Source organism: Balearica regulorum, chromosome 12 (genome assembly GCF_011004875.1).
Source record: "Balearica regulorum gibbericeps isolate bBalReg1 chromosome 12, bBalReg1.pri, whole genome shotgun sequence".
In the NCBI taxonomy this organism is placed as follows: domain Eukaryota; kingdom Metazoa; phylum Chordata; class Aves; order Gruiformes; family Gruidae; genus Balearica; species Balearica regulorum.
In genome coordinates, this window is record NC_046195.1 from 23,395,090 (window position 1) to 23,533,293 (window position 138,204).

The 138,204-nt window shown below is 58.5% G+C and overlaps 4 protein-coding genes across 11 annotated transcripts; all 4 read right to left on the minus strand.

The window, feature by feature from the left end:
• Positions 1 to 454: 454 nt before the first annotated feature.
• Positions 455 to 12,647, minus strand: WDR76 (WD repeat domain 76). Of its 4 annotated transcripts, none has more exons than XM_075764553.1 (13): positions 12,490 to 12,647; positions 11,775 to 12,095; positions 10,816 to 10,908; positions 9,228 to 9,283; positions 8,245 to 8,365; positions 7,347 to 7,448; positions 7,214 to 7,257; positions 6,972 to 7,125; positions 5,030 to 5,182; positions 3,679 to 3,893; positions 3,013 to 3,165; positions 1,667 to 1,720; positions 455 to 851 (listed from the first exon to the last, which is right to left on the minus strand). In XM_075764553.1, the coding sequence occupies exons 1-13, from the start codon at positions 12,556 to 12,558 to the stop codon at positions 596 to 598; spliced, it is 1,791 nt and encodes a 596-aa protein (XP_075620668.1). In that variant the 5' UTR covers positions 12,559 to 12,647; the 3' UTR covers positions 455 to 595. The 4 variants fall into 4 exon arrangements, with proteins under 4 accessions (XP_075620668.1, XP_075620671.1, XP_075620669.1 ...); XM_075764556.1 differs by lacking the exon at positions 12,490 to 12,647 and adding an exon at positions 12,298 to 12,349; XM_075764554.1 differs by lacking the exon at positions 12,490 to 12,647 and adding an exon at positions 12,283 to 12,330.
• An 819-nt stretch (positions 12,648 to 13,466) lies between these two features.
• Positions 13,467 to 33,691, minus strand: BLM (BLM RecQ like helicase). Of its 3 annotated transcripts, none has more exons than XM_075764404.1 (22): positions 33,457 to 33,691; positions 32,681 to 33,372; positions 31,327 to 31,516; positions 30,750 to 30,871; positions 30,020 to 30,127; positions 29,498 to 29,630; positions 27,749 to 28,503; positions 26,760 to 26,936; positions 26,040 to 26,158; positions 24,464 to 24,577; positions 23,611 to 23,709; positions 23,377 to 23,525; positions 22,434 to 22,540; positions 21,547 to 21,707; positions 20,857 to 21,052; positions 20,177 to 20,367; positions 19,024 to 19,171; positions 18,457 to 18,656; positions 17,498 to 17,690; positions 16,956 to 17,078; positions 15,502 to 15,709; positions 13,467 to 13,778 (listed from the first exon to the last, which is right to left on the minus strand). In XM_075764404.1, the coding sequence occupies exons 1-22, from the start codon at positions 33,552 to 33,554 to the stop codon at positions 13,595 to 13,597; spliced, it is 4,467 nt and encodes a 1,488-aa protein (XP_075620519.1). In that variant the 5' UTR covers positions 33,555 to 33,691; the 3' UTR covers positions 13,467 to 13,594. The 3 variants fall into 3 exon arrangements, with proteins under 3 accessions (XP_075620519.1, XP_075620518.1, XP_075620520.1); XM_075764403.1 differs by having other exon boundaries at positions 30,020 to 30,130; XM_075764405.1 differs by lacking the exon at positions 30,020 to 30,127.
• A 323-nt stretch (positions 33,692 to 34,014) lies between these two features.
• On the minus strand, positions 34,015 to 41,869 carry CTSH (cathepsin H). Its single transcript, XM_075764406.1, has 12 exons — positions 41,645 to 41,869; positions 41,467 to 41,498; positions 41,248 to 41,353; positions 41,082 to 41,152; positions 40,527 to 40,631; positions 40,134 to 40,220; positions 39,229 to 39,284; positions 38,070 to 38,151; positions 37,912 to 37,980; positions 37,370 to 37,476; positions 35,358 to 35,483; positions 34,015 to 34,757 (listed from the first exon to the last, which is right to left on the minus strand). Exons 1-12 carry the CDS (start codon positions 41,715 to 41,717, stop codon positions 34,682 to 34,684), a joined length of 990 nt encoding a protein of 329 aa, XP_075620521.1. The 5' UTR covers positions 41,718 to 41,869; the 3' UTR covers positions 34,015 to 34,681.
• Positions 41,870 to 41,968: 99 nt separating this feature from the next.
• RASGRF1 (Ras protein specific guanine nucleotide releasing factor 1) lies at positions 41,969 to 82,813 on the minus strand. Of its 3 annotated transcripts, none has more exons than XM_075764449.1 (27): positions 82,389 to 82,813; positions 70,060 to 70,166; positions 68,945 to 69,092; positions 65,573 to 65,665; positions 64,221 to 64,474; positions 62,942 to 63,021; positions 62,309 to 62,502; positions 61,696 to 61,805; positions 60,673 to 60,791; positions 60,147 to 60,307; positions 59,250 to 59,313; positions 58,064 to 58,200; positions 56,481 to 56,563; positions 55,531 to 55,740; positions 54,736 to 55,106; positions 53,337 to 53,462; positions 52,518 to 52,688; positions 52,017 to 52,129; positions 51,232 to 51,344; positions 50,763 to 50,823; positions 48,689 to 48,792; positions 48,243 to 48,327; positions 47,771 to 47,968; positions 46,900 to 46,979; positions 45,897 to 46,014; positions 45,501 to 45,569; positions 41,969 to 42,993 (listed from the first exon to the last, which is right to left on the minus strand). In XM_075764449.1, the coding sequence occupies exons 1-27, from the start codon at positions 82,662 to 82,664 to the stop codon at positions 42,901 to 42,903; spliced, it is 3,738 nt and encodes a 1,245-aa protein (XP_075620564.1). In that variant the 5' UTR covers positions 82,665 to 82,813; the 3' UTR covers positions 41,969 to 42,900. The 3 variants fall into 3 exon arrangements, with proteins under 3 accessions (XP_075620564.1, XP_075620563.1, XP_075620562.1); XM_075764448.1 differs by having other exon boundaries at positions 52,017 to 52,123; positions 55,531 to 55,779; XM_075764447.1 differs by having other exon boundaries at positions 55,531 to 55,779.
• Between the last annotated feature and the right edge of the window lie 55,391 nt (positions 82,814 to 138,204).

Sequence of the window (138,204 nt, forward strand, 5' to 3'; positions counted from 1 at the left end):
CACAACCCCTCTGCAGCACCAGCGGACTGCTCTGCCTACACCGCGACAACTCCAGGTCAACTCGTACCCGCGCAGCTTCCCTCGACACCGCGGGCAGTGGCACCAGGGACAGCCCCCGCCTGCCGCGGGCAGCGCTGCCTCGGCCAGCGGCCGTCTCGCCTCGGGGACACGTTGCTGAGGACCCGGACGTGAACACCCACCAGCCGTGAGGGACAGGCTGGGAACACCACCAAGCTGGAGAACGAGCTCCAGATTCCTGACAGAATCAGAAAATCATGTTCAGAAAATCCTGAACAAGTGCCTCGTACGCGTAGCAAGTATCCTACTGATCCAGCCTCTTGTCTGTTTTTGAAACGTTACCTCAGTATTGGGGAAAAATATCTATTTTGGTACAAACTGACTGTCATAGAAGGATTAATTTTTTTTTTTTTAATTTAAGAAGAGAATGCCAAAGGTAGTTTAGAAGATTTATTTTAAAGCTTTTAAAATACACTTTTGTCCTGAGAAAATACAGTTAGCTTCGGAACAGCTTAATATGGATTAAACAAATTTAATGCAAAAGAAAGAAAAAAATATGTATCTGAGCCACTTTTTTTTATTCTTTGAACACATGAAGGCGGCCACTGGAGTTGCCGCCCACTAAGATGTTCTTGCTGGGATGAACAACGTTAATGGAACACACGGAACCGAGGCAGTCAAGGTTATAGAAAGAGTGCAACAGTTTTCCAGTGTCTTGGAAGACTTCTATTTGCCTTGGACGTGCCATACTGCCCACCACGAAGCAGTCTTCCTGTTTCGGGTCCCATACTGCTCTGAACCTCGTTAACCAGCGTCCCGTGTTATTGTTATGTCTTCAGAGAAACAGGGAGAAAAAGAAAAGAGAAACATGCTTCTTATTGACTCCAGTATTTTTAAGTATTGTCATTTACGTCACATTCGCTTAAATCCATCTTCCTCGCCTGCTAAACCATCAGCACTTCCGCACACTGCCCGGATCGTGCTGCTCAGATCCATCCAGTGGATCACTGTCCTCTGAGGGGCGGGATGGGACAAAGAAACGCGACGGAGCAAGAAGATAAAGCAGAGGGTACTTTGACATAAGTGATTATTAGTCAAAGTACCTATGCTTCGTGGCTGCGTATTTCAGTAAAAACAGGACAAAAATGCATCAAGCCTTTCGATAAACTGCAGACTAAGAATTGTCAAGCCAGTCACTGATCAAGTTCCAGCTCATTAGCAAACCAGTGCTGACGATGCATCACCCTCCCGGAGCACAAAGGTGTTTACAGTGCTGAGACTCTGCCCAAAGCCATGCCCTTTACCGTTAAGAACTGACCTCTGGTATTTAAAAAATGCACAAAGAAAAAGCATTGTGAAACAGAGCGCATTTCAAAAGTCCCAAAACGGTCTGTTCCAGGCACCCAGGAAGACATTAAAGCTTCCTGCAAACCTGACCCACTCCAAGCAGTCGTGTTTTACCAACAAGAGCCGCCGTAGGACCAGGACAAATCCTCAGGCTGCTCTGGTTCCCGTGGCTGCCCGTGCCCCCGCGGTGGCTGGAAACCCACCACCGCACAGCCTCTGCGCACCCATTGCTTGTGGCACGGGCGCACTCGAGCGGAACGGCCATAGCATGCCGTCCTCAGCCCCGGGGTGTTCGCCTTACCTGACGGTACTGAGGACTGCAGCTGTCGATGACAAAGAGGTGGTGTCATAGACCCTGGAACACAAAGTAGCGTGTTAATAAAACGTACGTGTGTTAAAACAAGGCCGCCCTTTCCTCACAAAGTGCCTCTAGCCTCGCATCCTGCCCATTCACCCCTGCACAAACAGGCTGCCCAGGGAAGAACGCGAGTGAAATCCCACCACTGACAGCTTCCACCACCAGGACTTCCTCAGGCAGGCGTGAGCTCGACTGACAGAGGGACCAGCAATAGATCTCCCGTTCTGGGCCCTCCTTCAGCCCGACACACTTTTAGGAGCCCAAACCCCCTGGGGCACAAGGTTCAACACGAGTGAAAAGCGACTTGGTTTCTCCTCTGGAGAGGCCGGTGAATAAATGATCCTGTATCTGTTTCCTCCGTTCTGTCGGGCACAAATATTCCTATCCATTTTGTACCCTGATGCTCTGTTAGCGCCAAGGATTTACAATTTTCATAACCAAGGTTACTACAGAGAACAAATCTTCAGTTATCTATAGCAAATATACCACAGGAGAGAAAGCGTTACTGCAACAGAGAACTCATGTAAAAGAACTCCTTCCTGTGTATGGAAAGGGAAGAAAGACAATCCATTTTCCAGACAATCCGTGTAATTCTAGAACAACTGCACCACATTCAAATTCCTTCCAGAACACGCGGCGTTCCCCCATCTTAAAACCACAGGCAACGTGGGGAGCAGAGGCCTGACTTTAAGCCTGGTTTTAACTGGGCCCCCATTTTGTACCTGCTATTCTTTTATACAATTTAGGGCTTCTGAACATGGCAGATGCGGTCAGGTATTTACATGACTAGATTAGCTAAGTTATGGTCACAAAACTACAAAGTAGAAAGAAAAACTAGATCTCTACTACAGCACAACTCAGAGCAGTTTAAATTATCAAATCGTAGACTAGTAACAAAAAAGCTGGTATTATCATGATTTTAAGTACTAGCAGTTAAAAATAAATTCAGTTTCGAAGCATTATGTATTTGTATTCATGAGCCAGGTTTGGGGTTTTGGGGGGGGGGGTTTGTTTGTTTATTCATTTTTAAACACCAAGAGCACTTGTAATATTTTACTGTTCATTGTTAACTATTCTTCAGAAAAATGAGAATTAGGAAAAAAACCCCACAAAACAACAAAAAGATCGTACAGCATTAAAAACGCCAATGCAAGTAAAGCTAATTTTAAAAGGCGATAAAGACAGAAAACTCTCAATGATGGGTAATGCAGACAGGAAATAATAATAGTAAAAAAAAAAATACCAGTTGACATTTTCCATAGGGATTATTCCTTCCCGCACCATCTTACCTCAGCTTATCATCCGCACACACCGTCACGACTCTGTTCCCAGTTACAGGGGAGAAGTACGCAGAAGCCACGCTTTTGGTGTGCCCTTTAAGAGAGCTGACGGGCTTGTTCCGATTAGACTTCAGGTATCGAACATCAAAAATACAAACGTCCCTGCAACACAGATCACAGGGACAACTTCAAGGTGAACAGTTAAATAACTAGAATTCTTCTGTTCCATTTACCAAAGAAAAGCTCAAGAGACACCACAGGTTTCGTATGAGCTGAGTCTAGAGCTTTACTTCAGCGGTGCACATTCTCTCAAACGGCCAGTGGCTCCAAAGGATTTTGAGAGCAGCAAAACCAGCCCAAGCCCACAGCTCAGTAAAATCCCTCTACCCTGCCACCTGTCAAAAGCCCCAGAGACTCCTAAGACCATTTTGCATCCATTACCAAAAGGTGAAGGAAAGTGAAAGTGTATCACATTTTAAATCCTGCTAAGAACTAAAAACTTGCTTTCTCAAAAGATCAAGAAAGCTTTGACTATAGGCTGAGGCTGACAAACTGTCTGCCTGATCAAAAGCTGCCCCTGCCCTCCAAACGTGTCGCTTATAGCCGACTCCAGACACTAATGCAGATAGAACACTGAAAACACAGAATAACCGCGGTTCATTTTGAGCTACCTACACTGAGCCAGCAGCAATGAAATACTGTTTATTCACGGGGTGAACATGGACCGTCCTTGTCCTTTTGAAGCCAATGTCCGCAGAAAGCTCTGAAGATGTTCCTGGGGTCCGTCTGTCCACCACAGCGACGTCCCCATCCCAGTGTCCTACTATTGCAGTGGAGGCGTTGTCTTCCAAAAAGTCAAAGGAAGATAAGTTTTCTTCACTTCTGCATATCTGAGCATAGAAAAGGTCAAACATAACCAGAATTACTCAACAAAATACATAGAGTTACTCGTAATACCCAAAACACTCCATGGGCCATAGATTTCATGCTTTCCCTTTTTAATGTACTAGAAATACTAACGAAAACTACCTAATTTGATAGCTCCAGCCTGAGCTACTCCGGTAGGTAACCTTTCTGTAAACCTGGTGTGCTTTCCAAGGAGGAGGTAATTAGCCATCCGAAACAAACTGCCAACAACGTACTCCGAATTCTCTGTCAGAACTCTGACACAACCCCATCGCCTCTATGTTCCAGTAGTCAAAGGGCTGTTATCCCCGAGTGCGTACTGAGCGAGGACTGATGATGGCGTTCCTTTCTCCAGTGCTACAGAAACCTTTAACTGGGTGCACAAATGTGCATTTGGTTTCCCGTAATTTGGGAGATCAGGGTCAGGACGTCAAGCCGCCTTATCCCACAGCAGTTTCCTCTCAAAGCAGCAATTAGCCACACGTAACAGTGCAGGAACACTTCCGTGTCTCAGCTCTCTCTAGGTGTGCAGACTCTCCCCGTTAGCAGCGGAATTCTTTCCAATGGCAGTACTACTCCTAGAGGTATCACAAGGCTGTGTAAGTTGGCCTAAGGTAACAGGAGCAGGAGAAGGGCAATTCTCCTCCCCTGACCTCCAAAGACACATTCTTGCAAGCATTTGTCTCCTAGACCGAGCCCCCCAGACCTTCCTGGCCAACCAATTCCAGGTCCTTCCCAAGCAGCTGGCCTGCCCATAACCCCACCAGAATTACGGTGCATGTAAGGGTTGGGGAAAAAAGCTTTGAACCGTTGTAGCTTGTTATACACATATTGCTTAAGTACGGAGACAGGAAATTAAATTCAGTAATTGCCCCTGCAGGAAGGGAATTGGGAGTACCCAAGCTGTTACTGTGTTTTATTGACTAGGAAGCATCTCTGTATTTTGATGATGTTAATTAAAGGTTACTTCATGTGTCCTTGTGGGAATGGAATCTTCAACTTTCTTGTTAACAAAACCACCAACAAATAACAACTGGGTAGACAGAGACTAAAACTTCACAGCAGCATGCATGCTAAGAGATTTCCAAGCAGCCTGCGGCACAACCGCGGGAGCACTCACCTCATCAAAGACAGCTCTAGTAACATCACCACATCGCAGAGTGTCATTGCTTAGAGACAGCAAGTGAGCAGGATTAAATGGAGAAAAATGCAGGCAGCTGACCGGATAATTGTGTGGAATAAAGATGCACGCTCCTTCTTCAGACTTACAATTCTGAAAAACAATTGAGATTCAACGGATGCTAATCGCTGTAGTTATTTCTATTAATTACTGCAACTTTCAAATTAAAGTCTCTGGTATTCAGACATTGTCAGCCTGCTCTGGGTAAGTGTAGGGAGGAGGCAGTGGGGTCTTTGATGCGTGGAAACACCAGCACAGGTAGCACGGGCAGCAAGGCTGCCAGGGGCACGGCCACTTGAGGAGCAAAGGGAGCTCCACTTCTGCAGGGAAGAGAACGGTCCTCACATGGGCCACTCAGCACCTAGCGCTGCTAGGCTACGCCCGTCCTCCCACTACCAGTTTCACCACTATACAAGTGATTTAGCTCAAAAGAGCATGAAGAATTTACTCTCGGTTTCAGAATTCTGTCTCCTAATTAGGAAAAGCTGCAATTTCCTGCTGCAATTTAAGTGCACTTCTGTCACTGCAGCCACCAATACTGTATCTGGACAGTGATACCTGGCTCTTCCTCTACTGACAGAATTGGTTTCTCAGTTACCACAGCTGAACACCTTGCTGAGGAGCAAACGTATGCATATGCCTTTTATATCAAAATATGTACATATTAGGTTACTTAGAACTCAAGCTAAAATATAGCGACCCAAACTGAATGTAAAGCATAATCTCCTCTATCTTCTCTTCTAATTTTGGCATCATTCAAGCTCTGATATTTCAAAAGAAACTAAATAGATCATTTTGGAATAAGTACCGGTACGTTCCACAAAGATTACTCTGCTCCCCAACTCACTTCAGGAAAATAACAAAAGGGAGAGCAAAAGAGAAGAGTAGCATTAACAGTTCTAGGCTTCCCCTGACATGTCTCTGCGAGGCCACAGCCAGCCTGCAGCACTGGGACCTCAGCCTCCCCCGTCACCAGATCACACTCTTCGACAGGCAGTAACCCCAGCTGCGCAGTCAGAGCTTTCCGAATTGTACAGAGCAGTTTAAACTTCTTTATAATTGAGTAAGAGTCTCAGAGCTGAATTCAGTTGATCGGTTTCCTGAAGCTGTCACAGCAGAAACGAGTCGAGAGAAACTCAAGAGGTTAATGGCATTGCAAAAAACAAGAAGAAAATCTGCGTGCGTGTGAACTTCAAGCAGCTGGTTTGGATGACGTGGGATCAAAGCGGATTTACAGAGGTGTAAGTCAAGGGCGTGAATAAGGATTCTTGCTGCAGGTAATTAAGGCAATTCAGAAACAATGGTGAGACTATCTGCAAAGCCCTCAAAAGTTTTCAAAGCACCAAACACTAAGCTATTTTTCAGAGACAATGTATGTGAGTATGTGCCAGCATATATATTGGCATAGCAATTTCATCTCTGCCATCTGGGAAAACAGTGACTCGCTGCAGCTACCCAAAATTTGTACAAACTCAAAAAACAAGTTCTTGAGCATCCGTTTCCCCTCCCTCTCCAGAACCTAGTTGTGGTACTGCTACAAGGGTACCGTAATTAGATCCTGAATCTCTCAATGGTGAATTGCAATTTTAACCCCCACCGATGATATTATTTCAGCTAGAGATCCATTTTCTTCCGCTCTGCCCCCCAAAATTACCAGTGTAACCTTTCCCCCCATTAAACCTGGGCTTGCCGAGGTCCCAACAGACCTTTCAAGCAACTCTGGTGACCTCAATTTAACAGACACCCTGGTGTTATCCGCAAGAATGGGGAAAGTCTAAAATACCACGGCAAGACTGACAAAACGAAGCTCCAGGCTGTGCCCCATCTGTGTCCCTCCTGCAGCAAAGAGCTCTGCCAGGTGAAGAGCACACTAACAGCTCACCACGTTCCAGAGACCGATCTGCCCAGACTTGTCTCCAGCTGCCACAAAGATGATGCTTTCAGAAGGATGGATAGCCATAGAACACACGCGGTATTTCACAACCTTTTTAACATTATCTTCGCTGAGGACCATGCTGTTCAGGCTGTCTTGGTATCTAGACAACATCATTAAAACGTTAGCTATTCAAGAGAAAAAAGGAGAACAAGACAATACCCACTTTTTAGCTGCTGTCTTCAGATTACCTTTTCACGTCACACGTGTGCTTCTCGGTAGCATTAGCTTTCATCTATAAAGGAAATATTTATCAGTATTAGGTTACTTGGAACTCAAGCTAAAATATGTTATCCAAAAATAATTAATCGTAACTAATAATACCTCACTTATCCTCATCCATGTAGTCAGTAAGTCCTCTGTCAATTTACTGTTCTCCATCTGATCTTCTGGAACCATTGGCAAAGGCCCGGCTGGAACCTGAGGCTGGAACGACATTAGCCATTTTCATAACTCAAATCAACTACAACTACAAATAGGGTGAATTGTTACTTTCCACACACCAGATATTCTGAGAACACACCTATGGTAATACAAGAAATAAACATAACAACAACAATAAAAGTTTCTATCAAATCTTATTAAAAAAGATAAATAGCACTTTACTAAACACGACAGTGAAGACAAACAGCTACCCCACGTCTTTTCCTCTCCTTTTTGACACTCCAGCAAGGTTGATGTTTAAGAACTGCATTACAGAGACTTAGCTTTATTCTACAGCACCATGGAAGATTTAAATTCCCATCTCTCGGAGCAATAGCATTTTTACTTGTTGCTATATAACTACTTCAAAAAGGTTGTAAATATTTCAAAGGAAAATAAACTAGATCAAAAGTTACAGTGAAATAACATTAAAACAGAGTAATAAAACTTTGAATTTAAAGCTGCTCAAATCTATGGGCTGTTGAAAAATGCGTAACGTTTTACCTCAGGACCCTTCTGATCATCCAAAATGGCACTATTTCATCAACCTGAGTCACAGAACATTGACTGGCTTTCAGGGAGGACATGGGAAGCCTGCTATTCAACACACTCAAGGGGGAAAGAATTTACCTTTCATTGTTGCCACTGTACCATGCACCTTCCCAAACATCTCAAGGTTTTTACAATAACCTCAGCAATGACAAGTACAGCCAGTCAACTGCACCAGCAGTTTTTATAAAACTTCTGCCTATACACACACGCCCACACACCCCCCTCCTCTATCCCTTCCCCATCTTACATATTCCTCTGCTTCTGGCTGGGCAGGCACCTCCAGCACCGGCATTCCTGATGGCTCTACTCTTTGTAAGCGCATAGATCTTCGACGTACTGTCTCATCTTCTGCCTTTTTAGGCTTAGCTCTAGAACAGTTAAAACGTTTTGAAGTTACAGACACAGTTAATTAATGTAAGCCCTCTGCATTTAAGTGCAGGACTCCAGCGTAGGTCGGGATGTCTAGCGCTCACACCTTGGCCCAAACTTACAGCCTCACTAGTTCTGGTTCACTTTAGGAGTGCTGTGATTGCTTTTTCCTTCAGTAATAGCGACGAACAACAAAAAGAGCATTTCACAAGGCGTATGTATGTATTGCATTTGTTTTGCTTGTAATACATCCTGCCGCTGTCACTCGTCTTCCTAGCCCTCCTTATTCATAATTCATCTTTCCACTTGTTCATCTAGTCATCTTCCACTTTCTTTCATCATGTATCTTACTCTTTGTTTGGCACATAAGCTCATTTTTCTGCTTTGCCTGGTACTGTTTTGGCATTGCCAAACGTCTTTTCTTCTACACTAATTGGTTACCCCATCCCTTGCAGCTAGTTCTCCCCCCGCCTTTCTTTCCCATGCTTTTCCCCATCATTTGTTTTCATCATTTAACATTTCTTGCTTCAGCCATCATGCAAAAATATCTTCCGAAAAAAGAAATGCACTTGAAATACCGTAATACAAATATCACAAAAAGGAACAAATTCCGTAATTTGATGAAAAAGGTACTAATACTGTCATTTCCTTTCCAAAGGGTGGCAGAGGAGAGGCACTTCCTCTGGAGCTACCTGTTCACAAACTCACACAGCTTAAGATAAGCAGTTATTCAGATTTAGCTTTACAGGGAGACTCCTCACTAGCTCTCCCTCTTCGCAGTATCAGGCACGTGCAGATGAAGTGCTAAACCAGCGAACACACAATGAACAGTGACACGAATCTCACACACAGATATTTTACCTTTTGGTGACATGAGATTGGCTTTTAGTTGCAATTTGGTGAAGTCTTGCAGCTGACTTAAAGAGAAAAAAAATAGATTAAAAATACGTGTAACAAGCATAAAAGATCAACCAGTATAAAATACAATTCTCTAAAGGCCACAATAAACTATATTGTAAGTATTTGTAACATTAATAAAAAGGGATTTTTAAGCATCCAGCTGCGATGTGTCCGCTTTGCTTCCATGTACCAGCACGAGTTCCCTGATTTCTGTGAATGGCACGCAGGAGCACAGCACAGTCTGGATGTTCTGTAGCCCTTCTCTTTACAAAGAAAATATTCTAAATGCTCCGTACCAAAGACATTCACAGCAGAGCCTCTAACCACAGGGGCCTCTGCTCACAGTTTTCTCCATGACGTTTTGAAGACAGGCATTTAGTTCATTTGGAGTCCAGGAAAGTTCAGGCGTGTGCAGCTCACGCCTAAGACCCCTCACTGCTCCACCTGGCCAAAGCAGCATCAGCCTGGCACGAGAAGATTTACCTGCTCCTTGGCTTTGGCAGCCCATACTGGCCAGTGCTAACGGAACCCAGACGGCTATAGCTCCTTTTGCTAGTCTTCGCTACTCTGCGGTCAGTGCTGTGATTACAGTCAGACTGCCTAGTCTTTACTGACCTCTCTGGGGATAACTGGAAGAAAAGGAGTCATTTTTACTCAAGTTTCAGTCTTGGTGGTAAGGAGTCTTACTGCCTACTAGACAGGCCCAACCATGTCTTGCAACCTGGTATGATGAGTGAGCAAGCACGCAGCCATTCAAGGAGGTAATTCGCTCACTGCTGCCAGAAATGGGACATGTTGTGAATTCAAAAGAAATAATGTAAAAGAATGAAAGACTGCGGAAAGAAGGGCAAAGACTTAGATCTACTCATGTGGTAGCATTTGAAATCCCATTACCTTAGCTTTCTAGACAACTTCTCCGACGTGAGAAGAATTATAACGTGCTTGTGTCCACCCTGTGAGCTGAACCCTCCCAGCTGCCAGCCACTGGCCACCTTGCAGGCCCTGCAGCCTTTCAGTTAGATAACCAGCTAACCTGCGTGCTCCGCAGTTAGATAACCAGCTAACCTGTGTGCACTGCACCTGAAACCCAAGAGCTCCATGCCCTCAACCGGGGAATGCCGGTGCACAGGAAGGGGTGGGAGTGAGCAGGACGCTGCACGTATGTGCTCACACTGCCCAGCACACGCACGCAAGCGCCTTCACAAGAGCATTTTACTCAAGGGTCACCTCATCTGGTCCTGCTGGGTCTGCAGCTGGGACCACGTGCGCTAGCACTGGGTACTGCTGGGTGGAATGCTGTATGAGCAGAGTTTTGCCTTCTTCACTTTCTGTAGGCTTAGCCAATGACTTCACCTCTTTGGAAACAGCTAACTAGCAGCACAAACCCCCCATTTTTTATCCAGGCAGGGCAGCCCTGATGCCTCAGGAAGTTTTTGTGGCTTTCCTCACACACTGCTGGGGAAGGGTTTCACGACGAGAGGGATGACAGTACTACCATCATTACAGCTAGAGAGAGCGCATTTTGATGCTACTTCGAATCTGTACAAACCTCATGCAGCTTTAAAGCAGCAAAGAATTTAGCATTTTCTGTAATGTTCTTCAGTCTTTTCCTTTCATAAGCTGATAACTGTGAGTATCCATCCTACAAAAAGAAAAGCCAATTACTCTTCATCATACAGTTACACGGCATGCAAGAGATATCCCTGGCTTCTGGGAAGTGAGTCTCTAAACTGATTGTCTAAATTATTTAAAAGTTGTTCGATACACTTGTAAACAAAAAACCACCATACAGACTGGGGTGATCCCACATCAATACCAAAACTCGTCCATAGAGGTACTGGCTTGCATTACAAAACTCTCTCCTAGCATTACTTCTACAAAAAAGGTCAGTTCATCAAAATCTCGTTAGAACAAAAACAATACTGAAGTGAATCAATAAACACCTGAAAACCTCAGCAATACAGCAAATATTGCACGGAAATGCAATACAATCTTAGACCATTTTTATCTTTTATAGAAGAGAAGGTGAACTTGACAAGTTGAAATGATGATGTAAATATAAATGAACATTGACAGCTTTCATATCTTGTGACTGTATCCATCCATAAAAACATCTGGAAGACGGTTATTGACAGCACAAGAACATGTTGATGCTTTTGCTACTTGGTTTTATATACTCTGACTGAGAGCAAGTGCTTTTTTTTTTTATCATCCCTAGACATTCCAAAAGGGTAAAATGAAGTTTTACGCTGCCAGTTAGCAAGGGAAAGAAAGAAAGACAGAAAGAAACACAGAAAGAAAGAAATTATGTAAAGAGGAAAAATATTTCAAACTTCACTGTTACAAACATAACAAATTCACGCCTTGAGATCTGCAAAGCCACCACCTTCCCTCCGCCTGTTTGCAGCAAACAACTCCCGATCGACCGGCGCGGCGGGGGCTCTGGGGAAGCCGCCCGGGCCGGACCCCCGCAGCGGGGAGGCGCAGCGCGGCCCCGCGGGCACTCACCGGAGCTGCGTCTCCCCCGTCGCTCCCGTCGCTGTCCGCATCCCAGACGCCGTCCAGGCCGCTGCCAGCCGCGGTGCCCGCGGGCGGGGTGGCGGGGCCCGAGGCGGGCGTCGGCGGGTCGGGCTCCAGGCAGAGCCTCTTGCCGGCCGGCGCCCTGCCCTCCGCCCCGCCGCCGGCGCCCAGCAGCCGCTTCTGGGGCAGCCGCCGGCCCGCGGCAGCCAGCGGCGTGAGCAGCACCCGCAGTTGCCGCGCCGCAACGGCTCGCCGCTCGCCCTGCTCCGGGCTGAGCTGGAGCTCGGCGGTCCCCATCGGGGTGGACTCCTGCGGAGGGAAACGGGGAGCTCGGCGGGGCTGCGCAGCCCGGGCCGTTCCCGCGCTCTCCGCCCGGCCGGCCCCGCCGTACCCCCGCCTTCCCGCCCCGCTCCTCACCAAGCCCGGCACCCCCGGACCCCTCCCGGACCCGGCTCCCCCGCCCTCCCATCTCCTCACAGCCCCGGCTCTCACGGACCCCCTCCTCCCGGACCCGGCTCCCCCGTCCTCCCATCTCCTCACAGCTCCGGGCCCCTCTCCTCACGAACCCGCCCCCGCTCGTCCGCCCCGCTCCTCACAGCCCCGGCCCCTTCCGCCCGCCATCCCTCCCCTCTTCCCCACCGCCCCGGTTACCCCCCCCTTCGCCTCGGGCAGGCAGCTCCCCCACTCCCCACCCGCCTCGGACCTGCATCCGCTGCTGGGTTTGCGGCGACGGCTCCTCAGACTCCAGCGTACCGGCCTGCGAGAGCGCCATGGCGGGCCGAGTGGCGGGCCGGGCGCGGGGGCGGAGCGGCCGCTTCCCGCTCCGGCGAGGGGCGGCCTGGGCGGGCTCCCGCCCTCGGTGCCTTCCCGCCGGCCACCCGGGTGCAGCGCTGCCCCGTTCGCGTCAGGGCGCCGGAGCCGGCTCGGGCCCCGCGCTTGCTCGTAGGTGCCGTTAGGGGTCAAAACCCCACAGACGGGCCACGGGCGGCCAAGAGGAGCAATGCGGTTACGCTCCACAACTACCTGCTACGGCTTAGCGTGCTCCGGAGAGAAAAAGGGAACGTTTTTAAGAGTGAGGGTAATTGAAACGGTCTGAAGGCTCGCAAGATGGGTCACTAAACACACGAGACTCGTTGCCCAGAAAGAGCGGGTGAAATGCCCTGCCTCTCCCAGCCAGGCCTTCGGGGATGGAGCACGTACCGACCGGTGCGTCTCTAACCCTCTGCTGAGCTCCCCAGCGTTGCCTCCTGCAAGGCAGGAAAGCGGAAGCCGAGGGCAGCGCAAACGCCCTTCACCGTGGCTGCAACAAGATCACAGGTTAAAAATATAGATATGTAAAAAAAAGTAAGAACTTAGCAACTAAAAAAAAGCACAGCAGGGGCAGGGCTTGGTGCTCTCGGGAGGCTCCAAGGCTCCCCTCTTCCCTGGGATAGAATTTGAAGCTTACAAACGGTAATTATATACGTCAGGTGAACATCCCCAGACAAGAACTTCCAGAAGAGCAGCTCAGCTCCCGAGCTCCGAGGTTCCTGCACAAGAGGCAAGGGCAAAGAACAGAGGCATCTTTGGGATGTGCAGTTCCAGCTGTAAAGCAGGCCTACAGTGATTATTTTCACAGAAAGGGCAGAGCTTCTCTATGCTCTGTTTACAGTAGAAAGAAAGGTCCAAATAAGCTTATGAGTTTAAAACCATTTATTTAATGTGAGGTTTTCGTACTTGACAAATGTACAAGTCTCAGAAGGCTTAGCAAATGAAACAATGATCACGTTTTCAGGGCTCGCTATCATACAGTATGTACATTTTCCTGTTTACACTAGGGAATAGGAAGGCTGAAGGAAGTGCCTGTTTCTGGGCTTCGGCGGTGCCATAATCCCCAGCTTTGCAGCAGCCCCTTGCGCAGCACTGCCACGGCACGGTGCTGAGCCGCAGGCAGATGAAGCTGGAGCCTTTGCGTTCCACGGCCTTTTGGTCCTTCTGTACTTGCTGTAACCACTGCAAAATTCAGAGAGCAGATACGTGCGTCAAACAGCGGCTTTACTCGCCCTGCTCCCTATAGCCGTGGTGTACTTACGTATACACCACCGTTAGATTTTCTACAAGACAATGCCTTCCTATTTTAAAAGTTTTTTTGTTGGGTTTTTTTTTTTTTAATAGACATGGCTGCAAAAATACCTTTGAAATGTAAATCAAGCGTAGCTGTGCTCTGGCATTTGCCTAAGGGCAGGAAGCAGCCAGCAACAGGGATAAAGAATGCTGAACCAACCTGACTCCTATTAATCCAATTAGAGTATCAACATTAAGTGACACTTAAGGGTCAACAGCATTTAATGACTAATATTTTAGTAGATGGGAAGGTGAAAAGGGTGGCAGTAAAACCTACTGAGCTGGGAACTGCTGTTTGCTACAAAAAACAAAGACCAGAATGAGGAAAATCAGGGCAGAGAAGGAGACATCCTTGGCAAGAACAGATAGCAGCAGAAAGCCATGAGTTTGGATAAAGATGACTGTGTTTTCTCTTTGATGATGAATACAACTTTAAAGCAGTAGAAAGTAAGCAGTTCATACACCAATAACATCGAAGAGTCTTTACAAGTTAGGCATGACTCTTTAGGTGGGGATTTTACAGGATGTTTTGGAAAGCACATTAGTACCGTCCAGAGCCAGAGCGACTCTTTCAAATGGCCTGAACTCCTCCTGGCTGAGAGATAATGCAATTTCTATGACACGTATAGACTGAGAAAACCCCCTTCAGAATTATTTCAGAAATACAAGACGGAGGTTGTCACATAACTGCTCTTTTCTACCTCATGTTCTCTATCTCATATACCAAACGAGGTAACGTTTCTAGGCCGAGGGATTAAGTAACCCGACCATACCACGGTACAGGCAACTTTAGTTCACTTCCTTGTTGTGCAAGGCAAGCTACGAACACGGCAAACCTTTAAAAGGCATGACTACAAAACCCAAATAAGAACTTCCTGCTCAAGTTTTCTAATGTCACAGATACAAACCCATTTTTAAAGAAGGTCTGGGGAGGGCAGAGTTTCTCCAACCATTCTCTCAACCATTTCTCCTTTTTCACTCGTTCCCAGCACTGATTAATCATGTTTCAAAGCACAGACGTTCAGCACAAACTGCTACTACTGGAGTTACCAGACTAATAACTAAATGAACTGCTAAAATAAGGTAATCGACTCAGAGGACAAGGCCCAGCCTGGCTCCTTCATCCCCCTGCAATAGTTTGGTGTTGGATCTGCCCCAGAAGCTCAAGACCAGCCAGACTCCTGGACCCAAACGTTATGGTCTTGACGCAGGTGTTGCCTTGTATGGCACAGAGGGAGAAGTTCTGAATTAACAAGGGACTGGGAACCAAAGTTTCAAGCCATCTTTATGTTTCCAAGCACAGAACCAGTCATCCTGCTAATAACGGCTGTGGCAGCACGCTGAAATTTAGCGTCACTACTTAGCTTGTGGCAGTCATGAGTGAGAAACAGAGGATGACTGTTAAATATCCTTCCTCAGCAGGAACTTTTTAAACAGAAAATGCTAGAAAACCAAAGTGGAGCTGTTGCTACCAGGTACCAGGCTAATTTTGAAGCCATGCTTAAAGCCTGCAGTTACTCAAGAAAATGCAGAGGGATAACAGTGCAGTTCTGGGATCATCGTCATGCTGTTCTGGAGTAAGAAAGGTTACAAGCGCGCACAACCAACATACCCTTTGGGATGAAACTGCTGGCTACCACCGCTACTTGTCTTTTTCCTCTTGGATTCTCTGAAGTTGGGCAGCCTTTTCCTTTTCCTTCTTTGGTCTGTGTTATTGCAAAAATAGCTGGAGGTTGTAACTACATCTTCTGCTGCTTCATCGCTCTCGGGTGTGCCAGTGCTTCCCGTAGCTGTGTCCACGCTTTGGCAGGCAGCATCTTCTACAGATAAGACAGGGAGTTAAAATTAGTGAAATCAAGACAGGATAGGACACGCTGACCATACCAAAACTTGTGTCCTTGCTGTGCAAAACCCCCTTTGTGTTGCCTTCATCCTGGTGATGCTCCGGGCTCAGCTAGAGGTGTTTTGTAGGTTGGTGTAAAGCAAGGACAGAAGGCAGTTTTGGTTTATCTCATGACATAAAGGAATACTGGCCAGTCCTGTTTTCTCTGGCTTGGCTTCTTGTCTAAGCTATTTTGGTAACGCTGGGGTTTCTGCCTTTACAGTCTCTTCCCCATGTCAGCTGGAAAGAATTATGGAATATACCATAAATACTACAAACACTTGTTTTTAAAAACAGCATCAGGAGACACTGACAGGCTCGGAGCGCCGAGAGCTCCTTCTCAATCAGTCATGACCAAGAGGGATGTGATTCTTTGTACAGCCAGCAGAATAAAATACTTAAAAATCAGGTTTGTAGCCGGTATTTGTTCACATTGCAGTGTATGAAAGCACAACCTCCTTAAAAGTAAAGGTGAATCACTTTAAAATTACAGGCCCCAATGTTAAATCCAATAGCCAACCTGCATTAAATACTCCAATTACAACATAGGCTACATGCTACGCTCCCGTCAAGTTACGATTTACTAGTCTCCGGGCTCAATTCTCCATGGAGCTGAACTTGTACATGAGGTTAGAGGTGTGCAAAGGCATTGTACAATACCGCCATCCTGACCCGATGGCTTTTTTACACCTCACTTTAAAAGGTCTTCGTGTTTGAGCAAGGGCTAGTCAGTGAAGAGCTGAACTTGCTGACCTCAATTAGTACAAAAAATAAAAGGTAGTCGTCATTGATTATCTGCCAGCTACAACATTACCCCATATGTAGTAGGTGCGGGTGTAACAATATGCAGGAGGTGCAAGACCTTTAACCTTAAGGTCAGAATTCTCCTGCTAACTAAGCATATGACATAAATCCCAGTCACTAACAGGTTCGGAGCAGTGCAGTCTGCCTATTTCTCAGTTTCCTTTTTTAGCCTTTCAGAGATGTGCTGAATTTAACTAGCGAGAAGATAGCAAAGGCCTTTGTATGTTCTGAAAATGTGCAATTGCTCCTATTTGTAATTATTAAACTGTGAGGATTAGTTATTTGTTTTTAAAACAAGGTAACTTTAGAGTGAAAGTTCTGATGGAGGAGGAAAGGTAGTGAACAGGACAGGACACATTTAGGTACAGAGTATACTAAACCTGGTATGGTCCATTCAGAGTACTGATCCATCACTTTAATTATTTCTGCACCATATTTTTCCAGTTTGTCTTCTGTGACACCATCGATCTGCAGTAAAACCTCCACATCAGATGACAAGGTTTCTGTAACGTAACAAGGTGCCAATTAGACACGTCAAACAATCTGACTGTTTTTAAAGAGAGACCATGGTAGAGTATTCTGGAGGAAATGAATGCCTTAAGGAAGTAAGCCTTTATTCTAGCAGATTTGCTTCTCGTTGGTTAGCACAAGAAATAGTCCAAGGGTTTTCTCTGACAATGCTTCGAAGCTTGTTTTGCAGTACGACGACTTGGGCGGCTCTTGTACTTACCCAGCAGGACTGCTACGGCGTAAACTGCAGCTCCAAGGGACGTGTACCGTGTCAGCCACTCCCACAGCACTCCCTCAGTTATGAATGCTTAAACTGGGTCTCTCTAAACCATAAAAGTTGTAGATTTTCTGTCTACAGTCACACACGTGTTCTACTGCCAAGGGGTTCCAAGCAACAAGAAGCTGACCTTACCTGCTATTTTCTTTAGAGTTGAAGTACTGAAAATATTGAAGTAGTGCACATCAAAGACTTTCCCAAGCATTTTGCATGTGTCTGTAAGTTCCCCAAGGCACTTTTTAACCATCTCTTCCCGCTGTGACATTTTTCCCACAGACGCCCTTTGCTTTCTGATGGCACTGGCATTTTCTGTTTCATGAAACTCCACCTGTTAAGGCAATCAGTAAGTTCTGTCAGGGGAGTTACTGCACAGCTATCATTAGGAGATTGATTGACAACACTGGAAAACAGTGAAGGAAACCAAAAGTATTTGAGGGACCAAAATCCACTTTTTTTTTTTCTTTTTTTTTTTTTTTTACAGGCTTCTCAACCGCCCCTAAGTTTCTTCTACAAAGAACTAGCAGAGTAGACACAACACAGGGAAAAAATCCTGAGACCCTTATTCACAGCTAGCTCCAGAAGTCACTAGGTCTAATGCTGAAGGCTCTGCTCCTCTCCAAACCCAGCACCAATGCAGAGGAGACATTGCCTTGAGCAATTCTGGGCCTGGTTCCATGGCCTTCTGGAAGTGCCTTTTCCATCAGAGCTCACCAACGGCTGGAAAAAATAGAGCAGGAACCACAGGAGAAGGCAGCACTGTTCCTTCTTTTCTTCTTAGCTAGCTTTTTCTGCATTGGTTGTAACTTTCCTTTCTTGTCAGGCTGGAATCGGATGGATGGGGGAGAAGAGAAAGATTTCATCCTCTCCAATCCTCTGAAACTCACCTTTTGCCTCACAATGTTATTATTTGAATACTGGACTAGAAATCATGCTTGTTGGATTCTGTTGCCCGTGCCTGCTAAAGATTAGTTCCTGTACTTCACCTGGTAGGCAAGCCATGTGCAAACTACCCCAGAGTGTATGCTGCATCAAAACCGTAGCATGTCCCTTACAACAATACATTAGAAGGAAAACAATAATTAATTGTTACACACCTGCAGTAATCCATCTAGCACAGCCTGAGCCTTCTCTCCTAGAATTACATATGCTACCGCTTGGTCATTAGCTGTGATGTACAAGTCTTCATCCAGAATCTTGTCCAAGACCAGTTTTCTAAACAGTCTTTCAACGTTGTGCCTTGAGTAGGCAGCTCCCTTCCCAAATATTCCAGACTGAATCTTTGCACTCTTTGTACCTGCGCAACAGACATCACAGGATTAGCCTGCGATTACAAAGCCTACGCATGGATGTATTTACAGACCTGTGGAAGATTCCCAAGGGCTTTCCATAGTCTGTTCACATAAAAAAAATGCATTGAGGCACCAGAAAGTCCAAGCACCACCAGAAAACGAATATTATCACTATAGCAACCTGAAACGGATTAAAGTTTTAGTCTGATTTATTTTGGATCATTTACTACCAAGAGATTCCTGGGAAGAATAATTTTGCAAAACATCTCTTCTTTTAAACCACTGCTGGTATCGCGCAGACCTCCTGATGCTGAGGCAGGGATTTATGCACCAATTCCCTTTAGGTGTTGTTTCTGGAAGAATACTACTTACCTAAGAAAATGTCTACCATCATATTCAACGTGTATCTTCCAGAACCTGCGTTTCTCTTTCCATTTATTCGTCCCGTTTGTCCACAATGCTCTCGTACAAATCTTATAATGCTCTTCACTTCATCTGTTACATTTCTTGATTTGTAATCCTATTAAAATAGACATGATTAGGAAACAACGTTATGTGGTTCTGTCCTAATGCGAATCATTACTAACAACCTCAGGTTTCATTATTGAGCTTTTTCCAGCTGTGAATTCATTTTGTTCCATACACAGAAATGGTGATTTTAGGTTAGTACACCTAAGGTGATCCAAGATAGTCACAGGAATTCTGGATTTGATGATACTCTGGAAAATGCAATAATACATACCAGACAGTTGTATGTAATCTCTGTTGCATTAATTCTATAGAGTGAGCTGCAAGATTGCTGTGTGAGTCCTGGTGATCAAGGTAAATCGATCAGAAAGCATTCCCATAATTATTCTGCTGCGATGCACTATAACTTATACTTCCCATACGCATTAATTGAGAAGATTGGACTGAATACACATTACTCTAGTCAATTTTTGTTACAGTCACAGCTAAGTAAGGGAACGCTCCAAACACAGGACTGAGATAAAACAGATCAGTTTTACACGTGATGACAGAGACCAGTAACCCTTCCCCGTCTGCTTCAGCAGCTATTGTCTCTTCTGCTCCTCTGCACGCCGCTAACGTGTTCGCCTCAGTCCCCAATCTTTGGGCCACCTCAAGCAGTGAAACCCCCCTCGCGTGGCACTCGCGCTGCTCTGGCAGCACAAAGCTGCCTTGAAAACATCGGGAGAGGCAGCTGAAGAGATATCCCTGTAGCCATTCCTGCGGATCTCCCATTAGCTCCTGCCTCCTGTAAGCACTGTAGCCAAGACAGTTGACACTCAGGAACATCCTTACACCTCACTAGTCCTCCTCCGACAGAAATAGGAGCATCAGAAGTCTGTGGATAGTCTGTGTAATTCTACTCTAGGTTAAATCCTGGAAATCATTCAATGCATCCATCATCACAAAAATACAAGGCGTCTTATTCATTTTCTCCATTTGCCTGAATGTCACGTAATCATTTTTTAATGCAGCTAAATGCAAAAATCAGTTTAAGAACACAATACGAAATTTTTACCTTGTTTCTACTGCAGTTATCACAAATTACTTCTGGGTGATCTTTACAGAAGGTGGGATTAAAGTTAGTTTCCCCGAAGTAGGCCAAAAGCTGAATTCTCCGGCAATCGACTACATTCTCGCAGTAATGAACCATACTGTACAGGTTGTTAAAGTGGGTCTGTCTTGTGTGACTGTTTCCATCTTTCTCCACTGAAATGCAACAAATTCAACTGTATTTGTTAAATCTGCACCTCTGCATTTTTATAGATTATCAGATAGACAAAACACAATAGTCCTTTTTGCTTAAAAAAGAAAAAAAAAAAAGAAAAAAAAAAGAAAGAAAAAAGAAAAAAAAAAGAAAAAAAAAAAGAAAAAAAAAAAAGATGAGTAGGTTAGTACAGAACCAACCTGGGACAGATTTTACCTCTAAAATTTTAAATGGAGAAGAGGGAGAAGACTAGAATGACAAGAATCAAGATGTGGATGGATACGTATGAAGCAAAATGTTTTTGGCTAAAAAAGTGACAAAAATCTTTCATTACAGAAAACCACTCGGGTAAAGATGCACAGTTCTTTGCAATCCCATAGAATACACAGCGCTTCTCAATGAGAAAAGAACACAGCCTAAATGAAACAGAGACCAGTGGCGAAGTGACTTCTTTAACATTGTCTCCTTTAAGTCACAAATCGAGAACTCACTCAGTATTAGCCGCCTCAGTCTGGTTACATCGCTGTAGCTGTAGAAGAGCAGACAGTGAGACATTTCACCATCTCGTCCAGCTCTGCCAGATTCTTGATAGTAACCTTCTATAGATTTAGGAAGAGAAGCATGGATAACGTAGCGTACGTCCGGTTTATCAATTCCCATTCCAAAGGCAATCGTTGCACATATAACCTAGAAAGGAAATAACAACTTGTTACGCGGAGTTATGAAAGTCATTCCTGCAGCACTCTGTACCAAAAAAATAGGCAATCAGGACTGTGAAGCCATGCAGAACCTGGAATTTGAACTGTAATGGTGCAAGACAAGTACAAAATAGCAAAGCCACTGCTCCTTTCAGAAAGGCTATTCCAGACAAAGGGAAAACTCCAAATTTGAGTCCCACTGTACAACCCAGCAGTGTGCCTAGAGCTGTCTCAGAAGCTGTGTACTGCTCAGTTCCTTCCTCCTGGAGTATCGCACCTTGCTGCAGCGCTGCAGTCTTTGATTTGTAAAATTCCCAACAAAGAGGTGGCTAACATGCTTTGGCAGATTTCTTTGGATCAATTATTCAATACTGCATCCGACTTGGCAATACCCTTACACAACTTGCATTTCTTTACTAGGCTGCGAGGGATGAAAGTGCTCTAAATTCTATTCACTTTTTCCCCCTGTTGCTTTTCTCTTACCTGGCACCCTTCTTGATTAATCCACTTCTTCTGTACAAGATCTCTGTTGGAGTCAGTGAGCCCAGCATGGTAGGCAAGTGCAGCAAGACCTTCCTTCTGCAGAATCGCCGCTGTTGTGTCACATTCGTGACGTGAAAGGCAATAAATTATTCCAGAGTCATCTGCAAATATATAAAAAAAGATTTGTGCTATAATACAGCTTTATTCCCTTTCACTTGCTTAACAGTCATACCTGTCAAGCAAATACATCTATTCCAAAAGGGAGAGGTTGGTAAGTATAATGCAATAACTGCTTAATAATAAAGAACAGTAATTTTATTAACATCAGATGTTTTCTTAAGTTTCTCCTCACCCAATTTCCTGGTTTTTGGTAAGGTGGAATCAAGTTTTCCTGCTCAGTACTGTGCAATCTTAGATTTAAAATACATGAATAAAAAAACCTACATAAATCAAGAGTGAGAGCAGTTTAGTCCGTGACATACAAGGCTACAGCACTGGAGGAGCTCTGAAGGAACCTTGGCGTAGTCAACTTCCAGCAGCAGGAGCTGGAAAGGTAGGAATCTCTGAAGAGATTGTCAAGGGGAACCGCACATAAGCAGACCCATGGACTTACACCGTTCAAACAGTATGGCTGTTAGGTGACCTTTATACTCCAGACACGATGCTAAAAGGTAAAATCCTTACTTTTCCATCTTTACTTGAACTCTAACTTTAGGATGCCCATAAACCTGATTCCCATTATCAATAATATCATTTTGCCTCCAACTTGTTTTTCTTGTAAATGCATTAGTTGCTTACAGGAAGGCACCAGTTTGGGGTTGCTACAGCATTATAAAAGAGCAGTTCCTAAAAACACATGTGAGCGCACTGTGCTGCTCAGTACTCACGTGGATGGTATTTTTTAATCCATTCCAAGCAATCCATTGCCACCTTCTTCGGCTTCTTGGGCAATACATCATATTTCAAGTTATGCCTGTTGAAGCTCATTGTAAACCTAAAACACGACAGTTCACAGGTGCTCATCAGCTCTATGGGTGCAGCAATCCTTTCAACTAACTAGGTGCTCACTGGAACGCCCCAAATCCAACTACTACTTGCTCTGCATTATGTGCAAAGGAATTATTGTTCCACTATGCCCACAGAGATTCACATTGCCCATTCTTTGGGTCTAAAATTCCTGCATTTTTCCTGTGGCAGTGAAAAACTAGATCTACATGGCACCACGTAGCAGGAAGAAATGCCCCCAAACCAGACACGCGCACAGTGATTTGCCTTGCCCTCATTTTCCTTTTGAATACTGGCATCCACATTCGATCATCAAATTTGCAAAACAGAGTGTCACCTCCCTCCTTCTACCCTAAAATATATTTCTAAAATAAGAAATTCAACAACACAGAACGATTTATTTTTCCATCATGTACAATGAAAACACTATGATACAGCCCAGGCACAGTGGTACCTCATTATCTATGCTACTGCCGATGCTAATTAAGAAACACTTCCAGCTTTTGCAGTTTTCCAGCATTCTCATGAAAAGCACCCTAAAATACAACTTGCACGTGTTGTCAGTGACACTGACAATTTCATGATGTTATTTCCTATTAAACAGCTTCCTTAATCGCGCACGAAAGAGTTTGGTAAAGTTTTTTCTTCTTACTTCAATATTTTTGCATATAACTCACATTAAATGAGAACGTATGCATGGAATTTAATCAGATACAACTGCATCAGCATTTCAGATGGACCTGTAAGGCTCTTCTTACTTTACTAAGTTTTTCACTCAGAATTTCTGCAGTACAAACTGTTTCAGGAAACCGCTGAGCAACTTACACTTGTGGTTTTAGCATCTCAAGCTGATTCTGAATATCCTTCTGGACTCTAGGGTTCGCAGTGGCAGTAAGAGCCATCATTGGAACAGAGCGAAACTTCTTGCGGAGCATATTCAGGCGTTTGTAGTCTTGTCGAAAATCATGACCCCACTAGTTTAAAAACAAAAGTCAAGCATAACTGAGCAAGATGCTCCAACTAAGTCTTTTGCCATTTTGGAAAACTCAAGGTTTTTACCTGGCTGACACAGTGGGCCTCATCAATGACAAAACGCGCTAGGAGTTTCCTGTCGTAGAGATTTTCCAGGGCTGACATCAGTCGGCTGCTTGCACAAACCTAGGTGCACATCCACCAGTGGCATCAGAGAGCAGACTCACATGCAAAGCATCACCCTACCTGACTAAATACAGAACAATTGTTCTGTGCAGCAAAGTTAACCTTGACTGCACAGGTAAAGCCTGAAGGCATGAAGATGGGGGCAATCAGCTTGGTTTTAATTGGCAACGAAGCAGCCGGTGAGGGATTACCACAAGGTTTTAGGATCATCTATCCAGAGGTCCTACAATTTGAGTAAATTTAAATCACTTATGTGATGTAAGACAGGAAAGACAATGCTGAAGAGAGAAGTGTTATCAGTACACTAAACAGTCCCCTCACACAAAGCTCTCGTGGAACAGTATCATTTTTAAAGACAGCATATAATTAAGGACAAGGCAATCTTTAGACAATCACCTATTACCTCGATGGTTACATATTTTCTCCCTGTATTATCCCATTCATAGTAGTCCAGAGCCTAATAGCTCCTTGACAGCAATTAGCCACCAATGCGCTGCAAGATGTATCAAAAGGGATGGGCATGGGGTTTTTGTTTTAAGAATTCAAATTGTACAGACATACTCAGTTCTCATTTGTGGTTAATTACTGACTGAAATTGGTTACATCTGTATGGAGTCTTACTGAGTTATCTAAAAAATATTTAACAATTTTTTCCCCAGAAGCCTACTCCAAATTCAGTGTTTCCCCTTCAGTACTTCATAGTAATCCACCTTTTGTCACCTCCGTGATTTTACAATTCAAATTCAACACAAACCTTCTCAGGGGTAACATACAGAAGCTTTATTACAGGATCTTTTTTTGACAATTGCATATATATTTTTGAAGCATCAGCCTCTGTTCTATCACCAGTCAGATATGTTGCAGCAATCTATATTAAAAAAAAACCAAACAAAGTTTTAATATGAGCAAAACAGAAGGACCTCCAAATTTAGTCCTACATCTAGTTATAAACCAAATAAAAAAGTATACGCATTTACCATCAGCAAATGTAACATTTTCAATGCTCCTTTGTGTAATTATAGGTAACATTTGAACCCCCACTGTAGCGTAGACATTGCAGAACTTTTCTAATGATGAAACAAAAAGGCTATAAGCCTAATTCTATTCTTCTGCTCCCAGCTCTGCCAACAGACCACTAGCTGACTTAGGGGATTCGCCCGCTTTCTTTGAACTCTCTTTCCAGTAAAGAAAACAGATGTGATGTTTGTTTATTGTTCAACACACTTGCTGTAAGTTTGAGATTGAATTCAGAAAACAGAGATCTCAAGACAAGAAACAAAAGTTTCTAAGAAGCACAAAACCACGGTAACACCCTCAAGAACAGTGCCACATAGAACAGCATTGCTTCAGAAGAGATTGAATACAACTTGGAGCGGCAACTGGATACTAAATCTGAAAATACAACTTACTATTCATGCTGAACGGTAACAAAGGGATTAGATCCTAAGGACAAAAGCGACGTAAAAATAGGTCACACCAATACAGCTGATTCTGTCTCCTCTTCCTCTCACAAGAGGCAGCTGTGGCTCTGCAGAGGAAATTCCTTCTGCAGCTGCAAGTCCTGGGAGCCACAGCACCAGTTTAACTGGCCTTTACGGCCACGGCATCCAGCACGCCAGAAAGCGAAGAGCGTGGCCGAAGCGTGGTGCAATAGTCACTGCAGGGCAGAGAACCATTCAAGGGCCACGTCTAGTCAGGCTATCAAAACCTTACTTCACGAGAGAAGGATTGGTCTGAGCTCCAAAACCTGCATCATGGTCTCTCTGGTCTCATCCACCAAAACATCTCTGTTTTGCCCTAAAATGTGTTATCCACCTCTGTTTCCCTGATCTCAATCTCAATAGTACACTAAGGATGAAAAAGACACTTCAATGAGGCAAGAGCAGTTCATAAGTGGTCACCCTTAGGAGCACACATCTTCCGCACTTGCCTTTCTTTTCTCTGTGTATTTCTTTCCCAGAAATGCTTAGCATCTCCAGAACTGTCCTAGCTCAGGAATCATTAGCGCTAATTTCTGCTCAGAGCCAGGCTGCTCCTATTTAGGTGTCTAAATCCAGCTCTCAGAATCTAAGAATCAGGCACCTCTACTTGAAAACTAAGCTCCAAGAACAAATACACAGAAGCATCAATAAATTTAGCAGTTAGACTGCCAAGACATTCTAGTTCATCTAATTTAGTTCTTCCTAGAGAACTTTGTATGCCTTTTACAGTTTCCATCTAATCAATTTTTGCAGTTTATATTTGAGAAACATAAGATTTACCATAAAATTTCATATTTCTGATTCACTTATCTGCAGTTTCACTAAACACAGTAAGCTGTTACAACTTACATCTAAAGTCTTCAGTTTCTGAACTTGATCTATTATCAGCGACCTCAGTGGAGAGATAACAATAGTGACTCCGGCAGAGACACACGCTGGTAGCTGGTAGCACAAGCTTTTTCCACCACCTGTGAGGATTAAACAACCAACATTAGATACCAAGGGGAAGGGAGAGGGGAGACCTGTTTCTTACTTCCCATTTTACAGCACTTTCAGAAACAATTAACTTTTACCAATGACTGCCTTTAATAGGATAGCTGTAGGATAAGGAAGAGTTATACTGTGGAATATTGTGGCAGGCAGAAATTCGGTCACCTCATTCACAGAATCCCAGACTGGTTTGGTTGGAAGGGACCTCACAGCCCACCCAGTGCCACCCCTGCCATGGGCAGGGACACCCTCCACTAGCCCAGGATGCCCAAAGCCCCATCCAACCTGGCCTTGAACACTGCCAGGGAGCCAGGGGCAGCCACAGCTTCTCTGGGCACCCTGTGCCAGGGCCTCAGCACCCTCACAGGGAAGAATATTCAAAACACCACAGTGCATGCAATACTCTAGAAATCCTGCAGCCACAGAATTCAAGCAGCACAACTTATCGCCACCTCCGCAAAGGCACAGAGAAAGAGAAAAGTTAGTCACGGGCCTCACAAAAGGAGCTTCAGGTCTCTATTTCTCAAGTGCATGCCAGCCCTAGAGACCTGCAGGTGCCTGGCACCTGGAGGTACATACCAGTGGGCATTAAGATGAAACAGTCTTCACCCAGAAGAGCAGCGTTGATAGCCTCCAGCTGGTTTGTCCGAAAATAGTGTAAACCAAACTTTCTGTGAAATATATTCACCATTTCTTCAGAATGGGAAAATTTCATACCCCTGAACCGTTCCAGCGCAGGGTTATTAACCAGCGGATCTAGTAAACGAAGAAAATGTACTTATGATAAGTTACAAGAGTAAGTTGCGCTGTCCCTCTTGCAATGTAAAACTCGTTCAGTATAAACAGGTGGCTTAGCCACCCCTCCAACCCTTTAAACCTTCTAAACTCAAATCAGGACTTATTAAAAAAAAATTGCATTCATCTAGAATTTAAGACTGGCTAAAGTGTGAATTTTGATTATACGCAAGTCTCTGGAAACAAGCTTCCTACCCAACTGCATGAAACGCTTCGTCTTACACCAACAAACTTCACCCCTGTCACAAACTACTATTAATAGGCTCCCTGTTCATGGTTACCCAAAACTAGGTGTTAGCTGAATCAGCGCCAGAGCAGACGATGAAAGGCGGCAACGTTTTCACCTCCCTCCTAACCGCAAACAATACTGACCCACCCTGTGCCCCAGAGGAATTAGGTTTGCTTCAACAACTGCCCCTCTCTGAACATTTTGCATAAACAGCTAAAACTGTCATACAGCTTTGAATTAACAACTACAGAGCCGTTATTTAATTAAAACACAGAAACATTCCAGTTTCCAATTTTAGCAGCTTCATCTTCCCAGCAGCCTGCAACCCAACCCATGTGACAAATAAATATTCAAGAAGTTTGGCATCACTTGGAAGAAAATTTAAAAAAAAAAAAAAAAAAGAGAGACTTCGCAAAGAGAAACCAAAAGAAATTTCCACAGAAACAAAAGGCATTGATGTCAGCTACAGTAAGTCACTTGGCCTTAGGTTTAAAAATAAATATTGCAAAAGGAAAAGACAATAATCCTGATAAGCATAACTTACCTGAACGGTCCTTTGTTGCCATCAAGAAGCTTGGTTTCGGAGCAGCAGGATTTGATACAACAGCAGCTCCTTTGGCTCTAGACATTATCTTTGACGACAGCGATTTGGCAGGTGGCCCTTCCCTGATGGGCTGATACAGCGACACAGACGGCGTCTCGGGTGCTGAAACATGCGCAGAATTCTCCCAGCCCTCATCAAAATCATCAATATCAAAGTGATCAAGGTCAAAGTCGGTGTCGTTTATACCTGAACTGCTCTCTGCAGGAATGCTGGCAGGAGCTCTGCTCTGACCTTTCAGAGCTGTGCTCGCAAGAGGCCCCTCCAGCAGACGACGGTTTCCACCGTTGCTCACTCCTGGTTTTTCACACCCACTGCTGTTGAAGGACATCCCAGAACGGAGGCTGAGGGAAGCTCCGTCTTTGCTGTTTACCTTGGAAGAAGATGCTGCTGTAGTTTCTGGGCAGGTGATCTCCTCAATACCATGCTTTGAGGCATAAGAGGTATCCAAGGCATCAAACATTTCGGGGGTTTTGGTAGAAAAGTTGCTTGAATTAACAGTCCCAGCAAGCGTAGATGGGAGTGGGGTGGATTTTGGCGAGTCTCTGCCAGAACTGAAGCTCCAGTTCAGGCCAGAACACGGAGTGGTACCAGGACATGCCAGAGGGCCCCGTCCCAGACATGCCTTCCAGCTTCTAGGAAAAGTGTTGTTTATACTATTTTTGTTCAATGTGACAGAATTGGCCAGCAATTTTCTCCTGGAATATACAACAAGGGAAGGAAGAAGGAAAAAAATATATTTAGCCACAATTTATCAAGTTCTACAGCATACATTAACAGTTTTGCCTCTCTTGTTCTCAAAATATTAACATAGGGTGGTTACATTGTATTCTGTATCACTATATTTTAAAAATATTTCAAACTAATCTAAGGAAGAGAGAATAATACCAGAATTCAGTTGAACAAAATAATTACAAAATTACTACATCTTCACCGCAGACATTAAAATCAAAGAATTCCTAATAGCAAGGAACTGATCAAAAAAACCCACACCTTAGAGGCACAAACCTGAAGTTAAAAAAAGTAAACATATGCTTGAACCAAATTACGGGGTTATGTCCTTTCTAAAGGCCATGTCTGACTACAGCAATACAAGGAAATGGAGTAAATTAGTTTTCCTGAGAGCGTTCAGAAAAAAGCACATAGTCCCAGCCCAGTAAAAAAAACAAACCAAAATCCCAAAATCACAGTACTTTGTCTACAAATCATGTCATCAGACTCCGCAGAAGTTGAGGCAGCATACTGCAGTAGCAATAACCAGGCTGAAGGATGACACGTACACAGCTGGGAGGAGAAGCCATAATCACTGGAGTCAGTGATGGCCAGTCTGAGAGACAGAAAGTGAAATAAATGCCCCCGGTTATGGAAAATCAGGATGACACCTGGCAGGTTGTATCACATCGCCCTGCTTCTCTGGGAGCATCTGGCGCCGCCACCTTCCAGAGAAAAGATACAGGACTCTCCGTGCCTCGGACTGAAGGTGGAACCAGAGTCTTTCTTCGGGCAGAACACTGGGACTGCGAACGCTTTCAGCAGTTTTGGGGATGGTTTTCTTCATTTGGTCAGTAATTTTAAGCTTTTTTAAAAAAAAAAATCTTCCCGTATTGTCTTTTCAGTGCGATGGAGACACCTGCAGGCATGACGCCACTTCACAGGGAGCGTGGAAAGGCGGAGGGTTGCTCTAAAGCGTACCTGAGATCTCTCTGCTGGAGAAGTTCTTTTGCACATGACAGAGACTTAAGCTCATGAAGCGGAATGGCATCTACCAGCTCACAGATATCATCCATGACGCCGTAGAGCTGCTGTTCCAAATGCAGGCCTTTATCTGTCAAAAGGAGTGATTTTAGCGTACAGTATTAGAATATGTTACAAGATAATATCAGTCTCTCAAAAGACAGAGTAAACGGCAATAAATAATTTACTTTTTATATATTTTTAAAAGTCCATTCACATAAAGTAACTGTTTCTGTGTGCATAAACTGTCAGTCCACATATTTTTGCCTTTTAATTATCCATCTATATATATTTTCCAAATCTTGTCAGAGTTCTTTCAAACTTATTTCCAAAAAGCCATTCTGGTTTACATGTTTTGCTTATCTCAAATTACCCCTCCCCAAACACCCTAAAGCACATTTTATGAAAACACTACACTGCAATTCTAGTCTAGAAAGTACCGCAGAAAACCTCCCACACGTGAAAGTCAGCATTTGTCACCTGTGACCTTCCCTTCCAAACCTGGCACCACAGCAAACCATCTGGATTTTGCCAGCGCTCCCCACTGAACCTCAAACCGCTGCTCCCGGGGCTGCGATCCCCGGAACTCTGCTGTAGGTACACCAAAGCATGACAAGGTGGAGCTTGACTAAAGTGATTTCCAGCACAGTGTTGTTAAAATATAAACATAAAAACACTGCTCTGGGCATTTATAAACACAAATTTTTAAATGACACCGTAGAACAGTCCATAAGGTACACTTTTGTGTATCTTGAGAGGAAAGCCTGAACCTGCAGCCTTAAAACGAGGCTGTGCCACACCTGGCAACTTTTCATTCTGCAAGTAAATTCAGAAACACGTTAGCTCAGAACTTCCAAAGCCAGCACCCGTGGGAATCAAATGGAAGCACCAGCACAGCTCCAGCTTACACGCTGCACCTTTGTGCAGAGCTGACTGCAGGAAGGATTTGGTCAATCTGGGCTGTTAAGTTCTACAGAGGAGCCCTGCGCCGTGTCCCAGGCTGGTACTGACAAACCCGGAATCAGGATCAGACAACGCCCCTGAGCCCACGACATCTGAAAATCCTGCATGAGTCTCGGTCCCCCACTTCCTTGTCCCCATGGGTCACTGCTCGTTCATGCTCTCAGACTACATGGGATACGCAGGAGAGCAAGGAGTTGCAAACCATTCCCAAAATCTAAGGCATAGAATTTGAAAGCACTTCGTGTACCTGCATCCTCCGCACTAGGATCGCTTTCAGCAACAGGCTGCGCTGGGGCAACCTTCCCAGGCACAGACTTAACGCTGCTGGCTGTGGATCCTCCCCCAGTAGGAGATTCTTTAAAGATTTTACTAGCATTAAAAGAAAAAGTCATTAAAATACAGATATCTGTAAACCAACGCACTTCCAAAAGAAGTTTATCTTTTAGAATAACAGCAGTTAAAATGTGTGGAAGAGGTAAACAAATTTCTGAAAACTCAGTTAAAATCCAAGTAGCTGAGCAGTTTGTCCCCGCCATGCACCAACATGGAGAGACCTGCTTCAATAATTATTTTTCCTCCCACTATGAAAGGAAAAATAATTCTGCTTTTTCTGAAGCAAAAGCCACCGTAAACATTGGCCATAAACTAAAAAGTATTTCATAAAACATTAATAGCAGCTGTGAACCGCTAACCTGCCAAGCACCAGACAGACACGATCAACTCAATCTGTAACTCTTTAACAAGCACTTGTTTCATATCATCTTTGGTATTTTTCAAAAAGTCATCCCAAAGATAGACAGTTTTATCAAAGAATGTTGTTTTACCTAACGCTTTTTACAGAAGGTGAGAAGGGAGGCAGCTCCTCTTCAGGGGAGGGTGGAACGATATCTAAGTAATCATCGTCTTCAAGCTCAGTGCTTGCGAACGGCTCGATGTCCACCTTATCCAGCTCCAGGGGGCTGTTTCTCTCACTGCTGCTGGGCCGCTGGCTCTCACCACTTTTGTCATTAGCAGCTGAAAGTGTAGTCATATTGCTGGGTAACACTGTAAACTCATCCCGGTATAAACAAAAAATGCAACTGAACAGAGGGAGAAAATGACCAGCCAGATTTCAAAACACTCGGTTAATACGGTTTCTGACTTTCAAAGGGGGAAAAAAAAAAAAAAAAAAATCACTACTGGTCCCTTTTTCTCCCCCATTAAAAACAAACAGACAAAACCCCCACAAGCCTTCTTTTAAGTGGAAAAGTTACATTGCTTGTCTATAGTTACCCTTCCTTGTCAGAAAGGAAAAACTTAAGAAGTTTACTTTCCTGCAAGAGATTTTATAGAAAACTGTTGTTATATTAAATACTAGCTTAAAAAGAGTGTAGCCTCATCAACTGGGATAGTCCCTATACCGGAATTAGAGGGTTACATTACCTTATAAGACAAATCCTACAAAGAAAGGCCAATATCATTAATATATTAAAATTTGTATCACAGAAAGAGGGGAAAAGGAACAAAATATTCTTAAGAAGAAAAATAGAGTTCACAAATCCTCTCACCATTTAGTGTAATGACAGCATCACAGAACACTGATACCACCCAGTTGTACAGACATACTCATTTCACAACTAAAGCTCACAAGTTTTAAAACATAACAGATACGGCACATAAAACAGAGACGCTGCCTGGACACAGAGCAGCCGAGGAAGCACTGCGACTGACAGTCATCAACTACTTGGTCGTAATCAAGGGTTGGAGGGTTTTTTTGTTTTGTTTTAAATTGAGAGAGATCTCTTTTTATGGTTTAATATTTCTCATCATTACATTTAGGCATAAGATGATTTTGTGTCTCTCTCTCATATGAGCTGTAAAAGTGCTTTTATTTCTATAACATCCCTATAGATGATTGCCCTTCATTTCTGGGATGCCATCTGGGAATTCTTGCACCTCCAGTACCACCACACAACCAGCTGCTACTTCTGCCACGAGGCAGCGCTCCGCTGTTTGCGGCCCCGCACTTCCACAAGCTGCGGTTACCGAAATGAGATCCACGTGCCCACGACCACCTGTCAGGTACCAGCACACAGCCCCCTCTGATTTCTTAAAAAAAAAAGCAAAATCAAAGCCCTTGGTGCGCAAACACGAATCTATTTTCTTATAGCTCGCCGGTACTTCAAAATAAATAGTTACCTGGGTGAGCCTCTTCCCCATCATCGTCCAAAACGATGTCAGCAGACAAGTCCTCCCAAAGGCCCTCGCCCTCAGCCTTGTTACCGCCGCAGGGAGCCAAATCCTCAAGGCAGATCAGAGATTGCTGCGACAAGGGTCGTTGTTCGGCCTCTGCAGAGGTCTCCCCGCGCCCCGAAGCGCCGTGAGGCCCCGAGCCATCGCCCCGGGTCCCGGGAGAGCCAGGCGGCCGGTCCCGGCGGGGCGGTGACCTGTGGGAAGCCTTGCGGGGGGCCCGCTGCCCTTTGGGGGACAGGACGGCCGCCCTGCAGTACTTCTTCTCGATTCCCGACAAGTCAAAGTCGTCAATGTCATCCCACTCGTCTCCCGCGGCACCCACCGGCCCAGCCTGCCGGGCGGGAGCACCGGGCAGCCCCTCGGTGGCGCTGCCCGTCCCGGAGGCCGCGGGGCCTCTCGCCACCTCCCGGGGCCTGGCAAGCGCCGCGCTCGCACAGCCCGGCCGGAGGCCCCGTCCCCGCGGGCTGGCTGCTCCAGGGAAGAAGTCCTGGATGTGGGTTTTCCTGTCCCCGGAGGCGGGGGGGGCAGAGCCGGGCGCGGACAGGGAGGTGTTGACGTCTTTGTCCCGCAGCGCGGCGGCGGCGCAGAGGCCCCGGGGCTGGGCGCCGGCCGGAGACGTCTTCTTGAAGGTAAAGCCCCTGCAAAGAGACGAGCCCCGCGTTAGCGGCCCTCCCCGCTCCCCAGAAGCTCGCTGCCGCCCGCCCAGGCCCCGCGGTACTCACGGCGGCCGCAGCCGCGGCGGGGCCGGTTTGCTGAGGGCGCCGCGGGCCGAGTGGAGCCGCAGCTGCTCCCGAAGGTTGTTCTGTGGTACGGCCGCCATGGCGGCACCGCGCTGCCCCGCACCGCCCCGCCGCTGGGGGGCGCTCTGCGCCGCGGGGCTGCGCTCCCCTCCCGCTCCCCACCGCGCGACACCTTCGCATTCGGCGCCAAAAGGCCGCCTACCCCCCCCATTGGATGGACGCGCCGGAGCGGAAGTGACTGCAAGCTTCCGGTTCCGTGGCAAGCCCCGCCCCTCGCCACAAAATGGCGGCGGAAGCGCTGGGGCCGGGGCCGGTCGGTGCGGGCAGCGCGTCCTGCCCCGCCGCTCTGCAGCTGCTTCCAGCGGCGCTGTGCGGAACCCGGGCAGGTTTCAACGCTCTGCGGCCCCGCGGCGCCTGCAGGAGCTGCGTCCGGAGGGCGCTGCCCCCCCCGCCCCTCTCAGACAGCCCCGGGGTGGGAAGGCAAAGCCTTAACGGCAGACCTCCCACCCGCGACCCGGTAACGCGCAGAGCACACGCCGCGCGGTGACAAGGCCTCTTTATTCAGTGGCGGATTCGAGCGTGCGATAACACAAACAGCAGTGGGCCCCACACGGCCGCCTCACCCCCCTGCGCGTACACCACTAGCAGTAAGCTTCCTGCTCCCTTCAGAGCCATGAAAGAAAATCATCCGTTTCTTCTCTATTATTTCTTCTGCATTAAAATACCCTGGTTTTTAATACAAAAAATACTAAAAACAATTTAATGAAAAGAGGTAAGACTTAGAAATCACAGCACTCAGCTTTGTCCTTCAAAGAAAAATAAAAAGAGCCCTAGACATTACAGCCGTTGATCTGGAAGCAGCCGCCCTAGGGAAGGGACGAGCGTTGTTGGGGCAGTGTTGTGGCGTTTCAGCCGCCCAGGCAGCCCCTGCTGCCCCCACCCTGGCAGGGCCTCGGCTGGGAGCGGGCAATCGGCCGGAGTCTGGCTCCCAGCGCAGGGGCACGCTTGCTTTTGGCTGGGGAGAGGAGGCGCGGGTCTTCCTACGGCAAGGAGCTGCGTGCAGACCGAGGAATCTGCCTGCAGGTAACGACTGAGCAGAGGGTTCATCTTGTTCTCGTTTTCTTGATTTTAGCATTCAGAAATTCCTGTGCAGAAACTCCAGTCGTTCCTTTTCCCGTGCCCGCTTTCCCCAGCCTGCACTCTCTGCTTACACCTGAGGAACCGGGTAAGATGCACAAGCAGCAAGACCACACATATTCTTGCCCCGTTCAATAAGGAAGTACCTAAAACGAGAGAGGAATGTGTATGAGCGAGCGTTCCCTACTCCAGCAGTCGGCACGACAGACACTGGCGCAAGGCGACTGCTCTCATTCTGTGCAAGCTCCTCTCTCACGCCAGCACAAGGAGCGAACACCCGTGGCAGCGCCATTACAGCCAGTGGTTAGTCCCCCTTAAATCACAGACTAGCACCTGACTCTCAAAACTTCACTTGCAGCTAGAAATACTTGCAGAGCCAGAGTGAAAACTCGCTCCCGGCCCAACCTGCTCTTCTCCGGCTGTGTAACCGCAGAAGAGGCACATTGGTCTCCCGGCAAACCAGCGCCACAGCGGCTCCGCATGCGCTGGCCGAGCCCCCGGTGACAACGGCAGGTCCGCTGCTCTCCAGGTCCGCTCTAACCACGCTTTGTAGAGCCACGTCTCCTTCACTGCCGAGGCTGGGACGACTGCCCCTGCCCAGCGTACGAGAGCTGTGACATTTCCGCTTGAGAGCGTAAGGGCGACCTGGGGGGTGACGGGGGTGGCTGGAAGCCCACGCACATGACCGTCCTTTTACCAGGCCCCAGGAGACCGAGGTGGGTGCGGTAGCGTTGGGAGCTCCTTACCCATCCATGCCCCACAGCGGGCCCCAGGAGTTCTTCACAATCCAGTAAGGGGTCCCGTTTTCTTCTCCGTACCCCACAGCGAGGACAGCGTGGTTCACCTTGTCAGGAGTGTGCTCACATCGTGGGCTGCAAAGAAAAGGGAAAAATAAAGCAGATTTGTTACATGAAAAACCAGCCTAATTAATTGTGGATTAGCTGGCATTCTTGATTGCACTCCAACTGCAAAAAGCACTAATGGGTACTCTGAACCTCCAGTTGTGGAGAGTAGGGAGGGAAGCCAAGACAACGGGATATGGTTCTGTTCTCTCAGAGATTATTACCGGCCATATCTGGAGTCAGGGCAATAGGCTTCACGGAACTTTGATCCGAGCACCTGGTCTGGCTTTTTGTTCAGAATCAACATCACCATTGTCACACAAGATCGAGCTACAATGAAAAATCTGAGCAAAGGAATTTTTCCAACGAAAACCAGAAGCACTTAGTGCATCCCAGCAATGGTTTGTTCTGCCCTGAAGTTCAGGGGCTCTGTTCCACGTTCTGCACAGGGAACAGCAAGTTCCTCAGTCTGAATACACATTTCCTTGTATTTCCTCTCAATTTCCAGCTTTTAAATTGCACTTGATGAAAGTGATACAGAACAAGATAACACAAGGTACAACCTCCCGTCTCTAGAGCACCCGTTTTTAAACATTTTCAGATCGCAGATAAGTAAAAGATCAATAATCCCCAGTACAGATTTACTTTTCTTGAGCCTGTTAATAGCTGGTCTGGGGAGCACAGGCTACAAACACTGGCGCGTCAATTATTCCATATGCTTCAAATCTACCCGAGACTATGAACCTACAGGGTAACTGTACTTGGTGTGTTCCTCACACCGGACTCCTATTGAAAGTATCTTGACCACTGCCTGCTCTCACCCCTGCCCACTGATTTGAGATTACTTTGAGATTTGATTATTTTGAGCTTTGAGATTTGATTATTTTGAGCTTTGAGATTACTGTCTTTATTGCAACAGCAGAGCCACTCGAATTCGCGGTGCTGCCTACTCTCTCCCTTCCAGCTCCCTGGGGCAGATCACTCATGCTTAGACTCTTAGTTTAATTTTCCCTGCAGTTCTACGTGACCGAGGCTTCGTTACTCTTAAAGTGTTTCGCTAGTTCTCTCCAAACATGCACTTTCCCCCTTTCTCCCTTAACAGAAATCTATCCTGCCGCAGTCAGCTTCCACAGCCTTTCCAAAATATAATCATCATCTTTTTAAGTGGCTTTTTGCCTCGGCTACAGAGCTGACACAACACTCGAGACCTTCTTCTGCCAGATCACTTCATGTCTCAAACTAGTTCTTCGTCTCTGCCGCTTCTCTCGCAGGTCCAGCTGCAGAAGCAGGCACGCACCTAAGGGGGTTGGCACAGGGCGCCCGGGGAGCCGCCTGCCCTGCATAGAACTGTGACACGGGGACCCTGCCTGAGTAACACAACCTGCCGACGTACCGGCTCGGGTGCACACAGCATGAGCGCAGCCACGCTGCTCACAGCCACCCCTCCCAGGTCCCGCACTGGAAGAGCTGCCCAAGTCTCACAGAAAACTCACTTTGGTTAGGGCTTACCCAAAGTAAACCCGCTGCGTTCAGCTGCTGGACCAGGCTGACCCTGCTGCTGTCCAGAGCTCGGACACAGACGTCAGCCCTGGGACAGGCTCCCCAGCTCTGCGGTGGGGCTCCCCAACTCCTGGGCTTCGTTCCAAATCCAGTCTGGTCTTCAGCCTGGACTGGATCCTAGCAGTAAGTTGGCTGCAAGCACACTGCTCCCTCTCCCCTGTGCTGCGCTCTCACCCCCCTGGGAAATCAGTATATTGAAGCTCAGTTTAGTTATGTTTTCTATTTTCTGTTTAAAAGAAAATGGAAGAATGCAGTCCAGTGTCCCTGCGTCTAGTGCCATAAAGTGGGAGAAACAGGGATGCGAGTGATTCCAGCCCTACACCTTCCCCTCACCTCCCAGGTTCCAAAGTACTCACTTTGAATAGACACCTTTTCTGTAGTGCATGAAGTCACCCGTCACCTCAAACGCAAAGCTCACCGGGTTGTGCTTCCCCACAGCTTCCACCATGCCATTCTCATCATACTGCAAGAAGAGGATCCCAGGGTCATTTATCTCCTGATTACACTGGAACCAGTCAGGATCCCCGGACCAGCAGTCAGAGCCCAGCAGGGCTAACCAGCCTAACCCTGGCTTTCCACTTGCAGACAAGGGAATAAGTGCTGCTTGGACTGCAGGATGAGAACCAACACTTCCTTACAGCCTGGAGCAGCACGCGCTGCGGAAAGCAGGCAGAGACCCAGTGCCTGTATTTTGACTGCAGCGCTTCGTTGGTGCCACCTCCAGAAACGGGAGCTGGTGGCACACAGGAGAGCAGGAGTGTGCACGCCAGCAGCTCACTCCTCTCCTAAGAGCGAGCAGGCTGCAGCATGAGCCCGGCACGCCTCGGGGCACCCAAGCACCGTCCAGGCCAGGCTCGGCACAGCCCTGGCAGTTTGGAAACAGCCCTCGGGACCTCACCTGCGTGATATTGATAACATCCTTGACAAACGCTACAGCCTTCTCCGGCTGGAACTTGCAGGTGCCGTTCTGTGCGGACAGAAAGGAAGCGGTGTTAGAGCCTGCTCCGGACCCTGCTCTGCTGCTGCTGAAATGCCTCTGAGCTGTGCTGGAAATACCTCGGCCCGGTACGGGTAGGCATCCTCCCCCATGAGCCCTTTGTTATACAATATGTATTCGAAGGCTTGGCTTGGCAGACCCCTGCAAGACAACACAGCCAGAATGCAGATTAATTAGGGTGGTAATGCTGCGGCTTCTGCAGAGCAAAGTCATCAACCTTCCCCCCACAGTCCTACAGACTGTTCCACAAAGTGGGGGGAAAGGGAAGGACAGCGTGTGTCCTGGACCCTCTAAAGGCATAAGCTCCAGTCTGTTCCTGCAGTGCCTCCCTGTCTGGGACTCCTGGCCTAGCCCACCACGCTCTTCAGCACGGGAAGGGGTGCCCGATCCCCGCGGGAGAATGCCAACGCAGGGGCCCCGAAGGCGCGAGGCCGCCTCGCCCTCACAGCACCCACCCCGCCAGCTCAGCCCGGCAGCCCCACGCGTGGAAGGTGTTTTTCTGTGACCTCTGCCCAGCTACCCGGCACGGGGGGCGAGGAGGGACCCGCAGCTGCTTCCTTCCCCGGCCAGCTCCGGGGAGCACATCTCCGGAGGGAAGAAAAGGGGAGCGTGCTCAGGGCGTGCTCACAAGGAGAGGACAAGGAGGAGCCACGAGAAAAAATAAAAAGCACCAAGAGTGGTTTTGCTCTCCGAACATTCCTCAGAGACCGCTTATCTTACAGAAAATGTAAGATATCAGAAAGCTTTATTTTCTGCCTTCTCTAGCAACGCCAGTAGGAATTTACCAAAGGGGAAGCAGAGGTTTCTGTGGGTTCCTTAAAGTGTCATGAGATGTGCGTGACCCATGAGCAGAGCAACAGATGAAACTCCCCTTGCTTTCCTGGAGCACGTTAAAGCCTAGCTACCTAGCACCCGAGGCTGCGGTTTCAGAAGACCTTGTAACAAAACAAGTACCAGAAGAAAAAACTACTAAACAAGAGGAACAACAGAGGTTAGGAAATGCTGGAAGTTTATTGAAACTTTCTAACCTCTAGGGAGAGCAAAACTAAAATAACCAAACCAAACCCAAAAACGTTTTCCCTGCCGTGTCTCAGCCTTGGGGAAACAAAAACCATTCCAAGATCTGGAAGGATCCCGACACTAGATCTTGAGAAAAGCTGTCAATCACGGACCACAAAACCCTCTTATTTCTATTCTTTCTCACTTTATACTACTTACCCACTGCAGCCATGGTTGTTAAAAGCCTGGGCGCAATCAACTAACTGTTGTTCCGCCTACAGAAAAGTTTTTTGAGTCAGCGTATATTCAACACCTGCATTCGGAATAAGTGAGACAGAACGCAGCCCGCGCGGCAGGCAGCCAGAGCGCGCTGGGTTTACCCACGTGGGGCTCCACGTCCCCAGGAGCAGCACGAGGAAGACGTGGAGCCAGCAGCCCAGGATGCTCCGGCTGCAAGAGGCATTCCTCCTCAGGCCCGCCGGGCCCCCCTTCCACCCGCGGGAGCACCGGCCAAGATCTCTTTCAAAGGTCAAGTTTGTTTTTAACACACAGGCCCAACCCTCAGCTACTCTGATAAGTCATATAAGTGGCTACTGTCTTTCTGGTTCTTTGAGAACATAAATCCTCTGGGAGTTTAAAAATAAATAGTCTCACAATGTGCTGCTTGCAGCAAGCTGTTTTGCAGCAAGGAGCTCTCCTCCCGGCTGGCAGCACCAGACATGGCTCTAGCTAACCACGCCGGCCACCAGCGGCAGGGACCCGTCAGCCTCCAGCCTCCGCGTTTCCATCCTGCTCCAAAACGGGCCCGGGGCAGCAGGACACTCAGACCCGGGAGGGGATGGCGACAGGCACGGCCTCAGGCACAGAGCTCCTGGCCACACTGCCCCGCGCCTCCCCCGCAGTGCTGCTCGGCTCGCAAAGAGCTGCCTGGGGTCTGCGGGGCCGGGGGTCAGTCTGCAGGGCCGGGGGTGCCCACCACAGCCGCAGGCAGTGACGTACAGCTGGACTGGGAACAAGCAGCCGGCGGCTGTCCCGGACAGGAGCGGGCTGGCCCCGCTGGCAGCTCCAGCACGTAACCGGCGGCAGGACTCGCCATCAGTGCACAGGAGAGGAAAATCTCTTACCAGAGAGAGGAGCTTTCCTGTTGCAATAGCGATAGCAGACTCCAAACACCCTGTGGTGGAAAAGGTCCAGCAGCTCCCGCAGGGGCCCTGCGTTAGGAACCGGAGAGGAACTGCTGTGTAACGTGCCGTGGGGTCACTGCCCTCCCCGAAACGCCAGGGCCGGGGCAGAAAGGCATGCCAGGAGCACAGCGATTCCCCCCGCTGGCATCCCAGGGGCCATGGCCTCCCCCTACCCCAACACCCCCGGCCACCCCCACCCCATCCCGGGGCAGATTGCTTCCCCGCAGGCATGCTGACCCCAGCACCGCTCCTTCGGCATGGTGCCCTGCCCACAGCCGTTAGCCCCTCTCGGGGCCCGCTCTGGGTGCGTCACCGATGACACACTCTCCTCACCTGGTTTTTCACCGGCGTCACATAATTTCCCTTCTTCCTCCAGTCGATGGAGTCAGGATACGGCCCGGAGCTGCGCAGGAAGTTCCCCTTTGTAGCTGAGCAGTTCTGCAAGCGAGGCGGGAGGGCTGTGGCAAGCTGCCGCGCCGGGGGACGTGCCAGGGGACGGTGGCCCACGGCCGGCCGCCCTCCCCGGCGCGGAGGGAGCAGCGACTGCCACGCTGCTTGTGCGGGAGCTCCCAACTCCCCACACAGCCGGGATCAGGCCTCAGGTCCGCCCTTAAACATACAGCTCAACCTGCAAAGCTGAAAGCAGAAGTGGCAATTCGGCTGGGGCTGGGGCCAGGAGGTGGCTGAAGGCAGGGACGGGGGGTTCACCTCGCTCTTACCCAGGCTCCGGCGGAACAGGACGCTCACGTAGCAAAGCGGATTTCAGGCAGCAGAGCGATGGGTGCCGGCCCACGCGTGGGTGCAGCGTGGCACACGGCCCCCGTGGCTCGGGGTCGGCCGCCCTGCCGGCCCCCTCCTCCCCGCCCGCAGCACCCTCCCGGGACTTACCTGGGGCTCTCTCCACAGGTACAGCTTTTTAAATTCGGCGAAGGTCAGATCTGAAAACTGGTTCAGGCTCACTAGGAGGAGGGGGAGACGGGAAGGGTTTGCTCGCTCAGGATCAGAGTCCAAAGCGAGAGCAGGAGCGGGCCGGGGCCGGGGCAGCGGCTCCTACTCTGGAAGCTGTGGTTGCCGGCGTTGTGCTCGTCGATCTGCCGCTTGTTGCCGAGGAAGATGCGCAGCCTGCGGGGGTACTCGCCCGGGCCGTACCGCCGGTGGTTCTGCGGGGGCAGAGCCCGTCATCCCGCCGCTCCCGCGGGGTCCCCGCCGGCCCCGAGCCCCTGCCCGGCCCCTGCCAGCGCGGCCCCCGGCGGAGGCGCCCCCGGAGCTTTACCTGCAGCATCCAGGCCTTGAACTGCAGCTCCTCTGCGGGAGAGAGCGGGGAGGCGTCAGCGGCTGCCGCGGGCCCCGGCCCGGAGAGCGCCCGGGGCGGTGAGCCGAGCCGAGCCGTGCCGTGCCGTGCCGTGCCGTGCCGTGCCGAGCCACCCCCTCCCCTCCCGGTGCCCCTTTACCTTCGGCCGAGGGCGCCCAGGCGGCGGCGGGCACCAGGACCGCGGCCACAGCCAGCAGCGCGGCCCAGCCCATGTCTGTGCCGAGCCGAGCCGAGCCGGGCCGAATCGAGGCGAGGCGAGCCGAACCGAACCGGGCCGGGCCGAATCGAGGCGAGCCGAACCGAATCGAGCCGAGCCGAACCGAGCCAGGCCGAAGCGAGCCGAGCCTCCGCCGGGGGGCGGGGAATGGGCGGGGCGACCCCTCCCCGGGGCGGTCCTTCCCCGCGGGGGCGGGGCGGGGCGGGGCCGGCGTGGACCCGCCGATAAAAACATCCCGAGTCCCGGTTCACCCTGAGATAGAATAGATTTATTAGCAAGAGGTAATCAGGAAACATATATTTTTACAAAAAAATGGAAATATTTTTCCAAACAAGCTGTAAGTTGAAATAGATTTAGGGCTTGAAAGAGAATTCTCATACCACGAGGTATTGCTTACAGCAAAAGTGTTCTGGTTGTTAGAGTGGAGCATGCCTGCCACTGTAAAGTTAAACTGTGTTTATATACTGTACAATGTAAAAAATACATGGTAATATTCACAGAATAAGCACTACATTACTATATTCCTGCTAGAAGGTGGTTAGACAGGATTACAGTATATGTAATAAAAACACTCGGTCATCTTTTTCTAATTCTACGTCATGTTACTCAGAGTGGTCACAAGGTATACGGATCTATAGCATATCAACAGAAGCTTGTCATGAGCCGTAGGCAGCGAGGAGAGTCAAAGGGTCGTTTCCAGCTTCCCGACTTCGGAGGGACGGGGGGCAGCGGCCGAGAGCCCCCCCGCGCCGGGGCGGCACGCAGAGCCGGCGGCTTCGCACGGCGGGAAAACCTTGGACGTTCTCTTCCCCCGCCTGACAGAGCTTGCCCGGGGACGTCGCTGCCGATGCCGCACGAGCGAGAGCTGCTCCGCGCTGCCCGGAGCTCCGGGGGAGCGCGCGGGTTCAGCCGCCCCACCGCCCGCCCCTCGAGGAGAACGAATGACAAAAATAACATCATCGAAAAGAAACCGGGACTCCAGCAAAGTGTCGATGCGTGAAACCTTAAACGACGCGGGAAATCCTACGCGAGGTCTACTGCGGCCTAAGAACGAGGGGGGCGGTTTGCTTGGAGAAGCACATACGTGGAAGTCACTCCAGGGCGTCCAACAGAAACAAACATATATACAGTATGGTATAGCGTGTGTACACGAGCAGCCGCCCGCCACTGCTCCGGGCTCAAGAAGGCAGTTTGGGCTCTATCCGCAGAGAAGCTTCGTAAAGGGTTTCTTCGTCCATCACAAACGAGTGGTCCAGCAGGTACTGCGTCACCTGGAAAAACGAGAGCCAAACCGTTAACGGGGAGGACTCACCTCTGCTGCAGCCCGCGATAAATGCTGAAATTGGGAAATGAGAAAGGCCTGAGCAGTGAAGGACGAGTCGCAGAAGTGCCCGCAGTTCCTGCCAACCGACGCAGGCATTGCACGTGCTTATCTCATCCTGGCATTGCAAAGTCTTGCCTACTCCTCAGCTGCTCTTGTTTTTCTTCCTTAGTTTTCCTCTCTGATACTATTTTATCAGCCACAAAGTTCTCTCCTGTTGAGAACACAAAAATCCTGATAATTAAGGCGCCGCGTAAGTGGGGAATGACATTCCTGCTGCAGGAACGCTGCTGATGGGGCAGGGCATCTGCTCCGGTGCGAGCAGAAAATTTGCTCGTAATTCCTGGAAAATTTTTCCCAAGTTGCTTTTTGGCCTCATTAGCCCTGCGGCACACTCAACTGATGCCGGACAGGGGCACAGCCCGTGCCGGGCCAAGGCGCCGCGCCTGGGATTCGGAGCCAGCCGGCACGAGGAGCAGGCGGCAGCAGAGCCTTTGCCCAGGAAGCGCCGGCAGCACAGACGGGGCTCGATCCCGTCACCCACAGGAGCACCTGGGAGCTTCTGTAGGGCCGTATCGCACGCCCGCAGGGAGACGGGGCGATGCACGGCCACGCATCTCGCAGCGCCTCACCACCCTGCCCCGCAGCTGGCGCTGACTGTTCGCAGCCGGCTTTCCCGGGGCAGTGGGCTGCTTCACGCTGCTCTTCCTGCTGAGCAGGAGGCCGGGAGGAGGCCGGGAGGAAGCTGGGAGGAGGCCAGGGTTACCGGTGTCCCTGGTCGGGAAACGGCTGCGGTGTGGGCTGCCCACGCTCAAACCGGAGCCCGCGGCTCCCCGACCTCCGGGGTTGTGGTCCAGAGGGACCCGGGCTGCTCCTGCCACTGCACACGGAAACCGGCGCCGTCGGAGGACGGTTCAGCCCGGCCCGGTCACCAACAACGCGGCAGCCGGGGCAGCGCGCGGGTTCGGCAGAGGCCGGCAGGGCAGCAGCGCTGTTCAGGAGGGTTTCCTGTTTCGGGAGAACGGCAGCGCTGGAGACAGTGGAAACCCCCGCAGCGACCAGCCCGGTTCCCGGGTGGCTCTGCAGGGCTGCGGCGGAGGAAGTGTGAGGATGGCCGAGACCCTTCCTCTCATCACACATGTGGGGCCACCAAGAGGCGGAGGCCACCCGGCACCTCGCTCTGCTCCCAGCCGGCACCCGCAGGCCGGGACGGGGGTGCTGCCCCAGAGCAGCGAGTGCTGGCTGGCTCCAGGGTGGGCTCTGCCGCTGCCGGGACCACTCAGCTGCCCCGCGGGGGGCCCAGGGCCCGGCGCCGCGCAAAGCCGCAGCAGGGGAAGGGGGCACTGAGGGAGGCGCAGACTCCGCGCCGTGCCCGACTGTGCAGACGAGGAGCAGTGCAGCATTTTATAAACGCAGAGAGCAACCGAGGAGCACTCTGGCCACCCGCCGCACTGCCCACCCTGCCCCACGGCTGGCACGTCCCGGCGTAGCTGCTGTCTGCAGCAACGCTGCCGCTGCGGCATCCCGGGGGAGGCACGGGGCAACCTGCTGCGGCCCCTGCAGCCACCCTCCGTCCCTGCACCGCTGCCAACGGCCTCCAGTGAAGCACAGCCCTGCTCCCGGCACAGAGGCACCGGCCACGCTCCTGCTGCGAGGGAGCGCAGGGCGCGAGGGCAGCGGTGCCGGGAGCCACCAACACTTGTAACTCGTTCCCATGGATGGGAAAGGTACAGCCTCTCGTTCCACCTCAGGTACAACACGAGCTCCGGCCCAGTTCAAGTCCCGGAGCTGCTCTACCACAGGACAGGGAACTGCGCAGCCAGAGCTGTGCCCATGCCCTCACCACACAGAGGTCTCTGCCTCGGCCGACATTTGCCTGACCGCGGCTCACGGCGGAGGGCAGCGCCATGCCCAGTGCCCACCCGCTCCCCGGAGCCCCTCCAGGCCGCTCCCTTGCCCCACCGCCCAGCCACGGCCACGCTGCAGCCCCAACTCGGCAGGACCGTGCCCGGCTGCTGCCCCCCGTGCCCACATCGCGGCGGCTTGCAGAAAGAGCCGGAGTGAAAGGGCAGCCCCGTCTGCTGGGAAGAAACGGCAGCAAAGCGAGGGACAGGCAGGGACAGCGCTGACTCGTTCTGCCACGGCTTGGACGGCGGGACGCTGCATCCTGCTGCTCTGCCAGCGATGCTGCGCAGGCGCTGTACGGTGTGCGTGGCACGAGAGGCACCCGAGCAGGGAGGTCACTACCATCTCCCGGGTCATCCCCCTCCGTTACGCCTCGCCTGACACAAGCCCCCCCACCCCGCACTGGTTCTGCTGGCGTTCTGGTGTGACATTCCGTACAGAAGCACCGTATCTGCCCCGAAGTCGCTGCCAGAAATTGCGGGCTGCTCAGACGCTGCAGTTGGAGCGGGAGATGAGGAGAGGGAGCGCATGGCTCTCGGGACAAGGCCCTACCTTAGGCTGGTGCTCAATCTTGTAGGAGGTTTGCTGGAACTGGCGGATCTCTCTTATGATGTGTGAAATCTGTCCAGAGATAAACCACAGAAGCTGTTTACGGCACAGCCATCACCACCGGCACCGCGTCCCAGGCCTGGGAGGGTGACGGGCAGCCGGAGGAGCGTACGCCGTCCGCACCTTTCAACCGCAGCACGATGCAAAGGGCTTTTTTGTTTCCTCAGGCACATCCCTCACCAGGGACAGCCCCGGCCATGCTGCTTGGTGCTGTGCGGACGCAGGCTGGCCGTGGGGACCGCGCAGGGGGGACACGGACCTGGCCGGCACCGCAGCACCGAGCCACATCTCTCCAACCCGGCCCCCGCGCACCCGCCACAGCGGAGCTGGGAGACTCACCATCCTCATTTTGGAGAAGTTCACCAGGCCGTCCTCGGTGTAATTCGGGGTCCCCTCCTCAATGAATGCCAGGTCAGTCAGGTACATTCCCAGGTAGGGGACGCACGGCGGGTCACAACTTGGGGAGCAAACCAGAAACAAGTAAGAAAGAAACCTGTCGTACTCGGGGCTTTGAGCGGGGAGGAGGGTCGGACTCCGCAGCTAGCAGAACTGGAAGGGTTCTCTCTAAGACACAGAAACCCTAGAAGGACGCTGCCCCCTGGGAAGGCTGCTGGTCCCCTGGGCCACATCCTGCAGCCGCCGTCCCCGCAGGCAGGGCAGGACAAGCACGAGCTCTGGCCGTGCCCCGCACAAAGCCGCGGGCTGCCGGAGGTGATGCGCAAGCCGTGGGGATGCACCGGCTCCAGGGAGCTCAGCACCCCGCTCGCCAGGCACCCACAGCACCGGGCTCCTCGACGTGTGGGACTGAGCGAACACCAAGTAACGACTCGGGGAACCCGAGTGCTGGCAGAGAAGCCCCACGCCGTCCCCGGTGGGGTGCGGGGCTGGCTGCCATTGCAGCACCGCCAGCGCTCTGCTGGGCAACGCTCCGGCTCGGGAGCCACGCCGGTGTGCTGCCGATGAGGCCCACGCTACCTGGAGTGACGTGCACTGGCTGGTGGGAAAGCGTAGCTAAATACGGTACGCTTTGGGGTGTAAACCACGAGTCTGTAAGGGGAGAGGGGGGAAGTTTCCCGGTGCCTGGCAATGATTCCCCCCTTTGCAATCCCTCTCATTCACTTCTTTCCACGCCGCTGCTCAAGGGAGTGGCTCATTACTCGGGATCGCTTTGCAAGCGCTGCCCTGTGCCTGCTAAAGGAGACACGCGGCAGCGCAGGCTCTGAAGTCATCTCGTGAGCAAAGCCCCAGCCCGCAGCGCAGGAGCCGGGCTGGGATCGAGGTCCCGTGCCACGCTGGGGACGGCTGGCCGGCAGCGGCCGCAGGAGAATCATCGTTCACTCACTTTTTCAGTGCCTCCCTCAGGTTCTTGAACCTGCCCTCCGACGACACCAGCTTTTGTAGCTTATCGATCAGAGCCTTCGTCTGCAAGAAACCCAAAGCGTCAGCTGGAGAAGGCCCTGGAAGAAACCCCCAGCCCCGCGGCCGGGGGGGCAAAGCCTGCGGAGCCGCAGGGTCGCTCCCATCCCGCCCTGCCCGCAGCAGCACCAGGACACGTCACCCGTCCGGCCGCTTGACACCTTTGCAGGGACAAATTCTGCCCTGGCCATTACAGCCGGCTCCTGGTGACGTCCAGAGGAGCTGAGCAAGCACTTGAAAGCCAAGTTCCTCCAACACGTAATAAGGACAGGCTGCGCACTTCTTTCCTTCCCCTGCCTCCCACACCTTTGCCTTCGCCAGCGCCTGTTTTAATTTACAGGTTTATCACTTTGCCGGAAAAAAGACGCTGTTTGGGATTCAGAGGAGCCCACAGGGCGGTTCTGGCTCGGCAGCCCCTGGACTCCATCAGGCTCTGCACCGTGCAGGTACAAGCTATTTCCGTACCAATAACTCAACACAAGAATTCATTTTGCTCATCCATACTTGGTCTGAGAAGCCCAGAAAACCCGATTAAAGAAGTGTCTGTGTGCGTATACCGCTACAATGACTCTTTAGAACAGGTTTCTTTAGCTGCTCGTCTGACCTGCAGGATGAATAAACCCAACAGCAACGCAGGGTCTGAGCCGCTCGCGCGACAGCTCCCTCCTGGGAAAGACCTAGAAAAACCTTACTCCTTTTCCTAGCTGTTTTTCCAACGCACGTGTCTTACGTCATCCCAACACCATCGCGCTCAAACCTCCCCTGCCTCCCGGGAGAGGGTCGGCCCCTGCCCCTACCTGCTTGGAGACCTTGAGCCAGGTTTTCTTCAGGCGGAAGATGGCACTGCGGTTGAGGGAGGAGGTGATCTCCAGCACCGCGTTGTAGTTGTGCAGGCACCTGCAGATGTCTGCCACGGCCACCCACTTCTCGATGGCACTCACCCGCGCGTTGATCTCCTCGTTCCGGAGGATCTCCGACGCAATCAAGTTACTGACCTTGGGGGAGACAGGGGTCCCAGCCCGCGTTAGGAGGACTTTGGGCTCCAGCTACGCGCCCTCAGCCTCGCAGCGGTTTTCGAAAGCTTTCCCTTCACTGCAGTAGCCCCGAATGAGCAACGGCACCGGGAGATGCTCCACTCGCCATGGAGCATCCGTGGAGCGTGGGAGGGGGCAGGTAGTGCTCGTACCCCCCAGACCCTGGCTACCGCGGGGGCTGGCTGCGCTGCCTGGCCTCTGCCCGCCCCCCGTCCCCCACCGGGGCTGCGCTTACGTCATTGAAGTGTTTCGTGTTCTTCATAATGTAAGGAGTCCTTTCGTTCTTTTCAAGCTTCATCCAACCTTGCCCAAAGAACTCTCTGCAAACGACAATGTTCAGCTCAATGATTGTTTCCCATTTTTCCGGGACACCCAAGCCCTGCAAGCTCCACCACCCCCCACGGGATGGAGGTGCCGGGGCCTTCGCCCCCCCCGTTGCCGGAAAGGAGAGCACGGGTGGGCTCGGTGCGATGGGCAGGGGATCTACGCCAGCAGACGAGCCGCAGGGTCAGGCCTCAAACTTGGGCAGGAGCCCAGCCCGGGCTACCTGCAAAGCGGCGGCGGCCGGGAAGGCTTCGCACCCTCCGGGTTTATCCCGGGCCAGGCTGGCCGCGGGGCAGCGGGCGGCTGCAGAGTCTGGGCGGCCGGAACAGCCCTTCCTCACCCACGGGGATCACTCACTCGTACGGGATCTTCTTGAAGACCAGGTGATCCAGCAGTGTCAGCTGTTCTGCTATTTCCAGGGCCGAGTGGTTTTCAAAAGGTTCTGCCTTGACTCCCTCAGCCTGAGCGACAAAGGCAACAACGAGGGCTCGCTGGTTAACAGCGCAGCGAGAACTTCTACGTTTCATGCACATAAAATCAAAGACAAAGTTGGACTCCTGAGCCAAAGGCTTTTCCCTGCCGGAGCCGGCGTGTGCGGTGCCGTGCTGGTCCCATGGTCCGGAGACACCGCGCCGCATCCCGCATCCCCCCAGCGCTGGGAAGTGCCGGCTTCACACAGCCCTGCGAACCCCACGGTTTTAATTACGCTATCATCCGTGCACATGTACAGACACAAAATTAACTAATCCTCCCCACTTCAGTAATTAGGCTACGGAACGGATCCCCACACGCTGATTTCTGCAGCCGCTGCTTTTTTGCTCTACATGTTTCATTAATAAAGCGCATGGGGATCCCAGCTGGAGCAGTGCTGCCGAGCTGCCGCCCTGCGCCCGGCTACCCCTGCCTGGCCGCTCGGCCAGCCTCGCCGGCACTGCTCCACCAGCGCCCGTGGGGTCGCAGCTCCCGGCCCCTGCTGCTGCCTGGACAGCTCTTCCAAGGGATGTCCAGAAAAGCAGGACGATGGGGACGTCCCCCCCGTCCCCGCTGCCAGTGCTTGCGACTCGGGGCACCCCGTGCTCGGAGCCACCCGGGCTGACGGCGAGAGCCCCCGGCCCCAGACCTGCACGGAGCGTGCACGGGCTTTGCTGCGCTTCGGCACAAACGCAGCCCAAACTCAGGGTTGTCACTTGCCACAGCATCCCCCCTCCTGGAAAGGAGCAGCAGCGTCTCCCCCGCCCGGGTCCAGGAAAAGGGACTGTGGCAGCTCCCAGCACCGGGGGTGCACGGGGGAGAGCAGCCAGGCTGGCACCGCGCCGGGCCGGAGCAGCGCGACCGGGAACCGCGGGTGGCTCTGGGGACAGAGCTGCGAGGGCCGAGGCGCAAAGCGCAGGGTGCACGGGGCGGCAGGAGCAGGGTGGGCGCGGGTGCTCCGCTCTGCCTCCAGTCCCGCCAGCGACTCCCGCAGCCGGGAGACCCTCCGGCCGCACAGCGCGGAGCCCGGTGCAAAATCCCCGCCTGGCCCGGGAAGGGGGTTGTGAAAGCGGCTGCCAGGAGCAAACACCAGCTGGGCTTCGTCTGCGGGCTCAGGGGCCCTGGACAGGCTGGGGGGGGTGGGTGCACACCGGGGGGTGCAGGCTGTGAGGGGTGGGTGCACACCGGGGGGTGCAGGCTGTGAGGGGTGGGTGCACACTGGGGGGGTGCAGGCTGTGAGGGGATGGGTGCACACTGGGGGGGGTGCAGGCTGCAGGGACTGGGTGCAGACCGAAACCCTCTGGTTTTGTTTGTCTTCTCCAGAGGAAGTTTCCAGCACCCGTGGTTGCAGACAAAAGCTTAAAAAAAAAACCCAAGGGGCCTCAACCACTCCAGAAGCCGGCGGGCCCAGGGGACAGAGCCGCCGTTGTTTCAGGTGCACCAGGCTGATTTAAAGTGGCTCTTGGGTTTTTCTGGGAGAACTTGTGTGGTTTTTTGAAATGCAAGAGGGCGGCAAATGCACTGCAGCCACCCTGCTGGTTTTACATCCATTGCACGTTCCCGGGGCTCTGCTCCCGGGGCAGCTGGGCCAGCGCCCGTCACTTGGAACCAGCGCGGCAGCGCTGGCGCAGGTTTGGGGACGCAGAGCACGCGGTGGAAACCCACGGGGTTTTCCCGCATCCCTCGGGTGGGCACCGGCCGCAGCGGGCAGGCACGTCTCCGTGCCCGCTCCAGCCATCCTGCCGACAGCTGGATTAGCGTTGCCTCTGCCTGCAACAGATCCAGCTGTGCTCACAGCTGGCCCCGTCCCCAGGAAACCTTTCCCTGCTTTGTAGCCGTGCGCAGGCTTGGGGAACCGCTCTCCTCTGAGCCGGGTGTGCCGGAGCGTGAGGATCTTTAGCTGTTCCCCCACCACCACACCGGGCTGCCAGGCGGAGTGAGGAAGGGGAAGGGTCTTTACCATCTGCACGACCTCCTCCAGGGTGATCTGATTGTCTCCGGGATCCTCCTGAGTCAAGGTCCTACGGCATGAAAAGACAGCGTTACTCTGGCTGGGAAAGCACCAGATCCGCACAACTCGACGCAGCTGCAGCACGACGTTGTGGTTTGTCACAGATTAAACACTTGGCGTGCATAAGAACACTTCTAAGTCCCATTTCCTGTTTTAAAGAGGGAAAAAAACCCTTAACCGAGGGCACAGCTGGCCCCACACATGGGGACAAGGGGGTCACACCTGATCGGGTCCTGATGTGCCGGGGGACGGATGCATCCAGCACCGCCCATCCTCCTCCTCGCCTCCTGCGGGGGCCCTGGCCGCGGGCACAGCCCCCCCTGGAGACCTCGTGTCCGCATTCATCCCGGGGGCAGCGGGAAGCGGTGACCGAGGCCTGGCACAGCATCCAGAAAAGCAGCCCCCCGCCGCCCCTCACCGTATGATGTTGGCGGCTGCCTTCCTCTCCTGGGTCAGGAGCTCGGGGTCGTGTATAACCTCCTCCAGAAAGCCGATCACTCTGAACTTCAGCTCCTCATTGGTTTCAAAGTCCTGCCAAAGCCAGCAGCGTCAGTGCTAATGCGCCGTGATGTGCGTAACGCCGATTCCCAGCAGCTCTGCCCCCTGCGCGTTTAAACCCGGGGAGGGCCCTGGGGGCAGCGCGGGCGGCCGCCTCTCCCCGGCGAAATCCCAGCCGAAATCCCAGCCCGTGGTGCCCGGCGGACAGGAACTGGCCAGGAGGCACCGCGCTCATTCTGCACCGTGGCACGGGCATCACCTGGCCTGGGACAGGCACGGGGGCTTCCCAGTGCCAACCAGTACAGCGCTGCCACCAGTGCCCCCAGCAGCCAGTGGCAGAGGGACAGGGACAGCAAGCAAAGCCACGCGGTTGCCTAACCCGGACCCCAGGCTGAAGCCCCGGACAGAATCACACCCGGCTACCCCACCGAGCCCGGGGAGGACTGTGGGTCCCGGCTCCCTCCTCTGCGCACCGATCGTACCAACGCTGTGACCCAGCGCCTGCCCCCCGCCCTGTGCCAGGGGCTCCCGGCTCCCCTGGGTCACAGTTTCCATCTCCAACCCATGTCTGCTCATTTGCTTAATTAAAAGAGAAGCACCAAATTGTCTTTCCAGCTGCAGCCTGGCTGAGCCACCCGGCAGGCGGCCGAATTCACGCCAGAGGGTCCCGCAGCGCCGACCCCCCGCCCGGCCCCCGCCACCCACCTGCGAGTGTTTGGAGACCCAGTGCCGCAGCACGTTGAGGACCCGGTTGGTGGCCGCTCTCCGGATCACGAACTCCTTGTCTCCGTTCCGCTGGTCTGTCGGAAAGCCTGAAACTGCCAGCGACCCCTTAGCACAGCCACAGCTCCGTGGGGAACCGCTTACGGACGTTTGCAGGGCTGCCAGGAGCAGCCCCATCTTCCCGAGCGTCCCCATGCTGCCTCGAACGCAGGCACCGGGGAGGGTCCGTGTTACAAGGCAGCGGGGTGCTGAGCCGCGGGCACGAAGGGCTCGGCTGCCGGCAACCCGCACGTCCCTCGGGCAGCCCCTGTGCCCAGGCACCCGGGGACCACAGCCCGGAGCGGGTGGGCGCTGGGCTCTGGGTGCTCTGTGCCCCCCCCCGGGGGGGGCTGCCTCACAGCTGAGGGGAACCCAGCCGAGTACGGTGGAAACGGGCACCCCAAAACCACGTCCCCGCTCTCTCGGCAGCCCCGGGCAGGGTACCTGCGCTGGCGAGGGACATCCTGCGGTATTTCTCCTTGGTGGGGGTCCCCTCGTTGGCTCCCGCCGTGGCGATGGCAAACGCGGAGGCGGCGGACAGGGCGCTGCGGGTGCCGTCGAGCTCCCGGCAGGACGTCATGACCATGCCGTTGTTGTAAGAAAACAACGAGAAGTCTGGGGGGGACGAGAAAGCCAACACGCACTCCGGCCACCGCCACAGCCCCAGCCGGGTCCCTCCCGCAGCCCCGGCCCCCGCTCGCAGCCCCCGGCGCACGGGCAGCCCCCCAGGTCAGGGCAGGATGGGAACGGGGGTCACGGAGGTGGAAGGTTGGGCGGCCAACGCAGGGCTGCTCCGCACGGAGAGCTGGCTCCATCTGCCAGGGCTGGGCAGCGCATCGGCAGGTTGGGGTGCCCCCACGCACGCACGGGCGGGGGCTCGGCCAGCTCGGCTCCAGCAGGAGCCCAGCCCCCAGGGAGCTGCAGACAGCGGTAAGGGGGCCGATGCTCGAGCAGATACAGGGATGCTCGGTGCCGGTCCAGGCGCACATCTCGAGCAGCGTAACTCGCTCCTAACGCACCAGATCAGCCCCAAGAGGGGAGGACGGGGGTGAGGGGACCCGGTAAGATGTGCACGCCAGCTCTGCGGTACGGGCAGAGGGTTTGGCATTTCCCTGTCCCCTTTCCCCAAAGGGTGAAGTCCTGCTCTTTCTCACGTCTGCTTCAGTTTTACGCCGGCACCTTTAGCAGCTCTGCCTGGCCAGGTTCAAGGGCAGCAGGCAGCCCTGGGTGACCCCCGAGCGGGACACTTGGCTCACTTGTTACCTGATGAATTTTTGCACTTGATGGACTTAGGAGTCGTCGGAGATTTCGTTGGGGAAGTTTCAGCTTCTGCTTCATCGCTCTGGTTGGGATCCGTGTCCGACTCTTCCCTGACAGATACCTCAGAGCCTGGGGAACAGGGAGCCCGGTGACCACCACCGTAGCACGTGCGCCTTGCAGCTCCACTTCCCCTCCTCAGAATTTCCTAAAGGCTGAATCACTCCGGCTGGGCACACAGCGACCGAGTACAGGAACGGTACCGAGCCCGGCAACTACTGTGGGGGTTTTTGAGGTGGGGCTTTTTGGGGCCAGTGGGTGGGGGGGTTGGGTGTATTTTCTGTTTTGTTATTACAACTCAGCTTTCGGGCAGCGCACAACCCACAGGAGGCAGGAGCTCTCGGTGCAGCGCGTGGTGCCTGTATTGCCAGCTCGGAGGCTCTGCCCGCGGCTGGCGATGGCGAGCTGGACCGTGGGCGAGCTCCGGCCCAGGGACGCAGCAATGGGCTGGGATGCGGTACCTGCCTCCCCCCCGGGGCAGGGAAATCACCCAGCAAAGGGCTGCGGGAGGAGCTGGGGCAGCCTGTCCCCCCGCCACAGGCCACCCCGCAGAGTGGCTTCGCCCCCCTCGGAGCCCCTGCCTGGGCACCAGGGTGCAGAATGGGCTCCACGGCCCGCAGCGAGGGAGAGGAGAACGCCGAGGTGCGAACGGGGAGCCGGCAGCCTGTTCCCGTTTTCGTTATAGACAGGGAAACTGCCGGCAGTGCCGCAGTCCTGCACACAGCCTTGCTCATGCGGGGCTCCGGGGGTCCGGCCCCGAGGCAGCCGCCCCACAGCCGGCGGGTCCCAGCTCGGGGTGCTGAGGGCGATCCCGTGCAGACAGAGCAGCTCAGCCCCAAACGCTGCGGCAAACGCTAAAGTCAGAGGGTCCCTGGGGTCTCCGAACCACTCCTGCGGGGCTGCGGCGGGGGGGAGCCCCGTCCCCCATTGCTGTGCTCTGCTCAAAGCCCGGCCCGGGCACGGCAGCGCGGGGGGGCAGAGGGGTGCGCAGGGGACAGTGACCTGCGGCTTTGCAGTGCTTTACCCACCCCGCTCTCTTCCCCCGATACCCCGTTGTGACCCTCCTGGACACCACACCACAAGTCACTGCATCACCAGGAGCACCGCCACCACCGCCACCACCGCCGCCACCACTGCTGCCACCACCGCCGCCACCACTGCTGCCACCACCACCGCCACCACCGCCACCACCACCCGCTGCCACTGGTCTCCCCAGCACGTGGGGGGCTGCTGCGTGCCCACTCGGGGGGCTGGGGGTCGCCGTGCCCACCCCTCCCCAGGGCACAGCCAGGCCACCTGCCCCAGCCCAGGGTACCCACCCGCCTGCAAACCCACAGCGACTTACTCTGCTTGCTCGGCAGCGACTCCTCTTGCTTTTCTGCGGCTGCTTCTCCTTCGTCAGGGATTTTATTGGGATAGTTACTGGACACGTACAGTTTGTTTATGTCCAGGGTGGTCTTACTGAAGGGGGCCATGGAGGAGTACATGCTCGCATAGCCGTTGGAGGAGCAGCTCAGCGCAGCCAGGTCCAGCGCCTTCCCTCCTGTGATGATGGGGATATTGAGGGAGAGCTTCCTGCGCCGGCTGGGGGACGAGGACTTGGTGATGGAGAGCGGGGGAGGCGAGGAGAACTTGCGGTTGGCTCTGGGGGACTTGGGGGGCTCGCCGTACAGCAGCTTGTTGTTCTGGCTGTTTGCAAACAGGAGCTCCAGGGACCTGGGCGGAGAGACGGGGAGAGGCTGAACTCGCACCCGCTCTGCCTGAGAGCTCGCCGAGATCCCCGCCGGCAGCTCCAGCCGCTCCAGGGCGTCCCATGCCCTCCGGCCCCCGGGCACGGCACAGCCGGCGCGAGCCCCTGCCACCCCGCTCGGCCCCCCCGGGAGCGGGGACACCAGCATGAGCAGAGCTCGGGTTTATCTGCTTCCCTGATTTGGGGGTACCACCACTCGTGGGGACCGGGTGAGACGGCGCTGGGGCAGCACCGGGGCCAGGCAGGTCTGGGGAGTAGAGGACTGACTCGGGACAGAGGAGGGGATGGAGCAGCGATGCCACAGTCCCCCCCCCCGAAACCCGGCCAGTCCCTCAGGGGCAGGACGGGTCACCGGCACGGGCACCGCAGCGATGCCGCGCGCAGCCTCACCGCGCAGGGATGGCGCTGATCGGCTTCTTGTAGATCGTGATGAGCTTGTCGAGGACGACCAGGGCGGTGGTGAAGACGCGGTACGAATGCAGGAACGTGTTCAGAAAGTCAATGCTCAGGAACCGCAGGTCCGTCAGCCTCTCCAGGAGCCGTTCCACGCTTGCATAGCGGATCTGCAGGACCTTGCAGGAATTCATCGTTTTACTGAACCTAATGTCAACATCATCACAATACAAGCTGGCATCAGACCTGCAGAGAAACAAGACATCTGTGGTTCCAGCCTGGAACGAAACAAGAGCTGCTTCGCGCAAGCAGCTTCCCCCCGAGGTGTGCGGGGACCGCGGAAAGTGGTACAGGTCCTCGGCAGCGAAGGAGCCTCCTTCGTACGGGGCGTCCCTACGCAGAATGCAGGCAGGAGTGCTCCCAGGGGAAAGCCAGGAAATCCGCACCCCAGAACGGGTGGAAACATTGCACAGTGCTCAACAGCAGAGGTTTGTGCAAAAAACGTGGAGCGACGGTGCCTGAGGGACACCCGCGGCCCCAGACCCTTCCCCACGTGTGACAGCAGTCGATGCGGCAGGGACACCGTCCCACCGGCCGCGCCTGGCCCCCCTCGTGCCGCACACGTCCCTCCTCGGGCCGGGGCAGCCCCCACAGCCCCCTGCGCCCCTCTCCGCCGGGGGTTTCACACCCCTCCCTTTACTACTATTATTTTTTCTCTGAGCTCTCCCCTTTGACCTTCCCACCCCCCCCCGAGCACAGTCCCCCACAAACATCCTCTCCCAGCTAATTAGCGCTCCTAATCACGGGGCTGGGAACAGCACACCCGAGTGCCCGAGCAGACGGGAAAGCCGCTGGGCTCCCGGGACGCTCAGCTGCTGTGGGAGCTGTGCCGTGGGGCCGGGCAGAGCCCAGCGCTCCCCACAGCGCCCGGCCGCGGCAGCACTCACTTTATCATCTGGGGAACGGTGACCTTGGAGTTCTCCTCGAAGGCGTTCATCATGAGGCCGTTGCAGCGGATGTTGTCCACGCACTGGAAGAGACACGGGTGGGAGTGGGAGGAGGCGGCGAGGGCGGCCCCGCTGCCCACCCGGCTGGGACACGCCGTGGGAGAGAGACACGTCCTTGCTCACTGCATCTACGGCGCCGGACGGGAGACCACGGCTGGGAGTGCCCAGCTGGGAAGGGGAAGAGCTTCCTGAAAACAGGAGCCTCGCGCTCCCGCATCCCTGTTCGGGGGAAGCATCACCCAGAGCTGCTCCCGGCTCTCCCGCTACGGACCTGGCCGGGGCTCAGCGTGTGCTGGCAGACACACAGGCACGGTGGGGGGATTGCCAGAAACCCCCAGGCCCCCTCCCAGCCGTTGTCACCGTAACTGAACTCCCCTCCCAGCCTGTGCTGCTCCACGCTCTTGGAGGGAGACCCAGCGGGCAGCAGAACGGCACCGGTCCCTCCGCTGCTGGCTCACCACCCAGGGCTTTGCTGGGCAGGAGCGTGGGCTGGAGACCCCCCCCACGGGCAGGACCGGCCCCGGCCCCCACAGAGCGTGGCACCAGCTGCTGCTGGCTGACTGCGCCTGGGGCCACCGCCGCCCTGCGCGGGGCCACCATCACTCTGCGTGGGGCCACCATCTCCCTTGTGGGACCAGCACTGCCCTGCGCGGGGCCGCCACCACCCTGCGTGAGACCACCATCGCCCTTGTGTGGGGCCACTGCTGCCCTGCATGGGGCCACTGCTGCCCTGCATGGGGCCACTGCCGCCCTGTGAGGGGCCACCACCACCCTGCATGGGGCCACCACTGCCCTGCATGGGGCCACCATCACCCTGCATGGGGCTGGCCCCAGCTCCTGCCCGCAGCTCTCCTTGGGGACCAGTGCTCGGCAAGGGGACGCAGGGAAGGGCACGGTACAACAGAGCTGGCCAGGAGGCAATCCCTTCCTCCCACATGGGAAAAAAGTCTGCAAAGTCATTTGCATAAAGCAACCCACAAGCAGGTGTAAGTCGTTACCACGTGCCTGAGCCAGAGGAGAAGCCCCAACCTCGTACCCCCATGTGCAGGCAGAGCACGGATGGGACAGACCCCGCTCCCCCCTGCTGCGCTGTGTCACCTTCCTGCTCCTCCACCTCCTCCTCTTCCAGCTACCAGACACCGGCACGCTGTCGGCGACGGCCGGGCTTTTGGTGCAGCCCAGCTCCAGGTCAGCCCCTGCACGGACCCGCTCTGCCTGGGTGCCCAGGCTGGGTGTCCACCCCCGCCGTCACAGCAGCCCGATGCAGCGAGGCCTCAGCCCGCAGCAGGTCCCGAGCACCCCGAAGGCGTCAGGAAAGCACCCAGGACGCAAACCCAGCCGGGCGCTGCCGCCGCAGCCCGAGGGCAGGCAGCAGCACTGCAGCCGTGCAGCAAGCGCCAAGCCTTGATTCCGGGTGCCCAGAGCCTCTGCCGCAGGCGGCACGGGGGCAGCCGAGCCGGCATCCCATGGGGGCTGCTCGTCCCCAGGGACCCTGTGCCCCGACACCTCCGGGTCCATCCTACCTGGCTGATGTCACTGGTCCACGCAGCCTTCTCCTGCCTGGACGAGGCCACGAGGATAACCGTAAAAGACGAGGAATCTTTTGGCTCCACCACGATTTTGAAGTCAAGGTGGTCGATGTCTTGCCCCGATGCTTTTGCTTTGCAATAGGAAAAAGACAGACAGTGATAGTGAAAAGATTTCCCCACCCCTTGTCCCCCAGCAGAGGTTTGATCAAGGTTTTAAGGAGCATGGTGCATTTTGCGGGCGGTCTGCGGCAAGGGACAGGTTTGCTGGGCAAAGGCTCTGTGTTTGCAAAGTCCGCACGCACGGGCGCAGCACGGCCGCGCTGCTGGGCGCCGGTGCCATGTGCCGGGGGAGGACCCGGCTTCCCAGCACGTGTTAGAAAACTCGTCGTGAGGACAAGAGACAGGAGCGGGTGGCTTTTCACAAGTCTGCAGTTAAGCAGGCACGGCTGAGGACGTCCAGCACCTTTGCCTTTTCCCACTTGCAGGCACGGAGCTGTGACGCGCGCCGCCTGCCGCAGGAAGGTCAGATTTGCATAAATGTGCATCTGTTTGGTTCGCAGTAAATAATTTACTTAATTAAACCCAGCCAGTAGATCACGACTTCCTTGAATCTATTCAGTATCTGAATTTGCTCCAACTCTGCCGCAGCTGGTTTTACGCCGTCCGGCCGGCTGGCAGGAACATGCTGGAGGACACCGCACCGTGACGGGGGACACCGGCGGCGCTGACCACGCTGCCATTGGTCCCCAGCCACGAAATACGGCACCTGCCTCCAGCCGGTGCAAACGTTGCCCGGGGCTGGCTGCGACCTCCCGTGCCAAGGGTCTGGCGCAGCCTCCAGCGGGACCCGCACCCCCGGCCCCGCCCCGGCCCCGCTGGGAGCGAGCTTTGCCCCCCCGCGATGGGGCGACCACGCTGCAAAACCCGAAAGCGCCCGCGGTGCGCAGGGGGAGACCGGCTGCCGTGCTGGGGGTCTGGCAACCTCGGCGAAAAGGGTCCTGCCGTAGCTGCCACTTCGCCTGTTGAGATGCCCCCGTCTGCTCAGCACCCGCCGGGAGATGCACAAACCAACAAGCCGACCCCCCCACACACCCACGGGTGGGGGCTGAGCAGGGCCCTGGCCATGCCCGGAGGGGACTCTGCCCCACGGGGGGCCATGGGTGGGGCGGGGGGCACCTACCGTCCTCGTCGGTGCTCTCCTGCTCCTCTACCAGCGTGCAGTCGATGAGGGAGATCACGCCGTTCTGCAGGGACGGGAGTCGGGGCTCAGCGGCAGGATCCCCCCCGCGGTGGCTGGGGGCTGTCCCGGCCCCCCGCCCCGCACGGCAGCCCAGCACCCCGGGGACGGGGACGGGGACAGGGACGGGGTGACGCTGCCGTGGGCGCTCACACAACCAGCGCAGCGTCTGCTGTCACTGGGAAAAAAGCAGTTACTGACTGCTGGGATGTCACGGTTTTCCTTGAGTAACCGATCAACTAATTTGTTTATAAATTATTTAATATGAGCTTTAAATTAAATTTTCCAAAAGTCTTTTGTTGTAATTATCAATTCTTTGCCATGGACTGTAATTTTTCAAACTGATAATTTAATGTCAGTAATGAGCAATTTCTGTACGATTCTTGCTCAATTAACTGCAAAACTTCCACCAACAAAAGCGTGGGTCTTGGGAGCGGACCGGAGAAGCCTGTGAGCGTTACGTACAAACCGAGGCTATAATTTAACTTTCTCGCTGAATAGATTGTCAAGATTTCTGCCGCAAATCAGGATAACTTCTTTTATCAAGAACTTGCAATTTCTCCTCTTTGCCCGTGACTCAGCTCCGCACATCACCGACGAGGCGTCTGGGCCACGTGAAATAAATCCGGCACCCCGGGAGGCCGCGGCCAGGGGAGCACGGGGTGGTCCCCAGACCCCCGGTCCCGCCAGGAGAGCCCGGCCAGCTCGGGCTGCGGCAGCGCCGGCCTCGGCCCCGTCCCCGCACACGATCCCGCGCCCCGGGGAGCAGCCCCGGCTCCACGCCTGGCGGCCACCAGAGCCCTTGTCGGGGGCTGCGGAGCCCCCCCGCGCCCTCCGCACCTTGGTCAGATGCAGCTTGCCTCCGGAGCCCCTGGTGCAGATGATGAGGTGCTTGGAGAAGAGGAAGCACTGCCGCTCGCCCTCCTTCTTCAGCGAGAGGGAGCCCAGCCGCCCCCGCGTGATCTTCCCTTTCTCCGACATCGGCACTTGGATGAGGGACCCTGCGGAGGGGGGGAGACCCGTCAGAGACCGGGTGGGCACCGGCCACGGCCCCCGGCCCACCCTTGCACCCGCAGCGCGTGGGTGCTCCTCCGGGGCCGAGCGTGCCCGGGAGGTCAGGATGTGTCCCGCTGCTTCTCTGGTGCTACGAAATCGGTAACGGGCTAAAATGCACGTTCTGCTCCGCGATGCAATAAAGTGCGGTGCTGAGACTGAAGGTGAGGCGCTTTGGAGCAGAGAACATTCAGAAACGGGTTGCATTGTTAAATTTCACAGCTCACCAGGCCGCGCTGCAGAGGGACGCGGGGCCGGGGGCTGCAGGGCTTTGTGTGAACCGTGGGGAGGGACGGGGACACAAACACGGTACCTTGTCTCACGAAAGTCTGGCTGGTGTCCAGCAGAATTTCACACCCTTCAATAATCATCCTCTCTATCGCCAGATTTTTCCGAATATTTTCAGTCTCGCTCACTTCATCGTGCATTATCCTGAAGGAGGGAGAAAAGGAAATTGGAGCTTGGATGAGACCTGCAGGAGTTTTCCCAGCGGATCCCTGCGGACAGGCGGGAGGGGCTGCGCCAGGTAAGACCAAACCCGAAGGACCACCAAGGGGATTGCGGCACTCTCCTGCATCTCTGCAGACCCGGCAGCTCAGGCGGGCACCGCCTGGACTGTACCTCCGGATTGCTGAATATTGAAACGTGAGTGCTTCTTGCCCAGAAATCACAAAATTCAGGTTTCGGGCAGACAGACCAGCCCCCGTCGGCCGGAAGCAGCCGGGCTCGGTCCCGTCGGCCCCAGGGGTGGATTCGCACGGGAGGGCAGGAGGCAGCGCCGGGACCGCTCAGCCTCCCAGACACGGAGGGCGAGGGGAGGGCAGGTCCTGGCTAAAGCACCACAGGGCACCTTGGGCGCGGGGCTTTGCTCGCTGCCTGCGCCCGAGCAGCGGGCAGGGTGGGTGGGCAGCCGGAGGCGCCTGGGCGAGCTCCCCCCGCCGCCACGCACAGCACCCCTGCACGAGCAGGCAGGTCTCCCTGGGCCGGCGGCTCGCGAGGGCTTTGTCCTTGTCAGGGATGGCCGACGGGCTCCGAGCAAGCCCAGGACTGAGCTTCTCCTGCGCCCACCCCAGCGGGACAGCACGGCCCCCCCGGTCACCCTGTGGGTGCTGTGGGAACACCCAGGCCAGCCCCGTCCCCTCAGCACTGCTCCCTCCCCGAACCCTGTGGGTCAGGGTCTGCCTGCCCCTGCCCCTCTCCCTGCCCAGCAAAGGGCAGCACACCGCGCCGGCAGCCCGGCCAAGAGCCCCCCGCCAGCCCCAGCGGCCCGGGGCCGAGAGCAGCCCCCGGTCCCGCAGCCCCCGGTCCCCCAGGGATGGGCAGCGGTGGGTCTGACCTGGACAGCTCTTCCAGCTTGGACTTGGCGTAATCCAGGCTGTTCCTCTCCACGTGCTCGTGGGGCGTGTGAGCCAGCAGCTCGTGCAGCGTCAGGATGTACCTGGGGATCTGCGGCACAACACACCGGGGCGGCGGATCAGCCACGGTGCAGGGTGGGGGGTGGGCGGGATGGAGGGGGGGCACAGAGGGCTGCGGGTGCCCACCCTGCGCTGCTCCCGGAGCCACCGGGGCGGGGGACACCCTGATCTGGGAGGTTATAAAAGCCCCAAAGCTCCTTGCGCTAAGGCTTAACGAATTGGGGGAGCGGTGCGGGGTGTTGCCAGGACCCTGCTGTGCCCCAGCCGTGTCCCAGAGGCGTGGGGCAGCCGGGAAGGCAGCAGCTTCACCCAGAGCATCCTCCCACAGCACCGATGAGCCCAGCAATGGCCTGAGCGGGTCCCAGGAGCAGCGTGGGACCAGGCAGGGTCCAGCCCCAGGCCATCTTCGCCCGGGCTGTGCCTCCCCACCACCCGACGCCTGCTGTGGGGCTGGGGTTTGCACCGCCCGGCCCATCCCGCACCGCCAGCGCCGTGGTGGCACCCCCCGGGGCCGATCCCAGCGCCAGCGGTCACCTGGAACATGGGGTAGGTCAGGAAGGTCTCCAGGGTCCTCTCCTCGCAGTCGGGCTTGGCCTCGTAGTGCTTCAGCAGCTTGTCGAAGTCCCGGTTCTGCTTGCAGTGCGCCAGGATCTGCAGGCTGTACTGGTGGTTCCTCACGAACTCCTGGTAGATGTTCAGCATGGGCAGCAGGATGTCGAACAAGTCGGCTGCGAGCAGAGAGGCGGTGGGGAGGTGGGTGTGCAGGTCCAGCACACGCCACGGCGTCCCGGCACAGCCCCCCCGGCTCCCAACCCTCCTCACCCCCGGGTCCCACCCAGGGCACCCCAGCCCCAGGTCTGCCCAGTCTGGGTTTTAAAGACACCAGCTGAGGGACACGGCAGCGCTCGTCAGCATCAGCTCTCCTGCGCACGGTCCAGCCCAGCCCTTCCACCGCCCGGCAGAACCAGAAACGCAGGAATTGGGTTTCTCTGGGATTTTTTTGCTCCGATCCTTGCTTCCGCGACCGACCCGAGCAAGCACCGGTGTGCTGTGCAACGCTTTCACTGCTGTTAGCATCACGCCCGCTGAGCTGCACCCGAGGAGGAGCGCGGGCTCGGCCCCAGCAGCCAGCGGGGAGGAAACGCGGCGGGGAGGCAACACACTCACCCAGCACGAGCGTGGGCCAGCTGGATATCCTTGCCTTCAGGCCTTGGTAAAAGATTTGGTGCAAAAACATGATCGTTTCGCTGAAAGACAAAACAAGGGGTGAACAGACAGATGAACAAGTGGCAAATAATGACTAATCAGATGAAATCGCCAGCCCGGACGGGAGCCGGGGAACACTCAGACGGGGTAGGGAGGTGGGTGCAGAGGGTCCCCGACACCGCGCTCCTGGCTGGAGCTCTGAGCTGGCGCCGGCTCCTCCACCGTTCATTCACCAAGACACCCCACGGTGAGGGACCTCCTTCATGCCGCGGGGACGAGACGAGGCAGAGGAGGATGCTGGGGAGCGCTCACTCTGCCTGCGCTGGCCCCAGCCAAGGCGCCGGCTCCACACCAGCCCAGATGTGGGGGAAAACTGGAATTTGGGTTTTGCAGTCTGGGTCCATCTCGGCTTCCAGAGCAGGCTGCACCGCATGCCGCCCGGGCAGCTCGCAGCAGCGGCAGCGGGGCAGGAGCGACCGCCAGGAGCTGAGAGCGCTGCTCCCAGAGCTGCTCCCCTCCGCAAGGGACGGGTGGCTGGCACCTCCAGCGCTGGTTGGTAAGACTTGCTGCTGGTGTCGGTACCATCCGCGGGACGGAGCCATTGCAGCTGCCATTAAACCTGGCACGTACTGGTGACACGCTCGGCATCACCGTGGCTGGGCTGGAGTCGGTGAGTGCCACCTCCCACCCCCACCAGCGCCTGGGCACGGCCGCTCTCGGCACGCTTTAGCTGGAACCGGATGATCTTTGAGGTCCCTTCCAACCCAAACCAGTCTGCGACTCTATGACTTGGCAGCGGCTGTGACCCCGTGTTGCAGCTGCAGGAGAGGCTTCGCCTGCCCCCTCCTCACCACCCCCTGTGGGAGCTGCACCCGCCCCGCTCCGCTCGCCCCTCATTACCTACGGGCTGCCATTAACGCCAAGGGACACCATCCTCCCCCCGCCAGAGCCAGGACCTCCCGCAGACGGGCTCCGACCTGCTCCGGGGGCCCTGCAGCATCGGCCCCCGAGGCTCCTCCTCATGTCAGTGCCAAGCGCCTGGCGGGCTGCTCGTGCAGGTGTCCCAAGGGGACAGTGGGCTCCCGCCCACGGCTGTGGGGGCTCCGGGGAGCCCCCGGCACGGAGCACCCCAAAGCCCATTCCCAGGGGAGGGCAGCGGGCTGCGGACACCAACCCCTGCCCGGAGGCTGCCAGCTCCGCCGGGGTCCGCAGAGCCCTCGGAACCCGGGACGGCACTCACCTGTTGAGGAATATGCTGCTGACGTCATCGTGCGTGATGGGAGGCTTCTTGGAGCTGGCCGCCATCCGCAGCGGCCGCAGGAAGTTGTTGACGAGGATGTGAAGCTGCTGGACGTACTCGGCCTCCGCCTCCAGCATGCTGAAGACGACCTGGTTCCTCTTGCGCATGCTGTCGGCGTGGGGGGACCTGATGTAGTCCTGGATGATCGTCTTCCACTTCCTCCGGCACAGCCAGCCCCGCAGGAAGCTCTGCACCTGCCGAGGGAGCAGCGGCCGCGTTAGGGTCGGGGCCGACGAGCCGGGCAGGCGCCCCGGAGCAGGGGCCGCGGCTCTGCGGTGAGGATTCCCTGGCTCTGTGCTGAGCTGCGCGCGTTGGTGCCTGTTACTGCTGCTGCTCTGAATCCTCCCGGCTGGGAAACGAACAGTAACTCATTTAAACGCAGTTCCCTACTGCAGACAATGTCCTCTCTTCCCTCTCTTACAGAGACTCCGATGAGAAGCGAGGATCCCGTGCCAACTCCTGACTTCCCTGGGCACCGACACGGACACGGTGCCGGGCACTTTCCTGCCAGGACTGCGCGGGCACGGAGACTCCCAGCCTGCCGGGTGCTTAGCCCTACCCAGCACCCCCCAGTCACCCGGGGAACCGGGGCACCGAAGCCGCCTTGAGCCAGCACCCGTCTGTGCGCCCAAACACGCAGAGCTGTATTAAGGCACCTAGAAAAGCTCCCAGCCCTTCCTCACGTGAATGAGCACCCGCAGCACACCCCGTGCCCGGAGCTCCGTCCACGCCTGCGGGCGCTGCCCACCACCCTGAGCCCACGGGGTTCAACCCCACGGCCCCTGCACAGGGCACCGGCTGCCCGGGGCCGGCGGAGGCTTTCCCGGGGGTCGGGCAAGGGCAGGACCCGCTCCCCGAGCGGCGGCAGTGCCGGTCCTCTCTGCGGCACCGTGGGGAGACCGAGTCACCTGCGGGCTTGCGGGGCTCAGGGAATCGCCTGGGGGAGCGGGACACGTGGCGAGCAGCAGCTGGCTTGTTCTTTGCAAAAACAGAAGATGTAACCACAGCCGTGGCGGGGGGTGGGATGTAAGAGGTGCTGTTTGTGCGTGAGCCGGCCCGGCCAGGGATGCCTCGCTCGCCCGGGGAGCCCCGCGGAGCAAACACAACCAACAGAAGGGTTTCCAGTTTTACACATTTTCCTCCCGTTAGCAGAGGCACCTCCCCAGGCAGCTCCCCCAGACCAACCGCTCCGCCAGCCCCGCACGGAGCGTGCCTGCCGTGCCGCCACGAGCACCGGGACCCGGCCGAGCGCCGGCTCCGGCCCCCCACGCCGTTCACCCGCCACCACCCACCTTCTTGATTTTCTTGATGTCGCCGTCGTCGTCGCTGGGCGCGCTGGTCTGGCCGGCCTGCATGCGTTCGTGGTCCTTGAGCAGGGAGGCGATCTGCGGGCACAGGGGGGGTGAGCGGCCGCGCTGGCGCGTCCGGGAGCCAAGGACAAACCCCGCGCCCGCGCAGCGCCGGAGAGCGGCACGCGCCTCTCTAATTACAGATATAGGGACATTTTGTGCTGGTTCTGTCTAAGCAGGAGATGGGTGGGTGAAGCAGATGAAGAAATGCTGCAGAGCCGTCAGGGCACCGCCGAGTCCCCGGCATCCCCCACCGAACACGCCGCAGAGACGGGGCCCTGGAAATCCTGCCGGGTACCACCCGCAAACCGCATCCCTGTTTCCTACGAAAGCTTTCCCGGGCGAGTCATTAAAAAACGAGTTGGAGAGGAAATGGCAGAAAAACCTCAAGTCATTTGCACCCCAAAAACTTGCAGACAGGGACAAGCTCATCCAGTCACGCTTTCCAACACAAATTGGATGGAATCTCGTTAGCTGCAAGCGTTTGAATTTTTACTGCTTCTCGCCTGTACTTTTTTCTCACTCCTCTGCTCATTGCCATGTCCCTGCCCCCACGGCCGCCAGTGTTGTAAAGCTACGGGAAAGGGGAGAACAAAAATGTGCCATCCAGAACGTGAAAACTGGGAGAAATGTGGTTTGAGTTTGGATTTCATAGAAAATAATAAAAATAAGAAAACAACTTTCAAAGAATACTTTCCAAAAAGTTTTGGAGAGAAAGGAGTTGAGATCTTTTTCAGTCGGAGATGCTGCTTCCCAGCGACGCTGGGGACCGCCAGCCGCAGTAACTGCGATTCCTGCCGAGGTTTCGGTGCCTGGGCTGGCAGGGGCAAAGCAAAGGGCCAGAAGGGACGGCGGCCAGCGCAGAGGCTGCTTCTGCCGCACGGCCACAGCCCGGGAAGAGGAGATGACTTCCACAAAATCCTGAAGATTTGAAGTGAAATGCCTCTTCTGAACTGCATGTTTTCACACCATAAGAAGCTAAAAAACGCTGTGGGTCAATCCGGTCACCGTGTCCGAAGGAAGCTCAACAGCCGCCTCTCGGCACTTCCCAGTGTTCCAAACGAAGGCGTTTTCCCAGAAACTGCCCCTCTCTGCCAGGAGGGAGGGCACGGGGCTGGGGACGCGCCCGACCCAGCCGGCCCCGTTCGGTGAAGGGGCGTTTTGGCAGATTTGCTGCCGCCTTGCCGGCGTGCTGCCAGCGTGACCCGGCCATGGCTCGGCTGGACGCGCCAGCACTGCCGGGGCACCGGCCCCCCAGCACCCCTGCTCTCCCAGCTCCGCTGGCCTCGGCACGAGCACCAACGCGCCGGAGAAAGCGGCCGCGGGCTCACAGGCACCGATCCGGCTCCTACGCGGCTCTATCATTTTCACCCCATTTTATTCCACAGGGTTAGATTTTAGAAGAGACTTTGGAGATTTTTCCCTCTCCCTGTGCCTTCCTACAGAGCTTCACGTCACCAAACATCCCCTGCACCCCCTCTGCATCGAAGCGTTTGAAAGCGCCGAGGCCATTCCCTGCGCCGGCTCCAGGCGCATCTCGGCCGGGACCCATGGAGCGGGTTTGCCAGCGCCATGGTTTTATTTTGGTGCCTTTTTTTTAAACGGAATGAGCAAAATTTGCACATTAAAGTAGAAGCTGATTATTTGATCTCTGCTTCAAAGCATGTGGCAGAGTAAAGAACAAACCCAAACCCAACACAAGGTGAAATCAAAAGTACCTGGGCGCAGGGGACAGGACGGGTGGCAGCTCAGCGAATGCCAGGGGTCACACAACACATCTCCCACCTCCCCTGACCAAGAGCTCGTCGGGATGCTCAGCGCCCTGCCGCTCGCCTCCCCTCCCCTCCTGGGGCCACGGAGCTCGCCCCGACTCGGAGGCTGGACCGGACCCGGGGGGCTCCCGGCCGGCCCCGGATGGAGAAACGCCCCGACCGAGCGGGTGCCGCGGGCTGCGGCCGGGGCTGGTTTGGGGCCGATCCTGTTCTGCTGGGGAGCACAAACTCAGCGGTGCTGAAACCGCCCCTGGGAAAGGCTGGCAGCTCCCCAGCCCCCCCGCGGCTAAACGCAGCCTTCAGCACGCTGCCCGCCCCGACCCATGCCGCTGACCTGCGCCGGGTACCTCAAGTACTAAGAACAGAAGGAAAAGTGCACTGTAAGGACGTGCTCTCCCCCTCCTGCCTCGCCGCCTCTCCGACTGCCTCCTTCGTGGCAGCTCTGAGATTCGGACCGACTCAGGGTCCACCTCAGCCCAGCGGGCAGCACGACCCGCTCCCGGCTGCCTCCACCGCGGAGCTGCCGCCCGACCCCCTGCCAGGCACGAGGAGGGGCCGGCGGCAGCACCGGCTCTGGGGTGCCCCATGTCCACCGGCCCCGCCGCACCGCCGGCACCAACGCCCACCGGCAGCCGTAACCCGGGCGGCAAGAGGGTACCGGGGCAGCTGCAGCCCTGCAACGCGGGGGCCGGGCAGCACGGGCAGGCCCACGCCTCCAAGCATCCGCCTCCCGAGTGCCTTGGAGACGCCGCTTCCCTCGGCACTGTCTGCTGAGTCATTTTTGCATTTTGTTGCTTTGTCTGCCATAACCCACGTCATGTCGCCCTTCCTACGACCCAGCGCTGCAAACTACTGAGCAGCACGCTGCTGCGAGAGCTTCTGGGACGAGCCAGGGGCAACAGGTTTTCGGGGTTGCTCTCGGGGAGGAGACACTCCCTGCTCAGGGAAGCGTCCGTTCCGCTCCCAGCACGGTGCGCGGTAATTCCCTGACATACTCAGGTGATGCAGCTTCCACCTGGCACAGGTTCCCCCCCCACCCCCCGAGGCCACAGACGCCTCTTCCCTTTCCCAGTGCGTTCTCCGGCTCTGCAGCGCCGGGCGGATGTTACCGGCGGGCAGGCAGCACGCACCAGGGGCTCAGCGAAGGAGCCGGGGTGAAAATAAGGACATGGGAAAGTAAGGAGTCTCCACCCCCACCCCAAAACCTGCTCCTGAACCCAAGGGACCGGCTCGCTGGCTCGTTCCCCAGCGCTCGTTGCCGGAGCGAACCCTTCCTGCCGCGGCAGCGTCCCGGGGCCGGGGATCACACCGATCCTCGCACACGCACCGCACTGGGGCTGCACGGCTCCTGCAAGAAAACCCTCCAGCGAGGCGATGCCCTCGCCCCTCTCCAGAAGAGAAAGGGCCAGCCTGACGTCAGTAAAACGAGCGCAGATACGCCAGCTGCGACGTCCCCCGTCCCTGCCAGCGCGTCGATGCCGCCTGCCCGCGGGTCGCCCCAGGGAGCGGCAGCACATCCGCGGGGCGACGCCGGGCTCTTCACCTCGGCCTTCAAGCGCTCGATCTCGATCTCCCCGTCCTCGATCTGCTGGCGGAGTTGCTTGGCAACGGTCTTCTCCGTTTCCACAATCTGCAGGAGATGGAGGTACTTCTGCATCAGCGCCTCGTGCTCCGTCGCCAGGTTCCTGTAGCTGCAGGCAGACATGGCCATGAGCACCTCTCCTCCCCTCCGGACTCACCGCCACGGACCCCCGGGACGTGCCCGTAAAATTAAGTGTCTGCGCGCTGCGGTTTGCTGTGGGCGAGTTCTCCTTCCCCGCTGCCACGCGCTGCCCTCGCCCCTCACCACGGGGCGCACGAACCGGGGACGGCTCTCGCAGTTTGGGATGCTGCTACTCAGAACCGAGTGGTTTTCAGAGGACTCGGGTTCCCCGCGAGGGTGCAAACAGAAAAGACAACACAAATTTTAGGGAAATGGTAGGAGACAAAAAACTCCCCCAAGCGCCCATGGCCAGACCTCTCTCACCAACCACATCCCACAAGTTTAACGAGGAGGACACTGGTGGCACAAGCTCTCACGATCACCTGCTCTCGTTCAGGTGCTGCAGCAGTTCTTTCTCTAACCTCCTGCATACGACACTCACCTGCCCCCCACTTCTCGCTGCCCTCCCGGCACCCTCCTTTACCGGACGCGCGCCTGTGCCGTGCCAGCTCCTGACCCTGGGGCCAGCAACCCGGCCGCGCTACGTTCCCTTGGCACAGACACGCGAGCTTGGAAAAACCCCCTTCTGACATATTGCTACTCCAGACGAAACCCTTCCCCTCAGGCTTTGAACCCGCCGGTGAATCGGGCATCCCTCCGGCACCAGGCCGGGCCAGGCGGTGCCAGCGTGCCGGGACGGTCGCCCCGCGCCGGACAGGGACGGGCTGGCACAGGGCTGGGGGGGCACATCTGAATGCAGCCTCCTGCACGGCACGAGGGTCCCCGACACGGGGCTGGGGGCCAGAGGTGCCCTGCCCTGCCCTGCCTGCCAGCAGCACCTGCCTCAACGGCTCCCTGCCCGCAGCCCTGCCCGCAGCCCTGCCCGCAGCCGCCCTCGGGCACGGCTTTGCCTCCGATACCCCCCGCCCCGGGTCTGTGCTGGCGGAGGGCGATACCTGGCGTGAGCTATGGCTGCCACCCACTCGTCGCAGTCCTTGGCATCCTCGGTCCTCAGCTCCAGGGTCTTCTGGTTCTCGTGGTTGAAATTAATGGTAAAGTAATGCTGCGGGAGCAAACGGAGGGTGAGGTTACCGCTCGCTCGCACAGGGCCATTGGAAAAGTGCTTTAAGATCCACCACGGGTCGCTTTGTTTAAAAGAAAATAACATTTTGAACACCAGGAGCGGAGCTGAGACGTGCTGCCCGCGGCGCTCGGGGAAAAGCTGCTCTGTGCCGGTGAGGCGGCGCAGCCGTGCTGGGGGCGAGGACGGGGCCGAGATATGCTCCGAGGGGAAATCCCGCTGGGCAAACCCCGGGCGTCAGATACACCTAAAACCACCGCGGTGCGGGAGCTGCCGGCCTGAGGGACAACCCGCACCCGGGAAAGGGGCGGCTGAGCAAAGGGCGTTTAGCCAGCCCCGGCCCCAGGCTGCCTGCATCCCTGCCTGCGCGGGCAGCGAGCACCCCCGGGCACCAAAACGAAGCCCCGTTGGCGCCTGGGGCTTGGCGTCGGGCAGAGCCCCGGTCCCACGTGCTCTCACCGCTCGAGCCGGGAGGCTGTAACGGGCAACGGTGTGCTAGGACTGAGCGCAGGACTATATTTAGCCTCCCTTGACATTTACAGTATTTGTGCTAATTGTGCGTGGCGGCAGCCCGCGTCGCTGGGGTTTGTGCTGCTCCTGCGCTTTCCTGCGGTCTCCTAGGAAACAGGTACCACGCTGCAGTGCCGGATACTGCCCAGAATAACCGGGCTAAAACAAAACCCACTAGAAAAAGCTCATCCTGACATTATCTGCTCCGCTCTTAGGTTTGACGAGGGATCTGAATTAACAGGTATCTTGGAAAAAAAACAACAACCCAACCTGCAGCAGCCGCTTGCTCCCTGGCGCGCACCCCGGACCCCCAGGATTGCAGGCAGCAGCCGGCTGCGACCGCAGACCCTGGCACACCGTGAAAACAGAGCCGGGCACCGCAACGCAGGCAGGAGCTCGCGTGGGAACCTGCCCCGACGCCGCGCTGCAGGCAGGGACGGGCAGTGGGGTGCTACCCCGGGGTACAGCCCAGCACGCCTGGTGCAGCACCATCCCCACCCCTGTGCTGAACACCGGGGGTGCTGCTCACCCCACCTCCCCAAAACACGGCTACGTCTCCCACCCCTACCCCTACCCCTGCCCATCGCAGCTCCTCCCTGTCCTCCCCCTCCCCTGTTCCCCTTCCCACCCCTAACCAGGCCCAGGGGTGCTCAGGAGAAGGACCTCCAGATGGATGCCGGAGGCTTCCAGGGAGCCCGGCACGCAGGGAGGCCGAGGCGCAGCCGGTCGCTGTTCCCGGGTGATGCCGGAGCAGGCAGCACAGACGGACAGACACCCAGCTCCCCACCCAGCACCATGCCCACCCAGGGCTCGTGTCTCGCTGCGCGACAGAGAAACACGCTCTGAGCTGGCTGAGCCCGCCCGGGTCCTGCAGAGGAGGAGAAGGGGGGCCCGGGGACCCCACGCCAGAGCCCTCCTTTAGAACCAGCCCGTTCTCCTCCTGGGGGGCACCTGGCTCTTGCTGCGACCCTGTGAAGACGCATCTCCTTTACTTCTGTCCAGGATCCTTCAGGGGCAATGTATTTTTATTGCTGATCCTGCAGACAAGTTTTCTCCCTAGGGAGCCCTCTCCAAGGTAAAACACGCCATCATCCGCCTCCCACCCCTTCCCCGGCCCGGCCAGGCTGGCGAGAGCTCCGGGCAGCCGGGCTGGCAGCTCGCCTCTGTCCGGGGGACACGTCTGGGACTGCAGCAGCTCCAGAGCCCTTCGCTTCTCACCCCCCTTTCTTCTCCCTCCCAGCCCAAAGGCTTTTGATGGCAACAAGACAGCTCTGATGACAGAAAATTCACCAGAAATTTTTGGTCTCTGAAACTGTGGGGTAGTTTCACCTCTCTGCTTTACGCCCATCTCTCTTACACCCCTTCCCTTGCAAACAGCATTAAAGAGCTCGTCGGATTGGCAAGTCTGGAAATCCTCCCCCTCAAACAGCGACTCAGGGATATCACCAGCCGTGCCAGGGCGCTGCCAAACGCTCGCTCCCCAGCCCCGGTGTCCCGGCCCAGGGATGTGAGGGGTGGGAAAACCCTTCCTCAGTGCCAGTGCCCCCGCGAGCTCCCGGTGCCGCGGGGACAAACCACCGTGACGCTGTGGCACACACATTCACCGCCCCGCGCCCCACCGACACCAACAGCCGGAGCTCGGCTGAGTCCCCAAGGGACCAGAAACACGGGGACATGCCTCCGTGACTCCCAAACTGGTCCCTTCCCGGGTGCTGCGGGTCCCTCGGGGGGGTGAAGCAGCAGCCATGTGTGCTCCCATGGGCGAGCGCACCCGCTGAGACCCCTGCGCCCACAGGCAGGACCAGGCATGGTGCTGGGTTAGAGCACCCTGGTTCTTCTCCAGGGCCCCCTGGAAAAGCAGCACCTCACACAGCGCCGGGGCTTGACGGATTTTAAAGTAAGGGGTGGCAGAGCCAGCGGCAGGGAACGGGGCAGGGAACGGGGCAGGGAACGGGGCAGGAGCCCACCCTGCCTCTGCCCCCGCTTCGGGCCCACTGAGGCACCTCCCGACACACCAGCACCAAAACCCTTTCGTCAGACGCCTCTGCCTCATCCGATTCAAACCCAGAAACTCCTGAAGGTTTTGCAAATGGCAGCTTCAACGCTGCCGGCAGCAGCGATGGACGACGTGGGGCCGAAAGCTTCCCACCGCGGCCAGGGCGGTTCAGTCCCAACCGCTGCTCCATGTCCAAATAAAAGCGGGTTCCTGGGAGCACACGCGCTGCAGCTCCCGCGTCACTCTGATTTATCCCCATACAATACCCAGGAAGCGCAGCGCGCTTGCAGGGAGGAAGTTATTTTATATTTGAATAATAAAACTCCCACCACCTTTTATCTCTGCCTAAATTACGATCCTTCTCTGTTATCACAGTGACACATCAAACTCGACAGCCCGGGAGCGCTTCCAGCCCTGCTCGCCGCCCGGGGCCGAGGCTCGGTGGCAGCACCGCAGGGCCGGGCAGCCGCACAGACCCGGGACCGCCACTCACCAGCACCGCACGGGGAGCGGCAGGATCGGCCCCTGCCTCCAGCACGGCCCCATGCCCGGCATCCCGGGGCAGTGAGCGCTGCTGGGCCACCCCTGCCCGGTGCTGGGCACCCACTACCCACAGGTTCGGTTTGCAGCTTCCCACCCCCGTCTCTGCTCACCGCAGAGCTCCTCGACCCACAGCCACGGCGGCGGAAGCCGCTCACTGTGCTGCGGGACACAGCACTGAGGGATGCCCCCAGCCCCTGGCACTGTGGGGGTCCCACTTCAGGAAGCCCCAGGAACGGCACGGGAGCATTCCAGGGGACAAAGCGAAAAGGTAAAACACGCACCGGGGGCCAGCCGCAGCCCTGCGACCACCGCCAGCTCTTCCCTGGCCCTGCCTGCTGCAGGGCAGGGCGGGTGCTGCACGCCACGGGGGGGGGCCGGTACTGAAGCCCCTGACAGGCAGAGACCCCCGGGCTCGATGGGACACGGCCCGGGGTGCCAGAGACCCCCAGAGCCTCTCCCCTCTCCCACCCTAAGGGCTCGACAGGCTGCTCCAGCTTTTCACGGGGGGGAGACATGGCGCATCCCCGGCAGCAGCCAAATCGGTTCCTGCAGACCCCGAGCCGCCAAGGCTGACAGGGAGATGGCTCCAAGTGCTTTTCAGCAGAAGCAAACGACGACTTTTGCCGCAGCCTCAGAAACTCCCGCGTTTCGCAGTAATTCAGCTGGAGGCAGATACCAGCGCGGAGAATTTCAGCTCCAGCTGGCGGTTTGGCAAAGTCCCGTACCTGGACGCCGAGTGCTGTCGTGCGAGGTGCGGGGCATCCGCGGCTGGAGAGGCGCCGGCAGGACAGGGCCAGGCAATGCCTGCACAGGCGGGGGCTGCTCCTTGGGGGACCCCGCAGCACCTGCCAGCAGCTCAGACCGTTTCCAGCGGCCGCCGCTGGGGACCCCCAGCCAGCGTGTGCCCGGGGCTCTGCTCGAGGGTGGCTCAGCCAGGAGGGACCTGCCCTGGCACCCGCCGCAGCCCCGGTCCCCCTGAGCCTGCTCCCCAAGCTCCGCTCCCTCTGTCGCTTTTTCTGCAAAAAATCCCCGGCACCGGCTTGGCTGTTTTTACTAAGAGCAAAATGCTGCTCGGGAGCTATTTCTGCTTCCAGAGCCTCAACAAATGACTTTGAATTAATGAAGGAGACTACCCGAGTGATTAACGTGCAGGGACCGTCTCCCCAGAAACACCCCCCCGCGTGCCCGATGTGCCTGGGCTGGCACGGTTAGCGCAGCGATGGCTCTGCAAAACCTCCCGTGTGTGCACCCCCAGACGCGGTCCCTGCCACCCCGGTGACCCCAAGGTGGGGGTCCCCGCACACCCGCAGTCGCGCTCCAGTGCCCATCTCCATCTGATGCTCGGTCCCACGCGCCGTGGCTGGGACAGTGGGGCTCCTGCAGCCCCCGCATCCGCACTGAACGCCAGCGAGACGATTACAGAGAGCGCGTTTGCTCTCGTGCTTTGGGGGTTCCCACGCCGGGGCCTTGCTGGGACACAGATCCCCGTGTCCCACGGCCACGACAAGGTCCCACGTGGTGTTTCTGCAGGGGCGAGCTCCCGCGGGGCTCCCGGCTGGGCTCAGGGCACGCCACGCACCAGCATCCCCCCCCCGTGCCCCCGCTGAGAGCTGCCCAGCCCTCCCGCTCCCCACGGCACAGGGCTCCCAGCACCGTCCCACCGCCCACGCAGACCCGACCGGCGCCCGGCTCAGGGCTCCCTCGGGCAGGCGCCAGCACCGCGGCACCGGGGACAAACCAGCAAACGTTCTGGTTTGGCAGAGTCGAGCCAGAGAAGGGCGAAGCAGAGTCCTGCCCCAGGAAACCCACTGCTGCCGGTCCGCTGAGCTCCTGGAGGGGTTTGCTTTGCTTCTTGCCTTCTATTCAGTAAACACATAAGTAAATTCAAATAAGCTTTAAAATGACGCATTATTTCCAAAATAGAAAATCAACATATTCCAGGGGTTTTTTAAAATTTGGAGCAGGGCGTTTTCCAGCCCGAACAACTTGCCAGCCGCTCTGGCTGCCGTGACCAACACGGCCGGGCGCTTTTCCTGCAGACCCACGCTGCTCACAGATGGTGCTGAAGGAGCCAGCGTGAGAACGGGGGGACCAAGACACAAACACCCCCAGCAACGCCGCCCGCACGGGAGCGGTGACCGTCACCCTTTTCCCACACAAAGCGGATTTGTCGTGCCGTCACAGGGGCCTTTCCGCCCCGCAGCAGACGTCCCTCGCCGTCCCTCGGCAGTGGGGACGCTCCCTGCCGCGCCGGGGACCCGCATCCGCCCGTGGCAGATAGGTACGCGGCCGCCTGTTCGTGAAGCTGATGGTTATTGCAGCTGACGTAAAGGGCAAGGGAGAGGAATTTTCCTGCTCTGGATGGATGAGTCTTAAAATTCCACAGCCAGCAATGGCAGCTTTTAACTTCCCTGACCTACATACCATGTGCTCTGGGAAGAGAGGACCTGGGACTGGGACGGAGGAGAAGGGTGGCCGAGCAGTTTATTTGCTTGCTGACAATAAGAAAAAAACCCAGAAGCAGAAATTTGCATCCTCTGCTTCAGGACACACCGTAAGGATGCTCAGATGTGGGCACTAGAGCTGAGCATCGAGCCGAGTTGGGTGGGCTTCACCCACGAGCGGGGCAAACGGCAAGCAGGGGACACTCTGCAGCGAGAGGCTTCACCCCACGTGAAGCCCACCCTAAGTCTTGGGCAGAAACATTTGTTAAAAAATAAAATAAAATCAATTTTTCCCTCCCAGCGATGCCGGCAGACGGGCATGCAGGCATCGCCAGTGCCACGCAGGCATCGCCGGTACCACGCAGGCTGAGCCTGCGTGGCACCGGCACCGTGAGCAGACCCCGCTCGTGGCTTGGAAATACAGCCCTGGCATCATTAACGAAGAAACCAGCGTTAGAGCAAAGTCCTAACCCGGGGTATATCGGACATTCCTACCTCAGCCAGATTTTACATAGGAATATCGCCGTTGCTATGACTCGGCGCCTTCGTATTTGCAAGAAATCTGCAAATTGTATATATGCAGCTGAGAAAGTGCAGCTGAGCTGGTGGGATTGGGCTGGGAAAGGGGTTTTTCCCCTCTCCTCCTGCTTCTTTAACACATCCCATGAATCCATTGGATGCCAATGAGTGAAAAAAGGGGACGGATTGGCATCATGTTTAAGACACAAAAATCAGTACTATAATCCCAAATTTATGAGCAGTTCAGGTTTAGGTTCACAAATTGTGATTTATGTTCAAAAAATCAGATTGGATGTAAATACATTCAGGTTTCGGTGCTGCTGGTACGAAGGCTGAGTGTTCAGCTCACGGCAGAAAGCCTGGCTAAAAGCACACAAGTCTAGGAAAAAAGTTTTGAGTTAAAGTTTATAAAAATCCAACAGGCCGGCTGTCGTGGCAAAGACCCAAGTGAGCAAACCAAGGTGAATTAAGCCGATGGAAAGAGCCAAACAGCTTGAGCCATGAGCGCCATACATTTAAAAAAAAAAATCATCTTGAAAAACGTCCTTTTAAGCTTTTTAATAACCATTTTCTTGTTCCGATTTTTTGTTTTGCAAATGCTCTCAGCCTTTTTTCCTTTATCAGAAACCAACCTCTACTGACTCCCTTTGGCAACCAAACTATTCCAGTACCTATTTTACCGCTTCAGCTCCGAGTTTGGATGCACAAACCCACTTTTCCTGAACCATCCAACAACCGAGGGCTTCTCCGACAGGATTCCCGCTGCCGCGACGGGGGGGGGGGGGATGCTGCTCAAGCATCCGGCTGCGGACTTTGAAAGCTGGAGCTCAAGCCCCCGAGACATCGATGCTAAACTTAACTCCAGATCTGGAAGACCTCGGGGAGGTGTCTGACGCCTGCGCGGGGGCCTGGGACAGGCGGGGTTCACTGCTGAGCACGCGACACCCCAGCAAACCTGGGCGCCGTCCCCAGCCTCGGGGGCCGAGCACGGACACGCACTTTGCGCTCCTGGTGACGTACCAAAGGCAGCCGCGGAGTACGGTGGATCTCAGCCTTTTGGAAAACCGTTTGCAAGCATTAAAAAAAAACAAACCCCACAGCCCTGACCGCCGCCGGTGGATGAGGACGTTTGACGTACGCGCCTTGCTGGCGAACACCGGTTTGCCCAGTCGGTGCCACCAGCCGCGCGGCCCCGGGCTGCAGCTCGGCGACGAGCACAACCGCAGCCCGCCCAGCACCCCCATCCGCTCACATCGTGCTTACTGCCGGGAGAACGACTGGTTGATGACTTTAGCTCATTTGTTCACAGAACATCTGTAAGAAGGCCACGTTGTCCCAAAATTGCCTTATTTGGATTTATATGAGAAATTTGGGGAAGAGTTTTTCATCCTATGACAAAGCCAGTTCCCGCAGAGGCAAGGTGTCCTGCGCTCAGACTAGCCGTAATCGCTTCATCGCGACCGCACGGCACTACCCTGTCCTTTGAATAAGCACCCTGCGAATAATCAGAAAGACGGCAATCAGGCCGCAGCACGCTCAGACAGATACCCCCAACAAAAACCCCAGACTTTTCTAGAAGCCGACAAGCGCGTTACCCTCCTGTGCACGTTTCGCACAGGCTGGGCTGCGGCTGGATGCGCGGCTAACGCGGGGTGTCCGTGCGGCGCAGGGACCGCTCGCTGCCGTACCAACCGGCACCTCCCTGTTTTGCTTCGCTGCCTTCGCGCTGGGCCATCGCCGCAAAGAGCCAGAGGGTCCCGGGGGGGCACACGCTGCTCGTCATTGCACAGGGGCTGGGAGAGCAGCTCCCGGCAAGGCACCTGCATCTAACGCTGGAGGAGAAGGTCTGGAAAATGCCTGGCTGCTCCAGAAGGGCCATCGCCACCCTCTTCATCGAGGGACCTGCCCAGTGTCCCCCCCCCGGCTCACCCAGGGCAGCCCCTTCTGAGGGCACCGGGAGCTCTGCCCAGGTGACCCCCCCCGTGCAGGGACAGGCACAGCCGGGTCCCGTGCCCCACGCTGCTGCACCCTCGGAGACCTGCCCAAGCTCTCCTGCCGCCGGGGACGGCTCCATCAGCGGGGCCTGGGGCTCGGCTCCGAGGGAGAGCGCGCGTCCCCCCCAGCAGGTACCTCCTGCCGATGCCCCACGAGGGCGGGCGACCCCGAGGAGCCCAAGCGTCCCCCAGCTCCGCTTCCCTCCAGCTCTTCCAGCGTCGCAGGGATGGGTGCCAGCGGACAGGGTGCCCTCGGTGACTGCGCTTTGTCTCTGCTCGGCACCCGCCACTCTTCGTGCTGCCGGTGCTGAGAAGAGACGTGGCTTTCTCGTGCCCTGCTTAGCTGTGAGGGAAACGGGCAGGACGGGGGCTGCACGCACTTCAGGGAGATGGAAGACAAACTCTTTCCCCAACATGCCGGTGGGAACCGTTTCCACAAGTCTTCTCCCCTCCTGCCGGGAAACCACGGCCACGCACGCCCACCCACTGGTGCATCATGGTGCAAAATGCTGCCTTGAGTCTCCCCTGCCCCCCGATAGCAGGGGCAATAAGCGTTACCCCCATCCCTGGCAAACGCTTCCGAGACGGGGAAGAAAATCTCCGGCTACGGGCTGTGTGTTCACAGGAGCAGCCCAGGCTTTGTGGGGAAAAAGACTCATCGCTCCAGAGAGCTTCTGAGTTTCCAGTCAAGGGTTTCGCACAGTGCTACCACTTGACTCAGCATCACGTTGGCTCTCGTCCGAGGCACAGAGTGCTGCTGGTTACGAATAACTCAGGGCACCGGGGCGCGGGTCTGCAAATGTGACTCAAGGCTGGATCCCTGGAGCAAACCCAGCCACAATTCCCCGCTGCCCGACTCACGCGCGATGGAGAGCCCTCGCCTAAAGCCGGAGCCTTCCTGGAGCCGAGCACACGGCCTTGAGGTCGGGGACGGATCTGCTCCGGATCTCTACGCCTGCTCAGCTCCTCCGCTGGGATCTCCCTTTGGCTGCACCCCACCGCAGGCAGTCCCACCCGGGGCGCCCCGCGTCCTGCCCGCCCTCCCCTGCAACGCGGCACGGACCGGGGGTCTCTCACGGCCTCTTCCACCACGAGGCAGGAGACGCCGGCACGTGAAAGCACATCCCAGCGTCCCCACGCCCGGGGGGCTGCACGGCTCAGCCACCGCGGCAGGATAAAAGGGAGGGTTCGCCCCCCACCTCGCCCCAGCACCACCGGGCACGCGCCCATCGCGCCGCCGGCACCGCCGCCCCGAGCAGCCCCATCGCCAACCTCCCACTCGGAGTGGGACCCGGCAGACCCTTCTGCTGGGCCACAGCCTGAAACCACCCAACAATACGGTATATTCCAAATCAAAACGGTTTGAAGAAAATTTCCTTTGCGGAAAAATGTAACAAAAACAGAAAAGAAAGTTTCCAGAGGCGTCCAAATCCCCTCTTTGGTGTTTCAGTTTTTTCAAATAACTGTGCTCCTTTATTCTCACCTGCACCGTAGCCTAAAAACACGCTGCGTTCCCAGCAAAAAAATCTCCCACTGAAGCAAAATACGAGAATTTTAAAAAAGAGGGGGTTTTGAAAGACCCACCTTTTAAAACTTCTCCTTCGTGGAGAATTTGAAACCTTTCAGGCTTTGCTCCAGTGAAGGAGGAACCTAAACCTGAAACTCCTCTGCCGCAGGGAATGCTGCCCTCACAGCTCCAGCGGTAACTGCCCGGACAGATAAATACCCTCAGAAAGCGATTAACGGTGATCCCCGGCAATGCTAGAAATTTCCTCGGCACCTTCTTTCAAAGGAAGAGCCGGCGGTGCTGAATGCGGCTCAGTTCCAGGTGAGCTGGAAGAAAATGTTGTAGCTGCTTTGCAGAACTCGGACACCTTCCTCCCAGAGACCTGCCGGCTCGGCGTGCCGTTCGCTCGCTGCCGGCCTCCTGCACAGACCCCGCTGCAGATCTGCACCATAAATATTCTGCTGCTTATCTCATCTGGTATGCCGTTAATTAGTTTGCAAAGCAGTAGGCATTCAAGTGCTTGAGCGCTTTCATTTACATTTGTCCTAATGAAATTATACAGAATTATGAGCCAGACGCTAAACCTTGGTAAATCGGCGCAGATCAGCGGCCTGGTAAATATTTGGTGTGGCAGGATCTGACTGCGCCGTGACAGCGGCCCCTCGTTTGCACTGAGGATAAATCTTCCAGGTGCATTTGGAAACGGAAAGGGGCTCTGCCATCCTCCCCTTAATGTGTACCTGGCACAAAATCCCTCCTGCACCCCCAGGAGGAGTCAGAACCCGGCGAGCCAGCTCGACTGAGGCCGAACCAGGAACGCGCAACAACATCTATTACGCTGGTACCTAAAGGCAGGCAGCTGACAAACAGGAGAGCAGCGCGACCCCCGCGCAGGCACAGACCTTCCCTGCTGCCGTAGCCGAACGCGCAGCACGCGGGAGGCTGCTCCAGGGCAGGGGCCAGGACTGCGAGGAGCCACAGCTGTCGCAAAAAAAAAAAACCACGGTATTTTGATCCGAGCAGGGAAATGCCCCCGCGATCCCTGCTGGGAGCGAGGAGACGTGCCACGGAGCCGCGGTGCTGCACTGCCTCGCTCTTGTGGCAGGGCTTTTTGGAGTGCTGAGCGTGCCACAATTAGCCAGAGGTAATTACAGGGCTTATTTCCCTCCAGCCGACCCCCTGCCTCGGGTGGGTGCCCGCGGGCCTGTCCTGCAGTCTGCCGGCAGCGCTCAGCACCACCTCCCCGGGAGCCTGCTTACCAGAAATTATGCAAGATCTGCAGAGCTGGACCCAAAACGCATGGTGCCTCCCGCAAGCACCCAGCGCCGGGAAAACCACCCCCGCTCCTCGCGAGGGGCTCCCCGGTGCCCTCTGCGACACGGGCGCCCAACGGGGTGCGCGGCTGCACTCCACGCACAGCGGTCGAGGGGTGAATTCAACCGCAACGGGCTCCTCGCCACGATCGAGAGGCTGGATGGGATTCTGGAAGCCACGGTTGCGACGGACAGGGCTTTGCACCCCCAGGCTGGAATGGAAGCCAGTCCTTCCCGCCCGCCTCCCCCAAACAAGCCGGCGGTTGCCAGCACCGCACGCCGCGCTGCTCCGCGCCACCCTGCCCACCCGGGGCACAGAAACCCACCCCCGGGCGCGGCGAGGGCTGCGCTCCCTGCGGCCGGGACCCCAAGGCGCTGCCCGGGGGGGGCACCTGGATTCTCCCAGGGCCTCGCAACGGCGTCGCAGTTTGGGAGCGGGTCCGCCTGCAGCCATTGGCATCTGCGAGGAGCGCTGCGGCCGAGCGCCAGCCCTGCGTGCGGCACGGGGGGCCCCGGCTCCGCATCTGCCCACCGCCCCGGAGGGGACGAGCAGCGATTCCAGCCGGGGCTGCGACAGGAGCACGAACCGCACGCGTGGGGAGCGGGAACGGGCTGAAATCCTGGTGAAAACAAGGCCGTCCACACACACGCACCCCCCACACCCCCCACACCCCCCGCGCTGAGCACCGCGCACCCAGCGCCCGGGCTGCCCACGCCGCGGGGCCGGCGGCGGGATTGCCCCCCAGCACCCTGGCAAGCCCCCGGGGGGTGCACACGGGGGGCTGCGTCAGGCCGCGAAACATCGAAGCCGAACGGCCGAGCCGCAGCGTGGACGGAGCAACCCCACGGGAACCCCGGGCCCCTCCACGCCCCGCCGGGGCCACTGCCCCAAAGACTCGGCCGGGCCGGCGGGGCCGCGCCGCGGACACGCGTGGGGCGCGGGGCTCCGCTGCGCAAAGCGCAGCCCGCGGCCGCCGGGGGGCGCCCCGCGCCGCAGCCCCGCCGCTAATTACCGGCGGCTAATTAGCCGGGGGGGGGGGGGGGACGACTTGGGGGGGGGGCTCCGGGCAGAGCCCGACACCCCCATAATGAACTTACCCGCTGCCCCGGGGTGCGCTGGCAGCGCGGCCGGGTGACCGGCACTGCAACCCGGGGGGGCATCCCCCCCTCCCCCGGCACAAGCCAGCCTCATCCCCCGCCCCGGTCACGCGTGGGGCAGGTCCCGGGCGCCGGGCAGGTCCGCTCCGCGGCGGGAGCCCCGGGGAACGGGGCCGCTTGCGGGGACGGGACCGGGACTCCCGCGGGGACCCCGGCCATCCCTCTCCGCCCGCGGCCGGTGCAGGGGGGGCTCCGGCCCCGGCCCCCCCGTCGCGCCCACCTGCTTCTCCAGGGAGTCCTTGGCCGAGAGCGAGGGCTTGGGGGAGGGCGCCCGGTCGCAGACGCAGCCCTCGAGCAGGTAGAGCCCCGAGGGCCGGGAGCTGGAGTCGGTCTCGAAGTAGAAGAGCATGTTCTGCAGCAGCGCGAACCACTTGGTGTGCCATTTTGTGTTGTCGGAGCTCCGCTTGCTCAGGTAGCCCTTCCTGGCGCCGTCCTTCTTCGCCAGCAGCCCCAGGTAGGTGACGTGCCCGTCATTGAGCCGCATTCCCTTCTGCATCTTGGTGGGCACCGCCAGCTCCTCACATGGTCCCCGCCGGGCGGCCGGCGGGCGGGTCCCTGGCGAGCAGCCGCAGCCCCCGCGCCCGCATCAGCGGCGCCCGCTGCCCCCGGAGAGCCGGCGGCCGCCGCGGCGGTTCATGCCGCGGCCGAGCCCCGCCGCCCTGCCCGCGCAGCGCTCGCCTCCCGCGGCGGCGGCGGCTCTGCCGGGGGAGCGCCGCGTCCCGGAGCCGCGTCTCCCGCAGACGGGCGAGTCATGTGATGCCGGAGCCGGCGGCGGCACCGGGAGCCCGTCAGCGCCGAGCCGAGCCGTGCCGAGCCGAGCCGTGCCGCTCCGCGCGGGGCTGGCCCTGCCCTTGCCGCCGGCTGCGGGGGCGGCCGTGCCGCGCTCCCCGGGGCCGCCCCCCGGGGCCGCGGGATGCCGGGGCCGCCCGCCCCTCCCGCCGCCGCCAGCACGGCCGCTGCTCCGCTCATGCGCGGCCGGCGGGGACCCCCGGGCACACGGGACCCCCCGGGCACACGGGACCCCCGGGCCGGCACGGACCCCTGCCCGCGGCCAGAGCCCCGGGCCAAGAGGCACCCCCGGGCACACGGGACCCCCGGCAGCAGCGGGAGCCCCGGGCCAAGAGGGACCGCTGGGACAGATGGGACCCCCAGACCAGACGGGAGCCCTGGGTGAAGGGGGGCCCCAGGCGAAAAGGGACCCTCAGGCCAGGAAGGACCTTGGGACAAACGGGACCCCTTGGCAGAACAGGACCCTATGCAAACGGGGACCTCCGGGTGAAGCAGGACCCCCAGGCCAAGTCGGGACCCCCAACCTGCGCTAGCTCAGCGTGGGAGTATGGCTGGCACAAGCCCTGGCTTGCCATGAGCCCCAGACTGGGCAGGACCCCCAGGCCAGGTGGGACCCCCAACCTGCGTTAGCTCAGCATGAGGGTGTGCTTGGCTGGGCACCCACCCCAGGCACCCACTCCGACCTCGGGTGCCAATTGCCCCCTGGTCCCGCGGCAGAAGCCCCCCCTGTGTCCAGCCCTGCGCATGTCGCTGACCGTGGGGCGTCCCCACTCGTGGCCTTCCCCTTGGCGGGTCCCACACACAGCCCGCACCCCCCACCCGGCAGCGCGGAGCTGATCCGGTCCGTGCACGCTGCAATCCTCCGCACCGCAGTCCCTCAAGCCGGGGTGGTCCCTCTGCGTGCAGAGGTATCGGCACCCCTCGACACCGTCCTCTCCCTTCCCACCCTCTGCCTCTCGTTAGGGCACCCTGCTAATGGCGCAGCCGCTCCCAGATGTCACGTGCAGGAGAGAACAGGACCCAGTTTCTCCATTTATTTCTGCTTGTCTCACTCTTCGATCCCTCTCCTCCATCCTGGCCGTGAGTGCTGTGCCAGGGCAAAACCGGGAAAAGTGGGCTCTGGCAGCAGCTGGAGCCTGTGCAGGGCAGGGAGGGCCCTGGGGCTCCCCATATCCCCTGGGGGGGGCTCCCCGCAGCTGGGAGCACTGGGTCGGTCAGGCACCACGGTGATGGGCACGCGTGAGACCTGAGGCGGCTGGAATGGAAGGCGGCGCAGGAACCCAGCTGCCCGCATCGGCAGAGAACCTGCCCGGGCCCCGAGCGTGACCAAGCCCCTGCAGACAGGGGGGCATCAGGAAAATCGTATTAATTAGCTTGTTTCCGCTGAAAATGCTGGCAGATCTCCAAGGAATTCAGTGAGGTCATGGGTTGCCACGGCAACAGGAGGGAACTGGCTGGAATTGGGAAGGGTGATGGCATTACCAGGATGGAGCTGCTTGGCTCCTGGGACTGGGATGCTCACTGGGACTGGGGTGTGCGCTGCCACGAGGGACGGGGCCTGAGCGCCTGCCGGGTGCTGGATCGGTGCCGCGTCGGGACAGAGCAGCGCCAGCCAGGAGCGGGAAGCGGGGCCACACACTGCCCTGGGCACCTCGCACCACAGGCTGCTGTCCTCCCGGCTGAATGCGCCCGCTGTTACCCAAATTGCAAGCCGGAATTTAGCTCCAGGACTTTCCCCACCGGCATGGCCAGGGCTCTCCTCTTTTCCATTTTTCCAGCCTGATCAGTGAGGCCCCACATCCCGTTTCACCACCACAGCCTCTGTTTGGGGTGAAAGATGGGTCAAAGCAGAAGATGCTCCCCGCGACATCCTGCCAGCTGAGCGATGATCCAGAATAACCCTGGAGAAGAAGCCGAGACATTCTCCATCCCCTCCGTCCCTCTGCAGATTAGCTGGAGCCGGGCAGGCAGCTGCCGGGCAGAGCTGGGCAGCGATGGCCGTGGCTGCGGGGCCGAGCCTTCTCGCAGCTCCTCATCGCAGGGAGCGAGCTCTGGGCAGTGCTGCCTGCTTTTGCGGCAGGGACGGTCAGGCAGGGCCTGCTGCGTGGGAAATGGTGTGGTTGCACAAGGAGACATCCTTCGTGGAAGGCTGCAAAATCTTGGATCAAATAATAATGTGGAAGTTAGCACTGCCAATAATTCCTATACTGGGCGAAAATGGAAAAGCCCCGGGAGCTGCTGAGCCCTCCAGTCAGCCGTGGGGCCGTGCCGGGGGACGCGGTGTGCCGGGGACGCGGTGTGCCGAGGGACGCGGTGTGCCCGCTGCCTGCAGGGCGAGGGTTGGCGCTGCCCTCCCCTGCCTCACCGGCGCAAGCGGGCTGCCATGATGAGAGCAGCGCTTACGGCACCAGGGACACGTGGCATTTGGCTGTGGTGGGGTCGGTTCCAGGTGAGGCAGCTGGACTCTGGTCCCTGATAAGTGTTGGTTTAGCTCGGACTCCCCTTAGATGATATGAAGGGTAATGGAAAAAATAGCTGACAGTTTGCAAGGCTCGAACAAATACAGCTTTGATTTCTAAAACAAAGGGAGGTTTATTTTTTGCATGTGACGTTTGCTTCGATCGATTCTAAGGTGTTTGCAGCGTGACCTTTCTGCTCTGGGAAAGCAGAGGTGAGGTGTTCATCACTTCCCCCGAGCACCGCCGCACAGAAGAGCCAGACCCACCGCTGCTGGCTGCGGTGAGACAGGGAGTTTGTCCAGAGTAAAGATTTCCCAGGGTTTCCAAGTATTTTAATTGCAGTCGTTTCTTCTCTCTTCGTTTAAGTGTTTAATAAACATCGAAGCAATTCCTGTGGGCATCCCGCGCAAAGCCGAGGCTGGAGCCCGAGCAGAATTGCGCACGGCAGGAGCAGCCCCCGGGGGCACAGGGCCCTCTCGCCAGGGAACGCTGCTGGGGAGCGGCGGGCAGGGCGGGACGGTGGGGGCCCACGGAGGGCACGCAGGCAGCGGGGGAGCTCCAGGAGTGGGACGGCCACCGGCAGAGCCGCGTTGTTCCCAGCAGCTCTGAGCAGGCTGTGACGGGGTCTGGGGGAGCAGGGTAGAGCGGCCGCCGGGCAAGCGATAAGGCGGGCGAAGGACGGGGGTGACAGCACCCGTATACAGGTGCTGCCGGGCTGAGGGTGGCTCGGTAGGGGCTCGGGGGGGTGTCTGCACACGCAGCCGCGGGCTGAGCCCTGACCCGCCGGTGCGGCGCAGGACGGGTCTCGGTGCCGGTCGGGCCTCCGGCAGACTGCCGGCTCGCTCAGCACCGCAGCGCTGGATTTGCCTATCCCCGCGGCCTGCCTCTCTCATCCAGGCGGGTGCAAAACCTGTTGCTGCGCACTGACTCCTGAAACGCGTCCTGTGATTTCCATGCCAAAACAGTCAGCTGTGGAAACACGGCCCTTGCTGCTCTCAGCCCCTGCTTCAACCTCTTGCGTTAGCGGGGCTCGCGTTGACTCAGCTGGCGGCGGGTTCCTTTCTACGCCAGCAGCCTCCTCGCCAGTTCTGTTCCCGTGCAGCCTCCTCCCTCTGTCAAGCCTGGATGGAAGCAGCAGTTTGCCGTTCCGTACATCCAGCTCCGTCGGGGGGCACAGGCCGGCTGCCCCACGGCTCGCTCTCCACGGCTGACACCCTTGCTCGGCAGCGTGGACGTTTCCCCGTCTCCGTGCACAATGCTCCCGCAGCGCTGGCTCTCCGCACCCGCCGGCACAGGGCGCTCGCCCGGGGCGGGGGGTTCCCTGCAGCAGCGTGCTGGGAGCACAGGGGGGGGTTCTGCGGCTCGTGCGATGGCCAGGCTTGCTGCCCGTTGCACCCATGTCTCCTTTCCCCTGGGATTTCAGACGCTCGCTGGCCCCTTGGGCTGCCGAGCACATCTTGCTGTCTGAACTGCGGGCTGAGGATGCTGACGCTAAACATGTGCACAACAAAAAAAAACCCACCCCACAGCCTTCGGCTCCCCACATGCTGCTGGGTAATGTGGGCGCTGGTATTTATCGGCAGCTCCCCCGGCTCCCGCTCGGCCTCTCCCGTAAAGGCTGGGCTCGGCTGCCGCCCCCGGGGAGCTGCCGGCAGCAGGGAGAGCCAGCAGGCAGCTGGTGAGGCACGGCCGAGACGCTGCGTGACGAGCTCCCAGCCTGGCAGCACAGGGACCAAAAATGGGAGGTTGTACTTCTGGTGACAAGCTCGTTCCCTTCACTTGGAGCTGGGAGGAAAACGGGCATTTCTATCCAGCCAGGCTCAGTGGCATGACCCCAGGGCTGAAGCATCAACCGGGCGGGTGCCGGCGTTTGTGTCGTTAAAACGTGTTTTCCCAGCACCCAGCGTCATTCCAGGCTGCTGACAGCCGGGCACACGCTGACTTTCAGCTCTGAGCGTGGATACTCGTTTCATGCCCCCCCGAGCTCCTCTCCTCGGTGTAGTACGTGCACAGTGTGCTTCCACCGCTACGAGGGATGCAAAGCAGCCTGGACCCTGCCCAGACTGCGCTTTCCCCAAGGAATCGGCACAAGCTGTAGTCGCAGTCAGGTCAGCGGGCTGGGGGCCCCTAAAGCACGCCAGGCTGTGGTGCAAAGCGAGGTTTTTCTGTTCTTAGCAGCAAACTCTGAAGGAGCAGGAAGAGTAACTTCACGTTCACTTCCAAGGCACCCGGGCACCTTGGCAGAGCCGATGCTGCACCAGATCGTCCGTGGCCAGGACAAAGCACCCTGATTCGAAAAGCACCCTCGTTCGGAGCTGCGCTCAAGTGTGCCCTTGATTTTTATCCGATTCCCCAGCAGTGCCCCGGTGCTCTCTCCTTTGTGTTCTCAGGAATATCGCTGGGGCAATGGGGGGACAGAGAAGAGATTTTCAAAGCACGAGTAGATATCTGTTACGGTCACACAACACGTCAGTGCTCCAGCCCGGTAAGCGGTGCTGTGGTGGGTTGACCCTGGCTGAGGGCCAGGTGCCCACCAGAGCCGCTCTATCACTCCCCTCTTTCATTAGACAGGGGAGAAAAGCTACAATAAAAGAAAACTTACGGGTCGAGATAAGGACAGGGAGAGATCATTCTCTAATTATCATCACGAGCAAAACAGACCGAACTTAGAGAGGGAATTCATCTTATTTATTACTAAGCAAAACAGAGTAGAGGAATGAGAAATAAAACCAAAATCTTAAAACACCTCCCCCCACCCCTCCCATCTTCCCGGGCTCAACTTCACTCCCGGCTTCAACCTCCGCCCCCCCCAGCGGCACAGGGGGACGGGGAGTGGGGGTTACGGTCAGTTCCTCACACGGTGTTTCTGCCGCTTCTTCATCCTCAGGGGGAGGACTCATTGTTCCCCCGCTCCAGCGTGGGGTCCCTCTCACGGGAGACAGTCCTTCACGGCCTTCTCCAACGTGAGTCTCCTCCACGGGGTGCAGACCTTCAGGAGCAAACTGCTCCAGCGTGGGTCCCCCACGGGGTCACAAGTCCTGCCAGCAAACCTGCTCTGGCGTGGGCTCCTCTCTCCACGGATCCACAGGTCCTGCCAGGAGCTTGCTCCAGCGTGGGCTTCCCACGGGGCCAGTCTCCTTCAGGTGTCTCCACCTGCTCCGGCGTGGGGTCCTCCACGGGCTGCAGGTGGAATCGCTACACCCCCTCACCCTCCCTCCATGGGCTGCAGGGGGACAGCCTGCTTCACCATGGTCTTCACCACGGGCTGCAGGGGAATCTCTGCTCCGGCGCCTGGAGCACCTCCTGCCCCTCCTTATGCACTGACCTTGGTGTCTGCAGATGTTCTTACATCTTCTCACTCCTCTCTCTGGCTGCAAAAGCTCCCTCTAACTGTTTTTGTCTTTCTTAAATATGTTATCACAGAGGCGCTGATTGGCTTGGCCTTGGCCAGCGGCGGGTCCGTCTTGAAGCCGGCTGGCATTGGCTCTATCAGACACAGGGGAAGCTTCTAGCAGCTTCTCACAGAAGCCACCCCTGTAGCCCCCCCGCTACCAAAACCTTGCCACGCAAAACCAACACAGGTGCCCTCTCCGATACACCAGCGTCAGGAGAGCTGGACCCAGCGCTTCGTTGCGCAGACAGTTCTCCGCTGATTGGCCCCATCCAGCGTTTCCTTTCGGCAGACCGGGTTCCCATCACCACCATCGCACGTTTAACCTCCTCTGGCAGAGGAGTCTCCAGGGTGGAGATGAAACCTGGCGTTGAGCTGCAGAGATCGGCAGCCTCCTCGCCAAGGGGCCGGTAGGAAATTCCTGTGGAAACGCCAAACCGAAGCTTCGGTGTGCCGCAGCTCCGTGCAGCCGCCCCTGCTCCTTGCACACGCGTTTCCCTCCCGCTTTGGCTCCAGGACAGGGCACCCCCGGCACCGCCCCATGCTGATCCTCGATCCGTAACATGCGCCGCGCCTGGGAACACGCAATAGGATGAGCACGGATTTGCTGAGCGGTTTACATGGGAAAAGCATCTTCTCCGACCGTGTTATAAATCCCTCAGTAGTAACTGGTGTCACAGGCAAATGGCTCTGGAAACCTGCCAGGCACTTCATCTATTTTGAATTTCACTAATTCAGTGGCTGGTGGAACCAGGAAACAAGCCCTGCAGAGAGAGGTTCTCCGCAAACACGATGGAGTTTAAGCAACCTCCTCCCTCTTTTGCAAGGCAACGCGTAACATTATGTAAAAATGCAAATAACGTCCATGCGAGGCTGCAGAGCCGTGAGTGCCCAGAACAGCGCTCCGGCGAGGAATAACCCATTGCTCCCGGACGCGTGAATCACAGGCACAAGCAGTTTGGTTTACAAGCGTTTGCAGCGCAATGTGTGCTCAGCGGCCGTAAAGGGCCATTTACGCCAGGGCTGCGCCGCGCCGCGCTAACGAACAGTGTGCCAGGAGGGCAATCCAGACAAACCGCGGTAATTTCCCCTGCTACTCGTGAGCACTTGGAGGGTTTGCAAAACTTAAACGCTGGTAAGAGCTGCCCATTGACTCCGCGGCTGGAGGAGCCCGTGAGGGATTTGGAAATCGTCGCCCTCCTGGAGCGTGAGCTCAGGGACGGTGGGGAGCACGTGTCCGTGCGTTGTGCGTGCCAGGCGGGACGGGGATGGGGACAGGGAGGCAGGGGCGGGAGGGGTGCCGGGGGGGTGGCACAAACCCGCAGCCTGGGGTCAGCCCTGGCCAGGGCACGGTGCCAGCGCCGGTGGTGCACGGGGCTCGCCAGGGAGCTGAGACCCCTCTCCCAAACGGAGCTCCACGGGTCCCAGTTCCCCGGGGGAGCGGGGAGAGGAGGGAAAGGGGCTCAGGGGATCTGTGATCCCAGAGGCTTCAGCCGTAACCTCTCCTGCTGCTCCCGGGGTCTGCCGTCACGTTTCCTTCCCCGAGCCGAGGCACTGGAGCTGCAGCTCTCCCTGGCCAGATCCTGCAGCCCGGAGCCCTCTCACAGGGTAAAACACGACGTGCGGGGTCCTGGCACCGCGGTGGCTCCTGTGCCTCGGGGACACCGCGCAGCCACCTGGGGAGGTGCTGGGCTGCCGGGGGGGACGAGGTGCCCCAGAAGCAGGAACACCGTCTGAGCCGTGGGGCTGGAGCCTGCGGCACCGGTGGGGCACAGAGCTCTGCCCCAGCCCTTCTCCGGCCACCCCCTGGGGAGGGGACAGGCACGGCCCTTCCCTGGCTGCATGCTGCGAGCCCCACTTCCCTCCTGCCCGCACAAGTGCCCAAGGACCCGCCTGCGACCGGTGGCTGCATGGCATCGTGGTCGTCGTCAGAACCCGCTCGGCAACACGCGCAGCACGTGGCTCTGAGGGCGAAGGGCTTTCATCAGCCAGGAGTCAGAAATAACTTGCCAGCGGAGGGAACTCGGGGGTGCTCCGAGAGGTGCTGTGCAAAGCGTTCTCCCATCTAGTGGCTGCAATAAAAACCGTTGGTGCAGCCTGGGCAGGGTGAGGAGCTCTCGCTGCGGTTAGCGGGACGCATCCTCGCAGGTAGAGGCCGTGCCGGGCAGGATGGGTGCCGCCGGCCCCGCCACCGGCATGGGTGTCCCCTCTCGTCTCGCCCCGCCTCCCCGCCAGCACCCGGCCACCGGCGCTGGAGCTGAGCAGACGGAGGAGTGACATTTGCATGAAGTGCTGCGGGGGGAGAGGGATGTATAAATCAGGGCTCCTCACCGGCACGAAGATGCTGCGAGTTCATTAAGCTAATTTGTTACTTCGAACTAAACTCTGCGTGCTGGGTGTCAGGAAGGGGCTGGCTGCGCCTGACCCCCGGGTGCCAGCAAGTCAGCCACGCTGCGGAAATCGTGGATTTGTTGACGTTTTTTTAAATGGAAAGCTTAAGGACTGTTATTATGCTGTGCAAAATTATTTCAGCGGCCCTTTGAACCGCTAAGCTATTCTCTGGGAATCTCAGCGCCGGGGATGACAATGTGGTAATTTATGCCAGCAGCTCTCACTCACTCTCGCGCCCGCAGAGAGGGCTGCTGGCACCGCTCCTCGTCGTGCACTGCTTGGGCACCAGCTTCTTCACCTGAGATACGGGGGAAAGAGAGTCGCCTTCCCACGTTTGGTCGAGCCATGGCTTGCTCGGCTCCGTCCCCTCCTGCAAGGTGCGCGGAGCAGCGTGGGGCACGGCGGCGTTTTGGGTATGAGACCTGCGTGTGCAGGCAGCGGCTCCGAGACCACCAAACGCCAGCGGCCCCTCCAGTCCCGTGGCAGCCGAAGCAGCCAGCGAGGATAACTGCACGGCCTGGAAAAGGCACGCCAGCGTCCTGCTGGGGGACGACGCTCGGCAGCAGAGGCTGGGGACATCTCCCGGTGCACGGGCCTGGCTTCACGTGCCCCCGGGCTCCCTCGGTGTCACCCTGCCGCCGGGCTGTGGCGGGGGATGCGCGTTCCCTCAGCACTGATAACCAGGTTGTTGGGCTGAGCTCATGGATTTGCTTTCTCCACAAATCATTTTGCTGCCCCGGGAAGTTACCGTCTCCTTCGGATAACCGTGAGCAGCCCAGCGTCGTCCCAGCTGAAGCGCGGCCAGGCGATGCAGTGCCCACCATGCTCACTGGGGCCACCGCAACGTTGGGATGATCCCTGCCTGCCCGGCGCTCCAAGGCCGGCAGCGCATCTCCCGGCAGCCCTGGCCACGATGGGCAGCTCCTGTTACCGCGGGGGCAGCCGCCCCGCTCCCCCACCGTCCCTGGGGACACCAGCCCACCGGTGCACCCGGCTGCTCCGCGGTGCCGTGGGTCCCGGCCAGCCTCAGCCATCCCCAGAGCCGCCTTGCTCCACTGGGACGATGAGATGGCGTCTGCCCAGCCTGGGAAGAGCATCGGGTACCTGGGCATGGACAAAAATTGTCCCTGTCCCATAGCAGAGTCAGGCAGAGGGGAGAGGCACCGAGCATCCCGCCGCAGCACCCCGACCTGCTGCGGCACCGCGAGCCGCTGCCCCGTGGGTGGGAGGAGGATGTGCGTGTGGGCCCCGCGTTCGGCTGTTTGCAATCGCATAATGTGAATTATTAATATCTCCATGGAGAGCTCCCGGGGGAGCACGCAGCCGCCGCTGCGGGGGCCGTGTCCCGCATGGGGGCTGGGGCTGCCACACACACGACCGCTGCCAGCACCGCGTGCCGGCGCCGGGCGCCCGGGCGCACCGGGGAGCTGCTATGGGGATGCGAGCTCTGCCGCTGCTGGCAATTCGTGTCAAGAGCTGCACCGCGCCGGGCTGCCCGAGCTGCCGTGGGAAGGCTCGCTCAGTGCACATGTAGCAGTGAGTTGGCAACCAAACCTTATTTTTAGGTATTTCTGAGACAAATTGGAGTGTTTTACAAGCCTTCCAACGTATTACAGCTAAAATGTATTTTATATATTCGTGTGATCCTGTACTTCGGGCCAGGGGTCCCTGCTGTTACGTACAATGTTTGCTGCGTGAGAGACACAACGACCCTGAAACCTCCCCTGAAAATCACAGCTGCAGACTCTTAAAGCCATTTCCTGTCCCTACGGGTACAAAGTATTTTCAGGTACAAACATCCCCGCTCACCCTGTGCCTGACTTTATTACTCTGCGTTTGACTGGCGGTTTCCACGCTGCAGCTCACAGCACTGCCAGCCGCTGCTGAACGCCCAGAGCAGGAGATGGGCTGTGCCACAGGTGCCCAGCCCCATGCACAGCACCCCAGCCCCGCATCGGTACCCTGGGCATCCCCAGGAAAGCACCCCATATCCCTGGGGGAGCACCCTGCATCCCCAGGATAGCACCCCGCATCCCAAGGGAGCACCCCGTATCCCCAGGAAAGCTGCCTTGCCCTCGGCGTTGTCCTCTCTCCCTCCCGCCGATCCGGGTGCTGTTGGCCGCGCTGAGCCTCTGTCAAAGCTCCCGCAGGCAGAGGATTAGATATTAGAGAGTTGCGTGGTTTGTGGGAGTCTGGGGGCTCCTTCGCATCTCAGAGCCCGCACGGACCTGCTGGAGACGCAGATGGGAGCTGGACGGAGAACGGGCAGCCACGGGCTGCGGGCTGAACCGGGCATCGTCCCAGGGTGGAGAACAGACAGAACAAATGGAAGCACTTCGAGATAATATTTACTAGAAATCTCCTGGTTAAGGTTCATTTTTCCCTTCACACAGGTAGGTACCCTCAGTATTCGGGTGGGGTGAGGGCACATTTGCCCTTCCTTGCCGTTTCTGCCCAGCAGACCCATGGGTGGGGATAGGGCAGCAGCACCCTGGGCTGCTCCTGGCCCCTGCGAGGGGTCCCTGGGTGCGCGGCCAAAACCAGGCTCTTAGTGGGCTGTTTTTTGCTTGCAGCACCGGTAGCGAAACACTGTGCTAAGCCAGGATGGAAAAAAATCCCAGTAAGTAAGTGGCCCGTTTGCCATGTTCCTGGTGGGTATTTGTGCTGGAGCCAAGGTTTCTGACAGCCACCCTCTGCCCTGCCTCGTGGGAGCAGAGGCAGGCGGGTACGGGGCTCGGATCCCGGGTTCCCACGGACGTAACGGCTCCGTGTGCTGGCTGAGTGCGTCGGGGTGGCGTCAGGGACAGCCCCGTGGCCCCGCTGCAAGGCTGGGACACGAAAGGTTGGTGTTGAAGCCGTGGGCACGGAGCGAGGATGGAGGAGGCTCCCCCGGGACCGCACAGCCCCGCGGCACGGACAGCAGCGTTGGGTGAAACATCATACGGAACGGTTAAACTTCAGGGCAGGGAGACGCAGGGCTGACACGCCAAACCCCGCGTTCGGCCCAGCAGTAACGAGGTGGCCGCCGCCGGCACGAGCCGCATCTTGGGCTGCTTCGGGAGCAAACCCAGCCGTGCGGTTCGCTGCCCCACCTCGTCCCCTGCGGGCAGCACAGAACCAGGACGCGTGTGCAAGGAGCGGGGCGGCATCTTCCCTGGCTTCCAGCACCAGCTCCGGGCTCCCCGGCAGTGACGGGATGGGTGCGAGCAGAAACCCCCATTTCTGGTTCTGTGGGGTACAGTCAGTGACGCGTTAGTAACTCCTGGGTATGTTTAATGAGCAGAAGGACTAAAATCACGCTTTTGTACTTCAGTTTTGCCAGCAGTATGACGGAGTACTCTATAGACGCTTGGACATTTGCTGCAGAAAAAGACAGCTCTTAGCAAACAAGCAGATAACGCTCAAGTGATATCAGGCTCCTCACAAACCCGGAGCTTGTTCCCCTTCAAGGTGCCCGTGCACCTCCTTCGTGCCTGCCTGGCTGCCGCTGCTCTTGGCAGCGTGGGAGCCCGTTCCCAGCGGGATTCCCCATCCCCCCGTGGGTGCACACCTGGCGGCTCTTGCCATCCTGCAGATCCAGGCTAAAGCTGCCCGTTTACCACCCGAGCACATGGCATGGTGACATCCGCGGATGGAATAACTCTGCACGTTTTCCCTTATTAGGCTCCAGAGTTAACACCACGCTGGGGTGAAGGGGAAGGGCTCGTGCTACTCCGAGCTGCTGCCACAGCTGAAATGCAAAGCAGAGCTGTGCTCCCCCAGCCCCTGACTCGCACAGCTCCGCTGCCGTGCCCGGCGCTGGGTGGCCTGCACCCACCCGGGGGAGCCGGTCCTGAGCATCTTCCGTGGGGCGAGGGCCAGCCGGGGCCGGAGCGCAGGGAATAAACCCGGCTTTAAACCCTCCCCTGAACCTGGGTCTCCGAAGGAGGAGTGTGCTACTTTCCACTCTCTAATGAAACTAATATTGCATCTTACTAGTGAAGAACAAGTAAACAAACAATTAAAGACTTGATGAGGTGTTAAATGTGACACTGGCAGGAACAGGGAAGGAGCTGAATCAAAGAGCCGGGCTCTGCAGTGGGGCAGGCTGCGGCAGGGCGGGCGGTAGGGCAGCCCCAGAGAGCCGTGCATGCACGAGGGTGTGCGTACGTGTGCGTGCACACGCGTGGGTGTGTGTGCAGAAAGCCCACGGCCTGATCTGACCAGCACGAAGAGAAGGTGAAGCTGCCCCGGGTGGGGAGGGGATCTGGCACATCTCTGACAAGGAGCACCCTTCCAGTCCCAGCAGGCTCACGCACATCCCCAAAATAAGGTATTTATATATTTGTATATAAAAGGGCTTTTTTTCCAATTCACTACCTTCATGAGAGGCTGAAGAGGGCTCCAATCCTTCCACTCGTCTCTCAAGAGCACGCCAGACCTTTATTCAGCAGCACTAAAAGCAGATCTGGCAAAGTCTATTTCTGACATCCCCCTGGACGCTTTGGAAAAGCGAGTTCTGCTCTCAGAGCTGGGAGGACGGAAAATGGCAAAGCTCTGCCTGCAACCTGCCCGTGCACCGGGCAGACCCGACCGGGAGGGCTCGGGCTGCTCCGAGGCGCTGCCTGCTCCCCACGGGTGCCAAAGCAGAGCCCCCGCACCCTGCCTCGGGGCATGCCCAAAGGGGAGAGCCGGGGCTCGGAGCCTGCGCTCGGCCGAGCCCAAAGCGGCGGGTGCAGGTGGAGGGGCAGCAGCCAGGATCGGGTCTGGGCTCCTGCCCGACCCCGCTTGTGCAGCCCGACCTGGCACGGGCAGCGTTCCAAGGCTGCTGTAAAACCTCTGGTGCAACCGATTTGGAGGGCAGCTCCGTGCGCTCGCTGTCCTGGAACTGCTCTTGTTTGGACACCTGAAAATTCAGACCAGGGTTTTTCAGCCGCCCCCAAGCCTGGGACAGACAGGCTGCGTTAATGCCGCAGGAGATTTTGGCAGCCAGGTACCAAGGCGAAGCTCTGAGGACAGCAGCTGCTGAGCCGGGTCGCTCTGAGCTCGGCGTGCGTGTGTGCCGGTGCAGGAGGTGCCGGGTGGCATGGCTGGATCACCTTGGACAATCCGTCCCAGGGCTGGACGCACCGTGCCCGGGTGTGTAATCCCAGGGCCGGCGGGATTAGCCCGAGGAGCGAGGGCGGGACGCTGCTGCTGCTGCTGCTGCTGCTCCTGCTGCTGCAGGTGCTCCCCAGAACTGCCCTGCGGGGGAGCTTTGCCTAACGATATTGTAGACTTTAGCCCATCTCTAATGAAGAATTTAATAACTGAATCTCTGGAAGCAATTAATTACTTATTGTCATGGAGAAACTGTTCCTCCCAGTCTCTCTACCAGCAGATTTGGAAGACCACAAAGCACTCGGGCATGTGCCAAGAGGTGATGGTTTTAGGAGATGCAGGAGCCTCAGGACTTGGTTTGAGTGGGTGAAACGAGCCCTGACAGCAGACAATGCTATAAATACGCCAGACAACGCAGGCGGCTGTGGGCAGGACACGGGTGTCATTCGCTAAACCGGTTAGTTCCCCACTTGCCGCATGGCAAACGCTCCACAGTTACCGACCGATCTGCTCCGCATTAGCCCTTACGTGGGCGGGTGGGATTATCCGCACCAAGGGCACGGTGGGGATGCCCACAGCGACTGCCTGGTCCTCCCGCATCCCTTGCGACGCCGCGCTGCAGCCGGGGCTCCGCAGACAACAACAGCCCGATGGAGCCGGTTGTCTGCACACATCTGCTGTTTGTCAAGCAGAATGCCCCGCTTCCACCAGCACCGGGCACGAGCAGCTGGCCGGGATAATTACGCTGCTGCGTGATTAGTGCTGCAAGAGGGCAGGGCTTTTGCGCAGCATCCCAGCCACGCTTGGGGAAGGGAGCCGGGTGAGCAGGTAGACGGGAAGGGCAGACTGTCCCCGACGGCACGATGCTGGTGCAGGGACACGAGCGGCCCCGGGGTGGAGAGGGCCAGCAGCCGGATTCTTCCAGGTGCTTTGTGCAGCCCTGGGGAGAGCAGCAGCTCCCCCTCCACACAGCAGCTGCTGGCAGGGGGAGATCCTGGGGGACAGGGAGTGCTCCCATCCCTGCGGGAGCTGCAGCTTCGGACGTGGAGCGTCAGGGCAGCCCGGGAAGCATCCCAGGGTCGGGCAGCACCACCCTCGTCATTCAGAACAAGTGGGGAGCCCAGCAGGCTGCAGGAGGTCCCACTCCCTGGTGCTGCAGAGACGGGGTAACTCCGCTTCCCCATCCAGAGTCACCCCCCCGCCCAGCCGGGATCCCCCTCGGCCACGGGGCCCAGCCCAGTGCCGCAGACCCCAGGGCGCTGCCTGCACGCCCCAGGCCCACGGCACCCGCTCTCCTTCCCGCAGCGCTTCCCCCGCGGCAGCCGCAGATGGCACGGCGAAAGGCGCCCACATCCCCGGGCACCCCAGCCCCGCCAGGACAGCCGGCCCTGCGGGCGAGGGAGCAGCCCGGGGGAGATGAGCCTGGCGCTCGCCCAAGGCAGCGCGCTGCCGCCGGCCGTACCTGTCTCTGCAATGCATCAGCGACACGCTGTGTCTGTTCCTCCTCTCCCAGGAGCGTGTGCAGGGACGCCTTGGTGAGCCCAGAGATGCCGCAGCAGCCGCCGGCCCTGGCACCTACCGCAGCGTGGGTCTCGCTCGCTGCCCCCCCGCACCGCTGCCAGCTCGCAGGGCTGCTGCGCCGGCGACGGCATGGACCGCTCTCGCTGGCAGGGGTGCAGGGGCTCGCCGCCGTGCTGGGAAGAGGAATTTGAGTCTGGTTTTGGGAACCCACCGGATTCCCAATGCAGGAATACAGCAGCCCGACCCGTCTCACCCCAGCCCAGCTCGGAGGGACGGAGGGGACCCCACCTCCCGCAGGCAGGACCCCCAGGGTCACACCTCCACGGTGTCGCAGCAGGGATGGAGGCTTTGCCGCCCTTTCCCCCTGAACCGAGCCCTTTCACTGCTCCTGTTCCCTGGAACGGAAACAACCCCGAATGCATCTCCATCACGCAGGGGGTTAATTAGCTGGTTACCCACCAGACGGAGGGCAGAGACCCCCGCTGCACCCTAGGTCACCTTCCTGGGAAGAAAGTGCTGTGTCAGGCCTCCAGCCTCCTTAGCTGCCTGTCGTTAGCAGAAGGACTTTGGTGTTACAGTGCCTGGCAAAGCCCCACCGTTTCCCAGTTCCCATCCCCTGCGCCGGCAAGCCCACCCCCTCGCACCCAGAGCCGTGCAAAGCCCCCGGTGCGGGTAGGGCTCCCCACAGCAGCATCCCTGCCTCGGGGCTGTCCCACCGCCCACGTCCGCAGTGCCTTTGCACCGCCACCCGCATCCCCGCCGCCCTGCACCGCCTTCCTCACGCCCAAGCCGCAGCTCCTGGCCACGGACCCTTGTTCCAGCAGGGCCGAAGCTTTACGTGATGCTACAGTCCCTCAGCAGCGTTGTTGGGGGGGTTTTGGCTGCTGGGCAGAGCTGGTTCACTCGTGGGCGCGGGGGACCCTCCTCGTTCGTAGGCACACGTGAATCATGGCGCTCACCTCGCAGAGAAGGGGCGCGGAAGGCAAAGCCATTTGCCAAGGTGCTATGGGGAGTCACGGGCAGGGCGAGGGGGGGCCCCGGGTCTGCTTGTCCTCGCCGGTCGGCGTTTGCAGCTGTGTCAGTAAAGGGGCATTAACACGTGCCGAGCATGGTGAGGCCCCGGAGCTGCCCCGACACCCGCAGCGAGGGGACCCAAAACCTTCCCTGCAGCTCAGCGGGGAGAAAGTGCCCAAGTTTGGCACACGCTGCTCAATCCCACATTACAATGGGATTTGCTGTAACAGATTCCCATCAGTCACAGCAGAGTGACAGATTTATTTTTAATCAGATTAAGCATCTGCTGCTGACAGAGCACATCCCTGCGCAGCCCAGGCAGACTTTCCAGTGAGCGGTGCCCACGGGGGAAACGTGGCAGGAAAACACCAGGGAAGGCAGCGACCGAGCTCGGCTGGCTCATAAATATGTTTTAAGATGGTTTTAAGGCAGATGCGAGAGTGTCCCATCAGGGCTCGGCCGACGCTGGGTCCGCCCCAGCCCCGCTCACTGCCGGGGGCTGGCACCACCACGGATGCAGATGCCGGGCTCTGTAGGATGTTTTCGTGTTGGTTATAGAAACAAATAAAACAAAACATTTGCTAATGCAGGGAGATTCTTCTGGATAAGGCAAATTAATCAGATGTGATTCATTCTTGTGCTTTCTCTGCGGGACAGAGGCAGATTGGGGATTAGCGAGCCGGACGGGGACAGTGCCGTCCCGTGAACCCGAGCTGCCCGAAGGCTCTGCCGCCTCGAGCCCGGCAGGAGCGGCTGGGCTGCAGCACCCGGGGCCGGTTCAAGCGCTGCCGGCAGCAGAGAATCAATTACGGGCTTGTTCAGTTGTCCTAACGAATCCAGAATGAACCAGGAAACACTTGGGAGTCGGTTTGTTTAATTCCCGTTTCCGGGCACCGGCCCTCTCCCGTCCTTGCCGGCTCAGGCGCCCACTGCCAATATTTCCTCGGATCAGCTCGACCTGCGGCTGTCTCCGTGGCAGTAAACAGACCCAAGCCTCCGCCGTCAGGCCTTTAAACCAGACTCAAACCTCTAAACCGTCTCCGACTTGTCGACGTCCCTCTCCACGTGCCGACCCCAGAAACAGACACTGGTCTAAGAGGGCTTGCCGCGGTGGAGGGAAGTGATGTGACATGATCTTCATGACATCATCGTGTGTTCTCCCATCACATGCACAAAGCCCGCCTCAGGACACGGCAGTGCCTCGGGCTCCCGTCTCTGCCGTGTCCCCAGGAGCCCCCCGAGGCACCCGCCAGGACGGGGACCCAGCCCAGGCGAGCGGCTCCTGGCACATTTGCACAACCTGAGAGCCTAAAGGGTTTCCTCGAACCCGCTTTGGCAGCTTCCACCCCTTAAACCTGTGTCACATCACCTGCAAACGCTTGTAGTAACGATTTTTTATCTTTCAGGTCATTGGCAAGACACGTTCAGTGACACAAGTCCAACGCCACGTCCCCAGCGGTGCCGCTGCCCCGTTCCAGTGGGTTCCTCGGTTCCAGCACCTGGCGGGGCTGACCCACCAGTCACTTTAATCCGTTTAATGGACGTGCTGGTGCCTTTAACGTACGTGCACCATTCCAGGCACCCAAGCCGCTGACTGTCCTGCCAGACCCTACGGCGGCCGGTCGCTGTACTCTCCTCCCCCCCACAGCCACCACCAGCCCTACCAGGTCCAGCTGCCAGAAAAGGAGCTCCATCGACCTTAATTACCCTCTTTTAATTCTTGATTAATGGGGTTTGGTACCAGCTATCGCTAAGGCTCGGGCCGGCTGATGGCGATGCAGGCAGCCTGGCCGGACTCGGTGCTGCCTGCACCGGTGCTGAGCTCACCCCACTGCGGCTCAGGGCGCAGCTCCCCGGGGGCCCGTCCATCGTCTCCGTGGGGCTGCCCTCCGGCGCGGCTGGGGCTGCAGGGGCTTCCCCCAGGCCCGCTCCCCCCTTTGCTCCCACTGCAGCCACCCCAGGGGCCGGCCGGCCGGAGGGGTAAGCCAGAAAAAACCCAACAAAAAGCGGTTTTCCAGCAGGTCAGCCTGTCCCGATGGAGGCGGAAGCGATGACGCGAGCCGGCCATCAGCACCGCAAGCGAGCGTGACCTCATTGCTTCAGCAACCGAAATCCCCGTGAAACGCATCACACCGGAGCCTCGCGGAAAATGAATCACCTGCGTTTTTACGTCATTAAAAAAAACCCCAAAGCACCTTTAGCGCAGGGACCAGGGGCCACGGGCTGTTCTTGCCTGACCTCCGTGGGGCACGGCCGAGCAGGTCACGAGGCGTGGATTTGTGACGGGCGCTCTGCACGCCCTGTGCCAGCCTCCACCAGCATCTCTGTGCCTCCGGCTCCGGTACTCTGCCTGCGCCTCTGCTGCCCTCCTCTGCCTCCTCACCTGCCCCGTCCCTGCCAGCACCAACCAGGGCGTCTCCTCGCCCGTAAAGACGAAGAGATTCACGGACCGCTCCAGAGTGACGTCGTTCCTTACCTGTCTCAGCCCGAAGAGCTTTGTCCAGCTCCTGTCTTTTCAGCTCAGCGAGGCGGTTTTGCCCAGGCAGGGAGCTGATGCCGACACTGTCGTCCCCCCCCGACCCCCAGGAGAGGCAGGGAGTGGTTTGGGCTCCAGGCGGCTGGTTTATTTTCTGGACTGATACTCTCCGAGCTCTGCTGCCGGACGCTGGTGCAATGCCCATCGCTTGCCGAACCCCGTCTTCAGCCGAGCCGGGTGGCAGCACCGCGGGTGCGCTGGGTCTCGTCCCAGCCTGGCACCGTTCAGTTCTTATCTCTCGTAACGAAGAGGGTGTCTAATTGACATTTTTCTCCAATCAATTATTCAAAGTATCCACACATTTCATTCACTCAGCTCTCTTAACCCCGGGTTTACTTCTCCACCACAAGCATATGGCACCGACCCCCCGCACCAGTCCCAGGCGCACGTTCCCTGCACCCCGAGCACCCCGAAACGCCTGGGGGACGGTGCCTGGCGGCCCCATAGCAACTTCTGAACATCGCCAAAAAGTTAAATCAAATATAGACGCTTGAAAAGTGCTTTTAGTGACATCACTTCCACTGTCTTGGGCCAAAGACACCGGGAGATGCAAGTTGTGCCGACGCACCTTGAGAACCCACCGAGCACACTGCAAGAAACCGCCTGACAGAGCCCAGCGCCGCCGTCCCCGGGGTTCCAGTCCCTGCACAGCCGCATCCCGCAGGGACGCTGCAGCACATCCCCACTGTCAGTGGGGTGAGGACGTGTGGGGCCCAGCACCCGCCCCGGTCACTCACAGCCCTCCGAAATCAGCCCTGGATTGACACACGCACAGGCTTGAAGAGAAATAGGGCATTTTTCCTACATTACTGCTGTATCTATAGCTCACTAAAAATAAGGATTGCTTTTTTGCAGCGGGTGAAAACCAATGATAAAAATCCCCATGAATACTTCATCAGGCTGCCTGCTTTCCCATAGATTTTCTGTCGCCAGGAGAGTGTTTCCAGCAGCCGCTGGTGCCTGGAAACCAGGACCGTGGGGGAACCCAAATCAATTGCATCTGAAAGAGGGAATTTTCTACTAAATCCTATTGCTCCCGATGGCATTATCCAGGCAGGAGCTCTCATGGCAGATGGAGCAATGTTTTTTCCGAAGGACACAGAGCAAGGGGGTCAGGGACCAGGGCTGGTGCACCCCACTGTGGGCTCCCAGGCCCCTTCACCTCCCCGGCCGGAGGAGCGTGCACAGAAGACACAGGGTGAGGAGGGCAAGCAGCAACAGGGTGAAAACAGAGCAAGAAAGATCCAGCTCCGAAGGTACGGAAAGCTTTCGGGGCTGCAGGGACACCGGAGCTTCACAGTCAGGTGGGCCACCGGCCAAGGGAGTTTGGAGAGCTGATCCTGCCGCAGGACTGAGGTCTCCTCCGGTCCATCTACCCCTATTCCAGCAGGTCCAAAGCCGCCTTCTCCACTGCCCGGCACGCTGAGCCCCCAGTCCCGCGCAGAGCCGGGCTGGGTCTGGGCGCAGGAGGAGCCGCCCGTCCCTGCCCCTCGCCAGCCCCGCGTCCCGTGGGGTTTGCAGGCTCAGTGCATCGCTCTCGCTAGAGGAGACCCAGCGCAGAGGGAAGAGGTTTTCGCACTAGGATAAGGCCTGAAGACCGGCATCCTTATTACCTCGTGTCTGCCTGAACAGACATTGAATCATACAGCAAGCTGGCATTTAAAATAGTTGAATTCCTTTTTAGCAAAAATATTGCTCAGTCCTAGGAAGAGACGGCTGAGGGGGATCTGCTTGCTGCCTTGTCTGCACTGCGGGCTGGCACAACGAAGGCTCTTTGCAGAGGCACACAGTAGAGGACGAGGGACAGTGGGCACCAGCCGCAAGAGCATCCCGATGAGACCACAGGGTGGTCCCTGGCAGGGCCAGGGTGCTGGGGGAGCTCCAGCCCACCCCAAAGGTGCCCAGAGCTCCACCACAGGAGACCCTGTGAAACCTGACCTGAGCCTGGAGCGGGGTCTAACCTGGAGCTGGGTCTAACCTGGAGCTGTCCCACTTTGAACAGGGACAGGGGGACCGGAGGCAGTTCCAACGCTGGGTGATTCTCTTGCCCGTGATCAGGCCAGATGCAGTCTAACAAGTCACGACAGCGCACCACCAGCTAGCAAAGAGCACAGGACCTTCTGCTCAGGGGTGCTGCTGCAGTAATTGCTGCGGCACCTCAGATCCAGCTGTGGGCTCAGGCTGTTTGTCGCTGTCCCAGACCCCCCTTCCTGTGACCGAAGTCTTTGCCAAGGGTCCCCAGGGATCTGCTGCGCCGGGGTGAGCTGACACCCTTGCCGGCTTTGCTGGGTGGGCAAGGTGACCGGCTCATGCAGAGCATCGCCCCAGCACAGGCAGCCGCCCCCCACCCTCCTGGCCCCTCTCTGCTGCTCACGGATGATCCCGCTCATGTGAGTCATGGGTCCCCTGCCCTTGGCACCGGCGGTTAGCCGAGCTCACCGAGCCCCGCCGCAGGGACAGGTATGGCTCGTCCTGCATGACCTAGTTAGCACTGACAGCAACGAGACGCAGCTCTGGGAGACGAGCAAAGTCTGTCTCAAACCTGAGAGAGCCTGAGGCATCCCTGCCTCCCCCGGGACCTGCAGCCAGCCCCGCAGGAGCCCTGGGTTCATCTCCCACCACACCGCCGGGATGGGGCACGCGGGAGGCAGCAGCACCGTGCATCCCCGGCTGGCAGCGCCGGATCCGCTCCGGCAAAGCGCTCTGCCAGGGGCTGGCTTCCAGTCCTGGCCTGAGATGCTTTCTGCCTTCTTCACGGAGCCACAGAGCCTGCTGGCCCCGTGCTGGACCGAACCCTGGCTCGGGGGTTCCGTGGGTCTGTCCCGACCCCTTCCCGCTCACAGACGTCCCTTCCGAGGCGGAGGCACCCAAAATCAGACCTGCTTTCCCACAGCAGCCCAAAGGCCGGGTCCTCCCGCCGCCTTTTCCACACCCAGGGCTGGGAGGACCAGGAGCTCCCCGCCGCCCCAGGGCCCAGCCGGGGGCTGCTTTCCAGCACAGCCCACCCCCGAGGCAGCTCTGTGCCCGGGTGCCCGCCTTTGTGCCGCTCGGGATGGAAACACTCGTTCAAACGAGCCCACAAGGCTGTTGTGCAGCCCGGGTCACCCACCGCCTTTACACAGCCCGGGAACCGCGGCAGCACCGGGCTGTTTCCTCGGCTTTGCCCTTAAAAAAAGGGAAGATTGAGCCGGGCTGACGGCTTCAGGCAGACGCTGCCTCCGGGGCATCGGCTCCTGCCTGGCACCGGCTGTAGCAGGCAGCACGTGTGAGGCTGCCCGAACGCCTCAGCCTTACCCGGGACGAGCATCCCGGGCTGCGCCGGGAGGCAGCACCAGAAAGCGCCCGGAGAGGAATTCGCTAATTTTTCCTCTTCATCTTGCGTACGTAGCTGAAGCCGGAGCTGCAGAGAGAGATTCCCACGGGAATCACCAGCACTTGGCCCGGCTGGCCCCTGCGCAGCCCCACAGACACACCACTAGCACAAGCTGAGCGGCATTTCCCCCCTTTATTCCTGAAAATGACCCAGAAACACCCACATTAGCACTGCCCGCCCCTTCCCTTTGTGTCACTCAATGCACTGGCAGTCGATTGCTAATGAGGGCTAATTAGCCCCCAGCTCCCACCCTGTGGCTCCCAAGGAGCTGCTCCTGCTCTCCCCCCAGCCCGGTGCTGGGCCCCGGGTGCTCCCGGCAGCAGAGCCGTCCATCCCTGGGGATTTGGGACTTCCAAAGACTTGGAGCTCCCAGCAGAAAGCCCGCTCAGCGCCGGTCCTGCTGCTGCGGCCCCGGGCTCTTGGCTCCTCACTCGTTAACCTGAGGCCCCTTAAAGACAGGCAGGAGGGCAGGCAGCTGCCTGCCCTGCCACTTTTGCAATGGTTTTCGGTAGCCCTGGCCGTGACGGGCACTCACACGCTGGTCCATCTTAACCCGGGTGCTCCCAGCAGGCAGGAGCCCACGGGCGGCCGCAGGCAGGACGGCGGGTCCCAGCAGCCGGGGGGTGCGGGGTCCCACACGCTCCTTCAGCCCCCACCCATGCTGCACGTGGCTGCCCGAAGCCAGCGGATCGGTGCGGCCACCTCCGCACTGGCGACGGCGATGAAACCAGCCGGCACAGGGTGGGATGATGCTGTGAGCGAGGAGACAGCGCGACTCCGCTTCCAGAATAGCTCAGAAAGCGTGCCCGGCGAGAGCAGCACCTCCTACGAGGTGCCCGGGATTTGCCGGCTGCTCCCAGCCGTTGGAGAGGATCCCCAGGCTGGGGGAGGCGAGGGCAGCGCTGTTCCCACCGCACCTACGGCCTCGTACGGACCACGGGGGAGCGGTGCTGGGGGTCCGTTGGAGCCCCCCTGTTTCAGTGTCTATCTGTTTACAGCAGCGTTCTGGGATGGGTTGCTGCTCGTTTCGCCTTTTGGTTTATTACCCAGATAGGAAAGAGCAGGGGAGAGGGGGCAGGGGAAAGGTGGAAAGGGAAGGAAGGGGAAGGACGAAGTGGAGGGGGGATGGAGGAGGTGCGTGGGGCAGAGGTGGTTGGGTTACAGGGTGTTCCCAGCATCTCTCTTGCTCTTAAACCCCATCCCACACCGCGGGAACGCATCCCAGGGGCAGGCAGCGGGGGGACGAGCCAGGCCCTTGGGCTGCTCTGGCAGGGTCTGTCTCAGGAGGAGAAAGTCAGGCAGCAGCTGGAGAGCAGAGCCCTGGCCGGGCAGTGTGCCGGAGATGCAGGGTTCCTGCTGCATCCTCCCCCCGCTGCATCCCCCACACTGCATCCCCCCTGCTGCATCCCCCCCGCTGCATCCCCCCCACTGCATCCCCCCCCGCTGCATCCCCCCCGCTGCATCCCCCCTGCTGCATCCCCCCCCGCTGTATCCCCCACACTGCATCCCCCCCTGCTGCATCCCCCCCCGCTGCATCCCCCCCACTGCATCCCCCCCGCTGCATCCCCCCCACTGTATCCCCCCTGCTGCATCCTCCCCACTGCATCCCCCCCGCTGCATCCCCCACACTGCATCCCCCCTGCTGCATCCCCCCCTGCTGCATCCCCCACACTGCATCCCCCCCACTGCATCCCCCCCTGCTGCATCCCCCCCGCTGCATCCCCCCCGCTGCATCCCCCCCCGCTGCACCCCCCACACTGCATCCCCCACACTGCATCCCCCACACTGCATCCCCCACACTGCATCCCCCCCACTGCATCCCCCCCTGCTGCATCCCCCACACTGCATCCCCCCCACTGCATCCCCCCCACTGCCCCAGGCTGAACCCATGAGGGGCAACTTCTGTGCAAGCGGGAACAGACCCGGGACGAGTGAGTGCCCCCGGGCTGCGGGATTTGAGGTGCGAGGGGAGGAAAAATAAGACTCGGTTCCCTTAAGCGGAAGTTTTTGGATAGCAGCAGCACACGAGTCCGTGAGCATTTGGGGTGCAGCTTCTCATCACGCTGGGGAAAGGTTTGCCACGCGTGCATATGGCAGCTCCTCCGAGACCATTATTTAGTATGTGAATTAATTCTAAAAAGCCAAACATCAAGCAATCTTTTGCAATTTCGCATTTCATGTGTTTTAGGTGTTCAGAACAGTGATACAATGAGTGCGCACACCCCCGTTGCTGGTGGATACGGGCAAGGAACAAAGCGGGCGTGTGGGTACCCAAGAGCTCCCCCTGAGCCTGGAACCACACGGACAAGCCAGATTTCTGCTATTACAAAGCCAATTTTATTATTACAGCAGAGATTTATTTTTTTTTTCCTGAGCTGGTCTGTTCATAATGGTATGAAACCAGAAAAAGTAGGAATTCCTGTACTGAGGAACAGCAGGAAAAATAGAGTATAAAGGCATAAGGTTTTGCCTGGCAGTGAAATAAGTGAGTTTCAAATGTCAAGCCTGCTGAGTTTTGCTGCATTCGAAGGAGCCCTTCCAAGCTGTCTGAGATGTCACAAACGTTGGATTTTGTCTCCCTGTTCCAACTGACTTCAGTAAATGGCAAAAAAAATGCCACTAAAACACAGCAATTGGCAGCATTGGCTGCACAAATAAATAAGCTTGTCATCATTTTAGGTTTTTTCCATTTTCTAAGTTAAAAATCTTCTGGATGCCAAATGCCACCCGTCGGACCCATCTCTGTGTGTACACACAATTAGCAGGAACAACAGGACTGGAACAGAACCGGGGGAGGTGTAAATATGACCTCTGCATTTCTGCACCTTGGCTAATTAAAATGCATTTTAGAAAAAAGAAGGAAAAAAAAAAAAAGAAAAGAAAAGAAAAACCAAACTGATTGGTCAAGAGTTGAGCAAAGAAAATATCTACTGGGAAACGGGGTTTGGGACAAGGGCCGGCCGGCCGGTTGCACAGCCAGCGAGCGCAGGGTGAAAGAGCCCCGAAGGGTCCTGAATCGGCACGTGCCAGACGGAGCAGAGCCCAGCTCCCGCGGGGAGAGGACTCTCCCAGGAGCCGTTCGTCCTCCCAGGCTGCTGTGCTGTGCCGGGGGTACGGGTGCGGAGCTGCCCGGCATCCCTGGCCATTGCGGGACAGCGAGTGTGGTCCTAAACGCGGAGGGAGGGACACGGGGCGCTGCCTGGGGCTCGAGGAGCTGCCGAGGGGAGGGAGCTGCCCCTGGGCACCCAGACCCTGCCGCCCCACAGCAGCCTCGGATGCCCTTCGCGCAGGGTGACACCCCCTCTCGACACCCGCCCGGGGTGCCGGAGGGTCGGGGCAGCCCTGCGCAGCCTTCGCCGCGGTCTGATCTGCTGCTGGATCCGCTCTGGGTTCAGCCCGGCTGCTCCGTAGCGGGAGCGGGGGGCCTGGGGGGCTGAGCTGGGCACAGCCCCGGGCTCGGCACTGACCCGACCTCGCCAGGACGGGCAGCACCGGCCCCTCTGCCCCACGGGGAGCTGCGGGCTGGGGCACCCAGCAGCGCCGCAGCCAAGCCGGGCCGGAGCAGCCGGAACACGCAGGGACGCAGCAACCGCGGGGATCGGGTACGTGGTGGATCGGAGAGCCCGAAGACGTTGCAAATACACGACGCTACTTGCAAAGGCAATAATATATTTAGCTTGTCTCCGCCACAAAAAGACTGCCATAGATCCAGAGCGGTGGTTTGGATTGCATTTACATTTGCTAATTTAGCAAAGGCCTGTCAGAGCCGTTTATCTCTGACTGTTGACTGTTGGCGTGGAAGCTTGTTAGCAAGTTGTCAGAGCAGATATCGCTGGTGAATCTGAATAACAGATCAGGTGTCGATTGCTGCGGAGCTGTTTGTTTTGGGGATGGATTTAGAAATTCAGCTGAAAGAGAAGGAGCCATGTCTGTAACAAGAATTGTATGATGTCGGCTCTCCGTGAGGTTTTTGCAATTACAGCACATAATTTGACAAAGCTGCTCCTGCTTCAATACTTACGTGGAATACCTCCGTCCAGGGCAGCAGTGCTCTGAAACAGCGGATCGCTTCGAGCTCTCTGCTGGTCGCTCAGTTAGAAAACAACTGGAAAACTGGGGGGCTGTCGGCTCTCCCCACCCGCACGGGCACGGGCTGCCCCAGCGCTGGCAGGGGACGGTGGTGCCAGCACAGACCACAGCCGGGGGCTGCTGGCTGAGGCGGGGGGCTCTGAACCCCACATGCACTGAGCAAAGCTCAGCAAAACGCCCCATTTTGCTGCCGGATATTTCTTTAGGAGCCCCCGGCGCAGAGCTCCCCGGATGGGCTGTGGCAGCAACGTGCCCGCTGCGGAGCCAGAGCCGGGCAAAAGCCACCGGTGCTTCAGAAACCTCCCCAGCGAGGAGAGGAGGCAGCGGGGGGTGCGGGGGGCGATGGCAGCGCGGGCACCACGGGTGGGAGCGGAGCGCCCGGGAGATCGGGGGGCAGCCCCTTGTCTGCGGTGGGGGGACGAGGCGCGGTGCTGGGACGGGGGCCGCAGAAGCGACGCGGGAAATGCCCCTTCCACGGGTGGCAGAAACCAACGCGCCCAGCGCAGACGGCCGAGGGCTGCGCGGCCACGGGGACCGGACAAGCACAGCACCCGGGAGCATCCCTGCTCCTCTCCGGGGATTTGCAGCCTCCTGCTCTGTCCTGCTGCAAGCAGAGGTGTAGGTAGACCCGGGTGGGAGGGCAGAAGACCCCCGGCCCCATCCCCTCCAGTCCTGACCCCCCACTTCAGACCCACACTCCAGCCCCCAGGACGGATCCAGCCCTGGCTCCTCTCTTCCCGAGGAGCAGCACAGCCGTCGCGGGACTTGGCTCCAAGTCAGACCGACATGATTCAGTGCGGTAACGTTTCCCAGGGCCTCGCCGAGGCTGGCACGTGGGCGGGAGGGAGCTGGCAGCTGCCTGTACCAGGGGAGGAGGGCAGGGAGGCGAGGATGTGCTGATGGAAGAGAAAGGACGAGCCCGGTCCAGGTGGCTCCGGCTGGAGCAGGACCCCATCCTGCTCACCCGCAGTGGGCTCCGACCCCAGCCAGGCTGTGACCCCCTGCACAGCTCGGCACTGCCCGGGGCTATCGGCGCTGCCGGCACGGGACCCCCGGCATGGCTGGCTCACAGGTTGCTCCTGCTCCTTGGAGGAAGGGCCCCGAGCTGGAGAAGACCCCAAACCCCAGGTGGTCCCAAGGGCCCGGCCCATCTGCCCAGGCTGGTGGGAGCCCACCGGCCGCTGCCCGCATCCGCAGCATCCTGAGGGAGAGCAGCCCCCAGGCACCACGCTGGGACCCTCGCCTCCCCCCCTCCACACGGCCACGCAGGCACCGCTCTGCCCCTCTGCAGCCTCCAGAGGGTACGTTTAGAAGAGGAAAAGGTGTAGTAAAACATGCGCTCTCTGCCAGAGACCGGATGGGGAACAGCCACCCCACGAGCACTCCTGCCCCGCGGCGAGGGCAGCGGCGAGGCGGGACGGCAGACGGGACAACGTGCCCCTTGGAATGCAGGATCACAGGAGCCCGCGGGTGTGCGACAAACCGGGGGCTGTTACCTGTGTCCCAAGCACTTAGAAGCAAGAAAATTAAGTTAAAAATTAAATTGCCAAGCCGCCTCGGTGCAGCGACAGCGGATGCAGCATCCGTGCGTGGGGGCAGCTCTTCTCACCGGTCCCTTGCCAAGGGTGCTGAGCCGGGTACCCCAGGAGAGACCTTCTCCCCGGCGCTGTTGCTTAGCTTCTCGTGCATTCCACAGACAAAAACCTCATTGCTCCCTGCGGGACATGTGTGCCACGGAACAGGAGACAAACCCATCCCAAATCCTCCCTGCAGACCGAAGGCTGGTGCTCAGCACCGGCAGCCGGGGCCTGACCTGCCCGGGGACCCGCAGGGCCCTCGCAGGGAGCCGGGGAGCAGCCGGGGCTGCGCTGGGTGCAGGACGCCTGCCCGCATCTTCGCCCGTCACTCACGTCCTGAGTAGATTCAGGATCTTGTTTCCTTAAACATTTATTCTCTGCAGTGCTGATGGTTTCAAAACGCGTTTTGAACATGTATGTTTACGCTATGTAAAAATAGCGGTTTGGTTTTTAACTCCCCCTTCTCCCAGGTTTTCTTTAGCCAACGTCCCGCAGCCCCTGGAAACGTCTCTCCGCAGGTTAGAGACCCGCTGAGCACCACGGCGTTACCCGCTGAGCACCACGGCGTTACCCCCACAGCCCAGGGCCTTCCCCGGACAGCCTGAGCCGCGGTGGCGAGAGCTCGGCACAGCGCCGGGCAGGGCAGAGCCCAGCACCTCGCGGGAACACCCCGGTGAAGCCGCTCACCGCGGTGCCGTCGCTCCCCGGGGCAGGGGCTGCGGTACCGGGACGGGCAGCCCCAGCTCTGCGGCGCGACTCCTGCCACCATCTCCACTGCTTTTTGCAGCTTTGTAATATAAGTGGTGAATGTAAAACACACACACACACAAAAATCATGATCTAATTAGCAGCCTTCAGCTACAGCACTGAATTAGCAAAAAAATGTGAAAGTGGGTTTAATTAAAACTGTTGCTGGAAGAGAATTTTGATTAACTGATGTAATGCATTAAAATTGCGAATCCCAGAAGCTTAAGTGACAGATAAAATAGCGCAAATGGTTTACAAATTAATTTACTTTTTTTGAAAACAAGCATGCTGCATATTATTAAAAATTAATTAGTCATAGAGGGAAGATCTCGCACAAAGGTTACAGCAGCACGGGCTGCTGAGATGATGTACGTGTTTGTGCGCGGCTGGTTGTTTACTGGAGCTACGGATCTGAGAGATGTGTCCGTGTGCGGGTGAAGCTGCAGGAGCCGGTGGCCGTCCGGGTGCGCCGGAGGGACCCGAGAGGCCGAGCAGCCCCGGGGGGTTTGCTCCACAGCGCTCCCGGGGGCACGAAACACCCCGAGCCAGATCGCGGCTGGCACCGGCCGGGGCACCGCGTCAGGCAGCTCCGGCCTTGCACCAGCGGTGGGTAATTTGGGAGCGCGGCATCCCTGCCCCACTGCGTCCCCCCGCCCCAGGGCCGCGTTCCGGGGGGGGCAGCAGCAGCACAGGGACCCGCGAGGAGGGACCCCCGGGAGACACGTGCCCACCCACGGGCCAGCACGGGGGATGCAGCGGGGGCGTGGGGCAGGACCGACCCGCTGGCAGCCTCGGCAGCTCCGACACCTAAAAACCAAGACGTTCCACAGTGACTTTGCTCCCCGAGGGCCCCCAGGGAGCTCCAGGACAGGAGCCACACCACAAGCGACATGAGGATGCAGCCGACATGTTACCAAGAGCAGCGGCGTTAAACTAAAATGTTATCGACACCGTACTGTATTTTTATTATATTTTAATTCCCCTCGTTTGACACATTTTGATGATGTTGCCATACCCGGTTGCCATGGCGACTCACGTTAGCCTCCCAGCTGCTGTGTGCATCCTTTTCTCCCGAGAGCCCCGGTGGCCCCGGTACCCGACAGCCGCAGCAGCGTCCGGCCGGGCGCAGGAACCCCGCGGCCCCGGGGCTGGTGACCACGCGGTTGTGCCACCCAGCCCTGTCCCTGGCACCCTAAAATGCCCCCAAAGCCCCCAGCAGGGACTCGGGGCCCCGGGCTGCTCCTCGGGCAGGGGCTGTCCGCAGGCAGCGGTCATGGGCACAGCCCTGCCGCCTTCCCCAGCGCTGCCTTCATCACTCGACATCCCCCCGGTTTGCTCCCTCCCGGCCAGCCGACGGGTTCCCAGCGCCGAGCCGACACGGACCGAGCCGGGAAGGGACATCTGCACCTTCGTGCGGTGCCTCAGCACCGTGTGAAACGGGGCTCAGCACGGACACAGCCCCCTCCCCCAGGCTGTTCTCCTGCTTCCACCCACGTGTCCCCCCCACGTTAACGGCCCACAAGGGCCCCGTCGCATTCCTGCAGCGCTCCGACCGCCCGGCGCGACAAGCAATTGCTTTCATCCTCCAGATGCTCCCCCAGCCTTTCTGCCCCCCGAGGCTCCATTGCTGGGGCTTGGGGAAACTTCCCGGCCCGTGAGCCTGACCCACGAGGAGCACAAAGACGATTCACTCGGTCACCGTGTTCCCATCGCACCCGAGCACGCCCCGCACCGCAGGCAGGGCAGACCCAGCACCCATCGGCCACACGTCGCAGGCAGGAACGGGCGGAGGGGCAGGCAGCCAGCAGCAGGAGGTGGGTCGGAGAAGTGGATTGTGCCCAGCAGCAGAGCGAGGGTTTGCCTTCGCTGTCCAGCCCAGCTTGTCGTGGACCCCACTGGGGTTCCCCGCAGTCTGAGGGGCGCTGGATCTTCAGGTGATCCTCTTGGATGGAAAATAACTTGCGGCTGCCCTGCTTCACGTCGCCAGCGGGCGATGGCAGCGATCCCTGCTCAGTCTGCTGCGACCCCCCTTCCCCACACCCAGGGCTTCTGCACACCGACCAACTCGGGGACAGGGAGCACAGACCCCACGCACAACGGCCAGTTTCTCAGGAAAATGCCTTAAGAATCCCAACCGACCTCAAATTCCCAGTTTGCTGCCTGAATAAGTGACCTGCTTTCCAGAGCGTCTGGAAGCAAAGAGAAGGGGTCGTACTTCGGTTGCAGGTTCCAACACCCAGACTGGCAGCCCCCCTTTTCGCAGGCATGGGGAGCTCCGGGGGTCCCTCCTCACGTGCCCCGCGAGGACAGCAAGCGCTTGAGAAGGACGTTGACAGCGGGGGGGGGGGACTGAGGCAAGAGGTCCCCCCCAGCCAAGCGGCAGGACCCCCCCAGACCCCTCATCACTCCAGGATTAGACCCCGAGGGGGACGGACGGGGCTGGGACAGCAGCTCCTAAACGTGCCCTGGGCTTGCTCGTCCCCCCGCAGCTGCCCCCGGCCCCGCTGCAGCCGCATCCCGCTGGGCTGGAGCAGCACCCTGCAGCCCGGGGTCCTGGTTCTGCCTTCAAACCCCACGGCTGCGTGGAAGAGCCTCACGGTTCTCACAACCCCCTCGCAACACAAACCGCAGATTGGAAAACACTTCCTGCCTCGTGCTTAGTGGCAGATGAGATATTTTTTGCCAGGCACTCTCTGTTTTCCAGGGTATTTTTTTATGTTTCCAATGCGCCGTTACACTCGAAGCACGGGACCGGCCTGTTTCAGGTGTACCCACAGTGCTGTGTTTTCCCCGGCTCATTAACGGGTTCATGCACGGCCTTGGAGCGTTCGAGGAGCCACTGTTTCTGCTGACAAAATTAGCACTAACAAGTAGGACATAAAACAGCATCTACAGTAAATCTAGTACCTCCGCGTGCTGCAGGAGCTGCAGCTCAGACAGGAATTTAATTGTACCCTTTAGGCGTCAGATAAAGTTTTTAAAAGATACAGCAAAATATAAAGCAATGCAAATTTGCCAAAGCATTGCATTTCTCATTGAACACAGCAGGGAACAGAGAGTTAGAAAATGGAATATCCTTAAAGAACCTGGTAACCCTTCGTGGACTGCACTGCTGCTGGTTTCTGCCGGACAGTGGGGTCTGCACCTCCGGAGAAAATGAGGAATCGTTCCATGGGCTGCAGAAGGAACTGGGCTGGCTGTACCCCTGCAACCCCACACCCCGTCCCCTGCAACCCCACATCCCGTCCCCTGCAACCCCAAACCCCATCCCCTGCAACCCCAAACCCCATCCCCTGCAACCCCACATCCTGTCCCCTGCAACCCCGCACCCCATCCCCTGCAACCCCACATCCCTTCCCCTGCAACCCCAAACCCCATCCCCTGCAACCCCACATCCTGTCCCCTGCAACCCCGCACCCCATCCCCTGCAACCCCGTACCCCGTCCCCTGCAACCCCACACCCCATCCCCTGCAACCCCACACCCCGTCCCCTGCAACCCCACATCCCTTCCCCTGCAACCCCACACCCCATCCCCTGCAACCCCACATCCCATCCCCTGCAACCCCACACCCCATCCCCTGCAACCCCACATCCCGTCCCCTGCAACCCCGCACCCCGTCCCCTGCAACCCCACATCCTGTCCCCTGCAACCCCGCACCCCGTCCCCTGCAACCCCACACCCCGTCCCCTGCAACCCCGCACCCCATCCCCTGCAACCCCGCACCCCATCCCCTGCAACCCCGCACCCCGTCCCCTGCCGCCTCCCACACACCCTGCCAGCCCGCAGCGCCTTCCGTCCCCCCGTGGGGAGGCAGACAGATGGACTGCCATTACGTATCCCTCCTTTCCCTAGGAAACCTGGCTAAAAAACCCACAGAACACAAAAATAGGAAAATGCTCTTCAGGGAAACAGGATATGGAGCAACCACCACTGACTACACATCCAGGTCATCCCCCACTGCCTGTCCTCACACAACCATCCTTACAGCCTCTGTACGTTGGATTTCTACTCAGCCAAAATGGTCCCATCTCCCAAAAACCCCACGAAATGCAAGTGACTGCAGCCAAGCCGTGAGCAGACCAGCTGGGATGGTGCCCGGGCTGCGGGGCCACGTTTGTCCCTGACCCAACAGGATCACAGGGGGTGCACCCGCTGCCTGCCCCGCTGCCTGCCCCGCTGCCTGCCTGTGCCCCCCCCCTTGCAGCAGCTGCTGGAGATGCGCCCAGGGCCGGAGATCGGGAGCCCCGACGCAGACAGCCCGGTCCCACGCTGGGTGCCACCCAGGAACCCTGCGGTGAGCGGGGTGGGCAGACGGTGCCTGAGACCCCTCCAGCTTGTCTCTGCAGAGTGGCCGTGGGGGACCGTGAGACTCGTTTGTGCAGGCCGGGCTCAACTCTTCGCGCTCTGGCACAAACCAACCTGCTTTTGCAGGTGAGAGGAACCGGGATGGAGCCAGGCTGCAGCCCTGCACAACAGTCACGCCACCGCACCGTCACGCTGGAGCATCAACCGGGAACATCGTCGGCCCTTTGCAGGCACAACGTCCCGCTCGCACGTGGGGTGCCGGAGCCAGCGGCCCCCGACACATCTGCGGGGTGAACTGGGCAGGACTCGTCCAGCATGAGAAATGCGCTTTGATTTTGCGGTAGCTGAGTGGCAATTCCAGCTGGCTGATCTCATTTTAGTGCAGATTACATAGATGTTCCCAGGAAGATGGGCTGTCAGACCTAATCTCATTACGCATTCCTGGTGTGCCGTCCGCACGCCCTGCCGCAGCAGCCCTCTCCGGGTACAGAGCGGCAGTGCCGTGAGCGAGCGAATGCATCCCAAGTGGGGGAGCGCCGTCCCCCGCAGCCACCGCTGCTTGCTCAGGGTCCCACCGCTGGCTACCTCCAGGTAGTAGCGACCACCGATGCGTTTTGCTGGGAGATGCAGACGTTGCAGCCACTTGCAGCATCTCCAGGTGACCCCGCACCGCTGCCTCAGCCTGCAGCCAGCTGCGACGTCCGCTCCCTTTGCAACGTGCCGGGCATTTCCCCTGGATGCTTGAGCTGGTGTCCCAGTCCCCAGGAGAAGCCGTGTGACATCCCCCTGTCCCCGACGGTGACAGCCACCTGCGGGCATGTGGGGAAGTGATGGGGGGCTGGTGGCTGCGTCTCCTGCTTTGCAGCTCCCAGAGCTCAGCGTTATTATTTGGGGAAAAAAATGGTCATGGGAAGGAGAGGGAGGAAAATATGGGTTGGATACTCGTGTATTACCTGCGTTACAGGTACAGCGTGTCGTTCGGCTGGCTCCACAGGACCTCCAGGCCAGAACAGACACCTCAGCAGATACGAACCAGCCTTTATCACCAGGTGATTGAAAACCCAGCTAGACCAAAGCTAACACAACATTTTTAAAGAGGCTGATGAGGAGCAGGTCGCAATGCATTCCTCAGCACTGCTACGTCACTTACCCACCCAAGAAGAGCTCACTGGAGGTTAGGGGTGAGCAGCAGGACTCTTCTACAAACCTCTTCTTGCTAAAACTACACTTCACTGCAGAGCCGCAAGCCGAGAGCTGCCGGTGTTCAGGCAACAGCCCCGGGGGTCTGGCTCGCAGGGTGGGCGCAGAAGGGCAGCGAGGGAGCAAACCCCCAGAAACGCCCCCAGAACTGGCAGTCAGCAATACCTCCTGGGCTGCAGGCTGCGAGCTTCAGTAACAGCACCAGCAGGCTCAGCTGGCGAGCACCGGCGTTTGGAGCTGGCTGGGTCAGGGGGGGCAGAGGGTCCTGGACAGCCGGAGCACGGTGACACCGATGGACACCTCTCTACAGAAAAAATAACATGGGTAGCCCAAGCCAAACCCCCAACTGCTTCCATGCTACAGGAATGAGTCCTCCGGGAATGCAAAATCCGCAGCCCCAGCCGAACACCCAAAGCCTCGTGGCACCTTGGTTACGCCCCAAAGAGCAGGGTGCAGCCAAACTCCCCCAGGCGCAGCCCCTGCCTGCCCCTGCCTAAAGGCTGCGGGGTTAGGGCTAGGCTTAGGGTCAGGCCTAGGGTTAGGGTCAGGCTTAGGGTTGGGGTCAGGCTTAGGGTTGGGGTTAGCCTGTGCGGGGTCTGCCCAGCCACTGCCTGCCGGGTGCGGATGCCAGAGCCGGGGACGTGGTAGCTCTTTCCCTCCGCTCCAGACATCTCTCCCAGGCACGGCAGGTCTCTGGGCTCCCCCGCTGCCTGCAGCTCTGCCGGCGTGGGACCCGCCAGCCCCAGCACCCCACAGATGGGCACAGCCGGTGCAGGGAAAAGGGTGCAGTTCCTTCTGCCGACCGGCACCACGTGACTTTGCTTTAGGAATCAACCCAAAATACCGTGCAGGGGCTAAACTTTAGGAAGAGGTACAGCAGGTAAAATGAGGCTGTGCTAAAATATGCATAGGGTGAGAAACTGCCCTGCCACAGCGCTGGAGCCATCTCCTCCCATTCACTGGTGCTGTGGTCCTCTCAGCACGGGAGGCTGAGCCGCGCCGTGCACAGAAATGGAAACGTCTGTTGGGTGCTCGAGGAATTACAACTGTACAACCGCCTTTTACGTGGGTATTTCTGCCCGTGGGAGCTCCTCTGCAGTTTTCCTGGGGCTTGGGGACCCGGCCGGGGTGGCTGCACGCTGGGCAAGGGAAGGTGCCCGTGCCGGGAGGGCTCTGGGCTCCCAAGGCTGGCAGAATGAGTGCGGTGCACAGCACCCGCGGGACGGAGCACCCAGCTGAGCTCAGCACAACCGTGTGTGTCGAAGGGGGCCTGGGTGGGTAAGAGCTTCTCCGCCTCAGGCAGTCTTGAGGTGACAAATACCGCGCTGAAAACACGGAGCTACGGCTCAGGGCACGTGCAGACCCGCTGCCATTGCCTGGGGTGGCAGGGGTGACCCAGGACCGCAGAGCCCGGCCGCGGTGGCTCGTGGTGGCACAAAAGCTGCGTCCTTGCCCAGGCATGGGAACATCCACCAACGTGCTGCACCCCGACCCTCGCCGAGCGCGCCCCGGGCTGCCCCGGGGATCTGCATCGCACGATCAGCCCGTGCAGACAGGATCGGGCAGCGTCTCGGTGCCCGCACACCCAGCAGAGCCGAGGGGGAGCAGCAGGATGGCTCCTCAGCGGGACAGCCACCCCTCGCTCCTTCACCCACCGCGGAGCACACTTTGCAGCTGCAAACCGAGGACAATGACCGGGATCCGTGGCCAAACCAGAGAGCACTGTTGATTTACCAGAACAGCTCCCTTGCACCAGCCAAGGTGCTAACCCTAACCCTAAGCCTGACCCTTGCAGCTGAGTCTTGAGTATGGGTGTCACTAATAACGTCCGTATCTGTCCATTTGCAAACTTCCCTGGCCACACATGGATTCTTGCTACGACCAAACTATCCGGCTGGTTCAAGCCCTCACGTCCCTAAACCTCACCCCGAGGAAATCTCCTCGCCTTCCCCAGCCCGGTGGGAAGGGACCTGCTCTCCCCGTGCAGAGGAGCAGCCAGTACAGGCAAAGCAGGGAGACAAATGGATGTACAGCCTGCTGCTCTGCTCCCAGAGCGTTTGCAAAGAGCTATTCTTTCGTGGCCAGTTTTGCTCATGAATAAACACAACCACTAACAGCACGGTTTACGTTGGCCCCTGGGGAAGCGTTTTTGCAATTTCTTGCTAGAAACCCTCTAAATGCATCACTTCCCTGATCCCCCGTGGAGATGTTTCCACAAACAGAAACCGCTGGGCTGCTGCATGTGAATATAACCTACTGAATTTTTTAAAAATCCCATCTCGCTCACCTTTTCAAGGATAGTGGCAGCGGCGGGGGGAGCTCAGGTCGTTTCACCAAGGCATCAGCTTTGCTGAAGCCTACAAACCGTTCTGTCTCCCGGCTCTGCGTCCTGGGAGCGGATCTCTGCCTTAGACCGTGAAAGGAGCAGCAACGACAGGAAAAAGATGAGAAGACAAGTGGCATCGTTTCTGTGCTGTCGCTAGCGGGAAATAAACCCCGGCTTCTGGGATGCTGCTCCCTCCTCCCGCAGGCAGCGCTCCGCTCCCCCGCAGCGGCATCTAGAAGGGACTGGAAAATCCGGCTCACCTCGGCAGCCCGTGCGCCGGCAGCAGCCCCGGCAACGCAGACCCCGGGGGCGGCGGGACCCCCCTCCCCACCCCACCGTCCCGGCTGAGCCCCTCGCTCCGGAGGTCACTGGCGGATGCACTGGCTACCCCGGCACAGACCAAAACCTGGCGGGAGAGTTTCGCCCCCGTCCCCCCCCTGGTGCCCGGCACACACCGCAGCCGCCCCGGCGTGGGGCAGCGGGGAGGGCTGGGCCCCATCCCTGGGCGGGATGCGCTCGGGTACCACCGTGCTTGGGAACGTCACTGCGGCGAGCGAGGGTGGTGCTGCAAAAACCTGCAAAAGCCCTTTTCCTCCTGGGTCGGGGGCCGGGGGGGGCCGGTCAGCGAGCACCCGCTGTGCCCTTCCCGCTTTCACAGCCGGCGTGTTTTCCTCGCGTTAGCTGCTTAAACGGGCTGCGCACGAGCTTGGCTGCGGTGCGTTAAACAAGCAGCCTGAATCTGAAAATACCCAATCTGTCAGGCTCGTTCCCGAGCGTTTTTTGGAAAACCCTGCAGGCAGGTGCAGGTGCCACATCAATATGTCAGCGCTCGGATGACGAGTTCATAATATTTTCTGCTTGCATTCCGCTGTCTCCGCGTATTAGCAAACAGGCTGCTCCCAAGCGCTGCTCTCCAGAGCCAGGGGTTGTAGATTTAATAACAAAATCATCGTTGTAAATCATTAGTTGGTGATTCAGCGTGGAAATACCTCATTATCACTTAAGCATGTGCAGTATGCGACTTATGAAAACCTCTGAATTATGACTAATTAAGTGCAGGCCGAAAAATATCCTGGATCAGAACTATAGTCATCCACCATGGAGAATAAAATACGTGAGGCCAACAGCACGCCCGGACACTGGGAGGTGAACACACCCGTACAGGTTTAAGCTGAACGGAATGCGGAGAGCAGCAGCGTGTTGCTCAGAAAGCTTCTTCCATCCCGAAGCATCGGGATACTTAGCAACATGAACCTCTAATTAACAGGATTTTAAAAATCTGCAACATGCTAATTAATTTCTGTATTAATCACGGGAACTTTGAACACCAGCAGATTCAAAACGTCTTTGAAACAAATCCATTTTGCTTTGCAACAGCTGACCCCAAAGGAGCCGGTAACCGTGCACCCTGCGCCCGGTCTGCGGGACTGGAGGCCTCGGCACCGAGAAACTGGGGGGGGCCCTGCTGTACCCCCCACCCGGGGCGACCGGCCGGGACACCGCACCCCTGCAGCCCCGGGAGGGTTTCGAGGTTCATCTCAGGCAGTCGGTGGGAAGCAAGGGGGGATTGAACCGCCGCCGAGCGAGCCTCTCGTGCTAAGAAAGGGTCTAAAAATAAGCTTTTAATACACTCCTGCATCCTGTCAAGGCTTTAAATAGCTGTTTGGAGCTCAAATTTTAAAAACTGTTGAGCTCAAATCATTTATGACAACTTGAGAGCCAAAAATAAATGGGAATGAGGAAAGAGGAGGAGCTCGTCCCCGCCGTAGCTGCCGAGGAGAAGTGCCCGTGGGCTGAGCCCGCTCGGCAGCCGGGTGCCCCCGGTGCCTCGGGTTGTCGTGGGGGTCACCCCGGGGTGGGGTGGGGGCCCACGGTCGCAGGGGTTTACGAAGAGCCGCTTCTGTCCAACACACTGCGGTACCTGGCCCTGCATGGCCTCGTCCTGTCGTCCCGCAGACGCCGGCGGGCAGAGCTCCCCTCGGGATGCCGGGCGCCAGCGCTACCCACGGCCGGAGCAGCGAGCGGGGAGCAGCATCACCCCAGCACCGGGCGCGACGGAAGGGCCGCGGCTGGAGGGACCGCCGTGTTTACCCCGCGGGGCAGAGGGTGGCAAGGATGCTTTTGACCAGGAAATTAAGTCAAAATGACATGCGAGCTGAGGAAGCAGTGTATCTCTGAAATGCTAAGTCACCAGAGGGACCATCTGACTGTGTCGGGTTCTCTTAATTTTGATCCATTGCAAAGATGTTCTTTCACCCTATAAAATATTAGGCCCCACTTTAAATCAGTTTGTAATAAGAGAGGTGCGGGGAATGCTTGCTCCTCTCCGAGGAGACATCTGCAGATCTTATTGCACGCTTGCTCCGCTTTTTATAAATAGGATGAGGTCTCATGAAGTCACGAAAACGAACAGCCTGCTATATCCCAGTTTAAAACAGCAAATTCTTGTCTAACATCCTAAGAAGCCACTTTGGCCCAGCAAGCTCCTGGGAAAAGAGCCGTTCCGTGCTGTCGCGGGCCGGGAGCTGCTGTGGCTCGGGGGGTGGTGGCTGCGCCCGGCTCTCGCAGCACCTCAGGGTCGGTGCTCTCTGGAGGAGCCGTTCGGCAGGGGAACGTGTAGGAGCAGTCTGAGCAGTCTATCATCTAGGAGCAGCTATCTGAAGCTGTCAGGAAATTAAGTCAAAATGACATGCGAGGGCTGTCCCTGCGGAGCTGCTTTGGCAGCCGCACGGGGTCCGAGCCCCTTTTCGGTAGCGCCCGCGGGGACAGCCGCGACCCCGCCACCGCTGCTGCAAAGCCCGGGAGCAGCTCCCGAGCTGGGGACGGGTCTGCGTCTGCCGGGGTCCCTCCTACGGGCACCTCGGCCAGGACGGGCTCTCACGGTGAGGAGGTTCGGGGCCGGGAGCTTACATCTGTGAAAAACTTGCTCTCCGCTGCGCAGCCATACCCAGATCTGTTATCGTGTCTGGTTTTCTAGAAGACCACCCGAGGGCAGGGATGATCCCTGCCTGGTGCAGCTCTGCTCCCACCAGCGCCGTGGCCGGTGGGGTTGGGCGGCTCACCGCTGCGTGGGGCAGCCCCACGTCTCCCCTCCGCTGCCTGTCGACTGCACCCAGCCAGCGCCGTGGCCTGCGATGTGCGCCGGGCTGTAAGCAATCGCTGCTCACGGGCTTTCCAGAAATATTCTGCTCTCTTGTTCATTGACCTTTGATCTTTTATTCAATTCTCATTCTTCTGGAAAGCCAAGAGACAAAAAGGATGCCCTCCATCAGGGAGGAGGCTGCAAACGATGACGGTGCTGCCTGCCTGTAAAAAATAACAACGGAGCAGGGAGGGGGCTCGAGAGCACAGGGCCGATCATTTCATGATTTCTGGACTTTGCAGGAGCCGACCCCTCTGCAGCCACCGCTCTCTGGCTGGAAAGGGAGCGAAGCGTCTCCCCTAGGCTGCCTCCCCCCGCTGCGGAGGGCAGGCTGGGCTGGCATTAGGGGGAGGCAGGAGCGAGCCGCAGCTCCGCACCCTCCTCCTGAAACAGCTGAGTAGGAGGTGATGGAAAAAACATGTTTTCCCAAATCCCCGGCACTTTCCGCTGCAGCACTTGGCTCTGGCTCCACCTGCATCTCGCCGCGCAGCTCAGCACGCAGCCAGGCCGGCCCAGCACCGATTTTCTCTGTGTCACACACACGTTCCCGCGGCAGGAACACGGCGACAGTGCAGGCTTCAGGCACCGCTCCCTTCCATCGGTGCAGGCTTCAGGCACCGCTCCCTTCCATCACGCAGCATCTGCTCTGCAAACAGCCTTTGCGGGGGGCTCCGCGCGCACCACGACGGCAGGGTTACCTACGCCGCCAGCTGTGCCGCTGCCCCCTCGCCGCGGTGCCGCCGGCCCGAGGCTGCCCGGGACCCAGCGAGCCCAAACCGCAGGCTCGTGCTGCGCCACAGAAAATCCCCAGCTGTGTTTAATCAGCATTTTCCTTGGTCGTGTTGGAAACCTTTCAGGAGCACAGCTTTGTTCCTGCTTATTTGTGTTGAATTGCTTTTAGGGGGCTAATTCCCAACCAGATGCCTACGCAGGTGCGTGCCAGCAGAGCGTGGGCTTTACGGGAAGAGGCTGGATGTGTACTCGGGGTGAGGATGGGGTTGCTGCCCGCTGTAGGGGCGAGCAATAAGGGAGCTGATGGTGGGAGATGGAACTGGCCTGAGCAGCTCAGTCACTCGTGAAAAGGAAGCAGCGATGGTGTGTGCGTCCGCTGTCAGGGGTTACGTTGGCTCTGCCCCCTGAGGCTGGTTGGTGTCTGGCTGGGGCCACCCCCGGGCTGACACCCGCTCAGGTACGGGCAGGTCCGGCGGGGTTTGGTCCCCTGGGGCCCCAGTGCCACTTCTGCCCTCGCACCCGGCTGCGCCCGCAGATCCCCAGGGGCTTTGGGACCCTCTCGCCTCCTGCCCCACCGCTGTCGGGTGCACCCCAGGCCTGCCCAGGTGTCCCCGGTGCCCGGGAGCGGCCAGCGCGTGGCTGGTCCCAGCCGAGCCCAGTGCCTGTGCCTGCTCCCAGAGCCGGGGGCAGAACCCTGCCGGCACTGCCGTGGGCGCGGGCGGGCGGCTGCCACACCGAGCAGGCAGCGTGCAGCTGTGGCCACCGACCCGCGGGAACAAACCCCTTCGGCTGTGCTGGGCTTTGCACGGATCACCCGGCGGTGCGTGCCGCTTGCTGCCGTGTTCCCCGCAGCTCACAGAGATGGCAGAACTCTGCGGGGAAGGAGCAACTGCGGCTCACGATGGCAGGAACGGGTCCTGGCAGATGGGGCTGGCAAAGCCGCAGCTCCCGAGGAGCCTCGTGGATACCCCGGGGAGGCGCAGGGAGCCGCAGAGGCAGCCGAGGGGGCTGGTGGCAACGGCAGCCCCCAGGGAAGTTCTCCCAGGCGTGAGCCGGGACCTGCCCATCTCCTCCCTGGGTCAGGCAGCAGCCCAGCGTGGGCGCAGACGTGTCACACAGCCGAGAAGGCTTTCCCATGTGCCAAGTAGTGGGGTACACACGGCCCGCAGCCCCAGCACCCAGCCCCGGGCATCGAACACCCAGCGAGAAGGAAAAGCCCTGGCTGCTCGGGCGAGGGGGTGACGGAGGGAAGAGTTCTGGGGGCGGATGGCTGGGGGCAGGCGGTTGGAGCACCGGCTGCAGCACCGGCCTCCCCGAAAAGCGTCAGCTCAGCATCAGGCAGATGCTCCCGGCACGAGGCTCCTGCAGCAGGCAGCTGCCTCCACCCTGGCACCCCGGAGCTCGGCAGGCACGGCGGCTCTGTAGGACGAGCTGCACGGTGGGCGGCCCCCACAGCTCTCCCCCCCGCGAGCCTGGACTCGGGGCGACCCATCCGCGCATGGCACCACGCTGGTGCTGGGGCACAACCGCCTGGGACCACGGGTGCAGGAGCAGCGCTCCACGGTGGGACTGCAGCTGGCCCCGCTGCCACGAATCAACAGCGCTGGGGGCGATACCTCCTTAGAGAGCACCAATGCAAAACTGGGACCAACCCTGCACCCATCTCTTCCGCTGCTGCCAGGCTGGGGGGGACACTCAGCACCTGCAGGATCGGGCCCTTTCGCCACAGCAGTGCAACCGAACGCGCTCTGCCTTCCAGGCTCTGGATTCGGGTGCTTTACAAAAGCGCCTCGGTGCAGAAGCCACAATGAAACCAGTTTGGCATGCAGCTCTTTCAATTACTAATCTCAAATATTAAAAGGATGTATCCCACAACAGCAGAACAATGTGGATGTGAAAATGAAACTTAATAATGAATAATTTGCTCTCTAGGGGAAAAAAAAAGCCAAATGGAAGTATATTGTACTTGCAGTCATGTCATTACAGATGTAGTAATTTTGTGGTTCTTTCCAAGCCCTCATGAAAACAGCTCCTGAGCTGCCTCCCCGCGAGCGCCCGGGAAAGCTTCCCGAGCCCGCCGGGGCAGAGCCCTCGGGACTGCGACCTCCCGCGCCGGGGGCTGGCAGGGAGGTGTCGGGAACCCCAAATGGGAAATCAAATGTAAACGTGTCACCAGGAGCAGAGAGGGAATAATGAGCCGGGAGCAGCAGAAAGGGAGCCCAGCCTCGGGAAGCCGAGCGTGGAGGTGTCAACCGCAGCGGAGAGGAAACAGCAGCCTGGGGACGGCGCGGCAGAGCCAGGCTTTGGGGATGGGTAAGAGCTGAGCAAATCCTTTTCTTTTGCTTGCCTCGGTTTTTTCCTTTACTCTTTTTTTTTTTGCCTCCTGTACAACGGTTATGGGAACTCACTGCACATTGCGGGGGGAGCGCAGGCAGAGGCCAGGGCTCAGCTCTGCACCCAGAGCTGCTGTGGGACCCCTGGCCCGGGCTGGCGTTCACGGGGCGTAGCCGCGGGTCTCGGCCGGGTGGTCGGCAGCTCTGGCGGCACCGTGGGCGGGGGGGGTGCAAACCCCACGGGTTGGTCCTGGGCAGGCGGGTAAGGCAGGTACTTGCACACTGAAATAAGGACCTGCAGAGCTGACCTCTCTCTGCACAGGGCTGAGCGGGGTCAGGAGCTCGCAGATGCATCTTCTTGGGATCTTCTTTTTCAAGGAGAAATGTTGGAATATTTGTGTCCACCCTCAGAGCCCCATCACCTACCTGCTGCTGCAGCCAAGACCCAAACCCATCCTGGCATGTCCCCTGCACGCCCACCCGCCGCAGGGAGGCACGGGGGCATGGTGGGGGCACCGGGCATCTCACAACAGCCACAACGCTGGGATGGGGGCTCGAGATTTGAGAGTGGTCTCCGTGCCCTCCTGCTAGCCCAGCCTAGCCCGCTGTGACTTTGCTCGCTGGCAAGTGGGGTGAAGGCAGAGGGACCCCTGCGCTCCTGCGGGCCGGTGCAGTTGGCAGCCATGGCCCAAAGAGTGGGCACCTCCCGCATCCCACGCCGGCTCCTTCCAGCCCTGACTCCTCGGCTGCGGATGGGGACACCTTGCAGCAGGGTGGGTGGCAGCAGCACCGCTCCAACCCCGACAGAGCCGCCACGGGGTGGTGGCTCAGCCAGACAGGTCCGGGCTGTGCGGAGGCGGCGGTTGGTGTCGGGGTTTCCAGGCGTGCACCCCGTGTGCCCCGCGGGCGCTGGCGGTGCCAGCTAGAGTCAACGCAGCCAGCGCGGCCATGGCGCAGCTCTTCCCAGAATGTCTATTCCCAGAAAAGGCTTTGGCTTCGCAGGCCAGCCCGCGCCCGCTGCAGGGCAGGCGTCAGCCTTGGACGGGAGCAGAGCGGCGCACGGGTCTGCACGTGCCGCACCGGCGCCGGGGGGACCGAGAGAGGAGAGCGCTGGGGTCAGAGCCAGACACACAACCACAGCTCTTTGGAGGGCCCGGGGGGGCTGGGAGTGAAGACACCCGACGTGGGCTGTGCTGCTTGTGCACGTCGGAGCTGAGGGAGCGGCGAGGTACTGCCCGGTGCGTGCCGGGAAAACAGGAGGCAGAGCTGGGAGCGTGGGAACGCTGCCGTGCCGGGGGGGCTGCTGCTCCCGGGCCGAGGGACAGCCGCACCTCTGCCCAGCGCCCCGGGCAGCGCAGGCCATGCTGGGGACGGGCTGTGCGGGTGCTGGACACGCACCCGGCACCCGCACGCTGCTCTCGGGGCGTCGACACGCACGGAGAGCATCCCAGGGCAGCCCGGTCCGGGCGGGTGGCGAGTCCCTGCCGCACAGCACTGCCCGGCCCGGGCACCCTGCTGGGACCCCGGGGGGACCCCAGACCCGGCACTGCCCGGCAGAAGGGGGGTTCGGGCCGGGGGCTCAGGCAGGGCCGGGAGTAGGACGAGGCTGCCATCTACAGACCACCGAGCGGGCGAGGGGCCCTGCCCGGGGACAGGGACCGGGGCGGGGATGCTGGTGGTCCCCGGACCCCCTCGGCCGGCAGTGTGAGCGGCCTCGGCTGCTGGGAACCGACTGCTGCCAAAGCGGCTGACCCCGCAGCGATGGGTCCGGGGAGCACCCAAAGCCCCGATGCGGCTCCCTGGGGTGCCCTGCTGGGTTCCCACGGGACCCCGCTCGCTGCCCGCAGCCAAGCGCCCTGCCCACGGGGAGCGCACGGGCAGCCGGGCAAGAAACATCTCAGTTTATGCCACGTCATTTAAATTGATAAATCATGCTAACAAGAGCTGCATCCGCCACAAACATCTTCATTAGGCTTTGGTCATGCGTTAATATTTAATGGAGATCACTCGCCTGGGGTGAGCCGGGCCGAGCACCCGGAGTCCCAACCCCTGGCAGCCCGTGGGGCAGCGTGGGGCTGGGGCAAAGAGCTGAGCAGAGAGAGGTGTCACAGCAAAACCAGCCTGGCACATCCCACGGGAGCCACGGTCCCGCTCTCGTCAAGGCTCACCCCTCGCATCCAGGGCCAGGACACCGGGCGGGACGGTCCCGTGCATGGCCCTCACCCCCCCACCGCGGTGGCACGAGGAAAGCCGTGCCCGGCTGCCCGCCTGCAGCTCCTCCGGCTCTGCCTGGAGCAGCCCGAGCAGCTCTGCTTTTCGCCCTCACCACGGCCAGGCCGTGCATGGCCAGCCTGCCGGGGAGCCGTGTGCCGCACGCTGCAGGCGAGGGGCTGGCACCAGCGTGCATGAATACCGCAGCGATTTTCCTGGTGAATAACCAGCACACACCGTGCTGGCAGCAAGCTGGGCACGGCCTCCAGGACCCCAACTCGGCAATCGCGTTTGAAAGGCTTGCCCAGGCTGTCTGTCCCCAGGACTGCCCCGGGGCCAGGACACACCAGGGGTGTCACACCCGGACCCTGGGTGCCACCCTCCGGGGTGCCGGGGGACGGTGGCCCTGAGCATCCCAGCCTGGGACGCGGAGCCGCGGATGCAGCACAGGCAGATTTTCCAGCTTCGGCTCCCTGGCTCACACAAGAGCCCTTCTCCACCCCAGGGTGGTGCCGGGGCCGGTGCCCCACGCTGGGGCAGAGATGCTGGCAGCCTCCATCGCTCCCGCAGCCCAGGCCCAGGCAGGAGCCGTGCGGCGCCGGCCACGCGCAGTCCATATTGCAGGTGACATCCAGCGGCTGCGGGGAGGCAATGCAGCACCGCTGCCACTGCGGGCACCCCGCACCCCGGCACCCGCGTGCGGCTGACGGCCCCCAGCGCCTCGTGGGGCTCAGCGGCTCTGAGTGAGCCTGGATGATGCTGGACCCCGCTCCGCTCAAAGGGTCACGCAGATGTCGAGCGAGCCGGAGCATTCACTCGCGGGGAGCTGCCCGTCCCCACGCCAGCAGCATGGCGTTCCCATGCTCTGAGCATCACTTCTGCCTCCCCGCAGCCTCGTAGTGCGCGGCCGAGCCCCGAGCCCTGCGCCGTGCTGGGGTGAGTGAGGGTGGGACAGGGGCTCAAGTGTGCAAAAAGTCCTGGCACAGCCCCGACCATGCCCCGCGGCTCCCCGGCAAGCTCCCCCCAAGGTGCCGCAGGCTGTGCTGGGGGAGCACAGGGACAAGGGACCCTGGGTGCCTGGCCGTGCCTCCCTCTGCCCCTCTGGGACCTGGTGCTTGCGCAGGACACTGGGACCCCCCCCACACCTGATCCAGGGACAAGTGGGGTGTCCATGCCAGGTCAGGACCAGTGAAAACCAGTTGAAAGACAGCCCTAAACTGGAGCCTGGGGAAATTTAGCCTGCTGCCAGCCCAGAGTCCTGGCACATCACCCCCAGTACCCGCGGGGCACGAGGCTGTCGCAATGTCCGGAGCAGGCTGGGCGTGCCAGGGCCTCCTCGACCCCGGGAAGCCAGAGGGTCCCGCTGCTCGGGAGAGGGGGCAGCTGGGGAGGGGAGGCATTAGGAGGTATTTGCAATTTCCTCCCCACCCCCGGGGGATTTTCTCTCCCCTCTCCAGAGGGCAGCAGGAGAAAGCTCGCTTTTCCTCTCCCTCTAAGAGCTGCTTTAATAACAGAAGTATGTGGGGGAGGCCCGCAAGCACAAATAACTCTGCAGATGGGAGCACCAGCGAAGGGAGCTCACCTTGCACCCAGGGCCCTGCCAGGAGCCCTGCACCAGGCCCCCGCAGCTCCTGCACCTCGGCCCCACGGCGCGTGTGTCCTGAGCTCTCCTGCCCCACTGCCCAAGGGGCTTTGCCACAGCAGCGGCCGTCAGCCAGCACCAAATGCAACCTGGACGGGACACCCCAGCCCTGCCGAGTGGGATCCGATGGGACACCCCAGCCCTGCCGAGCGGGATCCGATGGGACACCCCAGCCCTGCCAAGCCAGGACCCAGACAGGACAGCCCAGCCCCACAAGCAGACCAGCCGTTTGCTTGGCCGCAGGCAGCTGCAGGAACCAGCGTGTCAGCACTGGGTGTCTGAATTCACGCGACATCTCAGCAAACGCTGCCAGAGGCCCCCCCCTTGCTGTCCGGCCCGAGGCCGTGCTCACCCCGGGCACGTCCAGCTTGGCGCGGCTGGGGCACAGCAGGTCCCTTGGTGTCACCTCCCTCCCGGCGCTGCTCAGCACCGCAGCCCCGTTTCTGCCCCTGCTTTTGGGGCATCGGCCATGGCGTCAGCATCGTGAACGAGTAGCTTCTGCAAAGAAAGTCCCTTTGGGAGCGAGCCTTGTTTACTCTGAAACAAATGTTCACATCCCTTGGAGCTACTCAGCTACATAATCATCAAAACCAACACGGGACCCAGGGCTGCTCGCTCTTTTTGTGCTTGCCCACTGGTCGCTCACAAAGATAAAAGGCTTGGCTCCGGCCGGCCGCAGCCAGTCCCGCAGGCTTTGTCTGGCCGAGCCCGCCGCGCTTTCCCACCGCGCCAGGGCAGTGGCACCCAGTCAAGGCACGGCAGCGCCGGAGCAGGTGGGAGCGCCGTGAGAGCCACCGGTGCAGCCAGCGACGCTGCAGGACCCAAGCTGCTCTTGCACGGGGCTCGAGCCTCCCGCTAACCCTGAAACACGGGGCTCTTCCAAAACAGCCCGAGAGCAGCCGGGAGGAAAAGCTGCGGGTCGTGCTCTGCCTTGGGCGGGGGGTGCTCGCAGGGTGCCCTTTGGTGTTGCCACGGGTTGGTCGTACCCCTCCTTCTCTCCCACCATCCAAAGCAGTGGGGACGTGATTGTCGCTGTCACCCCCTCTCCCCCACCGGGAAACACGGGTGGCTGTGGCGGGGCACAGCCTGAGGCAGGGCCAGGGCGAGGGGCGAGGGACAAGGGGCGAGGGGCGAGGGACAGGGTCCCAGCCCCAGGGGGACACGGGGAGCGCACAGCCCACGGCAGGTTGCAGGGGAGCGCTGGCATTGGGACGGCTTCTCACAAGCCGCCGTTTGCCCAGGACATCCCCTGGGGACACCGTGGGGACAGGGCGTCACCCAGACGTTTGTGCTCACAGGCACGGACCCTCGTACCCGCACACAGACTCCTGCAGAGGTTTCGTTGATCCAGTTTAACCTTGTCCAGCCCAACAGGCCCCCCCGCTCCTGCTCTGCACCCCAATGGCCGTCGCCACGTGTGCTGAGCCGTGACCGTGTCATGCGGCTCGCGCAGCGGCAGGACGCAGTCGGCACTTGGACGTGAGCCTGACCGGAGCGGTTGGGGTGTGCGGGCAGAGGGTGCTTCTCCCCGGCATCCCCGGCAGCGTGCAGTGCCGCCGGCCTCAGACATCTGTCTCCTCTCCCTCCTCCTCTCCTCACAGATGTTTTAAATGGGACAGTTTGTACCTTCCAGCCATGTCAGACGCCGAACGTGGCCTCGTCCGACAGCCCCCACCCCCGGCTCCGCACGGAGCCAGCGAGGCCACGGCACCTTCGCTGCTGGCTGGGGACAGGGGTCTCCTGGTGCGTTACCTGTCCCTGGCAGGCGTTGGTTAACTCCAGTCACTGGGAACATTCCCCAGCTGTGTTTTCCGTGCGGAGGGAGGCTGGAACGCCGGGGCAGGCTCCTGAGTCAGCGGGACGTGCACGGGTTCCTGAGCGTGCCGACGCCGGGAGCCGGTGGCAAGCAGCAGATGCAAAAGGGCTTAACACGGCCCCGGGCACTCCAGCAGCCGCCATTCCCAAGCGAGCCAAGCCGGAGCTCCCCGCACCCTTCCCACAGGATGGCCGGGCCACTGCTCCCCGGGGTGACAGCCTCAGCCGAGCCCCCCGCAAAGTGCAGAGAGACCGAGGGGCAGCGAGGGCAGCGATGGCAGTGAGGGGCAGTGACGGCAGTGAGGGGCAGCACGGGCTGCAGCCACCTCCCCGCGCCCCTTGCCAGCGCTGCCACTATCTCTCATCCTTACGGTAGCAAATAAACGTGGACCGAGAAAAGACCGAACTGAAGCTGCAGCCGCTCTGAGCTCACGGTCGCGGGGGAGCACAGGCTTTGGCGTCCGTCCGTGCTGCCCGCGCGCGGTGAAGCTCCCAGAGCTCACTGTTCTCCAACTGAGGAACTATACAAAACTTTTAGTTTTGGAAAAAAAGGCTTTTTCCACCTGAAAGGTCACCCTGTGCTCACTCCGTGCTTGCACGTGGCCTGGGAAAGGGTGACAAAGCCCCTGGGAAAGCAGTGGGTGAGGGGGAAGGGAGAGGTCGGGCAGGGGGGAGGGCAGTGACCCGAAGGGAGGACACGGGGCATCGGTACGGACGGCTGCTATTGACTCCACCTTCCCTGCAAACCTTCCTCCTCGCTGCCTTCGCACCCGGTTATGTTAGCTGTGCAGCCCGCTGCGGGAGCGGGGCACGTGCCAGCCCCAGAGCACCAAGGGCTCTGCCGCCCACCGCCAGCCCTGCCCGGCCCTGGGGACAGCGGTGGGGGCTGCTAGAGCCAGCGGTGGGTGTTGTTCTGGCCTCATGTCAGCCCAAAAGTGCCTGCGGGGAATCCCCACGACCCAGCCCAGTGCTGGGTGGCTGAGGCTGAGGGCTGCGGCCACAACCGTCTGCTGCACCGAATTCACCGGCTTGCCATCACCACTGAGCCTTGGGGATCTAGGCCAGACCCGGCCGTGCAGAGGTGCCCCCACCTTGGGGGGTTCGCTCCCACCTCGGGGATGCCCAGAGCCGCGACCAAAGGCCAGGAGGACCCTGGCTGCGGGGTGGTTGAACCAGGAGCACCCACTTGGCATCACCCTGCCAGCGGCTCCGGGAGAGTCCCGGGGGGTCGTTTGCCACCGCCTCGTGCCGGGGGAGGCTCTCTGGTTTAACGCAAGCGTCCCCTCACGCGCCTGGTGCAGCACCATTCCCCGGGCGCTCGCTAATGCCGGTGTGGAACGGCTCGACGGCCACGACAAGCTCGCACACGCCCAAGCTGGGGAGCGGAGATCCGGATTCCTCGGCTCCAGGCTCGGCCGTGCTGGAGCTGACAACAGGAGGGCTGGGGCGCTCCGGGGCGAAGGCGCTGGTGGCCGGGGCTGGTCAGAGCCCCCCAGCTGTCTCAGCAGGTTTGGCCCTGGTGGGCAGCGACCCGTGCTGGCCTCCCCCGTGCCTCCCCCCAGTGCAGACCCACCCCACCGGGATGGACCGGGCTTGGCCGCTCTCCGTGAGCCGCGTCCGTCGAGTGTGCTGAGGAGGAGGAATCGCTCACGACAGAAGTGGAGGACAGCGCGGGACACGGTGACGTGGGGCGTGGGATGGGGTGGCACCGCGGGCACGGGGCTCCAACGGGCAGCGGGGGCAGTGGGCAGGGACCGGGGCTAACGGACCTTTCCCAGCGGCCGGCCCCAGGGTTTTCTTGCCTTTTGGAAGCGGGACACCCCCATCCCCGGTCCCCCCGGCACCGCCTCGGCAGCGGGCTGGGGAGGGCGGTGGCTGTCAGTGCCTTTCTGCAGCGTCAGACGAATCCGCCCGGCTGAACCCCGGCGATTTATACAGCTTAATCCGGGCGGGCAGGTCCCCACCCGCGCCCGGCTGGGCCGGGGTGCCGGGCTCAGCCCCGACGGGCGCAGGGCCGAGAGGGACGGTCCCACCCCGCAGGGAGGGGACTGAGGTTATGAAATTTGTGAATGGGGAGTGTCTGGGGGGGCTGGAGCAGAGGGAGCCCAGGGGCGCGGGCACTCGCTGCGGGCAGCGCAGGCAGGCTGGGGCTGCGGCGCAGGCAGAGGCGACTTGCACCCCGAGGACGCGTGCGGCCGTCCCAGCGCCGCACCTCCCGCCCTCGCCAGCACAAAACCCCGTCGCCTTCCCACGTCTGACAGACGATGCCGACGGAGAGAAGAGGCAACCGGTGATGTCCTAACCTTTATTTCATGCATTACCGATCTCGCTTGCTTTTTGCATTTCCTATTCTAAAGTTTTAGGGGGGGGGAGACGTCTCCTGAGGCCGTTCTCATCTCCTTATCACTTTTCCAGCCCAGCTTCTTCACTGTAACTGTTGGACGGAGAACTGATAAGGGTATGCGAGTGGCACGAGCGACCGTCCCAGCACGCCAGACCCCGGCTGTCCCCGGCTGCGGTGCAGCCCGCGCGGGCTGGGATGCGGCAGGCGTGCGCGCTTGCTCTGCTGCAGATGTTGGCTCTAAGTAAACCCGACTGCAAAGCAAACTCAAGGGTTAAAGAAACATATTTTTTTCACTAAGAGCTGGCAGGTTCTGTTGCTCTGGGCTTCTTCTCTTTCAGCATCTACAACAGGTCTCCTGCAGGAAGATGCGTCTTTCTAAAAAGGTCTTGAAATCCTGTTTGTACGAGGGGTCCTGAAATGCTGTTTTAGCACGTCACCATTTGCTTGTGTTTCAGTGGAGTCAGCTTTATATGTATCTGGAATTGTTTACATTAAAAGTTATTTATTCCAAGCCTTTTCATGATTTAAAGGTGCGTGCTCGCCACACGGCTCAAACTGGAGCTGATGAAAGGAGCTGCGTTGCCAGAAGGACGAATACCCCTGTGAGTCAGAGGAGCGAAGCCAGGATTTAGGGGAGCACAGCAAAGCGTGAGGTAAGGGGGTGTTTGCTCGGCACAGGGGCATGCGGCAGAGCCCCGCGCTCGCACACGGGCTTGGTGTGCTGCTGGGCACAGCCCGTGTCCCCGCCGAGCCCAGGGACACTGGGGGTCCCACGGGGGCTGCCCCCCTTCTCACAAACCACTGCTCTAAAGCACCCGGGATTTATTTCACATTTCCAGCCTTTCTTCCAGCTTTCCAGCTATTCTGGCCAGTCAGATCTGCCCTATCTCCTCTAAAGTGTTTTGCACAAGCGGGGTGCCAGGAAGGGCAGTGCCGCGTTGCAGAGCCCGTGCCGGCACACCAGCGGTCCCGGGTGCTCGCCCCACGGCCACAGGGCCAGCCGGAGAGGAAGGAGCCGGCACCGGGGGGGTTCCTTTGCAGGGGGAACACGTCCTGGCCTGGCTGAAACCCATCGGCGGCACAGCCCTCGCCCCAGGGCTGCCCCGCTCCCGCAGGTACCCCCACGGCTGCCGATGGGGCTCCCAGAATCATCCTCATCCTCACGGGGACCGAGACGCCAGGGAAGGGGCAATGCCGGCACAGGCAGCGCCTGCCCGCAGCTCCCTGCACCCCCTCGGCTTGACAGAGGCTGGAGGGGGGGGGGTCCCAGAGCTGCCCATGGGTGGGTGCCCCAAACCCCCTCCGTTTCAGGCGCAGCCATCGCGCAGGGTCTGACGTGGGTGAGGCAGCTCCGTGTCAGGCGCCGCAGTCACCGGCTGGCCTGGGGAGGGCATGCACCCCCGAGCCCAGCTGCTGCCTTCAGGCAGATCCTGCCCAGACCTTCCCCCTGCCAGAGCCTGGGCCCGATCCTCACCCTTCAGACCTGTCCTGGCCCCGGAGAGTGAGTTGGAGGCACAGCACCAATGTGGGGGACTTGGCCCCCCCGGGCTCATCCTCCCGTGGCCGGTGGCTGCGCTGCCTTGTGCAGGGCACAGCTCACCGCACCCACAGCGGCCGTTTGGGGAGTGCCAGGCTGCACCCTGGGTGCTCTCCCCGATGCCAGGCAGCACAACGGCAGCCCCCGCCGCAGCCGGGGCACAGGGCATTGCCACCGGCTTGTGCTCCTGCTGCAGCCGGCCCTTCCCACGAAATTCCAGCGTCCTCTCGGAGCAGAGAGGGAAGTGTCAACATTTGGGACGGGCTCTATTGCCCCTCGTCGGCCTTCGCCAGCCGGAGTCATGAGACAATAACCTCACTGTGCAACCCCCCTGCTGACCCAGAACCCAGGCCAAGGGTGGCAGGATGGGGCCCCCCAGCATGGCTCTGCAGAGCAGGGGACGGGTTTGTGGGGGTGGCAGCAGGCAGGTGTCCCAAGCAGGCTGACGTTAGTGGGCACGGAGCACTCGGGGGTCCCAGGATGTCCCCCCAGCCCACCCACCCACCGGGGAGCAGGAGGGGCAGAGCGCTGCTCTGCAAACGGCCCCCCCAGCGTCTCAGTTGCGCAGGGCAGCTCCCATCACCCGGGAGGCGGGGGGGGTGGTGGTGAGCCCCCCGTGAGCCGGCCCAGGGGACCAAACCCGGGCTGCTCCCGGTGTCCCTTGGCCTTGACTCGGTGGCTGGGGTTTTCCCGGGGAAGCGGCAGCAGCGTGGGGAGAGCTGAGACCCCGAACTGGCCAGGCAGGAGCGTCTGCGTTCTCACGGCTGCTTCTGCATGAGGGGTTCAGCGGCGGGACGGGACCTCATCTGATCCCTCTCCAAACAGAGCCGCCGGCGAATTTTCAGTGTGCATTGGGATTTCACCCGTGGCAGGTGGTGTGATTAGTCATGAAAAGCAGGCTTAGCGCCGGCCGGAAAACTACTGAGGCAGCCGAATTCCCCGCACCGGTCCCAGCCCAGCCCCGGCGATGGGGAGCCGAGTTGGGGCAGCCGCGGCCAGGGGGTGTCAGAGCAGAGGGAAAGCGATGGCTGAGCCAGCACCGGCACTGCCGCTGTGCAGCCGCTTATCTCCCAGAGCACGTACCTCTTATATTAAATCCATAAATAGGAAATTCCACTTCTTCAGAAAAAAACAGAATCCGGATATTTCATAAGTGTCCCAGCGGACATGAAAGCCGAATCAGGAAATTTCACTCAGCAGAGATATTAAAATTGCCGCAACCCTTCAGCCAGCCGTGGCACAGCACCCGCGCCGCACGCCCGGGACACGGCACGAGGGCTGGCTGCGGGGACACGCGTGCCAGGGCTCCACGGCGGCTGCATGTTTCACCCACCCCCACGTCCCTCCTCCCTGCCGGGCCCCGGCAGGCCACAGCCGCTATTTCCTCTGCAATAGGTGACCCCAGGTTTAGCAGAGCCGGGCTGCGGCTCTGGGAGAGCTCCCACGGGAAAGCATCGCCTCCCACCCGTGGCACTGCCGGCTGCAGAAGCGAGCCCCCCCCCCACCCTTGGCAGCCGCAGCCCTGGCAGAGCTGGCGCTGCCGTGCTGCCTGCACCGAGCCTGCCGTGGGCAGCGCAGACCCTCCCAGCACGCTGCTGCCGGAATCAGCCACGTGTGCTGCACAACCGCTGCCCCTGTGAGCCCTGATCACGGAGGTAACCGGCTGCGAGGGCAGGGACCAAAGGAGCCAAGAGGCTTTTCCCGACCCAGCCGCGGGGAAGAGAGCAGAAATGCAGTGTGCCACCTCGGCACAGGGTGATGGGGCAGGCAGGGAGCTGAGCATCAGCCTGTACTGGAGAACGCGCTGCTGGTCGGTGGGTGCCCGCAGGAGAGCCCCAACGAGCCCTGCTTGCTGCCCTGGCCGGGAGGGGACAGCTCTGCTGCCGGCTGCTCTGCCCTGCCCCACACCGGCCCCACACCGGCCCCACACCAGCACCGTGGGACCATCCTGTGCTGAGACAGGCAAAAGGGTCTTCCCCGGCGTGGCTGGACCCGAGCCGGCGCTGGGCACACGCTGATGCCCCCGTCATCCCCCTCTGCTTACAACCCCCAACCTTTCCAGAGCAAAGCCCGTTTCCGATCCTCGAGGCGTTGCAGCGCGTTCCCAGCGCTGCGCAGGCAGGGGAGGAGGGACGGGGCCATCCTCGAAGGAGGAAGAGAAGCAATGGCTACGTGGGCACCGGACCCATCGCTGCAGCTGGGGCACACGGGTGAGGGGCTCAGGGGGTCCCTGGCGGCATGAAAAGCAAAAGCAGCAGCCGCCGAGCTCCCCTCATGGCACATGCCAGGCCAGGGTCCTGCGGCTGGCTTCACCTGGGCCGTGGGGCTCACTGCCACCAGAGCTGGTGAGGGGTACCCGTGGGGCTGGGCACGGAGGAGGGACTGCAGCTGCCCGGGGCCGTGGCTGCTCCTCTGCAACCCGCTCCGTGCCCGTGCCAGAGCTGTCCTGCCCCACTGCCTCGTGCCCTGCCTGCGGTGCTGCCCCCCCACACCGGCCCTGCCAACCACGGCCCTGCCAACCAGCAGCTCTCACGGCCCATCCCGGCATCTGACGGTGCCGGCGCTTGGCCACGCTTGGTGCCCGCCGAGCACGGTGCCCTGTGCCATGGCCCTAGAGCAGCACACTGGGGAGGGAGGACGCGCTGGGAGCAGCGTGCGCAGCACAGAAGTGCTCACCCCCCTCGCTCTGCCAGGGAAAGGGCCGCCCCCACAGGCACCGCGCAGAGGTAATTGCAGGTTATTACACTGCTCTGTTGTTAAATATGGATCACTTCTCTTCCGACAAGCATTCTGTGTAATGCAAACTCAAATCATCTCCCTCCTCCACCCAGCACCTCTCCTCACCTGCCAGGAGCCGTGGCAAGTCACAGCCGTGGCAGCGGATGCAGTGTGCATCATGTCACAGCCGTGGCAGCGGACACGATGTGCGTCGGCCCCACCATGGCCACGGACACCTCAGAGCGCAGAGTTATCTCCCAGACTCTACGTTTGTGCCCAGGGTCGGTCTGTGGGGCAGCCCCAGGCAGGTGAACGTTGTGCCTCTCCCACAGGTATTTGCAGTAGGTGGTTCGGCCCGCAGCTTTACAGAGTTCTCCCTGCCACATCACCCCAGCTAAGCAACTAAATTGTTATTTTTATTGCCTTCTTGCAGAATCCCTGCTGCTTTCCATTTGAAGTTTACCCCGTGAAGCGTGCAGGTAAGGTGCCGCAGCAGCGCCGTCCCTTCCCCAGGTGTCCACCCTCAGGTGCTGCTCGTGTCCCTGACCACAAGATGTTTTGTCCTAGCTGCCCCAGTAATTCTTTCTTTTCCATGATTTTAAGAAAAACCTGGGAGCTACCCAAGCACTGTGTTGAACCGCTGTGGCTCAGCCCCTGTCCCACCACGGCACGGGCCAAAGCCATTGTCACTGTAATCACGCCCACGTAGCGATGAGGGAGGGCGGTCGGAGTCCTGGAGAGCCAAGGCCAGGGACGAGCCCAT

Bases quoted from the DNA above. Each gene is read 5' to 3' on its own strand.
- BLM (XM_075764403.1), bottom strand. From the start codon at position 33,554: ATGGCGGCCGTACCACAGAACAACCTTCGGGAGCAGCTGCGGCTCCAC. The intron at 33,373-33,456 runs GTGAGTACCGCG...GTCTCTTTGCAG, and splicing joins CCGCCGCGGCTGCGGCCGCC to GGGCTTTACCTTCAAGAAGA. The intron at 21,053-21,546 runs GTAAGAGAAAAG...TTTCCTTTCTAG, and splicing joins TTAATCAAGAAGGGTGCCAG to GTTATATGTGCAACGATTGC.
- CTSH (XM_075764406.1), bottom strand. From the start codon at position 41,717: ATGGGCTGGGCCGCGCTGCTGGCTGTGGCCGCGGTCCTGGTGCCCGCC. The intron at 41,499-41,644 runs GTAAAGGGGCAC...TCTCTCCCGCAG, and splicing joins CTGGGCGCCCTCGGCCGAAG to AGGAGCTGCAGTTCAAGGCC. The intron at 37,981-38,069 runs GTATTTCCAGCA...CTGTCCGCACAG, and splicing joins CCTACCCGTACCGGGCCGAG to AACGGCACCTGCAAGTTCCA.
- RASGRF1 (XM_075764447.1), bottom strand. From the start codon at position 82,664: ATGCAGAAGGGAATGCGGCTCAATGACGGGCACGTCACCTACCTGGGG. The intron at 53,463-54,735 runs GTAAGTCGCTGT...CCTGTTCCCCAG, and splicing joins GTCGCTGCCGAGCAAGCAGA to GCTCTGAGGTATCTGTCAGG. The intron at 51,345-52,016 runs GTGGGTGGCGGG...TGGCTTTGGCAG, and splicing joins GGGTCTCCAAACACTCGCAG to GACTTTGAAACCAATGAGGA.
- WDR76 (XM_075764553.1), bottom strand. From the start codon at position 12,558: ATGGCGCTCTCGCAGGCCGGTACGCTGGAGTCTGAGGAGCCGTCGCCG. The intron at 10,909-11,774 runs GTGAGTGCCCGC...TTCTTTTTGTAG, and splicing joins ACGGGGGAGACGCAGCTCCG to GATGGATACTCACAGTTATC. The intron at 7,258-7,346 runs GTATTATTAGTT...TTTCCTTTATAG, and splicing joins CATGGATGAGGATAAGTGAG to ATGAAAGCTAATGCTACCGA.